General features: G+C 38.8%; 2 protein-coding genes across 7 annotated transcripts; one reads left to right on the top strand and one right to left on the bottom strand.

Annotated features, from left to right (window-relative positions):
- Nucleotides 1-41,053: 41,053 nt before the first annotated feature.
- Nucleotides 41,054-131,448, top strand: LOC149158201 (uncharacterized). 6 transcript variants are annotated; one of them, XR_016261664.1, is made up of 7 exons: nucleotides 41,054-43,560; nucleotides 43,744-44,036; nucleotides 44,150-44,226; nucleotides 44,542-44,594; nucleotides 72,122-72,190; nucleotides 82,253-82,321; nucleotides 130,088-131,448. XR_016261664.1 is itself a non-coding variant. In XM_089436152.1 (2 exons), the coding sequence occupies exons 1-2, from the start codon at nucleotides 41,519-41,521 to the stop codon at nucleotides 43,868-43,870; spliced, it is 2,169 nt and encodes a 722-aa protein (XP_089292278.1). In that variant the 5' UTR covers nucleotides 41,054-41,518; the 3' UTR covers nucleotides 43,871-44,038. The 6 variants fall into 6 exon arrangements, 1 of the variants encoding a protein (XP_089292278.1); XR_016261666.1 differs by lacking the exons at nucleotides 72,122-72,190; nucleotides 82,253-82,321 and having other exon boundaries at nucleotides 41,054-41,250; nucleotides 41,734-43,560; XR_016261665.1 differs by lacking the exons at nucleotides 72,122-72,190; nucleotides 82,253-82,321 and having other exon boundaries at nucleotides 41,054-41,343; nucleotides 41,734-43,560.
- Nucleotides 82,559-83,690, bottom strand: LOC149158202 (uncharacterized). Its single transcript, XM_089437720.1, has 2 exons — nucleotides 83,309-83,690; nucleotides 82,559-83,177 (listed from the first exon to the last, which is right to left on the bottom strand). Exons 1-2 carry the CDS (start codon nucleotides 83,434-83,436, stop codon nucleotides 82,703-82,705), a joined length of 603 nt encoding a protein of 200 aa, XP_089293846.1. The 5' UTR covers nucleotides 83,437-83,690; the 3' UTR covers nucleotides 82,559-82,702.
- Nucleotides 131,449-144,179: the final 12,731 nt, after the last annotated feature.

Below are 144,179 nucleotides of genomic sequence, written 5' to 3'. Positions count from 1 at the left end.
TGCTATTAATACTATTGTGCCTTGCATACATTGTTGACGATTCTCATGTAGTCTCATTCTAAGTATGTCAATCTCTTAATGATCAGTGTGTGATCACGAATAAATTTGAACTATGTATAGGTTATGCATGAACACAAAGTATATAGAACTAATGTAATTAATTTTATTGTGTCATAAATCATAGAGAGAATTTAGATAGAAGAATTCTAAAATCATATATATAACAAAAAAACTAGAATTTTTATGGAAAAAAATGTTGCATAGGTATTTGTCGAAAAAACAACAATGTGTGGTGTTTTTTATTGATAAAAACACTTACAATTTTTCTTTGGTGCTTCTTTTTTTTTTCTAGTTAAGACTAACCTAAATACCTATGGGGGATTTGAACCGGTGACTTATCGCAAGGAGTGCCTTAACAGCGCACCCATTCACCATCAATCCAAAGCCCCGTGGGCTTTCTTTGGTGCTTCTTGCTACATATAAATATCAATTATTAGTTTTTCTAGTTTTTACTTTTTCCATTAACTCCATGGATTGTTTTTTGTCTACCAATTATCTCTGGGTTTGTTCTTGCATATGCACATGGATATGTCAAAAAACTACGATGTTCATGTGTTAGCCATAGGTATGTTCAAACAATTCGAGCTATATCCGTTTGCACAAAGTCTTAGAAAACAAATATTACATTATGCTAAGAAGCTAAATAATTTACATTTTATTTCATAGCATAATGTCTTTATAATGCAACAATAGGTTAGTAACTTAGACATGGTGCAATTGATAGCTTTATAGTAATACACATTTGAATATGTTTATTATTTCAATAAGCTTATGAATATGATAATTGTTTTAAGTAATTTTATGCTTGTTATCTTAAATTAGAGTTGTTTACTATAGAAAGCTATATTGTAATTTGTTTTTGAAGCTAATAATTGAATTTTATTTGATTTATTCATTTTGAAAAGAATTTACAGTAATTGTCAAAAAAAAAAATCTGAAATATTGCAAATTAAATATTGTGTTTTGAAATTTGTTAAAATGATAATAATGCTTTTGTTGATATTATTTTAAATTGCATAAACGTCTTTAGTTTTAAATTATGTTTCAATTGCAAAAATGCAATATTCAAGGTTCCTTATTGCCATTGCGTCTACTCTTTTGTCATAGTGCTAAGTACTTTTCATAGTATTCTGAAACAAAATACAGGGAGAGAAAATAGTCACAAAGGCAATGTAGACTAGATAATATATGAGGTCTAAAAAATTTCTAGTATCATATGTGCTGATTGAACATTCAATGCAATCCATGCTCTTAATGCTATAAATCATTGTCACATTTGGACAATTTGTCAGTTTGTCTCAATATAATTTATGGCAATGAAAAATAGTTTTGCGTTGAAAGGATAAAAATTGAAAGAAATTGAGCACAAGTTATCTAGATTCAATCTACATAGATTAGAGAATTTCTTCTATTATCTTGGTGGCTGTTTATTTGACTCATTTGTTGTTCTTCTTCACTTTTGTTATAGTTCAACTGAAATACGACATGGAATTGTAAACCACTTTCGACATTGCTTATCTCATGGACATGATGCTTCTTTGCATTCATTGCATACATAATTGACTCTTGAATACCTTCAAGATCTTCATCATGTTAATGATCTTGAAATGTACTTGAAAGGATTGTCTACACCTTCTTCTATTTGTGCTCGATCTACAATTAGATTATGGGGGGATGCATTTTGTATCAAATGGTTCTCCAAGTGGTTGCCAATTCCAGTCAATGTTTGGCTATTTACAAATGTCCAAGCATATCTACGGCTCAATTCAAACATTCATGTCTATTAATATAATATTTCGCTGCATAACCAAAATCCTGCATGTGGATATTTTGAACCATTGTTGCTACATAACACAGTAGATAGTGTAACTTCAATAAATAGAACAATTGGCCCATGCATTTCCCCATACCAATTCTCACATGGACAAATTGACATATTGTCAATTGAACAAGGCTTCATGCTCTATCGACAAAATTTTAATGGTTGTCATGATTCTTTGTTTGAGTCTATTTGCACGCTTGTGCCATGGTTTGATATGTCTAATATCAGAAAATCACTTACACAAAATTTTTATAATTGTTTCATTTGCTATGATGATAGAGCTATCAATTGCTTACAACAACACGTGAGTGCTAAAAACATTGAACAAGAGTAATGTATCAATGATTGGCAAGCTTATATTATAATTTTATCATTGTCGTATGCACATGGACATATAGAGGGAAAAGGTTTTACAATACAATGGATATGTGAACTCCTCGATGTTAACATATATAGCTGGAATATAGAAAAAAAAAGATATTTCCTTGAGATTCTCTTTATCAAAAAACTTACTTCAAAGTCTTGTACCTTATGCATGTACCAATATCTACAACACATGCACATTTCCATGCAATTATGGAAATTCAGAATGTTGAGAATATTAGTGACATTAACAATTCACCACAAATGCTCCAAGGAATATTGGAAAGAGATAACTGCAAGCCGACCTCAAGTGTATCTTGTAGATATCTTGTTAGCAAAGAATCTAGGTTTACTAGATGTTCTACTCAGTTAAAGGATTTGTCAATTGACAACACTATCAAAAAAAAAATTGTTGTAGTATCAAAGGATTCCACATCATCAAATGAGGGCAATAATACTTTTTCAATGGAGACACAAAATAAAAAAGAATTATATACTTCTTTTTCCAATGCTTATAGTAAGCGGTGCACTCACTTACATCAATTGAAATTTGCAATACAAGCACAAGGTGCTATAATACAAGAAGCACAAAAGCAACATGTAAAGTCAAATAAAGCAATTGAGGCATATTTGCAATCAATCCAAGACACACCTACATATGAATTTGCATTTGTGATAGATTTTCCGTTGGAAAGAACATACAATCTATTAACAAAGACATATTATCTACTATTTTCTATCTGATGCCTGCTTCAGACTTCAAAACCATTAAACTCAATGAACAAATATGCAAATCTTGTAATAATGCAATACTCAATGAAAAGTCCCTACATTTGCATCACCTCTTTATATTCGACGAAATGAAAAATTGATGTCTGTTGCCAATTTGGAAGAGAGGTTAGTGGCACCAAGGATGGATTTTGCACAAATAAGACAACTTGGCTACAAAAGATCACAAATTGGATTAACAGGAACAATCATAAATGTTCCTTCCAGTCTAGATAGAATTCAAAGAGCATTGCCTAGAGATATTGATGACAATATGACAATGGGAATTATATTAAAAAGAAAATTGGAATACAACAATGCCTATTTGTCTAGAGATATTCGACCCAAGAAAGTGGTGTGTGCATTACATGACTTGTGCAACACATATCCATACAAGAGAGAACAAATAGTAATCAACTATGAATGGAAAAAACATTTTGATCAAAGTAGACAAGATCATGAGAAAGATATCCAAAAATGAAGGAACTAAACTCACCAAATGCAGATAACAATCTAGAGTAAGACACTGAAACACTTGTACATGGTTATTCAGAGGCTCACCTTATCCATGATCTTGATACAAGAATAATACAGATTACACCTTTTGAAGGGTTTCATCCTCTAGGCATTTTTCAAGACAAATTCTCTGAAGAACTAAACTTTCTGACATTGTTCTTTGGATCAAGTCACCTTCCTAATGTTATCAATCACTTTTCATATCAAAAATTGCACTTTTTGGGAATTGTTACACATGTTTAGTGAATTTTCAATACATATTAAAACATATTTTTTAAATCAATTCATATTTGATAAATGTGGTTTATAACTTAGCTTGGATTTCTATTCACAAAGGAGAGCTAAAAGGACAAAAACTAGTTGCTAAAGATGTTAAAAATAAAAGCAATCTTCAGAAATTATTAAAGTCACCAATTGCATATCAATGTTTAAGAAGCATTCACACATCACTTGATTATTTTGAACATTTACAAAAAGATATATTTGCAATGATATGACAACTTGGTCCACCGAATTTCTTTGTGACATTAACTAGTGTTGAGCATCTTTGGGGACCATTGATAAATACAAAGTATTGTCTCCATAACAAATGAGGCAAATAAATTCGATGATGAATGCATTGACACATTGATCAAACATCATCCGGTCATATGTAGTCGATATTATAGGCATATAATCTCATCACTACATTCCTTGATAACAAAAAACAATGAATTATTTGGTCAAGTGCAAGATTATTTGTTTTATTACAGAATTCCAAAGTAGAGGAACAGAGCATGACCATGGATTACTTTGGATTCAAAATGCGCCAATATATCAACAATCCCTTGATGTCGATGTCATAGGTTTCATTAATTAGTATTTGACATGTGATTCAATTTCAAACTCATCACCACACAAAAACTTGCAAAAAACATAAAAATTCTAGTTGTAGATTTGGTTTCCCTATCCCACCATTGATGCAACTTGCATCTTGCATCCTTTGTGCAATAAAAACAATTATATGCAAATAATGCAAAAGAAACTTTCATTTCTTATACAGGACAAATCTTATTCAAATAACATAACATTTGCCATGTTTTTAGTCGATATTGGAATTACAAAACAAGAATACATCATGCTCTTATGATTTTGTATTACTCGACCAATTGTACTACTCAAAATAAATTCTTGCGATGTGTGGATAAATGCATTTGAAAAAAAAATCCCTTCGTTGTGGCAAGCAAACACAAATGCTCAATTTATTTTAGATGCCTATGTCGCAGCAACATATTGTGGTTCTTATATGACAAAAATGGATCGCTCCATGGCAACTACATTCAAACAAATTCGAGAAAATTGCATATCTTGCGGAGACAACAAAATTGAAACTATTCGTAAGCTTGGAAACACATTTCTAAATATGCAACAAATGTCAAGTCGACAAGCAGTCCACATTTCTCTATTATTTCCTTTGTATTCAGCTTCTAGAAAAATAATTTTCATTAACACTGCTCCAGCTGAAAAATAAACATATGTTCTAAAAAGACCTATTTTGTTAGAACAAGAACCTAATAATTCTAAAGATATTGTTTGCATGGAAAATTTTGATAGATATGTTGCATGTTTCATTTCCCTTGACCAATTTTGCTTGGCATAATATGTTTCCTCTTATTCAATCACGAAAACAACATCAAAGAAAAAGAAAGCGTCCATGTGTCATAAGATTCATTCGATACAATGTACACGTCGACCCAAAAAACCATTATAGAGAAAAAAATGATGCTTTACATCCCATACAGGGAGTCTGAATAAACAATAAATAAAAATGATGAAACATGGGCTAAAGAATACTTTTCACGTAAACACATTATCGATGTCATAGAAAAACAATTTTCTCATTTAGTCGCACCATGGGGTGATATTGAAACTGCTTCCACTACAATTGCATCCCAAAGTGACGAGATATTTATGCTTCACTTGCCATTAGAAACTAACAATAGGGCTTGTTCTAATGAAAAATATGACATTCAACAATATTTACAAGAGAAAATGCAATTCAAAAACACTCAAACTAAATATACAAAAAACAATGAATTCATTAAGCATCCCTTTGTTTTGGACACATTGGCATACCATGAAATTATGAGACAATTAAATCAAGAGCAACAATCAATAATCAAACAAATAGTTCTATGGAAAAAGAATAATCCTAGTAAGCGTTTCTATTTGTTCATCACTGGAGGTGCATGTACAAGAAAGACATTCACTGCACAAGCACTTTACCATGCACTCGTACGTCTTTATAAAAAAGACTTACAAAGTGACCCTTTGAAAAAAAAATGTCTAATACTTGCATTTACTGGAAAAGCTGCATATATTGCACATGGTGTTACAGTCCATTCAACTTTGCATTTGTTACTTTCACCATGTCACATGGTGCCATTGGCTTCTAACACACTCGATGTATTGAGCAAAGAATACAAACAACTTAAATTTATGTTGATAGATGAGGCTTCATTAATTGGGTCTTGATTGCTTTATAGCATTGACAAGCGACTCTGTGAAATTATGCATACTCTAGCTTCCCTGTTTGGGAACCTTGACATAATATTCTGTGGTGACCTATGTCAAGCATAGCCTGTATGTGATTGTTGGATATTTGAACAACTGCATCTTAAAGGAACTAGTGCTCCTTACAACTTTTGGAAAGAAAATGTGAAAACTTATGAACTAAAACAGGTAATGTGACAAGACAATAAAGAATTTGTATCCATCTTAAATAGAATCAGAACATGTTCACATACTGATGATGATCTTGCATTATTGAACAAACATTGTTATAGATCGGCACCAAATGATCCAACTTTTCCATACCTATTTTATTTAAACAAGAATGTACATGAACATAATGAAAGAATGTTGTCTCTCATCAACAAAGAAGCAATTATATTTAATGCATATGGTAGAACAATTGACTCAACAAATATAAATCGCGATAAACATATAAAAATGCAGTTGCCATATTCTATTATGCTCAAAGAAAATATGTTTGTTGAACTAATTGGTGGAAATTACAGTATTCTGGATGGCTTGGTGAATGGTGCCATAGGAATTTTTAGAGCATCAACAACATTTGAAAATGGCGCAATTTGGATCAAATTTTCTGATCTAGTTATTGGCACTATTCAATGGGGAAAATGGCACATATGTACAAATATGGAATAACGTCTACATGGACACTTGTTACTATAGTTTGTAGTAATAATGAATCAAACAACAAAATTAGTTTTACAAGAGAACAATTTCCTATTCAATTGGCATGTGCATGAACTATACATTGATCACAAGGGTTAACAATGGACAAATTGGCTTTTGACCCAAAAGGAGTTAGGCAACATGGACTTGTTTATATTGCACTTTCTCGTGTCAAAGATATTAAGTCCTTGTATTTATTAAACAAATTGGAACATAGTAACTTTTCCCTCAATGACAAAGTTGTTATTGAGCTAAATAGACTTAGACAAAATGCCTCCTATGAGCTTGAATATAGCATATATCAAAATAAAACAATTGATGATTTGACAATATGTTCATTGAACACTCGTAGTTTGTCCTTGCATTTCGAAGATATCATTGCTGACTATGATCTAATGAGTGCTGACATTATTTGTTTCCAAGAAACAAAAGCAAAATCATCTCCATCGAATCCATTATTGTCAAGCAAATATGACTACATACATTTATACCATTTACATGGAATTCTCACATACTATAGAAAAAATATTGTGGTTGAGAATCATTTCACTTATACAAAAGACCAAATTGAATCAACAATTACAACATTCCATGTTGTAAAAAAAACCCATTATAGTTACAAATGTATATATTGCACCAAATGCAAACATTGAAGAAATAATTAATTTCATCAAATTTATTTTAGTGTGCACATGCAACAAATACCCAATTGTGCTTGTTGGCGATTTCAATTTGGACATGTTGCAAACTAGCCATCAACAAAAAAAAAACTACTTTCATTTATGAAAAATAATGGCTTCAATTTTCATACAAAAAAGCCAACAACTAACTATAGCTCAATGCTAGATCACTTTTGGACAAACCTTTCAGCTAGTATTGTTTCTTTCCATGTCTTCAATGCTTATTGGACAGATCATCATACAATTTGTCTTACCATATCTTTGTTGTCACCTTGAGTCATTTTTCCAATGTTCATATTCTACAATTTCATTGTTGACTTGTCACAATATTTGTCACATTTGCAAATGTGCACCTTTGACATATGCCTTGATTTGCAAACATTGAAAAACAAATAAATTTTGCACAACAAAAAACAAGAAAACAACAAAAACATGCAAATATCAAATTCTGGTAAGTCTTCGAACCATGAACATAAATTTGTTCAGTTTGTCTTGTATAACTATAAATTTTTATGCCATGCTTGGCATGCAATTTACGCATTTTCGTTCTCACTTTGTTGCATTTTGCTCCATATACTGAATAATATTATTTGCTTTAGCTTCTAGTTCATATTTCATTATTTCTTGTGCAACTACGTTGATAAAAAAAATATAAAAAAAAATGTGGCCATAGTAATTCTTAATAACACATTTCCAGAAATGAACTATATCTATATTTGTCAATGAAATCTATAAAAAAAATTATTTTTTGTAACTTATGCACATTTACTACATAGCCACCAACAATGGCTAACAGTAACATAAAAATAGAATACATGTATATATAATGTATCATTGTAGAGTATACATTGTTTTAAATGTTCTTTATACACTTGTCTCTGACTTGATGATTTGCATTTTCATTTTCTAGCAATGATTGGTCTAGTCATTTGGAACAATATCATGGAAACATCTAGCTCTAGAAAACAATTATTGGAAGAACAAATGGTGGAAAATGAGAATCCAAAAAGGTTAGGTTTTTGCTGCACTGAATGTTTGTATAGTCAAATGACATGTTTGCATTAAATCAATGTTAATGTTTTTTGAAGCATATTGTTTTGAATTTGCATATAAGCAGAGAAAAAACAATGGAAGAAACATCCTCGTCAATCATTGAAATATGCTCAGGAGCATATGCAAAAAAAATTGAAGGCAATATATTGGTTATTTATGGGCCAACACAAACTAAAAGTCCTAACTCTCCTGCAAAGGCGCAACTGCTCCATGCTGATTTGGTTGATAGCCACAACCAATTGACTATCATAGTGAACATGAGCAATAATCTTACAGAGCATTTTGAAAACATGTTTATTGTTGGAAATAATGTTTGAATTACAAATTTTGCAATAAGAAACAAAGGTATTTATGAATGAGGAGATACAAATGTTGCTTAGTGTTACAAGACAAAACCACGGTAGAATCAATTACATAAGTTTGAAAAAAATGCAGGGTGGCTCCAGATACAATACTACACAGTCTTGTTTCCTCAAGTGATAAATATGTAGTTGGTTCAATAGGAGAAATAGTAATAGGCTTCCACCAAAATAACAAGCAACCAGAACTCAATATAAAAGATGGTAAAGTTGCAGAGGACAATGCAATTGTAAGTCTATTGCTAGAATAAATATACTTTCATTTTGAACAAAAAGCTAATAGTTTATTTGAAACTGTGTTATTGTATCTTTGTTTTCTATAGTTATCAATGTAGCAATTATCTCATTATTTTTTGGATAGACTGCTTAAACAAAAATATGTTGCTTGATTGATTGCAACTGCTATTGAACGATATTCATAAAGAACATTTTTTCAAAATACAATATGAATTGGCATCAAAGATTACTTCGCTCTATTTGTTCAAAAACATTGTCAGAAATGATGTGAAAGGGAGTCAACAGTTATGCTCTACATCATCAACTTTTCTTGAACCATTAAATGATGAATTTGCAAGAGTGCATTTATTGTCTTTTGTAATGTCAAGAACGGGAGTATATTTACTAATATATTTTTTGTTCAAGTAACAATAGCTTTAGTTTGACGTACAGAATCTTGGATTTTGATAATACATATTGTACCTAACAATTCAATTTTTCTGGAAAAAAAACCAGGGAGTGCTGAAAGCCAAAAATGTTTCCTCTCCTCCTTTTCAGCGAATTTGCAATAAATGCAAACAACTTGTTCATACAATCACATATAAATGCACAATTTGTAAAGATGGCACAACATATGAGCATAATGTTGAATGCACATTGGAAACAAAGAATTGCAAAATTAATTGTATGTTGCAAATGCCATAGCTAAAAGAACATTTTCCAGTTATTACCGAGACAAGATTTCAGGAATACATGCAAATCATATCATCTACAATTTTCAATTTAAGAAAAAATTTATTCGAGGTCTTTTTACCTTAACAATTAACAACATTATTGCTGAGATAAAAGAGTTGTGACTAGCAGACAAAAATCTTCTTTCATACATCAAGTTCATACATTTTGACAGTTAAGTTATTCTTGCTCTTTTCATTTTTTATTTTATGTATTGCACCAATTCATAATTCACAAATACTTGCAGAAATAATAATATATAGTTTTGCTTTTATTGCAGGTTGCAGAATTACAAAACACAAAAAACATTTAGTTGAGTGCTTTCTGGATATTTTCTACAATATCTCAATCAAGAATACTTTCTTTTCCTTCTTTTTTTTATAACTAGTTCTTGTTTCTCTTTTTCCTATAAATTTTCCTGCTCCAGATGAAAACAAAGAGAAAAATGCACACTATGCAATATGATATTTCAGTTATAACAAAATTTCTATGAGATTACGATCTCGTTTTTTGTTAATAAGAACATCATATCTTAGTTCCACAGTAACATAATGTAACTCCAGAATAGTTATTATATCCTATTATATATAAGTCGATCTTTTGCTCTCCACTGTTAAAATATTAGCTTGCATTCTCATTTGCTGTAAATTTTGGAATTGTATTCTGTTAGGGAAAAAAAGAAAAAGAAGGAAAGAAAACAATTGCATGTGTATAAATGTGTTCATTTCTGTATATGCACAATTGAATGCTCCGTGTTAAAAGAAGACACTACAAGAGAATTGAGATAGTTGTGTTTTTGTTTTCTTTTGCCATAAATCAAGTCACTCTTATTTTCCTATTTGCAAAATTGTTTTTCATGTAGTGTTCATTTTATAATTAGCTTCTTTTGTTCATGTTTTTTGAGCTATATAGTGTTGCAGTGCAGTTATATACAATTGCAAATTTATTATGCTACTCAATTATTTTTTACTTGTTTTTTGTGACACAAATGGAAACCAATGTGCATAGCTAGAGCAACTTCTTCTTTCAAAAATTTCTACCAACCCAGTGCATCGTTTTGCTAATAGGACCTATTGTGGACACAACCACCACCCTATTAAAGCCTGCTCTTGTGGAAAATTTGAATGGGTCCCCTAAAAGTTTGATCTTTCATTTCTCCGAATGATCTGTTTTTATCCCAGGGATTTTAACTCTCTACCGAGTCAAATCTTCAACTCTTGATGGTTAAGACCCCCCCCCCCCCCCCCGAATAAATCTTTGCGGCATGATTCATTTATAACCCAGTCTAGCCCTTCATTCATATCTTTCATTGGGACTTTTTCAATCCTCATAAACCTTCATGGTGCTTTATGCCCACACATATAGCCAACCCCCATTCTTTACTATGGTCGTATGTGAACTCAACCCACAAAACGTTCTATCGCGCCTTTATTTCTATTATAACACTTTTGTAATAGAAATACTTTGCAAGCGTATTTAACTTACCTTTTCTGTGCTTTTTTGGTCTTTATACATTTCTCGATGCCTGCCTTTATCGCTATCGCAATCTCTCAAATTCTGCGGTTACACTGTGCATTCCTCTTTTCCATCCGATAAGCAAGGACCTTCCGGACTTCAAGCGCAATCAACCACGTCCATATCCTTTCGGGTCCACCGTTACATCACTTATCGCAATTGCTTGTCCGCTCCTCCATCGCAAATCACAATCGACAAAACCCCAAGGCCCATACATAAGGCGTTCCGCGACATGGCGGACCCGTCGGGATTATTAAGTGCAACACATATGATTTCTGGTCCGAACCCCATCGCAAATCACAATCGGCGGAATTCAAAGCTTATACATAAGGCGTGATGCGATACAACGGACCCGAAAAGACTATTAAGCATAACACGTATGATTTCGGGTCCTCTCCCCAATCGCAAATCGCAATCGGTGAAACCCAACGTTTATACATAAAAGCGCGATGTGATATGGCGGACCCGCCGAGATTATTAAACGCAACACATATATTTGGGGGTCCGGCCAATCAAAAATCACAATCGGTGGGACCAGGGGTGATGTTGCATGTGACTGCCTGCTGTGATGTGCGATTGCGACTTGATCGCATCGCAACCTTGGCTGAACCAGGGGCTGATTCTTTCACACTTGTTCCTTTTGATTTTATAAAAGTTTTATTGAGGGCAAGATTTGTGTTTTTAGGCATTTCTTTCATATTTTTCATAATCATAGCTAATGTTAATTATTTCTGCAGGCGAGGATCAAGAGAATAAAAGCGAGATCGAAGAGCAGATGCGTAAGCATCAGGAATGGCTGCGGGTAAAGGATGCATGAGTGGATCCGAAAAGTTTATATATGCAGGTGTATTCTATTTAAGATCTGGCCTTAGGCGTTCACGGTCGGGTTTCCATGTGTCGCCTATGTATTCCAAAAGTTTTGATGTCCCAGGGTTTATCATGAAGAGATGACACGCAGTCATTCTCCTTTACATCTGCATCCATTCATTCCCCAGGAAATAAAACGCTCCAACAAATGTGGCCTCGACGTGTCAGCGGTTCCACCAATCGTCTACATCTATATATTTTAATTTGTATATTGAAAAGAGAGGAAGGTGAAAAGTCAAGGGAAGACGGAGGGTCAGTTTCTTTCTACATAAGTATTACCTCTAGAGACAGAAGGGGTTTTTTTTTTTGCAGAGAACAACTTTTGGATTTATTGTGATAATAAACAAGACTGTTTGGGTTAAGAAGGAGCCTTTTTCCAATTTATCTTCCTTTTCTTTCATGTGTTTAGAATCAGGGTGTTGTTGCTAGCATAAATATAAATATGTTTTGTTTTGTGCATATTGATAACAGACAGTTCGTGACTAGTATTGGTTATTCAAATATAATTTGTTACCATGGTTAATTCATGAGCAGTTGTTGATTTGAAACCTTGTTAAACATCAATTGCAAGTTTTATTTGTATGGAAAGGAATGTGTATTCCTGTATGAGTAATTAGATTGCAATTAAGATTTAATACAGCCTTGTTCATCTGTGAACCAGTAATTGATTCATTTGGACTTGGAATCTATATATGATGTTTAATCTCTTTTTGTTATGCTCCTGCAGGATAGATTAGAATAGTTAGGACTAGCATAAGTAGTTAGAATTAGTATAGATAGGATCTGATACATATAGGTTAGTTGTTTCTTTTGTTGATTTAATGGAAGTCTTCCTCCGGGGAGCAATCTTTCAACACCTATAACAGTTTACGGGATCCTTTAAAACCTGTCGGAACTAGCCATTCCAAACGAAAGCAGATCTAATCGGGGTCTGCGATCGGGTTGGTTCCCCTTTGTTGGCACACGAAAATTCGTCGTGTCAACAAAATTGGCGCTAGAAGGAGGGCCTAAACCGTTGTCCACAACTTTTCATGATTTCATCTATAAATGTCGCACATGGATTCGAAAATATTAATGTATGGATCGTAAAGGTCGAAAAGATCATTTTGCCCATTTGGAAGAGCCTCATTTCGAAGAAGCAGAGATCCCTCTAAGTCCCGTGTTTGGGTCACCCAAAGAAGAGAGACTGTGGGAGTATCCTATCACTCAGGAACAACCAGTCAGAGTACTTACTCAGGCTTACGCTCGTTCCCTCTCTCAGCTCCCCATCTTTCACTCTTTACCTCTGACAACTAAAAGAAAGCCAAGGGTCTTTCCCATAAGTGAAGAGACATCTGCAGCCCCTTCTCTTGAAGATATTGTGCTAGAGTCTTTGCAAAGTATCGACACTCCTTGGGAGGAAATTCCTGAGGATCCCCCCTCTAAAGGTAATCCCTGGCCTGATTTGGAAAATCCTAACAAAGAATGCCTCAAAGAAACCTTCAACCAGAACCTCCCTATCCATAATATGGCTAACGTTCCCCCTCTAGGTGGGAATCCGCCTCCACCGCCCCCTCTGAGTGGGAATCCGCCTCTACTGCCTCCTCCAGGTGGGAATCAACCCCCACCTCCTCCGGGAGCACTCCCTCCCTGGCTTGCACGAGATTCCGTAGCGGTACCTGGGTAGCAGCATGCCTTACCCAAGAACACAAAAAGAGTATTGCCTAAATTCGACCCTGAGCGAGGAGACACTACTGATAACCATATTCCCTCTTTCTTCCTAGCTGTGTGCATGTTGGGGGTAGCCGATGAAGATGTAGTATGTCACTTATTCCCTTTTACTCTGATTGGTGCGGCCTCCACATGGTACTTTAGCTTGAGAATAGGATCAATCACCTCATGGGGTGCCTTTCAGTAGGCCTTCTTAGACAAGTTTAGCGATGATAAAATGCTTGCGGCCTTAGTTTTAGAACTATCCTGTTTAAAAATGGAAACCAAAGAAAAGGTCAAGGATTTTAACATCTGGTTCAACACTTTGTTCAACAGAATCCCGGCTAACGCTAGACCTACTGATGAGGTGCTCATGGAATTCTACATCACTGCTCTCCTTGTCCCTACCACGATGTGGGTTAAAAGGAGTAATGCACAAACCTTATAGGGTGCTATCGATGAAGCAGTAAAAGTCGAGAATGAAATGATCAGTCTCACAACATGTCATCATACGACCAAAGGAAAGAAAGCCTCTCAGTCATCCAAGAAGAATAATGGGAGTGATAACAAAGTGGCTGAGATCAAGGAAAAGGACACCACAGATGTGGAAGGTTTGCATCGGATCATTAAGAAATTGACGAACACAGTCATCGATATGAAAAGGAATTCTAGAGAGAGTACAAGTGGGAATGGAGGAGATTATAACAACAAAAAACCCTTTAAACCTTTCTATCGTAAGAAGATAGAAGGTGGTCATGGTCAACTTGTGTTTCCTGCTCCACCCAACGAAGGGAATTTAAATATGGAAGAGTTGGCTCTTATCAGATCACTTCTTACCAAAGAAGAACCTATAGTAGAGTTGGAGCCAGAACAAGAAGATGAGGAAGAGTACCAAGTAGAAGAGCCCTTGGACGAGGCATCTCAAGTCAATGTACTATGGGATTTCTATACAAATGGGAATGATGATGACGAAGAAGAGAGTATAGAAGAAATCCAAACACGAGGTAAAGGGCCACTTGCAAGCGTGATAAAACCTGTAGACCAGACAAAGAAAGATGTTCGTCCTTCGAAAGCATCCGCTCCGACGTTTCCTGTTGAGAAGAATAAACCTAGAGTTGATTCCAAGAGCATTCCAGTCGTAAACTCCCACCTAAGAACAACAAAACCCGTATATTTACTCTGCCCTACCCTGTTTATAACATTTATTACAATATTGTAGATGATCTTAAGAAATCTCGAGCTAATATCACATACTTAGATTTGTTAAAGTTAACGCAGCAAAGAGATCTACTTTTGAAAGCTATGAATGAATGGAATTGCAAATCTCCCACCAATCCGAGTAGCCAAACCAAGAAGTCGGCGTCCAGACCTGTTAGAACCCCTAGTACAACCCAAATGCCATTAGCCATGGAAGCCACTCTGTCAAAAATGAATCGAACGCCTCAAGATGTCAGTGCAGCCATGATAGGAAGGAAATCAAAATCCATGACTCCACCTTTCCTTATCACATTTGAAATCTTCAACATGAATGTATACAATTGTTTGGTATATTTCGGTGCTTCATCCACTGTTATGCCTTACGTTGTTGCTAAAAGACTTCATGAAATGCCCAAGAAAACTGGAACTCGAATTATGCAACTGGACAAAACGAATGTGAAAGTAATTGGAGAATTGAAAGATGTGTTGATTCGGATGGCTGCCAAACCACAGTACACACAAGTCATTGACATAGTGGTAGTCGACATACCCGAGGCATATGGAATGCTGCTTAGTAGGGACTGGTCAACAAATCTGAATGGGTATTTCTCAACTGATTGGTCCCATATCTTGTTGCCTCAGAAGGGAAAAGGTGATATGTTGAGAGTTGATCGAGAAAGATACATGAAGTATGTAGTGACAGAACTAAACGACCCTAATGAACCTGTAATGTTTACCAACTCTATCCTTGGGAATTATAGTTTCGACGTTTGTGCCACGGAAACTTGTTTTGGAGAATTTCATGCAAAGACAGTTGAAGAAACTGCAACAAACACACAGTTGGAAGCTCTCCCCCGTAGTCCAACTAATGAGCCACCCTGTAATATAGTAGATGATAGAACTAATTTCATAGGAAGCAGGTCATTTGATGTAACATTAGATTCTATATTTTGGACACTCTACTTTGATGGCTCTAACTGCCTTGAAGGTGCAGGTGCTGGGAGCATTCTCATTGACCCGCAAGGGAACCAACATCTGATGGCCAACCGATTGGAGTTCACGTGCACCAACAACATGACAGAATACGAAGGCTTGCTACAGGGCCTAAAAAAATCCATTAATATGAAGGTAAAAAATCTTAAAGTTTTTGGTGACTCACAGATAATTGTGGACCAGGTAAGGAAAAGGATACATTGCAATTCGCCACACCTAGTAAGATACCAACATGAGGTATGGAGCTTAATTGACAGTTTTGATTCTTTCAATATCACATACATACCTCGAGGGAAAAACTGAGATGCCGATTTGATGGCTGGTATGGCTGCGAAACTTTTGCCTGATCTTAGATTAAATAAGAATAAATATTATGTTGAATTGATTTTCAGACCATCCGTGCCTGATAACATCTCGAATTGGCAGGTGTTCGAAGGTGATGAGAAAATCCTTGAGTTCCTGCATTGTGAAAAAACATTCAAAAAATTACTCATTAATGAAAAAGAGCATGACAGACTTATGAACGGGAGTGAAGATGAGGAAAATGATCAGCCCAATATAATCCCCAAGTCAGTTGTCAAGATGGAGCACTTTTATGACCTGCATGATAAATTTAAGAAGCCGACTAACTACAAAACGCATAGCTCATCCATGAAGTATGAGTCGGTCAACCTTGGAACCGAAGAAGACCCGAAAAATGTTAATTTGGGCTTGGGATGCTCTCTGCAACAAAAGGCTGCATTTGTTAAACTGTTTAAAGAGTACAAGGACGTCTTTGCATGGACATATGGCGACTTAAAAACCTTCGATACCGGCGTTATGCAACATGTAATTCCTTTGGAAAAGGATGTCAAGCCCTACCAACAAAAGCTTCGCAAGATGCATCCAAGCCTAGAACCGTTGGTGAAGAAAGAATTAAACAAAATGTTGGACGCCAAAATCATTTTTCCTGTCAGGCACACCCACTGGGTAGCCAATCTCATGCCAGTAAGAAAGAAAAATGGAGACATTAGGTTATGTATCGATTTCAGAAACCTGAACAAAGCATCATAGAAAGATAACTATCATGTCCCTTCTATGGAACACATTCTTCAATGTGTTTCTGGGTCTGAAATGTTTTCCCTATTAGATGGGCTTTCGGGATATAATCAAGTGTTAGTGGCAAATGGAGATCAGCTTAAGACAACCTTCAGCACTAAATGGGGCACTTACACATATCTCAAAATTCCGTTTGGACTTATTAATGTGGGCGCCACATTTTAGAGAGTTATGGACATAGCTTTACGAGGATTGATTAACAGATCATTAGTGGTTTACATGGATGACATTACTGTGTATTCATATCACAAAAGGGATCATATTTATCACCTGAAACAGATTTTTGAAAGATGCCGAAGGTACGAAATATTGTTGAATCCCAAGAAGAGCATTTTCGCAGTTACAAAAGGGAAACTACTGGGTCATATCCTCTCTAAAGAAGGGGTTATTATTGATCCTGAAAGAATAGAGACCATCATGAGAATACAACCCCCCGTAAGTAAAAGGGAAATGCAATCTTTTTTCGGGAAAATTAATTTCGTTAGGAAATTTGTTTCAGGTTTCACAAAAATAGTGCATCCCATTCAGCTAATGATGAAGAAAGACATTGTGTATAGGTGGAGTGATGAAGCTAAGAGATCATTTCAGCGAATTAAGGAGGCCATCACAGAAGCTCCTGCGTTGGTTAGCCCCAATTTTGACAAGGAATTCCTCATGTACACTTTCGCTGCAGACATTTCATATGCCGCAATCCTCACCGAAAAAGTGACAACGACGATGAAGTCCCTATTTCTTATATGAGCTCTAATATTCAGGGAGCAGAACTGAACTACCCAGATGTGGAGAAACAAGGTTTTGCGGTTTTTAAAGCCATGAAACATTTCCGCCCTTATTTATTAAAGGCCAGGACTAAAGTAATCGTCCCCCACCCTGCTGTAAGATCCCTCTTTGTGCAGAGGGAGATGGGGGAATGGAGAGGGAATTGGATAACCGCTCTTCAAGAATACGACCTCGAGATTAAGCCGGCAAAGATAGTTTGAGGGCAGGGATTGTGTAAGCTCGCGGCAAAAGCCTTGGCGGATAAAGAAGGGGCGTCGGAAGAACCAGAAGTGCAGAGCACATGGGACGCACAAGTAGAATTTAGGGAGGAACCTGGATGGACTAACGAAATGCTGATGGCTAAGCAAGAAATGTTGGAAGTCCCTTTGGTCCCTGAGTCATGGTATTACGACATACACTTTTATCTAACACGGGGATCATGTCCTGAGCACATGGATGCATCACGAAGGAGAGCGCTCAAATTAAAATCTAATCAGTATCACTTGGCCAATGACATATTATACAGAAAAAATTATGATGGAGTTTGGCTAAGGTGTTTGGAAAAGGATGACACTGATCATGTTTTGAAAGAAATGCATGACGGCCCAGCAAGTGGTCACTATGGCGGAGAGACCATTGCTCACAAAATATTAAGAGTTGGGTATTATTGGCCCACATTGTTCAGAGACTCACATGCTTATGCTCAGAAATGCAGGGTGTGTCAAACTGTCATAGGGCGAGAAAGAAAGCCAATCGTTCCCCTCAGGCCCATTATGATCTATCGCCTGTTCCAGCAATGGGGCCTAGATGTCATAGGTGAGATCACTCTGAACTCTTCACAACAGCATAAGTATATACTCACGGCAACCGACTACTTCACCAGATGGACCGAAGCCATCCCGCTTTGGAAGGTTAACGAAGACGAGGTAATATCTTTTATTGAGAAATTTATTATCAACAGGTTTGGCATCCCTGACGCTCTCATATTTGATAATGATTCTTATTTTTCATCACTAAAATTGACTGAATTTGCTATCGATAAGTAAATTCGCATAAGGTATGCATCAAACTATTACCCATAGGGAAATGGAGTTGCAGAGTCCTCAAACAAAAACCTCATCCACATAATCCGTAAATCTGTCGCTGACAACCAAAGGAATTGGCACAACACTCTAACAAACGCCCTTTGGGCCGATAGGGTCACCCCAAAAGTAGAGTTAGGAAATTCTCCATACTTCCTCGTCTATGGACAGGAAGCCATCTTGCCTCCCAACATTACCCTTCCCTCTTTACAGCTCTCCCAAGCCTCAAGAGGGACCCCTTCAACCTTACTTCAAAAAAGGATCAACCAACTGGTGAGGTTGGAGGAATTGAGAGATAATGCTAGAAACAAGTTCAGGAATCACCAAATGATTGTGAAGAGATGGTTTGATCGCCATTTGGCAGGAGATAAATATTACCAATTCAGTGAGCTTGTCTTGGAATGGGACAAGTTGAGTGAGCCAAAAGGTAAGCACACGAAATTCCAACACTTATGGCTGGGCCCGTTCCAAGTTGAGGAAAAAATTGGTCAGGGAACCTACAAATTGAAAACTTTACAGGGAGAAACCGAAAAACTCCCTGTTAATGGCCAACATCTTAAGAGGTACTTCCAGTAGCCACCACATGGTGGTTACCTCCTGAGTAGGTTAGGATTCATTTTATTTTTTTCTGTTAGCTTAGTTATATTTTCATCCTGTCTGTTCTTGTTTTACACAAAGTTTATCTTCCTGCTGTTTTGAATTTCAGTCCTTTTCAGTCAATTGATTTTGGTCTTTCAAGTCTCGTTTTCACCTTTTATAACCCTCTTCCGATTGCCCTCATTCACTACCTTCAATTTTTTTTGCTTCCCTCATTAACCTGCTAATGAGTCTATAGATCCTAAATTCATTATTACCTTGCAAATCAAGCGAGCCTTCGATGAGCCTATGAGAACTTGCAAAATCAACTGTGAAATTCAAGTCAAAGCCACTCATTGGCACATGTTGGGAACTAGGAAGGCTCTGTTGATAACCTGGATACCCGAAGCATGTAGCGACATCTTTATAAAATGAAAAATGTGTATCTATGGATTGGATTGGCATGGCGGAACTCTGTATTTTCAAAATCCCACCTAGACCTAGCCTATATTTGCCTATGAGGTTTGTAGTTATTTTCCATTGGTTCCATCCACCACACTAAAATTTCCAATATATGTCATCTACAAGCCAATCTCCTTTCATGGGCTAAGCTCATTGTCATTTATCCTGTGGCAAATCCAATTGTGCTCTAGTCCTTGTGCCTAAAACTGGAAGGACTTATTTAAAAGAAAATGAAATGTCGAGTCCTTGTGCCAATCTAGAAGGACAAGTTGTTTGGGAAGCCAGTTGGAGTAGGGACTGTTGCTGGGCTCAGAGTACCGGTTGACACAGCAAGCCCAACCTTGCTTAAGCAGTTTAAAAATATGGCATGATCCATGACTGTGCCCCATTCGATCATACGAAAGTATAGCACTAAAATTTCTTACATAAAGTGCAGATAAGCATATCTACATATATTCATCAAGCTTGATGTGCGATAAAGAGTTGAGGTACACACCTAAATAGGTATTGACAAACCAATGATGGCTCCGAAAGGCTTTTGAAAGTAGAAAACAGGTAAAGGAGGGTCAATAAATCCCATAATATGACCATTGGAGAATGCCTGTCAAAACCCTATCAGTAAGTAGAAGGTATTTGTCTTTATCATGGCCAAAAAAATTAATGCTAAAGTGGAACCCATGCCTGTTCATCTATACAGTTTACATTTCAAGTTTATCTTAGCACCCTGATGTTCTACGGATCAAAGTTTATTTGGTAACAGAGATAACTAGTTCGCCCAGCGGTTCACCATCTGTTGTGGCCACAACCACCACCTTATTAAAGCCTGCTCTGGTGGCAAATTTGAATGGGTCCCCTAGAAGTTTGATCTTTCATTTCTCCGATTGATAACTCTCTGAATGATCTGTTTTTATCCCATGGATTTTAACTCTCTACCGAGTCAAATCTTCAACTCTTGATGGTTAAGACCCCCCCTGAATAAATCTCTGCAGCACGATTCATTTATAACCCAGTCTAGCCCTTCATTCATATCTTTCATCGGGACTTTTTCAATCTTCATAAACCTTCATGGTGCTCTATGCCCACACATATAACCAACCCCCACTCTTTACTATGGTCATATGTGGAATCAACCCACAAAACCTTCTATCACGCCTTTATTTCTATTATAACACTTTTGTAATAGAAATACTTTGCAAGCGTATTTAACTTATCTTTTCCACACTTTTTCAGTCTTTATACATTTCTCGATGCCTGCCTTTATCGCTATCGCAATCTCTCAATTTCCGTGGTTACACTGCGCATTCCTCTTTTGCATCTGATAAGCGAGGACCTTCTGGACTTCAAGTGCAATCAACCACAACCATATCCTTTCGGGTCTGCCATTACATCGCTTATCGCAATCGCTTGTCTACTCCTCCATCGCAAATTGCAATCGGCGGAACCCAAGGCCCATACATAAGGCGTTCCGTGATATGGCGGACCCGTCGGGATTATTAAGCACAACACATATGATTTCGGGTCCGAACCCCATCGCAAATTGCAATCGACGAAATTCAAAGCTTATACATAAGGTGCGATGCGATACAATGCACCCAACAGGACTATTAAGCATAAGACATATGATTTTGGGTCCGCTCCCCAATCACAAATCGCAATCGGTGAAACCCAATGTTTATACATAAAGCGCAATGCGATATGGCGGACCCGCTAGGATTATTAAACGCAACACATATATTTGCGGGTCCATCCAATCGCAAATTGCAATCGGCGCGACCAGGGGTGATGTTGCATGTGACTGCCCGCTGCGATGTGCTATTGTGACTTGATCGCATCACAACCTTGGCTGAACCAGGGGCCGATTCTTTCACACTTGTTCCTTTTGATTTTATAAAAGTTTTATTGAGGGCAAGATTTGTGTTTTTAGGCATTTCTTTCATATTTTTCATAATCATAGCTAATGTTAATTATTTCTGCAGGTGAGGATCAAGAGAAGAAAATCGAGATCGAAGAGCAGACGTGTAAGCATCAAGAATGGTTGCGGGTAAAGGATGCATGAGCGGATCCGAAAAGTTTATATATGTGGGTGTATTCTATTTAAGATCTGGCCTTAGGCGTTCACGGTCGGGTTTCCATGTGTCGCCTGTGTATTCCGAAAGTTATGTTGTCCCGAGGTTTATCATGAAGAGATGACATGCAGTCATTCTCCTTTCCATCGACATCCATTCATTTCCCCAGGAAATAAAACACTCCAGCAAATGTGGCCTCGACGTGTCAGCGGTTTCACCGATCGTCTACGTCTGTATATTTTAATTTGTATATTGAAAAGAGAGGAGGTGAAAATTCAGGGGAAGACGGAGGGTCAGTTTCTTTCTACATAAGTATTACCTCCGGAGACAGAAGGGGGGATTTTTTTTTTTGGAGAGAACAACTTTTGGATTTATTGTGCTAATAAACAAGACAGTTTGGGTCAAGAAGGAGCCTTTTTCCGATTTATCTTCCTTTTCTTTCATTTGTTTAGAATCAGGGTGTTGTTGCTGGCATAAATATAAATATGTTTTGTTTTGTGCATATTGATAACAGACAATTCGTGACTAATCTTGGTTATTCAAATATAATTTGTTACCATGGTTAATTCAAGAGCGATTGCTCATTCGAAACCTTGTTAAACATCAGTTGCAAGTTTTATTTGTATGCAAAGGAATGTGTATTCCTGTATGAGTAATTAGATTGCAAGTTAGATTTAATGCAGCCTTGTTCATCTGTGAACCAGTAATTGATTCATTTGGACTTGGAATCTATATATGATGTTTAATCACTTTTTGTTATGCTCCTGCAGGATAGATTAGAATAGTTAGGACTAGCATAAGTAGTTAGAATCAATATAGATAGGGTCTAATACATATAGGTTAGCTATTTATTTTATTGATTTAATGGAAGTCTTCCTCCGTGGAGCAATCTTTCAACACCTATAACAGTTTACGGGATCCTTTAAAACCCTTCGAAACTAGCCATTCCAAACGAAAGCAGATCTAATCGGGGTCTGTGATCAGGTTGGTTCCCCTTTGTTGGCACACGAAAATTCGTCGTGTCAACAGGACCATAATATATCAGTAGCACAAACACATTGTATACTTACAAAAAATTCATTATACCATATTGTGTTTTGTTTTTAATTGTTACATTATTAATTGAATTTTCATTTCCTGTAAATTGTGAAATTGTTTTGTCTTAAGAAAAAAAAGCTACAAGTATCTCAATTGCTTGATTTCTGTATATGTTCAATGAAATGTTCTGTGTAAAAAAGAAAGGTCTCTACAGTGGCATCCAAACACTTGTGTTCTCTTTTTTTTTTCACATATATCAAATCTTCCAGAAATTTTATTTTTCTATTTGCACAAGCATTTTTCGCAGGTTGTGTGCTTTTGTTAATTGACTTTCTTGCACAAAGATTTTTATTTCCTAAGCTATATAGTGTTGGATTGAAATTATATATAATTGGGAATTTATTACCTAATGAATTAACAAAATGTACATCTTATTTTTGTTTTCTAATTTTCTTTGTTTCCTCTTGTTATGCCTATCAACTTGCAAAAAAAATGCAAATTTAGCTATAGTATAAGGAAACTGTGGTTCTTCTAATGTTAAGTGCTATAACAATGGTGTCGATTTTTTTTTTGGTTCTTTGTCATCAATGATACATGGTCACGTACATGCATCGTTTCCATAACCAATTGTTTTTCCATTTCAAGCTAATAGCTTATTATTTACCATAGCACATGTTAATAGTTTCCAATGTTTGGTCTGTGATAATGATTCTTTGATGAATGGTGAATGATACATGTACTATTTGAAATCACTGATCCCTTTTTTGTAGCACATTATCATTAATATGAATAATAAATATATTAGTTATTTTGAACTGTGAGCTCTTATGATAAATTTTTCATTGACCTATGTAATCAATCTTACTTGGAGATTATGACAGATTTTAGTCTCTTACTACTATAGTGTTTTTTGTAAGAATATCATCTTAGGTATTTTGTGTATTTATTATCTAACATATACAATTTAATATTCTAGATATATTGTAAAGAAGAGGTTGAGAAATTTGTAAAATAATCTCTGAATCATTGGTCACTTTATTTCTTATTTTTGACCTCTCATGTCACTCTGGACTCTGTGCTTTCACTGTAACAATACAAAAATAAGTATGATTGATAAAAATATCACTAAAAGCGTATGTTTGGATGCACCTACTTCCAAAATGTTGAAAGTTGTTCAATCGTTGAATCAAGTGCTTTTATCCCTTTATTCATTAAGCATAGTAGAACTATGTTCAATGTTAATTCAATTTCATTTAGCCCTGAATTGGAGGCAGAAACTGTTATTTGCATCAATACACCAATAAAAAACATATGTCAAATGAACATTTTAAAACAAAGTTACGAAGTATAACAAAAAATGTGTCTACAATTGCTCTCCAGCCACCTGTTTTTATTGTACCAATATTATCAATGAATCAATGAACTGAGGTCAATGACGATCCAAAACACGTGCCACACACTTCAAACAATGGAGTGACTGAGGGAGCAGAAAAACATAAATTTATGGATAAAGAGGTATGTGTTTTTAGGCACTTATTACCTATTATTTAATATTGTTGGGAATTTTTACGAAATACACTTTGAGTACGCTCATTTGCTATTTGATGTACTCAATATAACAGTATTATGCATCCACATAATCATGATATAGTTAATAATGAACTCATTTCTGAAGCTGAAACTAATCTGCATGTATTGCAGATTTTAATATTTTAATGTTAATATGATAATTAATCTCATAATGGATATTTTTCCTTATAATTTTGTGATTTTCAATCTTAGTATTTGTTTTATCATGTGCTTTTGCAAATAATTCATTTTGTCGTATTTCTTATGGGTTATGTATTATATTGTTCTTCTGCTTGCAAAATGGTACAAGTTGCTACATTAGCTCATTGAATCCAGAAACTAGAAAAATAGGAATAATGTGAAACTCATTTCTAGGTAAACCAGGAAGTCATAAATAACATGTTTTACTCTTGTCCTTTTTAAACTTTTTTGCTTTACATTCATACTAAGGTCTTTTTTTCACAAGATGAATTATGATATATTGCTTTTTGTACTATGGCTCTACAAGGTCTCCCTATGTGCTTCATATCTATATTGATATCTAGTGAAATCTAAGTATTGTTGTTGTATTACAACAATAAAAAAGGAAAACATGTTTTCATGTACAAGGGAAAAAAAATATCTTTGTCACATATTAAGCAATCTATACATGGTTATGTTTGATGTGTTAAAGCTTATATTGTCTCAGTTTCCAACCTTGCAGGAAATTTCATGGTTCTCGAACACTAGAACCACCATGTGTTCTGGATACTCTTCTATTGCCCTCATTGTTAGCATAACAAAATTTGCAGGTTTGCCTTCTTTTTCATATCTCTCTTTGTATTTTCTCATCCAATTTAACTAGAGGTATAGAAATGGTATTTCATGAGTGAGCTATGAATAAGAAAAACATTGATTAACATTAAGTCAATCTAAGGATCCTTGGACATAGAAAGCATCTCTATGCAACCCTAATCAAAGTACTTATTAATAGATTTTTGTTAACAAAGGACACAATACATATATTCCAATCATTGAGAAATATTCTATTTTCCTATTCCTTTTCCAAGATTCTAATTGAAATAAAGACAAATGTTATCAATGCTATTTCCTTTCATGTACCTAGTCAATGTTCATATATTTTCTCTTGTTGACTTCGTAGTTATGCATTGTGTAGGATAATTGCAAATTTGTGTCACTGGAGAGGAAACCAGTGAAAAACATGATAGCTATGGTATCTGTGGTGATCTTAGGTATACTCTCCTTTGTTCAAAGATTCAAAATCCAAAAAGTTTGTTACTCATTTGTCCTTGTTATTTTGATATGGTTCTTATTGATTGCTTTCACTGCAATATAGTGTCTTCAAAGCATTTTGTCGCAAAATATCTTTGATTGGTTTGGAAAAAAATCAAAACATCCTTGTAATTTACTTGGAGGAATAGTTCTATGTATAGCACGTATATAATATGCTTCTAGCTGCCTGAACAATTTTCTTCGTGATTATCAAAAATAGTCTACATTAGTAACTTTAACTATGAAACATGTAAACAATTATTTAGAAATTACCGAATCTACCCTTGATTGCTAGTTTCAAGTAACTAGAATCCAAAAATTTATTTAGAAATTTACAAATCGAGTCTTTATTGCTAATATTAAGTAAGTAGCACACAAGAGCTAAAGGTAGAATTACATATGTCAGTCATTTTTCATTCTCATATGTAGTTAAGACATGAGCATAAATTAATTGAACACAAGAGGAATAAAAATTCTATGTGTTACTGCTAATGTTCTTTGTGATTCGAAATAAAAAACCAATACTCACTCATTCCATGACCCATGTTCTGTAATTTTTTGATATGAAAGATATAATTTAAAAATTTAGGCAATAATTTGCATTCTTGTTATCAGGTTTACAAGAAGCCTTTTTTTCTTTTGTGCATCACAAAAAAAAGGTATTAAACATTTTTCTTTTTCTTTTTTGAAGACTTAAGCCGCAGAATGGATCGAGAAACATTTTGTAAAAAAAATTAACCTCTGAACTACCCAAACTTCCGACCATATGACTAGCAATTCGAGATGACTAGGAATTTTATTATAAATAATCTGGGTGACCTCCCGACCCCAACATTGCCCGACCTTCAAACTACTTGGCCTAATGAAACCACTCGACTATGGTATAGTCAGGGTCGAGATACAATAAGTGAATCACAAAACAAAAAACGTTCGACTGTCTGACCTCCTGAGTCCCAACTATACGATCAACACAATAAATACAAAGTTGACTATGGTACAGCCAGAATCGAGATATAACAAATTAATCATAAAATAAGAAACGCCCGACTGGCTGACCGCCTGACCTTCGAACTGTGTGATCATGCAAACAAAATACTATTTTTGCTGATTTGTGTGCAGTCCGCTTTTTAATAAAGTTTTTCAAAATTTCTCGTTTCATGTTCAACTCATTATTTGTTAAATCAATATTATAATTTTTAATGCTTTCTCGATTCCCGAAAACAAAAACAATTGGCATGTTTATAGGGAATCAATGCACACACTCTGTGATTTTCACGTTTTTCTAAACATGATTTTAAGATTTTTAGGCTATTATGCCTGCATTCTCTTTTCTTAGGTATTGTTCGAAGAAAATTTGAATTTAGTAAACACAGTACTAGTTAAAAAAAACTCTTTGTAAGCCAAACATCATTTTTTTTTAGAGATACCTAAGTTCAATTTTAAATTTCAAATTAGCAAAACTTATGTATGTTGTATTGGCATTTATAGGTCATAAAATCCCAAGAAAAGGAAACTCTCTAGAGGAAAATTTAAGATTTTACAGTCTTTTGCATACATGTTGTTCTCTTAACTCTTGTTCAAAGAACAATTGAACTGAGGTAACACAATACCAGTTTCAATTTTTTTTGTCTATTCATAATGTTATTTTTTTTACAAATTGTTGAATTCAATTACAAATTTTGAATAATCAAAACTTATATATTCTTTGTTAATATTTACAGCTCATAAAAAGCCAAAAAACACAAAATCTCCAATGGCAAATTTAAGATTTTAGGGTGTTTTGATTGCATGCTCTTTTCTTAAGTCCTATTGCAAGAAACACTTAATTAAGGAAACACACTACTAGTTTCAATTTTTTTGTGTAAGCATAATGTTATTTCTTCTATAATTTCTTGAATTCAATTTCAAATTTTAAATAAGAAAAAGTTATATATTATGTGTTATTGTTTACATGTTATATGATGGGAAGAAATGGAAAATCTACAACGACAAAGCAACAAATAGAGCAGATTAAAGAAAATATTAAGAGCATGGATGTTGGACTAGCACAACAAGTGAACTTCGACACATTGCTCATGTCGTATTCAACCTACAAGACACAAAAAGCAAGTACGATGAGATGGGAGGAGATATTTGAATTCTTTGAGTAAAGATAATGGTTAAAAATCACAAGAGCTACTGAAACAAAGAACAAACGGTTTGAAGCAATCAGAGCAATAGAGTTACATAAAGTAGCAACTAGGGCCAGAATTTTTCCCTATTATGACATGATTTTGTGGATTCTCTCTCACATTGGTACGAAAACATGAACAATATCTAACCATCAATAAATTGTGATAGCCTCATGGAAATCTGAAGTCTTATCAACCATATATAAGCTCAGTCCCCTGAAAATCCCACTTAATTTTGACTTTATAAGTTTCGAAGTACTGCCTTGAAGAAATGTAAAGAGAATTATGATATAGTAATTGAAGATTGGTTGAGAGAAGAAGAAGAAGGTTTCAAGCTCAAAGGAAAAAAAAGAGCATTCAATAGCTATTTTTAAGAAGCATGTTACATTTCTTATTAAAATGCTAAGCAGATTATATGGGGAACAAGATCTTGAGCATTGCAAAATTAAATGGATCCCAATAATCCATAACATTTTGAATGACATGAAAAACCTAAACTAGGCTAACCTCTCGTCACAAAATATCACAGATTCAGTAAAACTGCCAGTGTCATCTCTCCCGGATTCAATTATATTTTTTGTATATCTGCCTATTTTTTAGATGTTGTTATTGCCTTGGTCCCATTTCCCCTCATGAAATGGAATTACCCATCTAACCAACAACTACCGATTCAAAATTACACTCCTATTCTATGGGAATCTAATTTTAAATGCCATTTTTATGGTATTTGCCACCATGTTTTGATTCCTTTGCATGAAGTCATGTTTGGAACAATACCTCCCAAAATAAGTGATAACCTGAAAGATGACCTAGAATCAATAGGTCGTTGGTTTGTTGAAGAATTATTTTCCTACATCAGAGTTTTTGGAAGTGAAGTTGGTCCCCATTTTTTGCCCTGATATATTTCGGAAAGAATTGCTTTGAGAGAAGTGGCTAATCAAGTTTTTTGTATGGGCAAGCCAAAAAGTTGAGTAAGCTGCAAAAGAAACTATGGCCTAATTTTCTAATAAAGTTTGGTGACATTAATATCTAAGACAAAGGGCACGAAATCAAAGATGTTGAAGAGCTTGAGGAAATTTGGTTATTTACTTCACCCCATTATGACTATGATCATCAAGGTTTCATTGGCAGTCATTATATAACATTCAATTATATTAAAAATTTTATTCACGAGGAACCACTTTTTGATGCGGTTTTTATATGCATTGATGATTTTCAACAAGCTGTCCAAAGAGGCAAACTCTTACATAGTGACAAGATGACAATTGCAAGAATTTAGAGAGGAATAGTTCAAAAATTTCCTAAAGGAAAAAGGCTCTACACCTCATCATTTCATTCAAAAAATTAAAGTCTATTGAATTTTTGCAATTTAATTTCAATGAACTCACTTCAGAACCTTCTATTGTTTCTCAAAAGGGAAAGCGGTAGAAATTGAAAAATTAGAAGGTTTTGTTGTCACAAGTAAAGAAGTTGAATCCACATCAATACAAAATCTAAAAGAGAAACAGGAAGAAAAATGACTCCATAGAAAGAAGAAACAACTGAACAAGAGATTATTATCATTAATTCTCCTAAGAAAATAGAGCAAGAGAAACCAGAAAGTGCAAAAGTCAAAGAAATGGAAGTACCTAAGGAGAAAGAAAAATAGGTATCTACTGAAACTAGTACCAAGTAAAATGAGAAAAAAATTGAATCATATAACAGATTGGATACTATATCTATTATATCTCCTCAGGCATCAGTAACACTAATTTCTACTAAGATTCTTTGGGAATCATTCTTATTTAAATTGGTTTCTAAATTAGAGGCAATTGTAGATACTATTCCTTCTCTGACATATTATTATTTTAATACTCAAACAAAATTAGTTGTCCAAATAAAAAAGAAAAGAAAACATGATACTCTGGAAACTGTATATGAATTCAACTAGCAAGCTCAAGGAGACGTAACGAAAAACTTAGGAATATTACCAAGATTTAGGAGCTTTTTCCAATTACAATCAGTATCATTTGAATGAGCTTGCAACTTCATATGATGACAATTCACATAAAATTAAAGTTTTGGAGGAAAATTTGAAGAAAAATAAATTGTTCAGTGAAGAAAACTGAAAGCAAAATTCCGCTAGATTAATTCAAGGATTTGCTGTAGAAAGAGAAAACCTGTAGAATAATTTTTAGAAATAGTTGGAATAAACAAATGAAAAACATGAACATGAGATTCAAGAATTGAGAAAAGTACATGAAGATCAAACTCGTATTTGGAAAGAAGAAGCATAAAACAATTATGCCAATATTTTCACAACTTTGCAACATGAAATTGAATCTCTTAAATATCAAGTGAATGGGAATCAACAGGAAACACAAAGTATTGACATTTTCAAAGATCAAGCTTTACAAATTTTCCTAATTTTAAGGAAGAATAAATCAAACTTATATAAAAAAATGGATAAAATCTTAATATTTTATCAAAAAATTAAAGATTTAAGTGAAAGAATTGATTCATCAGTAGAAGGAGACAAATCAGTTAAAAACAAGTTTCTTTCTATACTTGACTGGGAAAATGAATTTCAATCCACTGGAATTCAGAGTTTCTAAGAGAGATAAAATATTGATGCTTGCTTCGTTAGGTTGCAAGGAGAAATCCTAGATCCAGGTGTCACGCGGTAAGAGCTCACGAACTATGTGGATGACATGCAATGAATGGGTAATCAATGAGGGATGTCATTGGCATCCCTCATATCATTTCACCATCCCCCTCCAGGCTGCTCTGCGCATGAGAGAGGTTGTGGTACAATGGACGAATGCAATATGGTAGTTGATTTGGGGGAGTGCGACTTCATGCAGATTGTTGCCGAGTTTTGTAGGAGCTTGCAGGTGGAATGTGAGCTTACAGAGGCGGAAGAAGGATCGACAGGTGTAAGGGTTGACAGAATGGATAGGGGCAAGTCTCAACAGCGTGGTGGAAGGGGTTATGCCCGTCATTACCCCTCTCTCCCCTCGACGCTCCGACGTCAAGCAGTTGCATTGGAGGAGGAAGCCATGGAGGCAGAAAGTTCAGAGGTGGAGGCACTACGTTAGGCTTTGGCATGGGCTATCCATGAAAGGAACGAGGTGCGTAAAATTGTGGAGAACATGCTCTCTGTTATTGATTTTCTCATTGTTAAAATGGTTTTTTTTTGGTTCGTATGGTGGTTGGGGCCTTGGAAGTCGACATGCCATGGATGGCTAAGTTGTTTGTTCCACCACATGATAACTCTGTTGAGGGCTCCCATGCCAGCCCCTATGATCCTCTAGATCCACCAAACAACTCTCTGTCTGTGCATATTCGTAGTTGAGCTCGTTTTTGTTGTAGTGATTATGTTCGTGGCAATGAATGTGTTCGAAGTCGTGATGCTGCGAATGCTCCTCCAACCAACAAGGACATGCATGTGGATTCTTAGAATGCCCATGGAGCTATTCCCAATAGCTCAGGATAAAAGGTCCTTAGTTTGGTTCTGGTCTAACCTGTTTTGTTGTTACTATATATCCCTAGTATGGTTCTCGTCTGTTAAGGTCATGTCTTGTTTTGTTCTGGTCAGTAGACAATTTTGGCTTTATGTTCTACCATGACATTAGACTTTTCTGGCTCCTTGACACAAAGCATTGTGGTAGTCCTGTCACTTGTTGTATCTATGTAAATTATGCGGTTTTCTGTTAATATAATTTCTATAGCATTACAAAAAAAAAAATTGTAGGGAGAAAGAGCAAAAAAAATAAGAGCATTCATATAAACAACATGTGAGTAATGTTTATCAATTTGGGAAAAAGGAACATACTTTATGGAATAATTTGACCTATTAGGTAGCAAGTTATTAAAGGAAGCAGTTCCAAGAGAATTAAAACAACCTACAGAAGATCTTGTTGCCAAGGACCAAGTAGAAATAAAAAACATTACAATTTGGACACAACAAAGTTTCCAAAAATTTCTGCAACTGCATTTTGAGCAAATCAATCTTATTGCCAAGTTTGAGGTCAAATATCAGAAGAAGAAGAAAAAGGCATAAGGATTAATTGCCAACTGCCAGATCAACATCAATTAGTTTCCTCCCATTTATTTATTTACACTGTATGAGTTATATTCACAATGGGCAGCTTATATCGAAGTACATGCACCTCACCTGCTACTTAGTATCAATTACGAAGACTCTGAAGATGAGGAGAAGATGCTTGTTTCTCCACCAGATTTCAGTTGAACATACAAACTTTTAGAATTCAGTATTTACTTTTAGAAAATATGTTGATTTTCATGTGCAAGACCTATTTATTTTATTATATTTTAGTATTTATAAACGTTGATGCATTGGTGTAAATGGTCCATAATCAGTGAGGACTGCATACTTGGATGTTTTTAATCGATTTTGAAATGCTGGCTTTTTTCAATACCATTTTCAGTGCTCATGTGTGATGAATTGTGGCATTTATGTCTGTTACAGGTCAATTTGGGCACATCAATCCCGAATTCCAGATCCATATTATTAGGGTCCAATCAAGCCCTAATTCAGTTGTTTTCATTCCCTAATAAGGTCAACCTACATCACGCTTGCCTCCCAAGAGTTTCCATGACACCGTTCATCCAAAAAGTGTCCCTAAGGAGATCAGCGCATGTAGCCTTCTATCAGGCTGCATTGCAATGCAGAAACTGCATTGACTGGGTGCACTGCAGCACACTTAGCCTTTGTTTCACCTGCGTTGAGCGAGATTCATCGAATTTTTTAAATGAATCCATTGGATTCCTCATCCAATGGATACTTCTGGAAGTTTCCAGGTTGATTGAGCTCACATTTGGATGAGGAAGAGTATGAATGAATCTCAATCCATTATCCCTTCCTCCATGGGACCACTTCCTAAATTTGGCAGAGCATTCATGAAGGCCATTAATGGCTTAACCTTCTCCATTCAGCTATAAATTGACCAAACATTCAAAGGCTGGTCTAGGTTGGAATTTCTTGAGCTAAGGAAATGTTGTTTGAATGAGATTAGTAAGAGTATTGTAATGATATCAAATTGTTGCTTCATGAGGAGAGAAGGGATCGAAACTGGAAGGAAGACACTGAATCAAGCATGAACATTCATGGGTTGTAATCTTTCCTTTTATCAATAAAGAATTCAAAGCTTTTTCCATTCATGTGTTTGTATGATGTATATTGTATTCTAGATTCTATGATATGTTTAATTAACAGATCTTAATTGTATGCTTTGATGGGTTTCTGTCTCGACTTGTGTGCAGGTACCTTCCAAGCGAGTTAAGTACGGAAAGGAGTGGCAGAATCGATCAAAGGAGAGAGGGAGCAAGCGAAAGTTACAGGTTGGTTTCTTTTCCTCCTTCTCTTATTTGTTAATTATAGGAAAAGCAGTGAATTACTTTGACTGTTGTTTCTAGACCAGCTACTAGGTCTAGAGGGTTAGGTGTTTGTAGAAACACTAAATTTGCCCAAAACAATGTCAGTGCATGATTTTAATTACTTAATAAATGCCTCTAGTTTTACTTTATGACTTGTGTTGTTTGAATCTGAATGAATATTTGATAATTTTGTTTAAGGTTCCTTATCACAATTTTGCAATTTACATCTTTTTATAATCAGAAATTAAAAAATTGTAGATTTACCTATTGTTAGTTGATCATTGCAATACAACACTCAAATGTAGGCAAAGTTGCTCTCCTCTATGACATATAAATTGTTATTTATTTACTTTAAATTATGCATGTATAGATATTCCATAAAATACTTAAAAAACTGACTGGATAATATCAAAACCCGAAAATATTTTTGAAGTTTTTATTTAAATCTTCAGCCAAAACTTATCTATTCAATCTTGTGAATTCAATTCCAATTAGGAATTTAAATTTCATGATATTATGCGTGGTGTTATGCTCATTTAAATCCTTTAATTGTTGGTATTTAGATTGATTAAATCATTGGTTAAATGTGCATTTGTAGTTGATATTGGTACATGCATAATGTACAGGACTTTGGAGCAAGTGTTTGATGAATAGAATCTCAAGAAAATATCTTTTGTTTTTGTATTGCAGATATATATGTTAACATCAAATAGTTCACAAATTCATTGTATTGCAAAACCTTTTTCCTCTATATGTCGATATGCATATGGCAGTAATAAGTTTATAGTATAAGCTTGTGAATCATTGATACATTTCTCTTGTTCAATGTTTCTAGTATCTAGGTGTTGTTTTAAGCAATTGGTAGTAGTATTCTCATTGCAAATGAAACAATTATAAAAAAACTTGTACAATTGTTTTTCTCATATTAGACATATCAAAACATGGTGCAAGTGTACAAGTAGACTCAAACAAACAATCATCACAATCATTGATATTTTGTCCATAGATCTACAAGCCTTGTTCAAGTAAGATTTTCTCAATTGACAATATGTCAAAGTGTCCAAGTGAGAATTTCCATGCACATTTGCATGGGCCAATTACTTCAGTTATTGAAGCTAGAATATCTATTGTGCTATGTAACAGGAGTGGCCCAAAATTTCCACATACAAAATTTTGATTATCTTGCAAAATATTATATTCATGGCCATCAATGGTTGGATTGAATTGTAGATCTTAGTTTAATTTTAGTTTTAGATAGACAACGAGACCTTTGTTACAGGTGCTATGCAACCATACCAAACGATAATAATAATAATAATTGGAACTTTGATTGAGCACATACTGACTTGTTGCAAGAGGATTTTTGCCACTTGTCAACAATTCCTTATGTAAATTGGATGCAAGCATATCAATTCTTGCAGTCATAATTGTGCCTTGATCCATGTTCACATTGGTAATGCTTATAATATAACAGACTCATCTATTTCTTGTTAAAATGTTTATCACTGTATATGGCACATTAAAGTTATTATTCTTTTGAGCATTGTTGTACATGTTTCCTCAACAAGATACATTCCACTAGTTTTTGTTGCATTGTTGTTTCTTGTTATGTATGTGTGTCATTATGTCCATGAAAACCGTTATGCCTATAAGATGAAGCACAATGTGACAACAAATTCCATGTTGAACCTCGGTTGCACACTAAGTGTGCCCAGAGTCCTAGCAAAAGAGTTATTATACACAAAGCTAGCACAAGGAGTTGGCCAAATACTTGCACATTTCGTCAAAAACTTCTCTGTCAATTACTATGTTCTTGTATTCATTTGTCTCAAGTATTTAGCTCTGAATACAACTGCAACTAGAGAACTCAGAGTTATTAGATTGTTGTTCTAACAAAATAGGTCTTTTTATAACATATGTTCTTCTCCAACTCGAGCAATGTTCATGAAAATTGTTCTTCTAGAAGCTGAATACAAAGACAAACACAAAACAATGTGCATTGCTTGTCCACTTGACATTTGTTGTATATTTAGCAATGTGTTTCCAAGTTTGCGAATAACTTCAATTTTGTTGTCTCGACAAGATATACAATTTTTGTCGAATTTGTTTAAATGCAATTGTAATGGAGCAATCCATTTTTGTCATATAAGAACTGCAATATGTTGTTGCACGATAGGGATCTAAAATAGATTGAGCATCTGTGTTTCCTTGCTACACTATGTTCTTGTATTCAACTGTCTCAAGTGTTTTGCTCTGAATACAATTGTAACTAGATATAAATGTATTGCTAGATATAAATGTAGACACAAACAAACAAGAAATATAGGCTTTGAGAATCAGTTACTGAAATTCTAGAAAGACTTTATAGTGTCACATAGCATATAGACTTATGATATCAATAACTGAGCTGAGAGTCAAGAAAATAATTGTCAGTGTGCACACAGTAAAGTCTTTTCACAGCCTGTTGGATAAAGGCAAATCCAATCTTCTATATTTCTTTGTTCTATAATTTTTTGGTATGAACTTATAATCTAAATATTTATCGAATAATTTACATTCTTGTTGTCATGTTTACAAGAAGTTTTTTTTCCTTTGTGTGCCACAAAATCAATAAAAATAAAATCCTTAAACCATTTTTTTCTTTTTTGAAGACTTAAGTCGCAGGTCGGATCCATAAAAATTTTGTAAAAAAATACAATCTCCCGGCTACCCAACCTTCCTTTCACATGAATAGGAACTTGAGCTGACTGCGACTTTTTTTATAAATAATCGGGCCGACCTACCCACCTCAGCATTGTCGGGCTGTGAAACTACCCGAGCTAATGAATTCACCCGACTATAGTGTAGTCTAGGCCACGAAAGAATAAATGAATCATAAAACAACAAAAAATGCTGGACTGTTTGGCCTCCCGATTGTACAATCGACTCACAAAAAAAAACTCGTGACAATCCCGACAATAATCTTGTACTTTTTCGTGCTTTTAGACTCAGTTACGGAAATTCTAGTCTCCTTTATTTGTTTTTTTTTTTTTTGTGCATAACAAAATGCATAAAAAAAGCCTTGAACAATATTTTTTTTTGAAAATTAAGTCAGAAGTCGGATCCAGAAACATTTTGTAAAAAAGAAATACAACCTTCTAACTACCCAACCTTCCGAGCACCGCCTAGCAACACAGAGTGACTATGAATTTTTTTATAAATAATTGGCCTGACCTCCAACTTCAACATTCCCGTTTGTCAAACTACCCGACCTCCCAACTTCAACAATGCCCGACTGTGAAACTACCCAACCTAATGAAACCACCCAACTATCAAACTAACCTACCTTTTGACCACTCGTCTTGGAACACCGAGTGACTACGATTTTTCATAAATAATCGACCCGACCTCCTGACATCAACATTGCCCAATTGTCAAACTACCTGACCTCTAGACCTCAACATTGCCCGACTATCAAACCATTGGACCTCCTGACCTTAACATTGCCGATTGTCAAACTACCCGACTATGGTATAGTCGAGGCCACAATAGAATAATTGTCATAAAACAAAAAACATTTGACTGTTCGACATCCCGACTATACAATCAACCCAATATTAAGTCGGATATCGAATCCAGAAATAATTTGTAAAAAAATGTAACCTCCCAACTACCTGACCTTCCAACCACGTGACTACCAACTCGAGCTGACTACAATCGAATACGGCTCGACCTCCCGAGCTTGGACTAAGTGACTTTCGACACCACTTTTGTTATGTTATTATGCAACTATTACTCCGTCCTGCCAACTCTCTGCTACCCACCTCGTTGCTTGAACCCTGTAGATAATTCACGTGTGATGTCCAATCATAAAACAAGAGAATCCCACTGCACTAATCACAAGTTTTCCTGCCCACAGTCCTAATTGCAACAAGATAAACCTTATCCAATTCTTTTTATAAATTCAACATTTTCCCCCTTTGCTCCACACAGAACATCATTTCTTATTTTTCAAGAATGGCTACATCATGGCCCTTTGGCTCTACACCACACATAGTCTTTAGTCGACATTTCTACATTGTCCTCAAAGATCAGGGGTGTTGCTGCATGAACTACCTCGAACGAATTCTCTCGATTACCGGTTTCTCTTAGAAATTCATTTCGCTTGTAGATCTAAATGAACACCTCACTACTTTGTGAAAGTCATACTAAGACGTTCCACGACGTTACCATTTCTGAGCTTGGGTGATAACTACATTGAGGAATTACTATCCCGTGGCACTTCTTTGCCTTCGGGTAGGGAATTCCTCACATGGTGGCATAGGTGCTCTTGTAGTTCTTATATGACAAAATCCTAGAGCCACCTTACATCGGGCTTCCACCTCACCTGCCACACACCAACTATTCTAGAATGCTCACGAACTCTCTCAGCAACTCCTCGAGACTACTCATGGGTAACTAGGGCATTTGGCTATTGACAGGGACTTGTGATCCTCATTGCCAAGCTCCCTGTGGCGGGAATGGAGGCTCATGCAAAACAAAGGATAAAACCTATAGACGCACCACAAGTAATCAACATGAGTACATTCGTTTGATCTTTCACATACTGTTTGCCTGTCAGAACAATATTTTGTAAACAAATATCTTAATATACACATTGACTGTCTCTATCAAACAGAGCGTCTCTATTATAGATTTGTACATTAATAAAAAGAGTCTCAGAACCCAGTTCTTCTAACTGATCTTGTTTTGCAATTCGAATAGATTGTTGAGGTCCTTAACTTCATTTATTGAATTATTTATGATATCATTAAGCATTTAGGAAAAACTGTTATGAGACTCTTCTTCAGTCTAAACTTCAGACACTCCATAATTACTATTGTTTACTATATTAACTTATTTACTTTTACATAGAAGCATAGGACACATGTGCCCATGCATAATTATAACCAATTAAATCTACAAATCAAGAAAATATTGGTTCACATTTGCATCGGAAATATATTCAAATATATTCAAAACAACACATATTGCACTTGCTATTTATCCATATCTATTACAATGACAATGTAACATAACCCATTAATTGGAAATTGTAATCATACAATATTTATCTTTTTTGTCTGCAATAAAATTGAATTTGACCCTCTATCCACATCCTCTCTTCCAAATGCCTCTCTTTCTTTTGGAGCAAGTTTCCTGTTCGTCCATTACCACTGCATCCTTGCTTTTGCAATCGGTCCATAAATTATGTTCCCTTTTGCTCCTTGTATTATTTCAAACAAGCATGGGCTTGAATATCTTCCTAAGACCATTTAATTTCACGAACCATCCCCTTTACTTCATGGACCACTAAATCTTTAATGCCTATCGTCAAGTTCAGGTTTCTTCTTTGCATAATAAACTGTATCATCCGTACCAGGAATTCTCCATTCCTAGCTCTACAATCCATGTCCTCAGACCCAGTCATGTTTTTCTTTTGTTATTCCAAATATTACAACATATGTACATTCCTTTTACAATGCAACTCATACTAGAACCTTCGGTGAAATTGTGACATAGACAATAAAACTCCTGAAAACTAATAACCAACAAATACCCTTTTCTATTGTTTATTCTTGTTCGCTGATCTAATGCAAAGTGAAGCAAATGTCAAACTGCTCTAAGTGTTTACTTATTTGTTTTGGGAAATAAATTATCTATCGAACTAATAACTGTAAATATCAGTACACAATTAAACAAAAAAACGCACAAATGTCATTTTACAAAAAGATAACTAAAAGTAATCCGCTCCTCTGCTTTGGCAGAGCATGCAAATAAATCTAAGCATCACATTTGCATTGAGGAGGCCCAAGTCGTTGCTAGGGTTAGTCATTTCCATCATCTTAAATTGAGGGAGGCCCTGGAAATAGAGAAAATGCCCAATAATTTAAATAGAGATGATGGTTGGATTATTAGTAGAAGTTGGGTCCCTGTCCTGTCCTCCTAGTTTTTTAGGTTTCTTTCTTTTTGGGTTTATTTTGTTTGTTTATTTATCTGTGTAGGTATTGGTGTCCTTTTTATAGTATCTATTGTTGGTTTATTCTTCATTAGAGTTTATATTCTTGATCCTTCATGTTTTCTTAAGTATTTTATTCGTTCTTAACTCCTTTTAGTATTTTTGTTATTTGTTTAATGGGCCTCAACCTTGTATTTTATTGTTGAATATATATATATATATATATATATATATATATATATATATTTGTTTGTTTCATTTTATTTATTTTCCATTAATTATTTTTATTTGTTATATGATCTTGTCTCTTTGACTCCTTTTTATAAATTTTGACTTTCCTCCTTGAAGCTTGACTTTGATTTTTTTCTTAATAGCTATATTTTTTGATTATTTCCCATTAATAATTTTTGTTTAATAATATTTGATTTTAATAAATTAATTTAAACATTATTTTTCAAAAACTAATGGTTTAATATAACCGTTACTTAATAATATTTGTTTTCAATAAATTAATAACATAATTTAAATATTATTGACTTTGATTTTTTTTTGTTTTTGTTTTTAATTCTTGTTATATTTTTAGACTATTTCCCATTGATAATTTTTTTTAACAATATTTGATTTTAATAAATTAATTTAAATATTATTTTTTAAAAACTAGCCATTTAATATGGCCGTTACTTAATAATATTTGTTTTTAATAAATTAATATCATAATTTAAATATTACTGACGTTAACTTTTTAGATTCTTGTTAGTTATATATTATTTACCATTAATAGAATTTTTAATAATTTTTGATTTTAATAAATTAATTTAAATATTATTTTTCAAAAACTTGCTGTTTAATATCGCCATTACTTAATAATATTTGTTAATATCATAATTTAAATATTAATTTTAATAATATTTGTTAATATCATAATTTAAATATTAATTTTAAAAAATAGTCGTTATTTGAAATTTTAGTCTCTACATCGCTCTCTATTTAAGCCATTGCCATGCTCTGCCTCTTCATATGGCCTTGATGAACCACACTGGTTAGTTCGAAACGTGTCGGCCAAAAAATTCACTTATGTGATTTTGCCTATAGACTTTTCATAATTCATTATAAATCACAGACACCTCTGAATTCAAAAAATTGTTTTTCCATTACTTAAAAATAAATACCAAATAAAATACAATGAACTTGTAAAAAAAAATGATATTATCAAAACATCATGTTCTATATTTATTTCATAATTCATTATAAATCACAGACACCTCTGAATTCAAAAAATTGTTTTTCCACTACTTAAAAATAAATACCAAATAAAATACAATGAACTTGTAAAAAAAAATGATATTATCAAAACATCATGTTCTATATTTAAGAACCATTAAGAACCATCTATAAAATGAAATGATTTAGTATTAATTTCAAAATACCTAGACTTATTTTTTTTGTTTTTAGCGATTAGTTATGCTTGAACTTTCTTTGACAACATTATAACATTATAAGTTAATGAACTAAAAAGATTCATGCATACAATGCCACCACTCTTATTCCTTGAGATCTAGTTTCCACAAGCAAGAGACCGTTAAATTTGCAGATCAATCCATTGAGATAGAAATAGTAGAGCGTCATTGACCACGTGGAGAGTCCCAGCGTCTTCTTATTACTCTGCAAGGGTTGGAGGAGCTCGAGTATTGTAGTAGGGGAGCAGGGGAGAGCTTCAGAAGCGATCGAAGAAAGGTGATTTTCACAGGGTTGAGAAAGCATTTGCTACTCGAGCAAACCCTAGCAGCCATCAACCTGAAACACTTCAATGCCGCCATCATAAATAATGTACATGAAACACTTCAATGCCGCCATCATAAATAATGTTATTAATTATTATACCACAATGTAAAAAAACTATAGATAACATCGTTTAAATCAACATAAAATAACCCATGGTATTATTGTCGCCATTATGCAAGGGATTTATCTGCATCGATATTTGCTGTCATTAGTTAGCTAAATGAAAATGCTGTTCGGTTCTTTCAAGCTCAGGCGGATGCTTCACCTCATAGCAAAGGCGCAAACCCACCAAGACTTTTCCAGTTACTCTGAATTTAAATCCCATTCATGGACAACCAATCTATTGAATATAATAAAGTACAGTAGCATTCTTTCAAACACAATACATATTGATACATCTCATAATCAAGGAGGTCTGACAAATAAACGTTACAGGAATGTCCAAAGTTGGGAGTCTTCCTGTGGGTTTCGTGGGGATGTTTTCTTGTGCAACAAGATGATCACGAAATATGCCAGAAATGGGAGGTTAGAGGATGCACGCGACGTGTTCGACAAAATGTCTGTGCGTGATGTAGTTTCATGGAATGCCATGGTTGCAGGGTATGTGCAGAATGGTAGGCTAAATGATGCACGCCAACTGTTTGACAAAATGACGGAACGAAATGGGGTTTCTTGGACTACAATGATTATGGGGTATGTTCACGATGGAAGAATTGGAGAAGCAAGTAAATTGTTTGACAAAATGCCTCAACGAAATGTGGTCTCATCGACTGCCATGATCACTGGGTATGCCCAGGGTTGTAGAATAGAGGATGCTCGCAGGCTGTTTGACGAATTGCCTGAACGGGATGTTGCGGCATGGAATGCAATGATTGCGGGATATATCCAAAATGGTCGAATCGAAGATGCAAGAAAATTGTTTGACAGCATGCCTGAGAGGAATGTTGTGTCGTGGACTGCCATGATAGCTGGATATGCCAAATATGAAAGAATTGAGGATGCACGCCAACTTTTTGACAGTATGCCTAAGCGAAATGTTGTCTCATGGACTGCAATAATTTCCGGATATGCAAAGATGGGAAGAATTGAGGATGCTCGTCAACTGTTTAACAGAATGCCCGTGAAAGACGAGTTCACATGCAGTGCAATGGTTGCAGGATACGCCCAGGTTGGGAGAATTGAGGATGCCCGTCAAGTGTTTGGTAACATGACCAAACACAATGTGGTAGTATCCACTGCCATGATTGCAGGATATGCCCAGAATGGGAGAATTGAAGATGCAGTTGGAGTGTTCAATTTAATGCCTGAAAGAAATGTTGTTTCATGGAATGCAATGATATCTGGATATGCCCAAAATGGGCTTTATGAGGAGGCCCTGAAACATTTTTCTCACATGCAAAGGGCTGGGCAAAAGGCAGACCAGGCCACGTTTACAATTGTTCTCAGTGTATGTGGCAGTCTAGCAGTTTTAGAACTGGGGATGGAGTTTCATGGTCTCACAATTAAAAGAGGAGTTGAGTCAGATCTTTCTGTGGGGAATGCCCTCATAACCATGTATGCCAAGTGTGGTAACATAACTCAAGCACGGGAAGTTTTTGATAAGCTGGGCAAGATGGACGTAGTCTCATGGAATTCAATGATTGCAGGATATGCTCAACATGGTTATGGGAAGGAGGCACTTGAATTATCCGAACAGATGAAACAGCTGGGTATGGAGCCTGATGGAATCACCCTTGTTAGTGTTCTAACTGCTTGCAGCCACACAGGTTTGGTTGACAAAGGTCGCCATTACTTCTATTCCATGATTAATGATAACTCAGTCATGCCAAGGGCAGAGCACTATGCTTGTATGGTTGACCTTCTTGGCCGCTTTGGGCACCTGAATGAGGCAGAAGATTTTGTAAACAAAATGCCCATCGAACCTAATGCTGCTGTTTGGGGAGCCTTGCTCGGTGCCTGCAGAACCCATGGAAATGTTCAGCTAGGGAAGCGTGCAGCAGAACACCTGTTTAAATTGCAACCAGAAAATCCAGCAACTTATGTGGCTATGTCAAACATCTATGCTTCCTCTGGCAGATGGGGTGATGCATCTCATATGAGAAAGATGATGAGAAAAGTGGGTCTTAAGAAACAACCGGGATACAGCTGGATCGAGGTCAACAATAAAGTACATACATTTACCAAAGGAGATAGATTTCATCCACAAGCAGAGAAAATATATGCAACATTAGAGCAGTTGACTGGACAAATGAAAGAGGCAGGGTATGTTCCTGACGTAGAGGAGGATCAGAGTGAACACATTCTGTGCTGTCCCAGTTAAAAGTTGGCTATTCTTGGATTCATTAACGTCTATATTCACAGATACTTGTTAAATTCGTTAAGAACCTATGTTTGACAATTGCCTATCTGGGATAATTGCCACATTATGACAATTTTTTTTTGCAGATATTTGCTTGAGAAATTGTTGTCAGAGATGTCAGTTGCTTCCATCATCCTAAGGACAGGTTTTGTTCTTGTGAAAACTAATGATGATGATAAGCAAGACAGATTTTCTGGCTTTGGCCAATCATAGCATTTATTCTCTGGAGAGTCATGCTGTATCTGACTCCACAAATAGTTTCTTGACACACTCCTATTTGACAAATTCTAAGAAAAGGAACTATTAGGAAATTACATGTTTGCAGAAATATGCACTAGGGTGAAGAAGTGACATCCAAACAAACACTCTCATCTTTGATGTAAGTGTTGTCTCTGGCAGCTTACTTGCAATGTGCTGAGGCTTTTAAATGGACTACTATATTTTTTGGGATTGGTAAGTTTTATTGAGCATGGATCTGGAATGTCTGAGCAGGTTTAACAGTCTCGTGATTCTGATGTTACATCTACTTGTGGTGGATTCTTTATTCTGGATATTTTGATGAATCCTAGGTAACTCCCTTATATCTCCTTTTCCAAGACTTGATAATTCACAAATCAGTTTTTGGGTTTAAATAATTGTTTCAATTTTCAAGGAAAAGGAAGTTTAAATAAATCATGTCAAAACGTGGCTGGCTGATAGGTGAATGTTATGCTGGGAATGTCAATAGAATGAACGCTTTTTTGAGAATCTGTAGTTTTTATTTTTTATTTAATAGTAATGAAAATTCAAAGAAAGTTGAGGTGTAAACAATTTATATATCTTCGTCTTATTCTTCTGTTTGTGATTTGACTAATGCAATCTCACTTCTAATTCTGAATATGCAGCAAAGCTACACGGGGTTAACTTACAATCCTTGTGCGATAAGCCTTCTGCATGGGTAAGGGAAAGGCATGCTTATTATCTTCACCTCTAGGAATTCCCAAGCTGTTGTAGTTTATTTATGTTCAAATGGAACTCTCATTTAGCTCGTGGAGAAAAGTTGCATCAGAAATAATTTATTCAGTAATAGTAAGCATTGATGGTTTAGATTTTTATCCTTGAACTTTAGCTTTTTGTTTTTGTAGTCATTAGTCAATTCTGATTTGTTTCCTAATCTTGTTCAGTTGTCAGTTAGCCCTCAGTATGGTAATTGATATTTAGCAACTTTTTTCTTTGGACATTCTGCTAATAACAACATCAAATTTATACTGATAACTTGCAAAGTGTTAGCACAGGGATTGATCTGCAAGTCATTTGGCTGAAATGCTATCTTTCTATCCAGGTTTTCAGAAATCAATGAATCCTCCTATTAATTGCAGTTACAGAATTTGAGTTTTTGATATAATAACAGATAACTCCTTTCATGAACAATAGGAACAATGAAAAAAAATCTTGTTTAAATTGCTGACATTACCCTGAGATTCCATTTTTTTTAACAGTAAAGAGTAGATAGATTATATTAATCCGCGCCCGTACGCGGCCAAAAACCAGGAGAAATACAGATTGTTTACAATGTCATTCATGGCAGCCATATTTTCAGACTGTTCATCCAAACCCCACTTTTTTGCCAAAATTACAAAATTCCACCTATCTACCCGAATCCTGCTACATACTTGACAGTACTGATTCAACAACAAAATACATTTATGTTTTGACATCAAAAAACAAAAACACAGGGGACTGGCTAATCCTCCATTGCCGGAGGGTAATTGTGATCAATTCTAGTTGTGTCATCCTTAGACCGAGCATTCTTTTCTTCCAGCTTGAGTTGGAGTTCTTCAATTTTCCTTCTCAAGGCATCCACTTCATCCTCTAACTGATGAATTTTCAAATTCTTTTCTAACTGCCGCTCTTGCATTTCGTATGCCTCCTGCTGCTGCTGGAGACACATTTTCATCACCCCCCTGAGATTCCATTTAACAATGGATATCTACTCTATTCTTATCATGAAAAGCTATAGACAGGACAATTCATCCTATGGCAGGGATGGCAAAACCTTCATGAGGGATCGATATACGTAATGTTTTCAGAAAGCAGGATACAGTGTATAAAACTCAAGTGTGTATCTCATGTCTGAATAGGTAGTTTTTCATTGTCCTACAAATAGTATTATGGCCAGTCCCTATGTACAGATATCTTCATACTCTTTTGATGTGATTGGTCGGCTATGATGGCTAATTTTGTGATCTGGACAAATGTTCCAAATGTTACAAAGAAACCCTCATGGTTATCATTGTCAATATAGTTAACCTTTAGCTTTTGTCTTATACCTTAACTGTCCACAGGACAAGCTTTGGAGATGACTCAGTTCAAGTTGAAACTGGGAATTTTCTTGGTTACTACTGGGACTAATGTATTGTAATCATTTGATGCTTAGTGTTTGACCAATATTGTTCTAGTTCTCTTTCAAATATTATTGAGGTACCCAGGTGTCTACAAACCGGTGATATATCTGGGGGATTGAGATCATTATGAGGGTTTCAGTTCTCTTAAACTTTCTTTTTACTATGCAAATAATACTAATTTCAACTCTCAAGTTAAAGGCAAATTTAAAGTTTTATTTGTCAAAAGAAGATTACTATATAGAAACAATGTTCATTTTCTCCACAAGATTTAATTAAGACATGGATTCTGATCTTAAATGATGTTACATCTCAAACACTGTGTAAATAGAAGGAAAATCAATTATTTAACCGATTCTTTATTTTTTTGGAAAATGCATTTTGTATTCTGTACTGCATATTACAGGACACACCAATAAATATACTTACTTGAGTCAAAGTGTAATGTCCCCAACTGTTTAGGAAGCATAAAATGGGTTCCGCTAGCTTAATCAAGTTCCAGTAGGTTAAGCCGGGGAAAATCTTAATAAGGGAACATGATTCGCCTAGGAAAACATTATAAATGCTTAACAGGGTGAAAAATGGGACATATCCTAGGTTAATGAAAAATCACTTTTATTTTATAAAGTGAAAAACTCCTAAAGTTACTTTATGAAATTAAAAAAGTAAAATAATGGCAAATATGACCACTAAATTATAAAAAAGGGAAAGTGAGGAGTTACTCATTCTATCACTTGCATTTTGAGAAAAAGAGCTCTTGGAGAGTTTTTGGAGAGAAGCTTACGGTCTAAGAAACCTTAGCCGCCATTGCTAGCTTCGGTGTTGGTTCAGAGAGTGGAATCACTTAGATTTCACCATTGATCATCAAGGAGAAAATGATTTGCAAAAGATATTGGAGGTAAAAGGTGCTATCAGTTGATTTTATCTTCTAACGTGAAGTTTCTTATTTCATTTTGACAAATTGAGAAATACCCACGAAGACACCAAGTTGCCAAGCCATTTGTGGTTCGAGTTGTTGAATGAAGGAATGTCCATTGAAGCCGCATTTTCTCTTTTAATCGCGGAGCCTCATTTTGCTTGAAGGTCAAGTTTCTCCGGAGGAAAGGACACTTTTCATCATGAAAAAGGGTTGTGTTCTTCCATTCTCAGTTCTGGAACGAGTAGTTGGGTTTACAAAGCCAATATATTACTGAAGAAAGGACGCATTACTCACTATTTATGAGTCGAACTTATCCCTCACTACTGGACGCATTACCTCACTGAGAACCCGAGATTTGTATAAACAAGTACGAGTTATTTCAGGGTGTAAGTTGATTGTAATCTTGCCTCAACTGTGGGCCGAGTTCTCTTCATTATTCGCTGGTTGGATTTCCCCTTATCAGAGGCCGAAATTATTGTTTTGAGGAGCCAGGATCAGTCCCAATTGCTATATATATATATATAAGCTTAGGAGAGCATGAGTTTAACATTTGTTGAAGGAGTTCTAGTAATAAATTTATGGCTGTAGCAGGATATTCATATCAGTGAAAAAGGAAGGGGTCGAACCCCTGTAGACATCACTGCTGAAATGACTTCTTGGGCTGAGCATTATAATAAAGCTACATCATAGTGAATATATATATATATATATATATATAGGGTTAGGAGAGCGTGAGTTTAACATTTGTTGAAGGAGTTCTAGTAATAAATTTATGGCTGTAGCAAGATATTCATATCAGTGAAAAAGGAAGGGGTCGAACACCTGTAGACATCACTGCTGAAATGACTTCTTGGGTTGAGCATTATAGTAAAGCTACATCACAGTGATTTACTCTAGGTTCCACTATTCCTATCATACTTTGTATCTTTGTGTCAAGCTAATGTTGAGGCTACCTATGCTTAGAAGTTAATATCTTATGCATTATTCCAGTACATTTTCAGGGTTGTCTATTGTGGAGAAGCAATAAAAGTTATGATTGAATCTATTATATCAGTGATGCCTTTTATTAATGAACTTGATGTAAATGACATGGTGTTATTCTGAGGTAATGTTCATATTCTCTCCTATTGGTACTTTAATTCCATTTGTGTCCAGAATTAAGGAATACATCTACAACAATATACTTATGATATGTTTGATAGAATCCCTCACTGAAGAAAACCACTAAAACTCAAAAAACTAAAAGGGTGTTTTGGGAAATTTTCAAGTGGGAATTTTACAGTGGTATCAAAACATGTTCTTGGACAACTGTGGGGTCTAAGGGTAGAATATAGTGATTTCATGAGTTCAGAAGACAATTGTTTCAGTGGGGTAACTTAAAGAAGGGACTTATCAAGGCAGAGAACCCACTCCCACTTGGGAAGAAGAATTTCCAGAAAAGAAAAGAGAGGAAGTAGAGACCCCTAGAAGTGGAAAGGAGGTAGAAGTAACACCTGAAGGAGAAGAGCCAGACATGGGGGACAAGGAAACTCAAGCTTTTAACAACTTGCTTAGTGCACTGAATGACTTAGCTAAGGCCCAAAAGGAGATGGTGGAATTGATGAGTAGGATAACAAACAAAGGGACTTCCTCCAAGAAGGAACTTGTTAATGGAGAAGGGTCTAACAATGCAGAGGGAAGTCATGCTTGTACTACCATGCAAAGCCACTCACGCTTATATAACAGAGCACCCAAACCCAACATGCCTTAGTTTATACATGAGACAGCAAAAGACCAGACAGAGCAGACGAGTCAGGGGATCCCTTATGCGGATTATTTGCAGGAGTATAGAGCATTGAGATGTGAATTCCAAGCTACTATGAGTTTCACAAATTTTTGCCACTTCTAATTACAAAGCAAACCTAAAGTAGCTCAGAAGGCTTTGAGGCAAAATCAGTTGCAAAAAACATTGGGGAAGGTGACCATCCCTTGTTTTTATGGGTCATCGAAGTGCTAAGACCGAGGTTGAAGCCATTAAGTTGGCAACATTACATCTAGATGGGGATGCCCATGAGTGGTGGTATCAGAGGTTAGTGACCATGGGTCATGCCAACATCACCTCATACACTAAGTTCACTCAGAGGCTCATAGAGCATTTTGACTAGAGGGATCCGAACATTCATTTAAGAAAGATGGCACAACTCAGATAGATAGGTAGCACAAATGTAGTATACCTAGGGGGGATAATATGAGGTAATTACCATGGGTCTTTCAATACCATACATCCAATACAATGGGCTTATCACATTATTCTCTAGCTACTTGTGGTCCCTTGCATAATGCGGGTTAACCACTTTACTTATTAACTATGATCCATTACATCACATTATTCCCTTGGGTACCTCCCCCATATTATCCCCCCTAGGTATACTACAGCAAAGGCATATATATCAGAGTTTTTGAGGTTAGCATTTATGGTCACAGACATGTTAGAGTCTCGGTTGGTGATATTATTTGTCGAGGGGCTATCTGAGCCTCTACGTGGTTGGGTTAAGGGGTATAAACCAGCCACTCTACGAGACACTGTTAACAGAGCTAGGGACATGTAAGATGCGGTTCCTAAGAGTAGATTCACTCCTAAGCCTTCCTTCCCCTAGAATAGTAAAGAGGTCAAACCTTTTCAAAAGAGTGGACCAGGAAATCGAAGATGGATGAGGAGACTCAGAAAGAGTTGAGAAAGAAGAAGCTTTGTTTCAGTTGTCAGGAGCCTTGGGCACCAGGGCACATGTGTATATGCAAGGACAAGGTGGGTAAGGCCCATTATATTGAGGTGTATTTAGAGAGTGACAATGATGACGATGATGAGGAGTTAGCACCAGAGCAGGTACAGGGACATGGACAACCAATAGTTGGGGGTGAGACTTCACAAGCTGGGGGAAAAACCCCTATTATTGCATTGATGTCAGGATTCCCTAGGTATCACACTTTCAGAGTCAGAGGGGTTTTGGCAGGACACAAAGTGACGATGTTGATTGATGGAGGGACTTCATATAACTTCATAGATGCGACCATGGTTGATTGGAGAGAAATCCTCACAGAGGAGTTCGATGGCTTTGTAGTAGCCATATCAGGTGGCCATTAGATGGACTGCACTAAATATATCCCCAAGTTGAAGCTAATAATGGGGAATTACACAGTGACAGATGATTTCTTCGTGGTGGACGTCCTAGACACCAATGCGATGTTAGGAATTTAGTGGCTCTATTACATTTGGAAGTATACTGCAAATAAACCAAACATGGAGATGAAGTTTATAGATCTCGCTGAGGATGGGAAGGTTGTTTTGAGGGTCATGCATCAATATCCACCAAAGATAATATCATCTAATAGCATGGAGGTCGTGTTGCAGCGAGTGATAGTGTGTGGGCAATCAAGTGCTTCATTATAGATAATAGACTGTCAGATCAACCATGACAACATCCAAACGACATTCAGGTATTGCTCTGCAAACACTAGAAAGTTTTTTCTGACATTCCTTTAGGTAGACCACCAGATGGGGGCTTTAAGCATGTTATAGAATTGGAGGAGGGTGTGTAGACGGTCATAACAACATCCCAAGGTCTACAAAGATGAAATTGAAGGGACCATAAAGGAGTTGTTGAGGTTGGACATATTCGGCTTAGCTCCAGTTCTTTCGCTTCTTCAGTAGTGATGGCTCAGAAGGAGGACAGTACCTTGCGAGTGTGTATTGACTATCGAGCTCTGAACAAGAGAACAATAAAAACCTAGTATCCTATCCCCAGGATAGATGAGTTGATGGATGAGCTGAGGGGAGCTAAATATTTTTCGAAGATAGATCTTTGTTCAGGCCACTAGCAGATTCGAGTTCGAGAGCAAGACATCTCGAAGACAACTTTCAGGTGCCATTATGGGCACTATGAGTTCCTGGTTATGCCATTTGAGCTAACCAATGCTCCTACAACTTTTCAGTCATGCATGAACCATGTGTTTAACAAATAGTTGCGGAAGTACTTGCTGGTTTTCTTTGATGATATACTTATCTACAACAAGACTTGGGAGGACCATCTAGTGCACTTGGACAAGGTATTGGGGATTCTGGAAGAGAACTATATGCAAAGGAGTCCAAGTGTGAGTTCGATATGATAGAGATGCTTTACTTAGGGCATGTGATTGGGAATGATGGGGTTCAGGTCCATCAGGAGAAGATCTGGGTAGTCGTCGAATGGCCTGCTCTGAAAAATGTAATTGACCTGAAATGCTTCCTTGGTCTCTGCACATACTATAGAAAGTTTGTTAAGGGGTTCTCGCAGTCGACAATGCCTCTTACAGACCTCACTAAAAAGGGCGCTTTTAGTTGGACTGATAAAACACAAGAAACATTTGAAAAGATGAAGTAGGTGATGATTTTGTGCCTTGTGCTTGCACTACCAGATTTCACCTAGCCATTCATGCTGGAGTGTGACACTTCGGGGACTGGAATAGGAGCAGTTTTGATGCAGGATCACCACCCCATAGCGTTTGAGAGTCGCAAACTCAGAGATTTTGAGCGACATTACTCAATTTATGGCAAAGAAATGTTAGCCATCATGCATACATTGCCCAAATTCCGACAGTATATTGTGGGGAATATGTTAAAAGTAAAAACATATCATAACTGTTGAAGTATGTAACTAGGTTTGGTCTTCATAATGGCATATGTAATCGTGACTTTATGTATTTAATGAAAAGAGAAAAATAAATTTATTATTTGTATTCTTGAGGCATGGGTTTCATGCCTAAGGGAAATTTATTTTTAGGTCAAGCACCCATTGAGTGCTTTTAGGTTTGAACTTTTGGGCATGTTACATATTGTAAAGAAAAATTTATTGAGTCAAAACAGAGTCAAAAAACCCTCCAAGACCTCATCATGGCACAAAGGTCAAGTCGGCCTACATGAAGGTACAAGTCAGCCTCAAGATAGCAATTCGTACCCCTCACAAGCCTATAAATAAGGAGTTTGACCTCATTTGCACACTCACTCTTAAGTTCTATCTCTTGAAGATAGAAGCTGGAAAAGGACGCAGAAGAAGAAGAAGATCAATATCGAAGTTTTTGGGCTTCTCTCTCCCTCTCTTTCGTTAGAGTTTCTACTGTTTCTGGGCGAAACGAAATTTTGAAGTTGCAAGGTTGAAGCTGTATCAAGGTTGACGCTGTGAAGAACTGGAACATGTTAAAGGTTCAATGTTATGGTTGTCATGAATATGGGCACTACAAGAGAGATTTTGAAAAGCTCAAGAAGGACAACAACAAAAGAGGAAGGGAAGAAGCCAATATCACTAAAGAAGTGGAAGAAGTTGAAAAGAAGAAATCCAAGAAGGAGGAAGTAAAAGATCTCTACTATGATTGAGATAGTCTTCCTCACATAATTTTTTTCAAGTTTCTGTTTCAATTTTCTTGTTGTAAAGTATAACTATCATGGTAGAAATCATTAGAAGCATGATAGGATGCATCATGTTAGGAGATGGCATCATAGAAGCATATGATTGAAAGCAAGAGCTCATGACATCGTCATAAAGAAGCATGAAAGATAGCTGAAATAAAAGTCTATGGTTGTCACCTATAAAAGGATGTAGCTCTTGGTAACCTTATTAGAAGCATAAGTAGGACTTACGAGAAAAAGAAAGTCATCTAGTATAGATCTCGTCATGCATCATTCAAAAGTAGCATTTATAGGATGATGATGATCAAGATCCTCCGATAGAATCTTCATTGGAAGGTTCACCTACTAGAAGAAGCGTCTTGCTGGGAATTCCAACTTGTATGGGATTCATGGGATGATGGTATGATGTCAAAAGAAGTGAAGCAAGTCAAGGGATTGAAGTTCTTTCAATCAAGGAAGCTATTAAAGGAAGTCTAGATGACCAAAAGAAAGAGATGAGGTATGTATGCTTGTACTTGATAAAATAAAGTCATGTCATATGGTTGCAGATATCATGAATGAGTGCTCTACCTCAAGAGCATGATCAAAAGAAAGGATCTCCTCCTGTGAAAGGATGCATGAAGGCATGGTTCACACATTGACTAGATGAAATCAACATAATATATACTCATATGAGGTGGTTGACAAAGTTGAAAGGAACTATGATTGGAAGTTCCTGGGAGGAAATGTGCGAATAAAGAAAGGAAGAGATCATGAAAAATGCAACTATGGAGAAGGAAATCAATATCCAAGGGCTAGAAGATTTGACTATGATATCTCCATGGGAAAGATATGAAGATCCTTATAAACTCTGAAAAAGAAATAGACCCTTACATTGTATATCTTTTTGGAGATGTGTCAATATATGTTCAAGATACTGATGCAAACAAGGAGATGTCATGATGAAAGAACATCACAAAGGTATTTTTGATTTAATGTTCATTTTCTATTTTTTGAATAACGTCTGGATTGGCTAATGCAGGGCTACCAAAGGAAGAGCTGTAGATGTCATTTATAATTGTGTTATGAAACCAGTTCAAGAAAAGATAGAAAAGATAGATCAACGCCTTAGAATTCAGCCTCTTCGAGGGGGCAACCTCTTTTACATTACATAAATGAGCAATTCTTGGATGATACAAATGAAAAGACCTTCTTTCTATATATAGGAGTCTAAGGGGTCATAACATAATCAGAGCCGACATAACAATAATAATATAAGGGCACAATAATAACAATAGTGGGCTTCTATGGGGCACAATAGTAACAATATGGGCACTACATGGGTACATCAATAGAATAAGTGGGTTATACTAATAACAATAAGGGGTTACACTAGTAGTATAGGGGCCTAACATGCCCCTCTCCTTCAAAAAGCGTTGTCCTCAACGCTTGAGTAGTTCTTGATGCTTCTGTATAAAATTCTTGTCCTCCCATGTGGAATCTTCAGCGGGTAAGTTCTTCCACTTGATGAGATACTCTAAAATTGATCGATTTCTTAGCTGTCGGGTTCTTGTTTCTGTGATTGCTCCAGGTTCCAATATGATTTTTCCTTCCTCTTCAATTTCTGGCAATATTGTTTGAATTGGGATCTTTTGCAACTTTTGAATAAGTGGCCATACTTCTTCGTCCTTCTTCCATTCATCCCTTGCTTCGTTTATCCAATCTAGTTGGATAATATAAATAGCACAAAACAATGCTTCCACATCCTCATCCTTGAAGAGTCTTCCCATTCGGTAAGGTCGCCATTTTTTAAGTGCATGTAGTATTGCCCACATTTCCTTCTCATAAATAGCTTGCTTGAGATGTAGCAGTAAAAATACCCAATCACCTACATCAAAACATTTTTCACTACAATGTTTATCTACCTGTTGTTTTGTTTGATTTTGCACCGAAGTGGCGTTATCCTTTAAAAGTTGGAGAACTTGTTGTTGATGCTCGATGTGATCTTTCACTGCTTGAACCTTTTTCTTCTTGATATGTCCTTCTATCTCTAGAGTTTGAGCAGTGGTAATTTCTTCCAATCCTTTACAAGATATGGTCGGATTCATTTCTTGATGCTTGATGTGATCTTTCACTTCTTGAACATTTTTCTTCTTGATATGTCCTTCTATCTTGATAGTTTGAGGAGCGGTAATTTCGAACAATGAATTACAAGATATGGTTGGATTCATTTCTTCTTTCTCGATGTGATCTTTCACTTCTTGCACATTTTTCTTCTTGATATGTCCTTTTATCTTGAGAGTTTGAGGAGTGGTAATTCTTGCCAATGCTTTACAAGATATGGTCTGATTCATTTCTTCTTTCTCTGGGGTGGGGTCCTGGCGTATATCTTCTTCTTTTAATGTTTCTTGATCCCTTTCTTCCTCCTCTTCATATTCTATGTAAAATAATTTCTTCTCAGCACACTTATGACCTTTAGTGCATTTGTTATCACAATTGTAACAAAGCCCTTTTTCTCTTTTTTCTTCCAATTGTTGTGGTGTAACCCTTGTAGGTTGTGGAAGGCTAGGAGAAACAACACTTCCATCTTTATAGTTGTGAGGGGTACGCTTCCTGGTTTCCATAATTTTTCTTTCCACTATGTCACAAAGCCCTTTTACTCTTTCCAATTGTTGTGGTTTTGCTCTAAAGAAGGTGTTGCTCTTTGTATCCTCATAATGTGCTATCATTTCCTCCGTGAAAATTGACCACGTAACAAGTTGTTTACGAGAACAAAACCCTTTGTACCATAAAAATTGATGTGGTTCTAAATATGAAGATGCAATACATACCTTTTGTAACAATTGTACACCATGTAGATCAAAATATTGCTCCATTTGAAGTATCCAATTTACCGGATCCTTGCCATCAAACTTCCTCATCTTGCTTTTTCTTGATTTTAGGAGCTCGACCTTGAAACGACTGTAACTCTATACTTTTTGATCTTTAAGTTCTGAAATTGCGACCTATAGTAGCCCTCTATGTCCTCTTTCCAATGCCACCAGTCTGATCCAAATTGGATTCTCTAAGAAAGAGTTATGCACAATCTCCCAAGATGACCTGATTATAGACCTTTCCAGAAGAGCGAACTTGTATGAAGTGCCACGTGTCACTGTTTCAACCTTTGGATCTGAAAAACGCATACAAGAAACTACAGTTCGTCCTCTTTCTGTAACTTCTTACGAAATTTCAATCTGATTCCCAGAGAGAAAGTTATGATGATTTTCCCCAGGTCACCTGTTTTGAATGTAATTCAGAAGTCTGCAAAAAGACCAACTTCCTCAGATCATATCTCCGCAAATATCGCGCGAAAAGCTCTGAAATTTGGACCCAAGGTTCAGCGCGATTTCTTCTCAAATGGGTTTTTTTTGCGACTTCTGAAACGTCACAGAAAAAAAGTTATAGCGAAAATTCCACGATGACCTGTTTGGAGCAGCGAAACCCTAGAATCCAAAGCTCTGATACCAAATGTTATGAAACCAGCTCAAGAAAAGATAGAAAAGATAGATCAACGCCTTAGAATTCAGCCTCTTTGAGGGGGCAACCTCCTTTACATTACATAAATGAGCAATTCTTGGATGATACAAATGAAAAGACCTCCTTTCTATATATAGGAGTCTAAGGGGTCATAACATAATCAGAGCCGACATAACAATAATAATGTAAGGGCACAATAATAACAATAGTGGGCTTCTATGGGGCACAATAGTAACAATATGGGCACTACATGGGCACATCAATAGAATAAGTGGGTTATACTAATAACAATAAGGGGTTACACTAGTAGTATAGGGGCCTAACAAACTGACACTCATGTGGTAGGATGAAAGATCCTGAAGGAAACATGATGCGAAGAAGGTAGCAAGGCATGAAGGAAAGGCCAAATATGGACTAATAAATCACTTTCCAATAAAAGAAAGGATGACATGATTGACATGAGTCATGAATGAAAGTAATGGATGTCGATGCCCTACGAAGAAGTCCCACAAGATGAAGACTCTTGAATAAAGAAAAAGAAGTTCATGACATCGAAAGGAGGAGCTCCCATGATCTCCACCTAAAGAGCTATTGGAAGTAAGTCCCTGGTCAAGAGGGAGCTTGGTCAAGTCCTTGATTAAGAGAGAGCTTGTGTACATTCCTTCACTAGAATGGGCATATCCTCCCTAATTGAGAGGGAGAGATAGACACATCATTCTTGTCTTCACTTAGGAAGATAGAATGGAGGATTGGGTAAGCATTTGGCATCCGATACTCTTTGAGGATGTGGTAGGGCATCCAAGATAAGAGTAGTTGTAGAGGACCAATATTCTTTGAGGACTAGGAATCCAAGATAAGAATAGTCCTGGTGGAACATACTCTAAGAGAACCTAGGTGGGGTATGTTCCGAGAGAGACAATGATGAGGGTGTCTATAAATCATTGGTCTCGCCAGCATTGTGCTCTGATCTTGTGGAGAGATAGAGCTGTTAGTCAAGGCCTTGCTATGTGACAATGCTGGATGATATGATGCTATACAGATGGGTTACCAATCTGACTCTTCTTATGAGAATTCTTCAGATTGAGAATGTCCAAGTACCTTGTATGGATTATGAATACCTCCCTAGTTAAGAGGGAGTGTTGAAATATGTAACTAGGTTCGGTCTTCATAATGGCATATGTAATCGTGATTTTATGTATTTAATGAAAAGAGAAAAATAAATTTATTATTTGTATTCTTGAGGCATGGGTTTCATGCTCAAGGGAAATTTATTTTTAGGTCAAGCACCCATTGAGTGCTTCTAGGTTTGTCATAAAGTCAATTGAGTCATTTTCATGTATTGAAGACCCATTTGGGCATGTTACATATTGTAAAGAAAAAATTATTGAGTCAAAATAGAGTCAAAAGACCCTCCAAGACCTTGTCATGGCACAAAGATCAAGTCGACCTACATGAAGGGACAAGTCGGCCTCAAGATAACAATTCCTACCCCTCACAAGCCTATGAATATGAAGGAATTTAACCTCATTCGCACATTCACTCAAGAAAGTTCGATCTCCTTAAGATAGAAGCTGGAAAAGGACAAAGAAGAAGAAGAAGATCAAGATTGAAGTTTTTGGGCCTCCCTCTCTCTCTCTTTCATTAGGGTTTCTACTATTTCTGGGCAAAACGAAATTATGAAGCTGCAAGGTTGAAGTTGTGAAGCTACATCTAGATCGAAATTGTGACGCTGCTAGGTCAAAGCTGCTGAAGTTGCATCAAGGTCGAAGCTGCTGAAGCTACATCAAGGTCTATTAAAATTGGCAACTAGGGCCAAACTCCATGTGGATCACCTTATTTATGGCTACTGATATTTTTCCTAGATTCCTCTCATTGAGAGGTGTAGGATTGATCTAAAGATCATCCGATTCCGATAAGTATTTATGGAGATATGAATTTATTTTGATTATGGACAAATTGTCAAGGTCGGCCAGCAAACTTATGTAGGCTCAGAAGCCCAACAGTCATGTCTATTCAACCTCAACGTTTGCATATAAATACAAGGAGCATTCTCCTCATTTGGACAATTCATTCACTCATCTTCTCTCTCTCTCTCCTACGCATAAAAGGAGCCTCTCTCTCTTTCACACATGTTGCTGAAAGGAAGACGTCCTAGGGCAAGGAAGACGCAGAAAGAAGGACGCTAGGGCAGCAGGTCATCTCTTTGACTAGTGTTGACCTTCTAGAAGTGCGGATCGGATGTGGTGGCCTCTCCTAGGCAGGCCGCAATTTTTGGCACGAAAATCGAGGTGATCTGACCTCTGGTTTGACTGGTGTTGACTGCCCTAGTTTAGGGCTGCAAGTTGACTTCAGAAATCTGCAAATTGACTGAACTTTTGGGGCTGTTCAAGGGTTGTTTCTTTAGGCTGTTCGAGGACAAGTTGACCAGAAATTGACCAAGTATTTTAGAGGTCAATTTTAGCTAGTTTGACCAAGTTTGACTTTGCTGATCTAGGGTTTGCTGTTGCTGATATAAAATTACAAAATTCAGATTTTGTACTATTTCTCTCTGCTGAACTATTGAAGATAAAAGAAGATTTGATCAAAAGGTTTCTCCGCATTGGGGTTTGTCCCTGGTTAGCTGCCACATCCTATGTCTCTTGTCTTGGCTTGTTTTCTGTTGATCATTTAATGTTCTATCTGCACTTTACTTAATGTATATGTGATTGCTAATCTATGGCTAATAAGAAGAAAAATAAGTAAACTGCTCTAAGCATAGAACATACCATAATTTAACATGGTATCAGAGCTGAGGTGAAGACAAAGCCCAAGCAAGAGCAAGAGCAAGAGCAATCACCGAAGAGAAGGTTGGCAAGGTTATCTAAAGGAAATCATGGGGTCCTCAACACACTTCCTTGCTGAAGACAATCTCCGTGAGAAGTCTGACTATCACGGATGGAAGATGTCTCTCGATCTAACATTAGAAGAGCAGGAAGTGTTGGACCATGTGAGAGGTGGGATTGTTGAGCCTCCATCAAATGCATCCGCTGCTACTAGGAACAAATGGACCAAGGGAGAAGTCAAAGCAAGGAAGATCATCCGGGACTCTATCGACAAGCGCTTGGTGGCCTATGTTTCCGAGCTGAACACCTCCAAGGAAATCTACGATAGGCTGGTGAGTTTATTTAAAGTTAATGATGCAAATCAAGTCTTGTTTCTTAGAAATAAGCTGAAGGAAATTAAGAAGGGCAAAGATGAGAGTATGCAAGCATATTTCTTAAGGATCATTGAGATCAAGAACGATCTCCTATCTATTGGGGAAGTAATTCCTGACAGGGAAATGACACTCACAACTCTTGGAGGACTGCCATTTGAATGGTATATGTTCAGGACTACTCTTCTCAACAATAATGTAATTCCTGGATTTGAGGAATTAATGGCCAGATGCATTCAAGAAGAAACGAGGATGGAAGAGCAAGATATTCCCATACTTAAAGGTCATCCCTCTGCCTTTTCTTCTCATACGAAAAGAAGAAACAATTCCGGGGCTAAATTCAAAGGAAAGGCTGGACCAAAGGGTGGAAGAAAAGGACGATGTTACAATTGCAATAAAACGGGTCACTATGCAAGGGAGTGCCCTGATAAAAGGGACTCACACCGGGACGATGATCAAAATCCCTCTCAAGGCAATCAAAGGAATGGCAGGTCAAATGGCAGATGTAAAAGAAGTGCCGGAAATCAAGGAAGAGGACAACCATTTAAGAAGGCAAGAAATTCCAGGTATGAATCTAACACTGTGTACAATAAGCAAGATGAATATTATCTACCAGCAGTTCTATCTACTACTGCTCCTCCGGACTCGCTGGGAAATTGGTTTATTGATAGTGGTGCCTCAAGGCACTTCACCGGTTACAAAGAAGCTCTCTATAATCTGATAGAGAAAGAAACCAACCTAGAAATTGTTCTTGGAGATAATTCAAAATATCCCGTGAAAGGCGTAGGAAATGTCACTCTTCAATTGAATCAGGGTAATACCATCCACTTACAAGATGTATTATATGTACCTGATCTCAAAAAGAACCTGGTGTCCATTTCGGCAATGGAAGACAAAGGCTACAAGGTGGCCTTCAGCGATGGCAAGGTACGTGTATGGAAAAAGAACTTTAAAGATGCTTTTACTCTTGGGTTTCAAGTTGATTCATTATATCAGGTCGGTGGAAGTCTGCTGGGTGTCATGTCTTGTGACACATCTCTTCAGTCCAAACTATGGCATCGGAGGTTTGCTCACCTTCATTATAAAGCTCTACCCGATGTAAGAAAAATGGTGACCGGGATGCATGAGTTCATATTAGAGCAAGAAGGTGTATGTCCAGGATGTGCCGAAGGGAAGCTCAAAAGGGGACCATTCCACTCAAGCCAAAGCAAGACCTCTCATATATTGTAGTTGGTTCACTCAGACATATCCGGTATGATGCCTGTGAACTCCTTGGGAGGATGTTTATATTACCTCACTTTTACAGATGATTATTCTCGCAAGACTTGGATATACTTCTTGAAAAAGAAGGATGAAGTGTTTTCTTAGTTTTGGCACTTCAAAGCCTTGATCGAGAATCAAACCGCAAAAGAAGATCAAGATCTTAAGGATTGATAATGGGACTGAATATGAATCTAATGAGTTTCATGACTTTTGCAAAGAGTTTGGCATTAAGAGGGAGACTACTACACCATATACTCCTGAGCAGAATGGTGTGGCGGAAAGGAAGAATCGTACAATTGTGGAAGTTGTCCTTGCTATGCTCCATGATCAAAGACTTCCGAAGTTTCTATGGGCCGAAGCTGCAAATACCGCCGTATATGTACAAAACCGATGTCCTCATCAAGCATTGGGTTCCAAGACTCCCAAAGGAATGTTCACCAGTAAGAAACCTAACATATCTCATTTTAGAATTTTTGGAAGCCCTGTATATTTTCATGTGCCGAAAGAGAAAAGGAATAAATTAGGTGCATCTGGAAAGAAAGGAATCTTCGTGGGCTATAACGAAAATACTAAGGGCTATAGAATCTATGTAGCTGGTCAAAGGGAAGTCAAGATTAGTCATGATGTCACCTTTGACGAAGATATGGCTCTTAGCAAAGTAGACAATCTTCCTACTTTAAGGGGATCTAAAGAAGCTGACATCGGGGAACCGAAGGAAATAGAAGATGAGACGATGTTCAACGTGGAAGAACCTATGGATCCTATTGATCCTCCTCTGCAAGGGCCTTCCTCTTCTAGGAAGAGGCCTTCATGGCTTAGGGGGACACTTGATGATGCTGAAGGACACATTGCACCCCGAGGAACCTTCCGTGAAAGTAAGAAGTCGAACAGGTATCAAGGATACCTGACCATCATGAGCACGATCATCCAAAATGAGCCTTCGTCATTCACAGATGTCGTCAAGCATCAAGTATGGAAGGATGCTATGACCGAGGAATATGAGTCCATTATGAAAAACGATGTTTGGGATGTGGTCCCCAAAAACCAGGACAAAGCAGTTGTCACTTCAAAATGGCTTTACAAGATAAAGCATGTAGTTGATGGAAGTGCGGAAAAGTATAAGGCTCGTTTTGTCGCTCATGGCTTCTCCCAGAAGGAAGGTATAGACTATGACGAGATATTTGCACCTGTTGCCCGATATACCACCATCCGCTCGATCATAGCCCTTGCTGCTTCGCAAAGATGGAACCTACATCAGATGGATGTCAAGATTGCATTCTTACATGGTTTGATCAAAGAGGAGGTCTATGTGGAGCAACCCGAAGGATTTGAGATTTATGATCGAGAATCTCATGTGTGCAGGTTGAAGAAGGCCCTCTATGGGCTAAAGCAAGCACCCCGAGCATGGTATGAGAGGATCGATAGCTACTTGATGAAGCTGGGATTCACTAGGAGTGAAGCCGACCCTAACCTTTACTTTAAGGTTATAGATGACAAGCCTCTCATACTGGTGCTATATGTTGATGACCTATTTCTAACAGGTGCAGACCCTCTCATTCACGAATGTAAGAGGGAGTTGGCTTCTGAGTTCGAGATGAAAGACCTAGGACTTATGCACTATTTCCTAGGATTAGAAGTCTGGCAGAAACCAGGGGAGATTTTCCTATCTCAAGGAAAATATGTGGTGAAGATATTGGAGAGATTCGGCATGGTGGACTGCAAGCCCGTAACTACCTCGATGGAGCTTGACTTCAAGAAGTTAAGCGATAGTGCTACCGGACCTGTTTTACGAAATGCTACTGAGTATCGTCAACTCGTCGGAGCATTAATGTTCTTGGTGAACTCCCGTCCGGATATATGCTTTGCAGTCAACACATTGAGTCAACATATGGTTGAGCCTCACCACTCACATTGGATTGGTGCCAAGAATCTGTTGAGATATCTTCGTGGCACAATCACTCATGGGTTGAGATACACTGCCCGAGATGTAAGACTACTTTGGTATATTGATGCTGATTGGGCAGGCAGTGTGGTGGACCGAAAGAGCATTTCTGGGTGTTGTTTCTCTTTGGGATTTGCCTCGATATCCTGGATGAGCAGGAAGCAAAAGTCAATGGCATTGAGCACTGCCGAGGCAGAGTACATTGCTGCTAGCATGGCCTCTTGTGAGGCAGTCTGGTTGCGAAAGCTCTTCAGTGAGCTGTTTGGATTTACATTGGATACCACCGTGATTTCGTGTGACAACTAGAGCGGGTTCTGTTTATCAGAGAATCCCGTATTTCACGATCGCTCCAAGCATATCGATATCAGGTACCACTATATTCGAGATATGGTGCAGTGAGGAGCAATAAGGCTCCAACATATCGGTACAGATGAACAGGTCGCTGATATTTTGACAAAGCCCCTAGGAAAGGTCAAATTCTTGACTTTTCGAGAACGACTTGGTGTCGTTCAGACCCTCTTATGAGGGTCGAGTATGATGTATTGAGCTTTGGGAGCTCCAGGGGGGTGCGGGGTACTTCTTGGAGCGACATGTGACCACATGGTGACTCACCATCCCCTGGTGGTGCACTATGTACAGGGTAAAGGTTTAACCTCCCCCTGTGACACCCCGTGGCGACTGTGGAACAGGGTGATTAGTTTTCCTGTGGGCCAGGATGATTCGTTCTCCGTGGCGACTGTGGAGCAGGATGATTAGTTCTCCTGTAGGCCAGGATGATTAGTTCTCTTGTAGGCCAGGATGATTAGTTCTCTGTGGCATCCACTGGACAGGATGATTAGTTCTCCTGTCGAGGCATCCTACCCATGCAGTCTGGGACTCATGGGAAGTACCTCTCATCTGATCAAGGAGTAGGGAAATGAGGATAGGGACCATAGTAGTACTATCGATGGACGCATCGCTGTATCTACCGTACTCCCTATGCTAGGATGACCTCCATTGATATAGGATCAATGATACTGATCTGGGATCAGTGAGAGTGGTTCACACTCTGAGACTGACTTTGGGTAAGTGGAGGATGGTATGATACATCCTCGATTATTTCTTCTTCTTCATAGTTTGAGCAGAGCAGAGCAAAGTAGAGCAGAGCAGAGTGGGGTCAAGCTGTACAGGACAGTGCATTTGATGGATGGATAGCAGTGACGGTCTGACGGATTGCAGATGAAGTTCTCCTTAGTTGAGAGGGAGTGTTAAAATTGGCAACTAGGGCCAAACTCCATGTGGATCACCTTATTTATGGCTTCTGATATTTTTCCTAGATTCCTCTCATTGAGAGGTGTAGGATTGATCTAAAGATCATCCGATTCCGATAAGTATTTGTGGAGATATGAATTTATTTTGATTATGGACAATTTGTCAAGGTCGGCCAACAAACTTATGTAGGCTCAGAAGCCCAACAATCATGTCTATTCAACCTCAATGTTTGCATATAAATACAAGGAGCATTCTCCTCATTTGGACAATCATTCACTCATCTTCTCTCTCTCTCTCCTACGCATAAAAGGAGCCTCTCTCTTTTTCACACATGTCACTGAAAGGAAGACGTCCTAGGGCAAGGAAGACGCAGAAAGGAGGACGCTAGGGCAGCAGGTCATCTCTTTGACCAGCGTTGACCTTCCACAAATGCGGATTGGGTGTGGTGGCCTCTCCTAGGTAGGCCGCAATTTTTGGCACGAAAATCGAGGTGATTTGACCTCTAGTTTGACCGGTGTTGACTGCCCTAGTTTAGGGCTTCAAGTTGACTTCAGAAATCTGCAAATTGACTTAACTTTTGGGGCTGTTCAAGGGCTGTTTCTTCAGGCTGTTCAAGGACAAGTTGACTGAAAATTGACCAAGTATTTTAGAGGTCAATTGCAGCTAGTTTGACCAAGTTTGACTTTGCTAATCTAGGGTTTGCTGCTGCTGATATAAAATTACAGAATTCAGATTTTGTACTATTTCTCTTTGCTGAACTATTGAAGATAAAAGAAGATTTGATCAAAGGGTTTCCCCGCATTGAGGTTTGTCCCTGGCTAGCCACCACATCTTGTGTCTCTTGTCTTGGCTTGTTTTCTGTTGATCATTTAATGTTCTATCTGCACTTTACTTAATGTATATGTGATTGCTAATCTGTGGCTAATAAGAAGAAAAATAAGTAAACTGCTCTAAGCATAGAACATACCATAATTTAACAAGGTTAAAGCTGCTAGGTTGAAGTTGCTGAAGCTACTAGGTTGAAGTTGCTAGGTCGAAGTTGCAGAAATTGTTGCTGGGGTCAAAGTCGCTAGAAGGTCGAAGTTTGTTGCTGGAAGCTGTGGAAGGAAAGCTCATCAAGAAGGAGGGATGACTTGGTCTTGGAGGGTCTTGGTCAAGGGTCATAGGACTTGGAATTCGTCAATTGAAGTTCTATAAGAAGAGAAGAATTTTGGTTCCTCTCAGTTGGAGAGGTTTTGGCCCTCGCTGATTGCCTATATCTTGTGTCCTTTTGTCTCATTGTTCTTTATGGTTTAGTAGCTGTTTGATGATAGAGAACACTAATAATAATAAAGGAAAGAAGAAGTTAATCAAGTCAAGTAAAAATACATCACAAGCAGTTATCAAAGTAAGAGAAATCACCTACACTTGTTGCCCCCTAGATTTCTCAAGAATAACAACTTGAGATTCCTCATGGAGTAGAAGGAGCTAAGTGAGAGACAACATAAGTGGATCAACAAATTACAAGCTTGTGACTTCGAGATCGAGTATGTCAAGGGGAAAAACAATGTAGTAACAGATGCCCTCTCGAGGATGCCATCCACTCTCTCACTCATGGAGATAATAGATGACTGGAAGTTGCTGTTGTAGAATATTCCAAAAACAAATTGGCATGTGAGATTCTGGAGGGGTTGATACAAGATGACAGATATGGGTTTATGGATGACATCATCTAATATAAAGACTGGGTCTATCTGGTACCATAATCAGAACTGAAGGAGAAAATTATGCAGGCAACTCATAGCTCACCTTTGGCAGGACACCCGGGGTATTTGAAAACCTACAAGAAAATCAGGGAGAGGTTCACTTGGAAAGGCCTCAAGATGGATGTGTTGAGGTTTGTGAAAGAATGCAGCATCTACCAACAGAACAAAGTTGAACATACTCATCCGGCGCAGTTGCTACAACCACTTCCTATCCTTGAGTAGAAGTGGGAAAGCATTTCCATGGAATTTATCACTGGGCTACCTCAGGTACAGGCTAAAGATGGCATATATGTAGTGGTGGACCGACTTATGAATTTCACACACTTCTTTGTCATATCGTCCAAATATTCAATGTCACAGGTGGCCGAGTTGTTTTCAGGGAGGTCTTTCGATTGCATGTTGGTTTGTGTAGCATTGGCCAGGTGTTCTAGTCTCAGATGATGTTAAGAGGTTAAGGAACACGAGATCTCCAAAACCATAAAAGGTTTCACGAGATAAGCTTGGGAAACACCTTAATTAAATTAATTTGCCATAATTAAAATATTTCCCAAGTCTAACTTAGGAAAAGTGGTAAATTAAAGTTAATTAATTAAGGATGTTCGAGATTGCTCTAGAGACTTCTATTGATGAAGTCTAATTGATTTTTAGCCGTCAATGGAGATTAAATTGTGGCCGTTGAAGTCCCAATGAGAGATTATAAGAGTAGGTCGAAGGGCTTGGAGACAGTATCAATGTGATCGAGTCGTGAGAGGCAGATCGAGCTACCTAGTTTGCAGTCTTCAGCAAGGGCGCAGTTTGAGCCAGAGGGAGAACATCGGAGAGAGGAAGTAGCAGATAATTTGGGAGCAGGATTCCAGAGAGATTCCTAGTGATTTTCCAGTGCTGGAGTGGCAGGAAAAGAGAGGCCAAATATATCTATAGAGGAGGTTGTACAAGTAGTGCGAATAGCCAGAAACCCCAGTGCGAGTTGCCGGAAGAGGGTTGATTCAGTTGCTGGAGGTCAAATCAACTTCCAGGAGGTAGAGCGAGTCACTTCCAGAGGCAGAGGGAGGCTAGACGACCTAGTTAGAGGCAGATCCAGGGCTGTGTGTGTTGCTCAGAGGCTGCAGTGCCTGTTGCTAGTGTGGGGTGCAAATAGGCCAGAGGAGGGCGAGTTGATTTGTAGAGAAGATTTGGGATCTCCAGATTATTTTGCCAGTGTATTTTTGGAGGATTGCCAATTGGGCATCTAATTGTAATTCCAAATTACTGCATCATAAAATAAACCCTCATCTGCTGCATCGGTTTTCCCTTTGGGGTTTTTCCGAGGATGTTTATTCCAAAAATATTGGTGTCATTTTTATTATGTATGTGCATCTATTTCTCAGTTCCCCATTTGTAATTCTGCAATGTTTTTATTGTGAAGAATGCATAAGTGATTTAATCGTTATTTGCTATAGGCAAATAAACTTGCTAACAGTTAGAAGATCAAACTCTAGTTGGTGCATTTGTGGAAATTTCACATTGCATGGGTTACCAAAGACCGTAGTGAGTGACAAAGACGATAGATTTATGGGCGACTTCTGGAATAAACTATTTAGACTTGTGGGGATTGAGTTGACACCAAGCACTAGTTACCAACCTCAGATTGATGGTCAGGCTGAGATAGTCAACAAGTGGCTGGAGGGCTATTTCCGAAATTATGTATCTAGCCAACAAAAGGCATGTGTTAAGTGGTTGCACCTAGGGGAACATTATTGCAACACCACTTTCCACATGTCTATTGGTATGAGGTCCTTCAAAGCATTGTACATATATGATGGCCCAACATTTGTAGATCGAATATTTGGGGATAGCTGTGCCCCTTTGGCTAAAGACTGGATTCAGGAGAGCCAAGATATCTAACGAGTCCTCAAGGAAAACTTGTAGATGGTGCAGAACTAGCAAAAAGGACATGTAGATAGACATAGGATAGAGCGTAGTTTTGAAGTGAGAGACGTGGTATACTTTCATCTTCAACCCCATTGGCAGTCATCACTCAAAACAAAGGGGGAAAAAACTGAAACCCAGGTTCTATGGGCCATACAAAATCATGAGGCGAGTTGGAGAAGTGGCCTATGAACTTGAGCTTCCTGAAGGATGTAAAATTCATAACGCCTTCCATGTATCCTGCCCCAAGAAGGCCTTGGGGAAGCATGTAGTCACCTCCACTAAGCTCCCTCCGTTAGACAAGGAAGGAGAGCTAACTCTAGTTCCAGAGGAGATTCTAGAGACAAGGGAGCGAAAGTTGAGGAACATCACTGTGAGGGAATACTTGGTGAATTGGAAGGATTTACCTATTGAGGATGCTATTTGGGAAGGTGAATAGGTGCTCAAACATCTAAAACTAAAGTTGCTAGAGGGAAAGTAATCTTGGGCGGGGAGAATTGTAATGTCCCCAACCACTTAGGAAGCATAATATGGGTTCCGTTAGCCTAATCAAGTTCCCATAGGCTAAGGCGGGGAAAATTTTAATAAGAGAACATGATTTGCTTAGGAAAACATTATAAATGTTTAAGGGGGTAAAAAAGAGGACATATCCTAGGCTAATAAAAAATCACTTTCATTTTATAAAGTGAAAAACTCCTAAAGTGACTTTATGGAATTAAATAGGTAAAATGGCGGCAAAAGTGGCCACTAAATTATAAAAAAGGGAAAAGTGAGGAGTTCATCTTCATTCTATCAATTGCATTTTGAGAAAAATAGCTTTTGGAGAGTTTTTGGAGAGAAGCTTAGGTTCTGAGAAACCCTAGCTGGCATTGTTAGCTTTGGTGTTGAAACTATACAATTCATAATGTCTTCCATGTATCGTGCCTCAAGAAGGCCTTGGGGAGGCATATAGTCACCTCCACTAAGCTCCCTCTGTTAGACAAGGAAGGAGAGCTAACTCTGGTTTTAGAGGAGATTCTAGAGACAAGGGAGTGGAAGTTTAAGAACATAATTGTGAGGGAGTACCTAGTGAACTAGAAGGATTTACCTATTGAGGATGCTATTTGGGAAGGTGAATAGGTGCTCAAACATCCAAAACTAAAGTTGCTTGAGGCCAAGTAATCTTGGGTGGGGAGGACTGTAATGTCCCCAACTGCTTAGGAAGCCTAATTAAGTTCCCGTAGGTTAAGGCGGGAAAATTCTAATAAGAGAACAGATTTACCTAGAAAACATTATAAATGCTTAGGGGGTAAAAAAGAGGACATATCCTAGGCTAATGAAAAGTCACTTTCCTTCTACAAAGTGAAAAACTCCTAAAGTGACTTTATGAAATTTTGAAGGTAAAATGGCGGCAAAAATGGCCACTAAATTATAAAAAGGGAAAAGTGAGGAGTTCCTCACTGAATCACTTGCATTTTGAGAAAAAGAGCTCCTAGAAATTTTTTAGAGAGAAGCTTAGGGTCTGAGAAACCCTAACCGCCGTTGTTAGGTTTGGTGTTGAAACCAGTGTTTTAAAACTTCGACTCCGGTTCGGAAATGGCCGAGGGTCGGCTTCGACTCCGGTTCGGAAATGGCCGAGGGTCGGCTCCGACTCCGACTCCGACTTGGTATCGACTTGGCCGGTTTGATTTCAATGACACGTTCGTTGTAAAAAATACATTAAATATTTTTTTTTTTTTTATAAAAAAACATAATTTTAAAGGTTTTCTTTCACGTTTCCAAACACAAAACTTTAGAATATAGAGAGAAGACAACATATGATCAAAGTAGGCTCATGAATATATCCATTATATCAAAATGGCACCAGTGCACTGTCCAATACATACATGATATAGAGATCAAAACAAAAACACATAACCAAGGAGGCTCTAAATGGCCTCTACAACAAAAGTAAACTGTAAAACATCACTAGTCACCAATGCTACTGGCTACTGCTAGAGGAGCCAACATCATCTGGCTCAGACTCTGAATCAGAGTTAGACAAGGAAACCCATGGTTCCTCCTCCTCATCATCTCCAATTGCAACTGTAGAAATGGTAGCACTAGCAGACTGTGCAGCAGCTACATGCTGAGATAGACGAGATATGCGCTTCCGTCGTGGCTGAGCAGAGGAAGCGCCTGCAACTGGAGGACTTGGGGCTGAGCCTGAGGCTGGTACAAGTGGATCTGCATTCAACTAAACATTTTGTTCAAGTGATGCCTCCATCTGTAAATCTAAATAAAGATCCTCATAAAAATCAAACTCTACTGGATGACTCTCCATTACCCAATCTGATGTTGGATCAATATCTTCCAACAAAACGGGATCTGAATCAGGGCTTTTGTTCAGCAATTAGTTGTGTCTGAGCTGGAGGTTGTATTGGACATAGACTAGATCATTTAATCGTTTTTGATCCAAACGATTTCTCTTCTTCGTGTGAATCCTCTCAAAGATAAATCAATTGCGCTCACACCCAGTAGCATTGCAAGTTTGACTCAAAATACGAATTGCAAACTTCTGCAATTGAGGATAATGGCTACCAAAATCCTCCCACCATTGTGCTGCAAAAAACATAGTAGTGTAAAGAGTTAGCTCAACAAATTATATCCAACAGTCAACTTTCAAATTATAAACAATTTAACAAAATAAGAATTTGAAAATTGAAATTTTTGTTTACCTGGCTCATCTGCTTCCCTTGCAATCTTTGCTAGGTTCTTGCCAAAGGTACCTGTGGCTTTGCTGAAACAAGTGACTTGTTGGTGTATCTCCAGCTGATCACTCTCCAATGGGATCATGCGATCAATGCAGTCAATCAATCCATCTCTAACCTCCCCACCCAAAGCTCCTGCCTCCAGAGCTTTATAATGATACTTTGGGTTCAAAAAATATCGAGCTACATGTATAGGGCGATAGAGTTGATTGTTCCATCTTTCATTAATGATTGCCCAAATGGGCCCATACTTAGCCACTCTATCCTTGTATGATGTCTTTATTTGCTCCTTTGCTTGATCCATAGCCTCATAAATGAAGCCCATAGCCAATCCTTCATCATCCACCAACCACAACACCTTAAACAGTGGCTCAACAACCTTCACAATTTTTGTTGCCTTTTTCCAAAATATTTCTTCATTAACTTACTTTTTCAAATCTTTGCCATCCTATTTGTGAGACCACTGGCTTTGATTCCATTCATCACTGGAAAAGATCTTTTGCAAGTTTCTATGTTGGGAAAGCACAGATTGCGATGTCAAAAAATGAGTTGCAAATCTAGTGATGGCAGGCCTAATAATATCTTTGCCCCCTGTGTGTCTCCTCATCAGGTTCAAAATCCATGAATGATTGTAGATACATTTTGTCATGCTTTTGGCATGATCTACAGTGTTCTTGACCCAATCTAATTTGCTAATATCCTCAAGCATGAGGTCTATGCAATGTGCAGCACATGTGGTCCAAAAGATGATTTTGTGTTTTTCCTTTAACAATTTACCAGCAAGAACATAGTTAGAGACATTATCTGTGATGATTTGAACAACATTAGCCACTCCCACTCAACAACCTCATCTAATAGCTGAAACAACAATTGTCCATCTTTCACCCTATCAGATGCATCAACTGATTTTAGAAACATGGTTCCCTGTGGGCAAAAGATAAGAAAGTTTATGATGGTACGATTCCTTTGATCAGTCCATCCATTTGACATGATGATACATCCTGTTTTTGCCCATGAGTTTTTGAAATCTTTCAAATACTCATCACTGGAGGAAATTTATTTCTGCAAACGAGACCCCCTTAACTCATGCATAGTAGGGCCTTTGAAGCCTTTTCCAACAACGAATATGGAATCAAACATAGGCTCATAGTATGGTGAACAGGAAGCATGGAAGGGGATATCATCATCATACCACCATCTAGCTATGTAATCACAAACAGTCTCCCTCAATTATTTCTTCCAATGGTCATTTAAAGTGGGCTGCATATGACTTCTACCAGCTTGAGGACCATGTACATTTGATGGAGAGGAGGGTGTGACAGTGAAATAACTTTTGATATTCATATTGCCTTTCTTTTTCATTTTACCCTTACCCTTTTTTTCATGCATGGACTCCAAAGAGGGATGAACATAGTGGAAGTGTTACACTAAAAAATGTCACCATGGCTATTTACAGTTAGTATGGCTCTATCAACGGTTATGCTATCCTCCTGGGCAAGTCTTATGCCTCTGCTCTCCATGTCAAACTCCAAAAAGAGAGAAAGTCTTTGTAAATGTGTTTATCTCTGGGTACGCAGATTTTCTCGGCCTTACCTGCGTATACGCATCTGATGTTCACAAAAACTGCGTACTTGTACGCTCTGTATGTAAAGGGGCAGGTGCGTACCCCTGTAAAGGTCAAAAAGCGCAAGTTTCACTCCAAAAAAGTTACTTGTGGTCATTTCTAGAGGTTTCTAGAAGTATGTTTGACGTGTATGAAGCGCCTCCAGATGGTTCATGTATCCCTACCAAAGAGGGGATTATCCCATTGATGGTGGACCTGATTAACTTCCTCTTGAGCACTATAAATACAGGCATTGGGCCAGAAGGAGGGGAGGTTGAAAGCTAAACATTTCTAAGGGTAGATGCTGCTGGAATTAGGACTCCCATTTAGAAGCTTGTGAGGAGAGATTGCCATCTTTGCTTGTTCTATTTGGAAGTGGGTGAACTTTGTCAAAGTAAAGGAGAACTCTTGATGGACCCTGGGAGGGACTTGCACAACACCAAGGCTCAGGTTGTAATTGTTCCTTTTGTTTCCTATTAATGCAAATGAGTCCATTCTTCTTAATAACTTGTTATTTATGAGTTGTTTCATTTACTCCTTGGTCTATGTGTTAAATATGTTTTATTTTATGAGATTATCAAGTGCTATTTAATCGTTTGATTGTTAATGAATGCAGGTTTCGAAGTGAAGGAGGAGCTCATCCGGATCAGCGAGGCTGGATTGTTACAACAGCGTTGGACTACAGGTAGGATCTAAACACTTGATTTCTCGTATAGTAAATGCATGTTTAGAGAAGGATTGCTCTTGTTTGTCTTGTTTGTCACTAGAGAGTCACTAGCTACCTCATTCTTAACTCACTTTCAGTTGCCGGTCAGATACGATAACGATACGGAGTTATTAACTTCACTAAAACAATCGACGTCCACGTATATTTCTGATCACATTCATGAGTGGAGACGTCGAAGAAGGTTAGTGAAAGTTTTTATTCCGGACCAAATCTTAGCTGAATGGTTTGTTAAATCATTATTACCGAAGATTACTGAAGATGTAGCTAAGGACGGAGTAGTTACTGAGGAGCAAGTCATTGCTCAGGCACAGTTCCTTGACTTAGTTTATACTCAGTCAGGTACGTTACACGAGAAGATCCCGGATCTTCCAAAATCGAATCAAATCACTGCTGCTCCTTCGGGATCTCATGCCGCTGATGGTATGATTGGTACGGTGAACACAAAGAGCAAGAAGAAGTCTTCCAAGAATTCTACTACTCCTATAATCACCTTGCCTGATTCCCCGACATGAGAGTCTTCTCCTGAACTTTCCGTCGATATTCACGCTGTAGAGTCATTTACGGCCAAATAAAAAAACGGTGGAAAGAAGAAGGCTAAAGCAGACAAGGCTCCGAAGGAGAAAACAGAAAAGTCGGAAACCAATGACGAAAAGCGCAAACCTCGATATCCTTGTCTTATTTGTGAAGAGGATCATTTTACGAGAGATTGCCCTCATCGGGCCGAGGTTGTGAAAATCGTCAAAGGTTCTCCCACTCCTGCTGTGTTGAAAGATCCATTTCCAAAGCAGGAGAGTAAGATGATAGGTTCTTCCTCGACTGCCAGTGAAGAACCCATTTTGATGATGTCTCATATGAGGATTGCGACTCGATCGCAAGATTATGGTAGTAAGAATCCTGTTGATGGTAAGGAAGCAGAATCTTCTCATTCTAATCCATCAACCTCAGCTCCTGGTTCCGATCCACTACAGATCGAAAAATCTAACCCGGACTTAGTAATCAAACCGCCCGCTAAGGGTGTACTTCGAAGGTCTGCTTTTAATCCACATGCGAGAGCGGCCCAGAATTACAACATTGTTGAGGACTTAGCTGTTTCACCCTCAGCAATGTCGGCTTTAGAAGTGCTGCAATCATGCCCAGCACAACGAAAATTACTTTTGTCGGCTATCGGAGCTGTTGATGTTCAGGACCCGAATCTGATAATCTTCGATCTAGAAAATAGTACACCGCGCCTTCCCCATCAAATGGCTTTCCAGATTCTAGTGATAGTAAAAAACAGGCCTATTCATCGGACTGTAATTGATGAGGGAGCTTCCACGTGTATTATGTCGATTCAGTGTTGGAGATCGCTTGGTTCTCCTTCGCTGAACCAATCCCCGACCATCCTTAAGGCCTTTGATGGCCGTGGGTTCCGTCCGTTTGGTATTCTACAGGAATTGCCTATAGGGGTAGAAGGGAAAACCGTTAGTCTGGATGTGGAGGTGGTTGATGCCCCTCTAGACTACAACCTTCTTTTGGGTCGAAGTTGGTCATATGCTATGACAGCGGTCGTTTCATCGGTCTTCAGAGTAATAAAGTTTCCACATAACGGCAAGATCGTGACAATTGATTAGCTGACATACTTTTCATTCGACCCAGCCTCTTCAGAGAGTATCCAGCATGTCGGTAAGACGACAATCCCTTACAGGGACGTTGGCGTAGGTTTAGTTAAAGATTCCGGTTTACTGGGAACTTTTCCTTTCCCTCCAATCAACGCAGACCCTTCATTTGCGTCAATTCATATGATTACATCAGACACCATTATTTATGACGATCCTTGGATTGTCCCATCTGAATCTGAGATAGACTCATTCGGTGATGCTATGCCTTTGAGTCCATATGAAATTGCTTATGAAGCCGTCATGTCTTTTACCGACTCGCGTTCAACCCAAATCGACCAAATGAATGTGGTCAGTGAGGAATCACTTTTCACATCAACCTCAGAACGGATAGCGTTTCCCGAAGTCGTGTCATCTGACGAGCAACTTCGCGAAATCCTAAGTGTAGACGATCTACCATGGGAAGATCTCCATCATAGATCTTCGTTTTTACCTGAGGATGATGCTTTTGAAAACGATTTTTCATCTATTTTTACCGCTGAATATGTCAAAGACGCTCAGAATCCAACGAAACATTCTGATTCAGAGTTAAATTTAGGGAATATTTCTCGCACTATTCCCATTGACATTTCAGTGAAGCCCAGAATTGAGGAAAACATTCATATAGGTGCCTCATGTACAAAAGATGAAATTCAAACTTACAAGGCCCTATTCCAAGAATTCCGCGATGTGTTTGCCTGGTCTTACGAGGAAATGCCAGGAATCGATCCTGCCATTGTTGTTCATGAAATAAAGACCTACCCGGACGCTAAACCCGTCCGGCAACGGTTGCGTCAGATTCACCCTAGAAAAGCGGCTGCGATTAAAGCAGAAGTCGAGAAGCTGTTGAAAGCAGGTTTCATTTATCCAATCCCGTTAACAGATTGGGTATCGAATATTGTTCCGGTTAACAAGAAACAAGGAACAATAAGAATCTGTATCGACTATAGGGATATAAATCGAGCTTGTCCAAAAGACAACTATCCAACGCCTTATATCGATCAAATCATTGATGATTGTGCCGGAAGTGAAATGTTTTCCTTTATGGATGGTTTTTCGAGCTATAATCAAATCAATATTCTACCTGCCGATCAACCAAAAACGGCATTCATTTGTCCATGGGGGACATTTGCTTACTGCAAATTACCTTTTGGGCTTAAGAATGCCGGAGCCACTTTTCAACGGGCGATGTCTTACGCATTTCATGACATCAAGCACATTGTGCAACCGTACCTCGATGATTTGCCTGCTCATTCTTTACATCGAGCTGATCACCTTGTCCACTTACGAGCAATCTTTATGAGGTGTAGGCATTATCGTATTCGGTTGAATCCCCACAAGTGTGTCTTCTGTATAGAAACGGGTCGATTGCTGGGATTTGTTGTTTCAAAGGCCGGCATTCGCGTCGATCCCTCGAAGGTCGAAGCTATCATCAAATTGCCTTCTCCTTCGAGTTTGCGCCAACTCCAAAGTTTGCAAGGGAAAGCGAACTTTTTACGCCGATTCATTCCAAACTACGCCGAGGTCACTAAAGGTTTTACACGGTTGTTGAAACAGAACGCTCAATTCTTTTGGGACGAGATTGCCCAACAATATTTTGATGCACTTAAGCACGCGTTGACCCATTGTTGTCCTCGAATGGTGCTAGTTCAAGAAGATGAATTCGGAGCGGAACATGTGATATATTATCTTAGTAGGACATTAAACCCAACTGAGCTAAAATATTCGCATGTGGAGAAATTGGCCCTGGCAGCCGTTCAAGCTGTCCAGCGTTTTCGTCACTACATTCTTCTCCGTAAAACTACAGTTATTTCGGATTGCAACCCTATGATTTATATTTTGACAAAACAACTGCTAGGGGGCAAATACTCTAAATGGATCGTTATCCTGCAAGAGTTCGACTTGGACTTCGAGAAGTCCAAGTCTAAGAAATCCTTAGTTTTTGCGGAATTGATGTGTGATTTCCCGCATGCTGACACAGAAACTGTGGCAGAGGAGTCCATTGCGGACGAATCTTTGTTTCTTATCAGTACTTTAGATCCGTGGTACGGGGATATAATCATCTATCTCCAAACCCAAACCTTTCGGCCTGAAGCTTCAAAGTCGGAACGTCGAAAAATTCGGTTTCAATCCCAGCAATACAGAATTATTGGAGATACACTTTATCGCCGGGGGCAGACTTAGTTTTTCGACGTTGTTTAACTCACGAAGAGGCTGAGAGGGTTTTGAATGATTGTCACTCTGGAGCATGTGGCGGTCATATGTCTGGGTATGCCACAGCTCAGAAGGTGTTGCGCGCTGGCTATTTCTGGCCGTCCATGTTTAAAGATTGTATCATTGCGGTCCGAAAGTGCCACAACTGTCAAGTGTTTGATCGCAAGATGCGCGCACCACCTGCTCCTCTCCATCCTATAATTGCCGTTGGTCCTTTCGCCAAATGGGGTATCGATTTTATTACTTGTAACCCTCACTCGGCCGGGGGGCATGCGTATATCATCCTCGCGGTTGATTATTTTACTAAATGGGCCGAGGCGATGCCTACATTCGACGCAAGCGGCAAAACAGCTGCAGTTTTCGTATTCAATCACATTATAACTAGGTTTGGTGTCCTGCAAGCAATCATCACTGACCATGGGAGCCATTTTCGAAACATCATGATGACTGAGCTTACAAGCCAGCTTGGTTTGCGCCACGATAGCTCTACTCCTTATTATCCGCAAGCCAACGGTTTGGTTGAGTCTATCAACAAAGTTCTGGTTATCATGATCCGACGAATCATTGGTATTCATCGGTCGAATTGGCACAACATGTTATTTTCAGCGCTATGGGCATACCGAACTTCAGTGAAAACTTCAACAGGGTTCATTCCTTTCCAGCTAGTTTATGGCTTGGAAGCTGTGTTACCCATTGAATGCGAAATCCCATCACTTCAAATGGCTGTCAAATTACTCCCAGCTACTTCCGAAGAGGAGAAACGTTTATTATACTTAGCTCAATTAGATGAGACTTGACGTGACGCTGCATTGGCAATCGAGACTCACGCGAAGCGAATGAAAGCTCAGTATGATAGAAATGTGACCCCTCGGAGTTTTTCGGAGGGAGACCTAGTGCTATTATATGATCAAGCTAACAATAAGCTAGGTGCTGGAAAATTTGTTCCTATGTGGCATGGACCCTACATTGTAAAGCGAAAGCTAGCAAAAGGGGCCTATGAGCTGGTAGATTTTGATGGGGGCTCTTTGGGTAAACCCAGAAATGGACTTTATCTAAAGAGGTATTATGCTTAAATGGTGGGTATGGAGAATTTTAGTTAGGTTAGGTTTTCTTTCTAGCTAGTATGTTTGTTAGTTTAGATAGTGTGCTTAGCTTAGAAAGTGTGTTTTTCGTCGTTATTCTGGCTTATCTTGGTTTTACTCTTGATATTGCAGATGTCGACGCCTCTCCAAACGTACATTGGATTTGCCGATGGTGCTTGTCGTAGTACACGGAATATCTCTTCCGCAGCTTGGGTTATCTATTCGCCCTCTGACGAGTTAGTTTCTATGCATGGGGTGAGCCTCGGTCAAACGACGAACAACATTGCAGAATACAGTGCAGTGGTTGAATTATTGTCTGAATCTATTTCATTTGGAATTCGACGTTTGATAGTGAGGTTAGATTCTGAACTCGTTGTATTACAACTTAATAGAGTATATGCCATTAGAAATCCTGTGTTATTAAGGTTGTTTTTGAGAGTGCGCCTCTTGGAACGTGAATTTGATTACATTGAATATCAGCATATTCCAAGGTCTTTAAATACATTAGCAGATGCAATTGCTTCTCGAATGTTGGACAGACATTTACGATAATCATGCAAGTAAATTTAAAAACATTTCATCACATATGTTAAACAAGATGAGCCGGTAATAATGATATATATGTATAGATAGGAGTGTGTCAAAAATATACATCGTCTTCGATCATAGGTTGAAAAACACCTTATGATCGGCAAAAATGATAAGTACAAAAAACCAAAAATGTCATATGTGTCTACAAAAGTGACTAGCCAATCACTGGTGGTGCTCTCTATACGAGACCACTGCCTGCGCTACCCTACACAAGAACCTCCTAAAAGGTCCTGGGACTGCGACCACATAGCGCTGAAGTCGAATGGGAATGTCATCTATGGTGGTCTCTGGTATATCCACCGTCAGACGCTCTAGATCCTGTTCCAGCTCGGCTAAGGTCTCTGCGGCCGCATCCTGTGGGGCTGGTGCTGGTACAGCTGGTACTCTCCTCTCAAAAGCCCGGAGGTTGGCTGGACGCCGTGGACCTACATCTGCATTTTGAAAATTTGTGCTGTCAGTTTTGAGGCGATATATAAAAACAAAAAATATACATAATTTAAAAACTTGTGAAAAATGAAATACCTCTGTCGTCCCACTGTTCTCCCTGTGGAAGAACCATGTCCGGATCATTCCGAAAATCCATTCCGGCATAAGGAAAGTCCTGAATAGCAAAGACCTGGCTCTCTAGCCAGCGAAAGTAACCATCAGGAAATCGAACAACTGCTGCTCCCTCGTCAGGATGCCGGGCCATTACCGCAACCCATCTCGTCAACTTAGGCTTCTGAGGAGCCCCAACTGGAACTGTAAGATGCTGGGGGATCAGCATTGGAACTCTCTCTAGGGCAAAGCTCACGACTAAAGGCCCATATCCAAAGGTCTTCAGTTGTCCTCTCTTTGCCCTGGTTAGTTGGCCCTTCATATTGGCCAACACAGCATCGCACCAGTTGAAAATGGTGCCTTGGAAGCAATCTATAGCCATCCGCATTTGGGACCCGGTGGCATGGTGCAAAGCGGCCGCGCCGCAAAGTTTGGTAACAGTAAAGGCTATCACCATAAGTTCAGGTCGGGATATGTACTTGATTTCTATCCCCTTCTCCTGGTTTTGATTGTTGCACCACTCTAGCCGGAGACTAGTAAGGGATTGGCCACCCGGCCTAGTCCCGAATAGAGAGAGTTGCTCGCCCCTGTTAGGCAAGCCAGTGAGAAAATATATGTCGGAGGGCTCTATCTCGAGCTGGTGCTCTCCGATGTAGAAACATTGCTCCTGAATGTTCCACCTTTCAACCAGCCACTCAAGGAATGGCACCTGGCCCCTCATGCCAGGTATGGCCCAGTATTTGTACAGTCCGCATGCTTTTAACGCATCAATGGAAGGTTGATGACCTATTGCGGCCAAATCAACATCCTCGTGTTCTCTTTCACGCCAATCAAGCATGGTGTGCACCCTGCACATCATAAAACATCTGTTAGAGTCCATAAAATTTTAAAATTTTGGTTCATTTTGGAGAAATGAGGGTTTCAAAATGCGTTTTGCGGGGTACGCACCCCGGCTTTTAGGAACAGAGCGTCTGAACGCAGCTTCCCTTAAGGCCGGGTGCGTACACCTGGTATTTTCCCCATTGAGAAAATATCGGGGTACGCAGGTCAGCAGTGCATGACCTGCGTACCCCGAAGGGCGCATCTTGAAACCCCAAGACCCCCAAAAAATCAAATAAAAACTTAAAAATGAATTTTAAACGGATGGAAAGCAAGAGAAGGATGTTGTAGAATACCTGATGAGACGGCGTTCGGTTCTGACGGTCGGATTCTCCGCAATATCCACAGGAAGTTTCTTGTCAAAAGCCTTTTTCTCAACCTCAACAGTAAAATGGTAAAAATGACATGGTAAAAGGTCTTTTTATAGGTTTTTTGGATGAATGAATGCTAAGTTTGTTTATTTTTCACCATGAAAGGACATTTTTCAATGTATTTTTACCCATCTTAAACAGGTATGAGTAATGTGTCGTTTTTGTGCAGGACAAAAGGACTTTAGAGTAAAATCATCATTTTTCATGAACCAAAACATCAGAGTCATCTTTTAAGCTCTTTTCTGACTCCTAAAACATGAAAAGATTGCCGAGCGCTTCTTTTACACTCGTTAAAAAGGAATTAAAAGACGGTCCCCTTATAGCTCTTTTCTGACCGTAAAAACAGGAAAAGATTGCCGGGTTTTTGTCGTTTCAAACTCGATATGGAAATAAAACGACGTGTCCTTGATCGCTTTTTACTTTTCAGGTCAGAGACACTAATCATGAAAGTACTCCTTGGTCGCAAGATCAAGCGGTTCTCCCAGGTATTATTTTATACTTTTTCGGGCTTGGGGGACACAAATTTACGAAAAAGTTCAACCTGGAGTCTTCTTAAGTTTTTCAGACTCTCTAAAATTGAAAAACGCCGAGTTTCTCCTATACTGGGCTCGTTAAAATTTCACAGTAAAGGACCTGTTCAATTACAAATAGGAACGAACCACTCCTTCCTAGGGTTCGAATCAAAACTAGGTTGGACTCATCCGAAGGATGAGCTTATAATCAAGCATATGTTATCCTCCTCAAGCTTGTTAAAAATAAAGAGGTACTTGCCAGAAATGGTGGGGGAAAAGAGAGAAGAATGAACCTATTTGTTATCCTTTGTTACAGAAGAACCTTATCACCGCTCTTGAACACGACACTTTCCGTTCACCTGGGTTGGGAAATCCTTTGCCTTAAAAGTTGATCAAACCACTTTGAAAGTCTTCAACCGTTTCCGGGTATTAACTTTGGGTCAAATCGTAACCAAACCATCTGTCGTGTCGTTATGTGTTCAAGAGGTCTCTGCAAATAAACTTTCATCTGCAAAATATTAACTTTGGGTCAAATCGTAACCAAACCATCTGTCGTGTCGTTATGTGTTCAAGAGGTCTCTGCAAATAAACTTTCATCTGCAAAATACTTGTTGTCCATTTGACCATCCCTGAGTCAGTCCTTACAGCAACATTTCTTCAACTTGAACAATGATTTCGTGTTGTGGGCTTGCCTGCAACGGGTCGCTTTCTATCGACATCAGCACGTTATCTAGAGAGATGACTTAGAAATCGTCAGTACCTTGAAGTTTGCATGCATCAATGGCAGGTTTCTCGCCTTTGACGTCAGTTTACATCATTGACTTTCGATCGAAGGATTCCGTGAAATGTTCGACATCAACTCATTCATTCACATCTCATGGATTGTACTGGGTACTTTGAGAACCATTGACATTACTGGTGGTTTCTCTCACACTTGTTAACAGTTTACATCATCGACTGGTAATCAAGTGGTTTCTACCATGTTCGACATCAACTCATTTATTCGCATGGCTAGAATCGTACCAATTCGGGGAGTAGAGATGAAGACCCTGGATCTAGTTTCCACCATCCAGGCTGCGAGGAGTTTTGTATTCATTATATATTAGACCAATTATAAACAGATGGCTGCGTCCATACTGTGTCCACGCAAGTCTATGATTATGATGTACTGCAAGATCATTCCTGTATCAGAGTAGTTAGTCTGTTAGTTAAAGTTTTGATCTGAGTATGGGAATGCCTACCTCAGCGATGATATAATCTTATACATGTATTTTGTGTTGAAAATTGCAGGTTCTGACCAGGCTCTCCACGAGATAATCCTTGAAATGATAAAGCGCTTCACCCTTCCTAGATAATACAAAACCCTAATCTACTACAGGCTTCGCACTTTAGGGGGCAATCTGTTACACTAAAAAATGTCACCATGGCTATTTACAGTTAGTATGGCTCTATCAACGGTCATGCTATCCTCCTGGGCAAGTCTTATGCCTCTGTTCTCCATGTCAAACTCCAAAAAGAGAGAAAGTCTTTGTAAATGTGTTTATCTCTGGGTACACAGATTCTCTCGGCCTTACCTGCGTATACGCATCTGATGTTCACAAAAACTGCGTACTTGTACGCTCTGTATGTAAAGGGGCAGGTGCGTACCCCTGTAAAGGTCAAAAAGCGCAAGTTTCACTCCAAAAAAGTTACTTGTGGTCATTTCTAGAGGCTTCTAGAAGTATGTTTGACGTGTATGAAGCGCCTCCAGATGGTTCATGTATCCCTACCAAAGAGGGGATTATCCCATTGATGGTGGACCTGATTAACTTCCTCTTGAGCACTATAAATATAGGCATTGGGCCAGAAGGAGGGGAGGTTGAAAGCTAAACATTTCTAAGGATAGATGCTGCTGGAATTATGACTCCCATTTAGAAGCTTGTGAGGAGAGATTGCCATCTTTGCTTGTTCTATTTGGAAGTGGGTGAGCTTTGTCAAAGTAAAGGAGAACTCTTGATGGACCCTGGGAGGGACTTGCACAACACCAAGGCTCAGGTTGTAATTGTTCCTTTTGTTTCCTATTAATGCAAATGAGTCCATTCTTTTCAATAACTTGTTATTTATGAGTTGTTTCATGTACTCCTTGGTCTATGTGTTAAATATGTTTTATTTTATGAGATTATCAAGTGCTATTTAATCGTTTGATTGTTAATGAATGCAGGTTTCGAAGTGAAGGAGGAGCTCATCCGGATCAGCGAGGCTGGATTGCTACAACAGCGTTGGACTACAGGTAGGATCTAAACCAATGTTGTTAAAAGCGCGATCGGGATTTAATCGGCGCCGGGAAAAAAGCGGAAAAAATCGGGAAAAAATCGGAAAAAAGGGGAAAAAATCGTTTGGCACAAAAATATTCATTTTTTTTCAATTTTTTTAATATCTAAACCATCTACAACATAAAATAAATACATTGACACATAAATATGATAAAAAAACTAATATATAAGATGTTTAATATAATTTCTAGCGCTAAAATCACACATAACATTGAATCATGTCCTGAATAGTAAGTCCTGAGTCCCAAGTCCAACTCAGCCTCAAAATATCAACAAAAAATATGATAATGTATCTCATCATGTCATAATGTCATATACAATAAAATGAAAGTCTAATCCTATTGATTTCCTCTGCCCCTCTTGCGAGAATATGGCACAGCTTTCTCTTTCCCTCTAGATGTAGAAGCTGGTGCCTGTGCTGGTGGAAATGGCAGTGGAGTCTGACGTGCTCTAGAAGCTAAAGAACTAGTAGTAGCAGCTACAGGAGGCTGAGGTGGACGGAGACCACGTCCTCTACTGGTGGTAGTGGTAGCCCGGGTAGGCGGTGTCACCTCCTCCTCCTGCTCCTCCAACTCCTCCTCCTCCTGCTCCTGCTCCTGCTCCTCCTCCTCCTCCTCCTCCCCCTCATCCTGCACTAACCAATCCTCAGTGGGATCCATGAGAGGCCTCTCGGTCTCAACCCTCCATTCAGCAGTGGTGTCAATCCCATCCAATGAGATGGCTTCCGTATCAGGTGTCTTCTCTAGTTGTTTCACCCACAATCGAAGATTGTAGTAGACATAGACCATGTCATTAAGTCTATGGGACTCCAACCTGTACAAAGTTCATGAAATAATAAATTAATAATTAATAATTAATATTATAAAAAAAATATTGTTTAAAACTTTAATGAATTCAAAAATTTATTTGGAAATTTGCAATATTTTAAATGTTTAAGTGTTAACCTATTGCGCTTCTTGTTGTGTATTTTTTCAAATACACTCCAATTGCGCTCACATCCCGAGGAGCTGCATGTTTGGCTGAGGATGCGTATGGCAAGATTTTGCAAAAGGGGTACTCTGCCACCATACATCTTCCACCATGCGTCTACAACAAAATTACAAATAAAATTTTAAATAAACATAAGAAAAAAATGGAATTTGAAGAAACAATGAAATTTGAAACAAAGTTACAAAGTACATACTACAAACTAAAAAATACCTGGCATTTTAACCGTCCTATCAATGACAGCCATCTCAAAGCCAAATAAGCCACCTGACAACTTATATTGCTCAATTTGTCTAGAGATCTCCATACGTTCTTCTGAAGATCTCACCATCTTCTGGACACAGGTTAATAATCCTTCCACGACCTCAACATCAAAATTAAACCCACATGCATAAGAAAATGCAGGGTTCAAGAAAAGCCCAGCAGCATGAATGGGACGATGGAGTGTGTTGTTCCATCGCTCATCAATGACGTTCCATAGAAGGAGTTGTCTCTGGAACCCATCATCTCCCTTGTCATCATAGTAGGACCGAATGGCTTCTTTGGCCCTATCCATGGCTTCATACAAATAGCCCATTGCGGGCTTCTCACCATCAACCAACCGAAGAACCTTTACCAAAGGTTCTGTAACAGCGCACACCTCCTGCACTCCCGCCCAGAAGTCCTCCTGGTATGAAACTACTCTGCAGACGGCCTCTCCTTCTGGTTTGCGGCTCATTGACGAAGCACGCCACTCCTCTGAAAGAAACATTCTCTTCAAATCCCACATAGAATTCAAGAGGGATTGAAGAGATATGAAATTCGTCGCAAACCGTGTAATGGCGGGGCGCACCAACTCTTTGTTGTTGGTGCATTTTCTCATCAAGCTAAGCACAGATGTGTGGTTGTAAATAAATTTTGTGATGCTTTTTGATGAGTCAACAACCTCTTTGACAAAGGGAATTTTCCCTATGTCCTCTAACATCAAATCAATACAATGGGCAGCACAAGGTGTCCAAAATAAAGCAGGATGCCTGTCCATAAGCATTCTACCAGCAGCAACATAATTTGCAGCATTGTCCGTTATGACTTGGACAACATTTTCTGCACCCACCTCCAAAATAAACACATCCAGCAAATCACATAAAGTTTTTGCATCTTTGATTTGATCAGTTGCATCAACAGATTTGATAAACATAGTCCCCTTGGGACAACTAACCAAGAAGTTTATAAGGGTTCTCCCCTTTTGGTCAGTCCAACCATCTGACATAACAGTGCATCCTGTTTGTGCCCATGATGCCCTAAAATCCTCCAATCTTTGGGTGCAGTCATGCTTTTCATCTTGAAGAAGCCGGCCTCTGAAATCATAAAGAGAAGGGATTTTGTACCCCGGGCCAACACTGGCAATAGCATCAACAGTAGGTTGGAAAAATGGATTATTCCTTACAATGCTGAAAGGAATATCACTCCAGAGGAGAAATTTTGTCATCAACTTGTCAGCTTTTTCTTTTTCAGTGCTTTTTAGCATTGAACCAATAGTTGGTTGTGAACCAGGTGTGGTTCGAGGAACAAAATATGATGATGCAGCTACCGGATTGACTGACGCTGCAGTAGAACCAGTGCCACTTGGCCCACTTCCTTCAGCTGACCTTTTTAGTTGCCTTTTGAGTTCTTCTTTGGCCTCTCTAGTGTGCTCTAATTCTCCCAATGCTCTCATGGCTTTTTGGATAATTTCAGCATTTGTATTTAGACAGGGCCCCACATCATGTCCAGGGATTTGTGCAAGGTGGAACTTCAACCTGTACACCCCCCCGAATATTTCCTTTCCACACAACTTGCAATACAAGTTTTGTCTATCATTCGGAGTTTTAGGGTCACCATATTCCCAGAAAGGATCCAATTTCCTTGGCATGTTTGTTTTTGAATTTGCAAACCTATGGAAAAATAAGGATTAGGAAATAGGAATTTAGGATTACAAAATACAAATTACAATTTAGCATTTACAAAATTACAAGTTAATTATTTCCAAAATCCCAATTTCTAAACCCAAGTTACCCAACCAAATGCCAAAAAACAATGAAAATTCAAAAAAAATAAACAATGTTTAAAAAAAATGAGAAAATAAAAATAAAAAATTGGTTCTCATAGTCATAACAAATAACCCATCCCAAATCAATGAAAAATTTCAAAAAATTCTTTAAAAACAATGAAAAACAAAGTTTTTATAGAAGCAAAACCAAAAAAAATTAATCTACATACCTCTTTTATGGACAAATTGGTGATCTTGGCTTGGATTCCTCCTAAAAACGCTTGGATTCGCTCCCAAATCCGACGGAAACCCTTCAGCTGCTCTCCCTCACCTCTTCTCCTCCTCCTCCGCGCGAACAGCCAAATGAATAAAAAAAAAATCGATTTTTTGCATATAAAAGCCCGCTGCCCGCGCCTGTCACGATTTTTTCACAAAAAATCGCGATTTTTTCGAAAAAATCGTGTATAAAAAAAATTTGCCGATTTTTATGGATAAAAATCGTGATAAAATCGGCTGGGCGAAAAAATCGCGATTTTCCGATAAAATCGCGATTTTAACAACACTGATCTAAACACTTGATTTCTCGTATAGTAAATGCATGTTTAGAGAAGGATTGCTCTTGTTTGTCTTGTTTGTCACTAGAGAGTCTTAGGCTCCTAGGGAGGTTGGTTGTGTCCGCACTATCGACTCTTTCCGCCTGACAGGAAGGGGTTAGATGCATTAGTACAAGGGATAGATGAAGAGCCCTCAAAATCAAAATGGGGGTTGGTAGCCATCATTTGTTGTATACTCCTCTTCTTCCCAATTTCAGCCTCTATTTCTTTTTGCCTAACTTTTTCTTCCTGAAACTTCTCAAAGCTATTTAACAACTCCTTCCTAATCTCCCCAATTTGTGGTGATTCACATGGAGTAATTTGGTCTCCAATATCTGCTAAGTGTTGTTTCAGCCTATGAATGCCCCCAAGACCCTCCTTAATTTTTCTATGGAAAAATTTGCAATGCATTTGATTATCAACCATTTCAGCATATGCCCAAGCAACATCTTTCACTCTAGGAGCCATTTTTTGACTTGGAAATGAAAGGAAAAAATCTGAAAATGAAAACAAAAAAAATAACATTGCTTCAATGTTCATTTCTTTTACAAAAAACACTCTTTTCAATTTCCAGATTTGCACAAAAAAATAAATAAGCAAAAACATATTTTAGAAGTGAAAAAAAATACCTCTAGGCACAAACCACCTCCTCAATGCTGCTCCAACAAACCAACTCCTCAATGCTGCTCCAATGGCTGCCCAAGAAGCTCCTCACTGCTGCTCCAATGCTTGCCCAAGACTCCTCACTGTTGCTCCAAAAACAAACTCCACAACTCTTCACAAACTCCTCACAAATTCTCACACAAATGCAATGAGATAGCTGTGAGGAAATGAGAGGGGTTGGGTAGCTTTTATAGGGTTGGGAGAGGTAAATGGACCTCAAAATAACCCTAAGCCAAATTAGAATTGGTTGTGGGGTCCATTTCCCCCTCAAAAAAAATTCGCAGGTCATTAATTTGCCACAGTGACCGAGCCATCCAAGTTAACTCGGGCTTGGCTGAGTCGATCAGGTTGTTATCGAGCCGGCCGAGTCGGTCATCGGCTTGGCCGACTCGGTAACAACTTGGCCAACCGAACCGTTTTGGCCACCGAGCTGACCCGACCAGGCTATGGCTCGGTCTGGCTCGTTGTTTTAGAGTCGGTTCGGCCGTTTCTTAAAACAGTGGTTGAAACTATACACCCTAGTTGGTTTAGAGAGTAGAATCTCTCAGATTTCATCATTGCGCTACCAAGGAGAATTTTTTGTTGTTGAAGATATTTGAGGTAAAAGGTGGTATTAATTGATTTTTTCTTCTAACATGAATTTTCTAATCTCATTTTGATAGGCTGAGAAATACCCATGAAGACATGAATTTTCTTATCTCATTTTGATAGGTTGAGAAATACCCATGAAGACACCAAGCTACCAAGCCATTTGTGGGTTGAGTTGTTGAACAAAAGAATGTCCAATGAGGCAGTGTTTTCTCTCTTAATGGCTGAGCCTCATTTTGCTTGAAGATCGAGTTTTTCTTGAGGAAAGAAGGACAAGTTTCATCATTAAAAAGGGTTGTGTTCTTCCATTTTTAGTTCTGGAACAAGTAGTTGGGTTTGCAAAGCCAAGATATTGTTGAAGAAAGGATGCATTACTCACTGTTTATGGGTCGAACTTGTCCCTTACTGCTCGCTGCATTACCTTGCTGAGAACCGGAGGTCTGTATAAACAAGTACGAGTTATTTTAGGTGTAAGCTAATTGTCATCTTGCCATACTTGTGGGCTAAGTTCTCTTCATTATTCGTTGGTTGGATTTCCCCTAATTAGAGGTTGAAATTATTGTTTTAAGGAGCTAGGATTGGTCCCAATTGCTGGGCATATATATATCAACTGAGGAGAGCATGAGTTTAACATCTATTGAAGGAGTTCTAGTAATGAAGTTATGATTGTAGCAAAATATTAATATCAGATAAAATGAAAGGGGTCAAACCCTTGAAGACATCACTGCTAAAATGACTTCTTGGGCTGAGCATTATAGTAGAGCTACATCACGTTGATTTACTCCAGGTTCCACTATTCCTATCATACTTTGTGTCATTGTGACAAGCTAATGTTGAGGTTGCCTATGCTTAGAATTTAATATCTTATGCATTATTTCATATACATTTTCTGGGTTGTCTATTGTAGAGAAGCAATAAACTTTATGATTGTCTCTATTATATCAGTGTTGCATTTTATTAATGAACTTAATGTAAATGACATGGTGTTATTTTGAGGCAATTTTCATATTCTCTCCTATTGGTACTTTAATTCCATTTGAGTCCAGAATTAAGGAATACATCTACAGTAGTATACTTATGATATGTTTGACAAAATCCCTCACCGAAGAAAATGATTAAAACTCAAAAAACTAGAAGGACATTTTGGAAATTTCCAAGTGCGAATTTTACACAAAGCTTGAGTATACAAGGTATTCATCTTTACATAAGCAAACTGGTGAGCATGCCTTGCGTGTTGGGTTGTGTATGGAGGAGCAGTTGGAGGCTCATGTTGAGTCCATGATGGAGGAGGATGTGCAACCATCCTTTGGGCTAGCCATTGATGAGGGGCAACATAGAGACCACACGTTGGGATTTCAGCACAGTTCGTTTTAGAGGCAGATTAACGGGATCTACAACATTATTAGCGCACCCTTACGCATTGGATTGAGGGAGGAAGAGTTGTCTAGACATACCCTAGGGGATGGCCAGGTTAGCAGGATTGAGCGACATGAGTTGAGTATGACACTGCATCAGCTTGGAGGGCTTGTTCCTTCCATAGGGGATTGTACATTCGATCCCTCCTTTGGGATTGGATGGCGAGAGGTATTGCGCCAGTACCCGATGGAGCAGGATAGGCAGTTGGATACATCCATGGCCACTTTTCAGCAGAGGCCATGGATTACTAGAGGGACTCAAGGGTCAGACTGTTGTTGGGATCCAAGTGGGATTTCCCATCACATCATAGAGCCAGTAGGTATTCTACGGTAGATGGGGAGATTTAGCTCGCATCATGGAGGGATTACTAGTAGAGTGGTGGATGCGTTGGCACATGTGGGATGGCATATGATACAGGGTGGCACGACAGTAGGTAATGGTACCCAGGGGTGCACAGAGATATGCTGCAGAGTCTAGTGTTATGCAGAGGGATGTGACTTGATGCATACAGATGCAATTTAGACCCTAGCATCCAGTGTTGTATAGAGGTATGCAGTGATGAGCAGTGGCCTGTAGAGGAGGATGGAGATGCGTGGTTGTTTGATGTAGCATGTTGGTTTGCATTGAGCAACTCACATCGCATCGAGTACACGTGGGGAGTGCCAGGTACAGTGACACAGGTAGGATACGAGATGATACAGGATGGTACAACAGTAGCACGGGGTATCCAGTGGTGTCCAGGGATAGACCACAAGGTACAGTGCTAGGTCGAGCAGTACATGGATACTCGGTGGGATGCAGGGGCATATGGTGTTGCACAATGAGGCCTTGGAGGGTTGCCTCCAAGGAGACTTATGGACAGAGACACCAGACATTCTTTTGGGTGTAGTTCACCCAGGATCGACAGGGACGCAGATGAGCGATACTCGATGGTATTCAAGGGGACTCACACGCCTGTCCCTCTTATACATCACTTACAGACACAGGCGATTTGACTATTGTCCTTTGACACTCTGGGCGCGAGCAGCGGGGGACAGGGAGCTCACTTGAGATATTGGGATGACACTCAATGCATTAGGGGAGAGACTTCTCAGCAGTGGCATTGGGTCGGCGCACGAGTTGGTAGCCACAGGTTGGGAGATGAGGTGATCATCTACAGGGGTGGCATATTGTTCATCAGTGAGCCTATGCCTGGGGAGTTGGTCACGAGGGGGACATGTGTCACTACAAGGCATGTCAGGACCATGCATGAGCAGAGGATACCGTGTATGGCTGAGGCAACTTTCCAGTATGTGTCTGACCTCTAGACATTGTATTGGCACATTATCGAGAGGGCGGATGGCAGACTCAGTGGCGGTGGTTGGCACGAACAGGATGGGTCCGCATGCACTGAGCCGATTGCGAGTATTAGATACCTATCTATTGGATGCCTTCAGGGGTAGTTATTTGGAACATGTGGCTTCTAGCAGTCATCGGTACTACATAGTGGCAAGCACAGGGTAGTTTAGCATGCATCAGATTAGTTCATGATATATGGGGTCTATATGTTGGTTGCATGCAAGGACTAGGGATGAGGAACATACAGATCCGAATCGTTGTTAGAGCTATGTTGCCGCAGGTCTGGCTAGGGAATCCAAGGATTCAGTTGGTTGATAGGCCACTCCATCTCGTGAGGAGCAGGACCATAGCAGAGGGTGATCTAGCTCACTTTGGGGTTGACACATGGGGGATCACTGAGGCCTCCATTGTTTGGCGAGGCAGGGTTCTTCAGTTGCAGCTCAGGATCGAGACTAGTGATGGGTGGGTAGATATTGACATCATAGAGACATCTGGGCAGGATGAGCTTGCCCTTCGTCGATATTTTGCCTCCAGTTTTCAGGGGAGGAGGCTACAGTGTGCACACAATGGGCAACCTATTCGAGTTAGAGTGGTGTAGCAACAACATGGTGGCGCTTTTCTGAGACGAGCATGGGACCCGAGCATTGCAGTACTAGACAACTCAACGACCTTTAGGGATGAGTTGGCTGCTATAGGGGGAGATCACTCAGATTTTCCATTGGGCTTCAGTGACTCGCTGATGGTGTGGGGGACTTCATCAGCATGGCAGGTTGGTCAGCAGGAGGATATCAGGAGGAGCTCATGCAGGAGAGACTTCGTCCCCACAGGGATTGGGCTGTATCTTCAGGAGTTTACTCTTGGTGTGCATGAGGTGGACTACTTGGTAGGGCAACTTCATGGAGAGTTGGACAAAGTCCTACATTATCATGATGCTCTACTTATTGATAGTATGCAGAGGGCTTCTGGAGCTTATACTTGGTTGGACGGTGAGTGGAGCAAGGGGTGCTTCACATTGATCAGGATGCCTTGGGATCCTGGTATTGAGAGATTCCTTCATGATCAGACAGTGCAGAGATCGGGGCTGAATTAGTGGCACATTTGGGACCCTGGTATTACTGGTGATGATAGTGGTGATTAGCAGGCAGAGGGGGCGCTTGTTTCAGCATTGCTTGAGGACAAGCAATTTTTGGCGGGAGGACTGTAATATCCCCAATTTTGTGAGCATGGGAATTTTGCCTAATTTTGGTGATATTAAGTAAAGGGGAAAATATTATTTTGGAGAAAGGTGGCAAGTATTATTTTATTGGAGATTGGCGGCAAATTATTATTTTATTAAAATGGAGGCAAAAGTCACTTAGTGGAAAATGGCCCCCACCAATAAAATAATAATTAAAAAAGGAGTCTAGAAGCATGGGGAGAAATTATAAAAGGAGGATGGACTCATTTGCTAATCATCTTTTGACTATTACATTTCACCTTTCATCTTCTCTTGGTGCTGTTTAGCACAAGAAGAAAAATGTTGTTTAGCACTAGGAATTCCAAGCGAAATTACACCTCTACCTTCGGTGAACTTCGAGTATCACCCTAGGGGAGTAAGGAGTCCATCTTAGGGCTTCTCTAGTAGCTACATTGCATACTATTTCCAACTGGAGCGTGCTTCTCTTAGGGTGCAAAAGGAAATTCGAAGGGGTTGAGAGAAGCTAGTCTACAGTAGAGTTTTGGCTAGAGAATTTGTAGAGAATTATCCATAAGGATGACAAGTTTTCCCTGGATTTGCAGGGCCGAGAGTGCTGCATTTTGGAAGACTAAATTTATCTATTGCAAGGTTCGCACAAGGGTTTACTAGCAGCTTTTGTGCACTTGCAGAGGTTCAGAATTTGGGGAGCATTCGAGCTGGGATTTGCTTGGTATTTGAGGGGAGAAATTTGTAGGAGTTAGGCAGGATTTCTTGGAGGGAGATTTGGGGCCAAATTCATCAGTATCTAAATTGTAGGGTGTTTTTTGGCCAAATTGAGCAATTTACACTTGTTGGGGATCACCAAGGGTCGGTGGATTCAGCCCAAACCCTTTATGGGTTTTTGTGAGAGAAGGCTAGGATTAATTTTATAGAATTTTCTAAGCACTTCTGAGGGCAGAATTCCTAGTTCCATTCAATAGTTAGCAACATAAATTTTTGGAGGAGGGCGCAATTTACTCGATGACCATTTCCACCGCTTGGGTCTGTGAGATATTTCTGGGTTTTGTTGGAGCTGGTGTGGAGAGCCTAAATTTAATTTTGCAGAATTTTTTGAGTAGATTTGATGGCCAAAATCTCAGTTCACCTACAGCAGCAGTGGCAATAAATTTCTGAGTTAGCGCAGAATCATGGTGGGGAGCTCATCTGAAATTCAGGTAGCTTGATCATCACTTGGGTTTGGATTTGCTTGTTGTAGCAAGCCCAAGTTCCTCTTTCATACTCATTTGTACTCTATTTGCTCGAAAATAAATAAAACGACGATGCATTTCCTCGTGTTGTGATTTCCTGCGTATGTGTTGAATTTCCTAGTCGTTGTTATAGTGAATGTTTCTGTTATTCACTTAATATTTCCGTTAGGAATATTACAAAAACCCCGCCCAATGCCAACAATATGCATGCATTCTCTGCCCATTCACAGATTAAAAAAAATAAAAAAAAATAAGTATTGATGCAGGTTGGTATATCCTAATGATTGGGTGCTAAATCAATATGGCATCCAATAAGATAAAAGATGAGAGACCAATGCCTTTAAACAACGCTCAAATAAAATTATGATGCCTACGAATTAAGAAAATGATGCTTCGAGTTACAAGATAGGCAATGCTACAAGACAAATGTTAGTATTGAAATATGAGCAATAGAAAGATTTGCAAGGTAAATGACAGTTATATTTGTAATTTTAAGAAGAATGATCAAATAAGATAGAATTGATATCAATGAACAATGAGCAAGTAACTGAAATGACAAGTATAAGAGAAATACAATGTAATACTTGCATGTAAAATGAAATGCTCACAATTCAACTTTTACAATGAACAAATGCAAGATGAGACTGAGGTGAATTACAAGAAGGCTAGGATGAGGAGGCGTAAGAAGGCTAGGATGAGGAGGCACTTACTCTGCCATTAACAATACCCGCCTAGACTTCAAGAAAACCCACGTGCCTTCGTTCCAACAAGTGCTCGACCACAAGAGAACTGCGAGGTCATGTGTTTTAACTTTTTCTCTCCAAACTCAATTTTATCAAGTTTAATGAAAGTTAGGGAAGTATCCTAAAATTTCTATCAACCAAGCTTATGCTTGGAGGTAAATTTTAGAGAATGCAAAACTAGATCTAGATCTAAACTGCAAATTATATATGAAAGTTAATACTAGGTTTCAATGAGATACAATTAGAACAAGATGCTTCAAAAAAGTGAAATGTCTTAAGATTTATCAATATACCAATCCACTTATGATCAAGACTATAATAAGCACTTTGAGCACAAAATTATAATGAGATTAGTGTTGAAGAATCTAGGGCAGCTAGAGTTAATGTGACTCTTCTTAGCTTGATAACTATTTGTGAGGTGTTTTTAGTTTTTCTTCTTAGCATAGTCTTTACTTGTTATTATTAGAGTGTGTATTCTTAGTTCATCAAATAGCTACCAAAACAAAGAGAGAATAACACACGATGTTGGCTTTCTGCCAGGGCCAAAACCTCTCCCTCTTGGAGAGGAAAACCCGCTGTAATGTTGCTAACTTAAATAAACAATGATATGCAAAGCAAAACGATTTACAACACATAAATTTTAAACAATTAGCAAATGCTCATAAAAACTCTGGAAGTAAGAACCCACTGAGCCATTTTATTAATCAATGGAGCAAGTACAATAGTATGGAGGAATGAACTTGGGCTTGCCTCAATGGCAAGCATGACAGAGCCTAGGTGCTAATACAATGATCTCAAATGTTGGAAATGACTGCTCCTCTAATGCTCCGCGCTGCCCAGACAACTACATTGCTGGCTGGAAAGGGACTGCAAGAAACTCCACCTTCGATGCTGAAAAATGTTGCCAATTTAACCCCACTTCCTTGACCAAAACCCACAAAAACCCAGAAATGGTTTGGCCCGATTTTGACCTCCCAAAATCGACCCCCAAAGGCATTGTGCGATTCCCAGCGATTCTGCAGTGTCTGCTGCAAAGATACGGCTAGAAACCCCACTTCCGGTGCTCAGAAAATTCTAAAACTTTGTATCTGGGATCCTTGTCAAAAACCCAAAAAAACCCAGAAATGGTTTGGCCGGATTTTGACCTTCCAAATTTGCCCTCCAATAGGTCCTATGCCCTCCAAACTGCTCAAGGAATACGGCCTGCAAGGAACACCAACAAAATCCTCCTCCAAGCTTGAAAAATGCAGCAATCACCTCTATAAATATTTCCCTTGACCTCCAAGGTGAAGTTCAGCCTCAAATATTGATACTCTACCCTCCATGTGAGCACCTAGTGCTGCCTCTGCGCTAGCCCAAGAAGTGTGAAAATCACCCTGCAAGGTAGAACACTTCTCCACCTCCAAAAGTCTCGTAAATGCCAACAATCCTTCGATGCCTCCTCTCTGGAAAATCTCTCACCCAAAATCCACTGCAAGACACCACAAGCAAAATCAACCTCCTCTTCACTGTGCCCTCCAATAATATGCACCACCCAGAGATAAATGCAATTGCTGGAAATCACAATGAGATCCTCCTCTTGAAGAAATGAAGCAAAACCTTCCTAGGGTGGCACTCGAAGTCCCCGAAGAAAGGGTGAGCTCTTCGCTTGAAGAACTCTTGCTAAACAACAAGTGACTCTGCTAAGCAACTCGAGCAACCAAAGAGAAATTCGATATGCCAAAGATAAGATGCACAAATGAGGAGAGTTGCCTTCCGTATATAGATTTTGTGGAGCACTTTTCCCTCCATTTTCCCTTCATTGTTGGTCCCTCACTTAACCATCGATTTCCCCTCCATGCAAATCAAACTAGGGAATGTGTATTCTCCTAGTGTGGGTAGCCCCCACGTACAAGTTTGTTAGAAATTATATATTACGGAGTAATGTAACACATAAAATATTGCAGAAATATAAACACAGAAAACGCACAAAACAAGAGAGACACAGATATACGTGGTTCACCCAGTTTGGGCTACTTCCACCCCGAACAACTATTCCTTCCTTTCTATTATCCAGCAAAATGAAGAGACAACCTCCAGCAAATCCGCTGTAATATCCTCTGTTTTCTCTCACAGTCTCACCTCTCTGTTTCTCGCTCACAGAATACACATCTATTTTTCACAGCCTCAAATACAATACCCTCATACAAAGAAAGGGGTTGCTTGCTAGGGCAAAAAACCCTAAACTAAACATAAGTTCTACCGTCAGATCATTCGCCTAATGAACGGCCCAGATTGACTAGAAATTACTATACTTTTACAAGGCAATTTTACATTTGTTTTTAGCTTCGGGGGCGCTGCCCCCGAAGCCCCGCCGGGGGACCGCTGGCCCCCGGACCCCCCAGACCCCCGCGGGGGGGACAAGTCCCCCTCGCACCCCCCCGCGTGGAGGGGTGTACAAGACTTCCTAGGGTATACATCCGGCTGAAACAAAGACCTTTGAACAATCATGCTCCACACACAACAAAGTTAACTACATCAAAATAACTTCTACTAAGTCTAGCCTCCTAATAAAATCGAATGGGCCTCATCACCTCCAAAATCGGCCCCAAAATATAGAAATTAATCCTGTTCCAAAATAATTTAGGTAGTTGCTACCTGTATGAACCCACAAGCAACACCTGCATGTTCCCCTTCTGCGTCCTCCAGAAACACGCATTGGCTGAGACAAATGTTGAATGATATGATTGTGAAACTCCACCAACTCTCCTCCAAGGTAGTACGAATTTCCTTCTTAGGGTGGCACTCGAATTCCACCAAAGCAAGAGTTGAGATCTCTGCTCGGAGACACTCGTGTGCTAAACAACACAGTAACCCGGCTAAGCAGCTCGAGCAACTAAGGTTGAGTTCAATATGTCAAAGATAAGATGCACAAATGAGGAGAGTTTCCTTCCTTATATAGATTTCGTGGAGCACTTTTCCCTCCATTTTCCCTCCATCTTGGGTCCCTCACTTAACCATCGATTTCCCCTTCATGCAAATCGAACTAGGGAATGCATATTCTCCTAATGTGGGTGGCCCCGACGTACAAAGTAACTACATGAAAATAACTTCTACTAAGTCTAGCCTCTTAATAAAATCGAATGGGCCCCATCACCTCCAAAATCGGCCCCAAAATATAGAAATTAATCCTGTTCCAAAATAATTTAGGAAGGGACATTACACCCATACAAAATTCTTCTTATAGAGATTCCAATTGACGAATACCAAGACCACAACCCTTGACCTGCTAGGCCACTCCAAGACCAAGACACCAATCCTCTTCTTGCTGTTGAGATCATCATTACTGTTGCAACACTGAAGCCATCTTTACTGCATCATTGAGATTGTCATTACTACTGCAACACCAAGGCCATTACTTCTTCTCTATCGAGATCTTTATTAAGATTATGACCTTGAGGATCATGACTGAGATCATGATCACCATCATTCAGAATGCTTGCTGACAAAGAGTGTAACCTTATTATGTGTATGCCGAGTCTATGACTATGTTTCCTCCATGTATTGAGATTTTCGTCATCATATGTATGCTGGGATTGTTTATTACGCCGAGACAAAGTATCACAGTTGAGTAACCACATCATAACGAATACATTGTGACCCATAGTTAAGCCAAGACTATAATTGTGCTGAGAGAGAGATTATATCAGTGATCACATTTATGTGTTTACTTAGAAATAATGCCGAGATCGTATGCCATATTAGAGCGTGTGACTGTGAGATATATGCTTCACAGTTATACCGAGAATGAGTTACGATGGAGTCATTGACATCTTCTTTATGTTGTCCATCCGAAGAACTTGATACCTTCTGAGATTGTGAGGTCTTACTCACTGTAATTATCATTGAATAGTTCGAGATCTTGTAACTGTACCCATGAAGAATCACCGAGAAAATCTGAGTTATCTTCTCTCACTTTTGCACAGACCCTATTGGGTATATATAGTGGTCTGTCCTGTATGTAAGCTGACTTGTATTCATGAATAGATATGTCACCTTAATTGAGCCGACATGACTGTTCTTCAATATACAATTTGAGGCCGACATAACTGCTCTTTCCATCGTTTTGTTTGTTGCTTTCTTCAAGAGGATTGTGCTCGTCTTTGGAGGGCGTTTAGAATTTTCTATAGACTTGTATAGGCTCAAGAAGAACATGACATTGACTCTTTGACATCATAAGGCTCTCAATGGGAGCTACTAGTAAATAAACTTCTTGCTCATGAAACCCATGTAGCAAGGAATAATAAATTCATTTTTACAAAAATCATAATTACAATGTCATGAAGATCGAACCTAGTTACACTGTCTTCAACACTCCCCCTTAACTAGGGAGGTATTCATGATGGTACTTGGTCATTCTCAATCTGAAGAATTTCTCATAAGAAGAATCGGAATGGTAACCCATTTGTATAGCATCATAGTAACCAACATTGTTTCCACAGCAAGGCCTTGACTGACAACTCTGTCTCTTATTAGATTATTGCACAATGTTGGCGAGACCAATGACTATAGACACCTTCATCATTGTCTCTCAAGGTACATACCCACCCGGGTGTTCACTGAGTATGACCTTCTACGACTATTCTTATCTTGGGTTCCCAGCGCTCAAAGAATATCGGTCCTCTTGCCTACTCTTGTCTTGGAGGCCCTACACATCCTCAAAGAGCATTGGATGCTAGATGATTACCCAATCCTCCATTCTTTCTTCCAAAGTGAAGAAAAGAATGTTGTGTCTATCTCTCCCTCTCAACTGGGGAAGAGATGCCCAAGTTTCCTCTGATCAAAAACTTGTCCAAGCTTCCTTTTAATCAGGAATTTGTCAGCGCTCTCTCTTAGCTAGGGACTCTTCTTATACATCAACAACTTCTTTTTCGTGGGTCCTTTCAGCTGCTTGATCAACTTCTCTTCTTGATGTCATGGAATTTTGTTGAGCTTCTTCCTTGTAGGGCAACAACCATTGATCACTTTCCTTCTTAGTTTGTCATGTCCTTCCTTTCTTCATGGAAAGTGGTCTTCTTGATACATATCTGGAACCTTCATCATGTGGCTATTTCTTCCTCATCATATTTCTTTTAGGAATTTCTTTCCACCACATGAATGCTAGTTGTACTTGTACTTACAACTCTTGTGCCAGTAGCCCTGCATGAATTTATCCAGATATTATTCAAGAAATCAAAGCATAACATTAAATCAAATTGTACCTTTCGAGATGGCTCTTCATCATGACATCTTCATGTAGGTATCAACATCTTGCATACATGTTGACACATCTCCCAAAGATATTCATTGTCAAGGGTCTTCATCTTTTCCATTAGAGTCTTCATATTTTTCCAGGAGATTTTATAGTCAAGTCTTCTTGATCATTTGGATGTTGATCGCCTTCATCAGGGTTGCATATCTCATGATCTCTTTCTTCCTCACGCATTCCATTCCCAGGGGCTTTTAATCAGAGTTTCTTAGTTGTGATCAACCACCTCATACTTCATATGAGGACATATTATGTTGATTTCATCTAGTGTGTTTTATGCCTTCTTGCATCCTTTCAGAGGAGGAGATGCCTTTTCTCTTGATCATGATTCTCAAGATAGAAGTAATGATCCATGTTACCTGCAGCCATGTGACATGACATTGTAATATTAAACACAAGAATACATACCTTATTTTACCTTCAGCTCATGAAGCCTTCTTCCAGCAGCTTCCTTGATTGAAAATATCTTTAATCCCTTGATCTTCTTCATGTCATCACACCATCATCTCATGCTTTCCATAAGTTGGAGTTCTTGTTGAAACACTTGCTTCCTCTCTAGATTAGTGAATCCTCCGATGAGGATTCCATCAGAGAATTTTTGAGGATCTTGTATATCCCCAACTAGCAAATGTTTCCTTTTTGACTTGATGTATGATGAGCCTTGTTCTAGATGACTCTTTCCTTCAATGTCCACTGATGTTCCCAAGAGCTATATCCTTCTTGTTTTGTCTGTCATAGATTTTGTCTTTCATGATTCCCATGGTGATGTCACGAGCTCTTGTTTCTAATGCTTCCATGATGCCGCGATGCATCTTATCATTAATGTCATATATTATAACATAAGCTTATGATATGACCTTTTTGTGAGGGATACCATCTTACTCATAGGGGAGATTTGTTACTCCCTCTTTTCTTGGCCCTTTTCTTCAGCTTCCTCCATTTATCTGATGATATGAGCTTCCAAAATCTTTCTATAGCATTGAATCTTAGCTATACTTATTCTGTCTTGCTTGAGGGCCAACCTTGCCTTCCCTTTCTGCACATTGTTGAGTTCTTTTAACCTTCAGTATTTTTGCCATCAACTTGTCTTTCTTGATCTAGCATAGAGACCACAAACTGTTGAATGAGGTAACCTTCTTGTTCATGGACATTTGTCACCTTGCCTATTAGTTAGATTGATGGTGATTATCTTCCTTCTTAGATCTTGTAGATGGGATCTTATGATGATATCCTACATTCCTTGATACCCTTTTACTTTCATGAAGATCATATTTCATGTGACCTTCTTCATTGCACATTCAGAGAATGAGTTTATCTTATACATTTTCTTTGATGTCTCCAATATTGCTCTATGAGGGGATCTTATAAGTATCCCTTTTCATAAATTCAGAGGAGACCTTTTAATGACTTCAACTTCTTAGAGGACTATGACTATCCTCCTTCTTCATGCAAGGAATCTTGATAACCCATCCAACCTATAGATGTCCTTGCAATCATGAAATCATTTAACCAAACTTGATTATAGAACTGAAAAGATACTTACTTGTCATGTGAAGATGAAATCTTCACCTAGATCATGTTGATGAAGAAGATGTATGAGGGCTTCTTCTTGGATGATCTTCTTTTAAGTGAGAAAGCCTTTTAATAGAAAAGGTTGCTCCCTTTTGTTGAGGATGATTTGCTGCTTCCTTGGATGGTCTTCTTCTAGGGCAAGGAGATGATCCTTTGAAGATGTCCATGCCTTATTGCCTTCAATTTGTCTTCTTTTGTAGTTTAGATCAGGACTACTTCTAGGACTTGTACTTCTTTGAGATGATGTAGTCTTCGACTTTGAGATCCTTTGAGCTTCATTGCTTTGTAGACAACTTTGATGAGGGTCTTGGTGGCCTGCTGATGATGACAGTGGAGACAAAAGATCTTGTTGTTGTAGACTGCTTCTTGATTCCTGTTGTAGATTGTTGTTGTAGACTAATCCTTCAATCTTGACAAAGCTCTTTAACTTTGCTTTGATTCCCTTCTTGAAGATTGATCCTTGTATGTCTCTTTTGCTACCCTTCCTTTTAGCACCTTAGCTCTGATACCATGTTGAAGAATCTAGGGCAGTTAGAGTTAATGTGATTCTTCTTAGCTTGATAACTATTTGTGAGGTGTTTTTATTTTTTCTTCTTAGCATAGTCTTTACTTGTTATTATTAGAGTGTGTCTTCTTAGTTCATCAAATAGCTACCAAAACAGAGACCAATGTTGCACGAAGCGGGAGCGCGGAAGCGTCATTTTCCAAAAATCTAGGAAGCGAAGCGTCCGCGGAAGCGTCTGCTATATATATATATATTTTTATATTTTTTTGCATTTATACTCAAAACAAACATCCCAAATACCAAATTAATTGTAGAAGACATGAAAACATGCATATTTTTGCATAAATCAAGATAGATATGGCATCCATGATTCCATTGTAGTTACTAGTATGTACAACAATCATCTATATTCTAGCTATTACAAACATACATCAAATTTTTAAGCATATTATAAAACATAAAACATTTAAGCATATTATAAAACATAAAACATAGAGCATATTATGCTTTATCTAGCAAGTGAGCAACTGTCAACATTTGTCATGTCCAAAATTCAAATAATAATGTTTACAAAATATGTCACTTGGTCACCGCCAAGCCAAAAAGGTTCAAAATTCAAATTCAGAAGTCTACAAGTCTAATGAGTAATCTATGACAAAAAGTAGTAGATTGTGAATATATCTACTAATCTCTCCTCCTTCCACCACGAATAGAACGTGGTGGCGGGCCTCCACGTGGTGGCAATGAAGAAGATGGTGCCTGTGGAAGTCGTGGCACTGAAACTGATGAAGAAGAACCCCCTGCTGTTGGTGTTGAACCATGGAACCTAGGAACCAAGGGACCAGATGGGGGTGGGGGTGGTGGCATATCAACACGGTCATCATCATCCTAGAATCGCTCAAAAAATTCATGCAAAAAAAAAAACACTAGTTAACAAAAAAATTAAAAACATGAATAATTGAATTAGAGAAATGCTTTATAAGGGAAAATTGGAAAATTCATACCACAATGGACATACCTGGAAAAGAGCATCCTCTAATTGCTCTAGTCGCAACACTCCATCCTCCAAATTGGGCTCCTCTGGATTCTTGTCGCAAATCAACAAGTCTTTATTAGACTTTGCATCTTCACAGTAATGGGACAACAATCGCAAGTTGTAATGAACATAAACCAAGCTCTCTGCCCGGTCTAAACTCAACCTGTTCCTTTTAACACTGTGGATGAAAGAATAAGAGCTCCAACACCTCTCTGCAGAAGAAGTGTTTACCACCTGTGATAGCACCCGCAATGCCAAACTCTGTAGAAGTGGAGTACCCCCTCCATGCATGTTCCACCACTCAAGAGCAGAAAAAGTCTCTCGATCTTTAATTGCATGCATGCTCCCAAATGGACCATTGTTGAGCGTATAGTTGCTCACCTGTCTCCGTACCAATGCAGCCTCCTCCTCATCAGGGATTAATTTACTCAATGCAGCCATATATTTTTGGTGAACCTCTTGATCTTGGTGTGGTTTTCTCCTGCTTCCCCCCCCAGGTGCTGGTGTTGAAAGCCATGATGGATGATAGTATTTAGGTGTCAAAACATATGCTAATGCATGCAATGGAATATTTAGCATTTCCCATCGGTTTTGCACCTCTACACGAATATAATTGTACAAGGTGGTATCTCTAGGCTCAACAATGTCTTTAATCTGCCCCAACATGCTATCCATTTGCTCATACACCTCCCCAATTACTGGTCGATCTGAATCTGCAAACTTGATCATGTAATAAATTGGTTTGGTGAATTGCAAAATATATTTAACCTGTGACCAAAAGTAACTGTCAAGAACAGTGTCCTTGACTGCATTAGCACCATCTGTGTCAGTGTTAATTTCATCCCATGTTTCAGCACACACCAGATTAGTTAAAGCTTGTCTCACCTTCACTAGCCGCCTAAAGGTGAGGTAATAACTAGCAAATCTTGTCTTTGCAATTTTAAGCAATTGCAACTTGGAGTAAGTGCCATAGAAGTAGTTTACCCTTGTATGCCCTGTGATGAATTTAATGAGCTGCTTCCCTTTCCTGTAAACCTCAGCAATCCACCCACAATCTTTGTGTTTCACAATATCATGCATCAAAAGGTTCAATGTGTGAACCAGGCACCCAGACCAAAAGATGTGTGGATGAGTACGCTCAATAATTTTTCCTGCTGCCTTACAATTTGCTGCATTATCTGTGATCACTTGAACCACATTATTCGGACCAACATCTTTGATTGATTTAGGAGATCTGCAATGTTTTGTGCAGTTGCACTGATGGAGGAGGAGTCATGACATGCAATAAATACTGCACCACTAGAAGAAACACCAAGAACATTTATCAAATGTTGGTTTCTAATATTTGTCCACCCATCTGATACAATGGATACCCCAGAATCCACCCACTCATTTGTAAAACGTGTCAAAGCTCTTTGAACCTTAGCTTTTTCTCTTTCTAATAACACTGTTCTAGCTTTCTCATAGTTGGGGGCCTTGTATCCTTTTGGGGCTTCATTGATGGCCTTTACCATGTCATGCCAATAGGGAGAGCGAAGCACATTGAATGGTACACCGCAAGCACAAAGAAAACGGACTATCTTTCCATCCACATCATCCCTCCCAGCAACATTAAGGAAATCCCCTATTGTTCTTCTACCTCCAGAGGTTGCAGAAGTACCATGAGGAGATGAGAAACTACCAAATTTAGAGGTTGCACTTGATTCAGAATGAGTTTTTGGTTTCTTGTTTTTTTGTTGTGCAGCCATCTCTATTTGGATGTATTTTCTTCTTTCTTCAGTTGAAATGTTTGGGCAAATTTGTACCCCCACAGAACCCTTTTTTTCATCACTGTCCAGCACCCCACAAAGATGCCTCCTCAGACGGGTATATGAACCACAATATGGTTTTCCTCCATGACAACCATGAGGGCACACAAATTTGTAAGATCCACCACCCTTTCCCCCATCAAGTTTGGTCACATAGTTCCACAAGGGTGTTGATGTAGCTTTCCCATCTTGTGTTTAAGTGTCCCCTTCAAGTTCATCCCCTTCCTCTTCAAACCCTTCCTCCTCATCATACATTGGGTCACTACTATTAGGACCATCACCAATGTCCTCTTCTGTTTCTTCCCTTCTATTCTTCACCCTTGCCATCATTAAAACCAAGAGTGGAATGATACATAGAAGCCAAAAGAACACCATCTTGGAATATGGATATAGGTGGTGGACAACCTGTAAATAAAGGAGCAAGTAGAAACAATGGGAAAGAGTAGGAGAGGGAGGAGAAAAATACAAATTTTTTTTCAAAAAAACAAGGGAGTTTGGGGTTTGAACTTACCTCTTTAGCTCTTGTAGATGAAGTCCTCCAAGCTCTTGCTCCAAGCTCCTCCTCCTTCTCCTAGCTCCTCCTTCTTCACTCCTCCAAACTCTCCTCTCTTCTCCTCTCCTTTCCTCTCTTCTCTTCTCCTCTCCTCTCTTCTCTTCTCCAACTCTAATAAACTCAAAGTGAGAAAATGAGGAATGAATGGGGGCTTTATTCTTTTCATTCCTCACCCTAAACTCACCCTAACCCACCCCCTCAATGCTAACTTAAGTTAACTTTAAAAAAAAATTAAAAAAATTATGTTTTTTTCCCTTGGGCGCGCGGTTTTGGAGGAAGCGCTCCGAAGCGCTGCGTGAAGCGCACGCTTCATGGCCCGAAGCGCTGCGCTTCGGAGGCCCGAAGCGCGCTTCGGGGCCGACGCTTCCTAAAAACCAGGAAGCGCATTAAAAAGGCCGAAGCGCGCTTCGCCATTTTCGGAATCGCGCTTCCGGGGGCGCTTCCGTACGGGGCGCGCTTCGGGCCTAGGATCCGGGGGGGGGGCGCTTCCTGCAACACTGACAGAGACACAAGAACACACGATGTTGGTTTTCTGCTAGGGCCAAAACCTCTCCCTCTTGGAGAGGAAAACCCGCACAAAATTCTTCTTATAGAGATTCGATTGACGAATACCAAGACCACAACCCTTGACCTGCTAGGCCACTCCAAGACCAAGACACCAATCCTCTTCTTGTTGGTGAGATCATCATTATTGTTGCAACACTAAAGCCATCTTTACTGCATCATCGAGATTGTCATTACTACTGCAACACCAAGGCCATTACTTCTTCTCTATCGAGATCTTTATTAAGATTATGACCTGGAGGATCATGACTGAGATCATGATCACCATCATTCAGAATGCTTGCTGACAAAGAGTGTAACCTTATTATGTGTATGCTGAGTCTATGACTATGTTTCCTCCATGTATTGAGATCTTCGTCATCATAGGTATGCTGGGACTGTTTATTACGCCGAGACAAAGTATCACAGTTGAGTAACCACATCATAATGAATACATTGTGACCCATAGTTAAGCCAAGACTGTAATTGTGCCGAGAGAGAGATTATATCAGTGATCACAGTTATGCGTTTACTTAGAAATAATGCCGAGATTGTATGCCGTGTCAGAGCGTGTGACTGTGATATATATGCTTTACAGTTATGCCGAGATTGAGTTATGATGGAGTCATTGAGATCTTATTTATGTTGTCCATCCGAAGAACTTGATACCTTCTGTGATTGCGAGGTCGTACTCACTGTAATTATCATTGAATAGTTCGAGATCCTGTAATTGTACCCACGAAGAATCACAGAGAAAACCTGAGTTATCTTCTCTCACTTTTGTGTAGACCCTATTGGGTATATATAGTGGTCTGTCCTATATGTAAGCCGACTTGTATTCATGAATATATATGTCACCTTAATTGAGTTGACATGCCTGTTCTTCAATATACAATTTTAGGCCAACATAACTGCTCTTTCCATCGTTTTGTTTGCTTCTTTCTTCAAGAGGATTGTGCTCGTCTTTTGAGGGCGTTTGGACTTTTCTATAGACTTGTATAGGCTCAAGAAGAGCATGACATTGACTCCTTGACATCCTAAGGCTCTCAATGGGAGCTACTAGTAAATAAACTTTGCTCATGAAACCCATGTAGCAAGGAATAATAAATTCATTTTTACAAAAATCATAATTACAATGTCATGAAGACCGAACCTTGTTACACTTTCTTCAACAATAACTTGTAACAATGATCAATGAAGCAAGTAAAAATTACTCAATGAAGCAAGTAAAAATTACTCAATGAAGCAATGCGAATTGGATGTATAAAATAAAATCATTGGAGATACCAATTAGATCAAATTGTGAAATGCAAATTAAATTTAAAAAAAGAATCTAATGAAACCACCATATAGATAGATCAAGACAAAGGTAAGTGTTTCAAAAGATATTATAAGATATGAGAACTAAATCTAACAATTAGATGTTATGAATTATTAAATGCAAAATGAACAAGTTAGTAATGAAATCTAGTTACTAAGTTAGTAAGTTAGTGATCACACAAAGACCCTCCTACCAAAATAGGAGGTGGGATACCATGGGAATAAATCTCAAGCTCCCTCTAGGAAAAAAAATATTTTATTAAAATTACAAAAGGAACCCCCTTATACAAATGTGAGGGTTTTGAAAAATCTCGAGGATTCACAAATAAAAATTTTAATATCCCTGCTTATGATAGTTACGAGAGAAAATAATTTTACAAAGTTTAAAATGAGGGAAACAAACTATAACAATTTTACAAACTTTATAATGATGAAAATTTTCCCAAAAGGAAATAGACTTACTCTAAAAAGAAATATTTTCCAATAAATTGACGTCTAAGCTCCAGGAAGCAAATACGCAAGGGATGGAGGAAACTTTGTGGCTAGGAGGTGGAAGCTCAAAAAAAAATAGTCGATTCTCACAAAATAAATTTTCCTTCCTTGTAAAGGTTTCTCACTCAAATTTTATTTATCGAATTGCTTGCGGCTTCTACAAAATTAATTTTGAATTTAGAACATTTGAAAACGAGCTTCACAATTTTTTCTTCTAGCTGCCAGGACCACGTGAGATTTGCAAGATAAAAGGAGAGAATCTTAATCCTCACGGCCAAAGAGGAAAGGGCTCAAAAAATGTAGACGACTTCCAAAGATTTTGATCTTAACTTTTTCCGAGGTTTCAAAGAAAAGATCCTAAGTAACCTGACATGGGGATTCGGGATTCGTAGGATACGGGGATTCAGGATTCGTAGGATACGGGGATTCGAGTGTCGGATTCGGACACGTTGACCCCCCGGAACAGGCCACGTAGGATTCGTTTTATATATATATATATATTAAAAATTAGATATTTCTTACACAAATTCTCATTAATGATACAAATTCATTGATTTCAAACATAGATCTTCATCTAGATGTTAGTTTCACTGTTTACAAAGTAAGTTAGTAACATTATAGCACGCATAGTACATACAAAATTCAAATACATGTCACATTAGGCAAGGGCTATGATTCATAAAATCGGGACACAATGTGTCCTAACGGGACATGACCGGGATTCGATCATGTCCTGTTAGGACACGTTGTGTCCCATTTTTGGATTCGAATTCCCATCGAATTGTGTCGAATTCATGGGATTCAGACACGTGGCCTGTTTTGGACGAATCTAGTTTCAGAGCAAAGCTCTCTTTAAATCTGCTTGAGAAACCCTAGCCGTGCTCAAAATTTGCGTAGAGATTGAAAGATAGAGGGGCTTTATTCACGAACCAAGGTATGGACAACCCTCATTAATTAAATTGATTTGCTAGAAACCCTAGCTGTCCAAGAGAAAAGAGGGTTTGAGGAAGGAGCAAGTGTCTAGCTTTAGAAAAATTATTTAGTCTTTGATCCCCAAGCTTTCACCTGCAACAAAAGAAAATATGAAGGTTTTCCAAGACAAACCCTTGGTTTTGTCTTCAAATTTGCAAGAAAATAGAGTAGAGGACAAGATATATATATATATATATATATATATATATATATATATATATATGTATAAAAGATAAAATATATGTACAAAAGGGTTAGAAAATTATTTACAAAATATTTATAAAATTTATAGATCTACAAGCAATAGGCTCTAAATAGCATATTTATTCAGTTAAAGCACATTAAAATGAGATAGAGAGATTTAGATAAATAATATTCACAAGCAATGGTCATGTAACCCCTGCAAAAACTTCATTAGATAAGTCTTTAGAAGTAATCACAGTAGGCTCTTCCACTTCTGTTACTTGGGAGTTGGTTGGTTCAGCCAAAAACGTCCCCTAACGCCTATTCTTTGAAAAATAGAATGATCTCTACACACTAAAGATGAAACTTGTTAGATCGCAAGGAGTTAGATAGCACAATGAAACAAAAGATTTAGGGATAGCCACTAGATTGATTAATTCAAAATGCTTCTCTAAACTCAAATACTAATGCAAGATACCTGTGCAAATAGTAAATCCACAAATTGGCTAGTGAAATAACAAAGATTTGAATCAAAACCAGTAGATCATTATGAACAAAATTCAGATGTTTTAACCATAGAAGATAGAAGAGGAACACCACCATGAATTAACCCCCAAAGACTTATTTATTATTCAAAAAAAAATATGTAGTACAGAGCTTCACTTAGCCAGTAGCTTGATTACAATGATACAATGAGGAGCTTAGAGCTTCCTTAAATAGAAAATATGAGAGATCTAGATCCCTCTCCAAGTGAAAATAGCTAGGTCCCAAGAGTTGCACATATTTGACTTGATCCCACAAGAAAAACGACTAGTTCCTTCCAAAAAATGATATTTCTTGATTGCCTGCGCAGATCTCTAAGATGGAGTTCGATTTGCCTTGAAGAATGAGCTGGATTGACCAAAATTCTGATCCTGGACGACAAAAATAATTTCTTGAATTTTCTACTCGAAAATTTCTCATTCAACTTAAACAACTTGGACCATTCCTTTAAAAAAATCGATTTTTTCTTGGGCCATTAGTTGTTGAAGAGGACCAATGAATTTTTCTTGGGATTTTTGTCTCTTGATTTGTTTCTTGGAAAATTCCACATCCTCTTAAAAAATACTTTTCACTTGGAGAGAATTTTTATTTTTCTCTCATTTTAATTTTCTGGCTACTTATTTGCCATTTTTTGCCAAAAATTAGAAAATATGATTTTTGTGGGGTAAATATATATTTTTCCACCCTCAAAGTGTGTCTAGATAGAAAGTTGAGGTGTTGAGGTCTAATTTTGAGTACTCATACCCCCTACAACTTCTATAGACATCACTTTTTACATTTTACATCAAATATTACATAAAAATCCTGTTCACAGAGGGAATTCTGACAATGAAAAACTGACCCTTAGACACAACCAAATTTTGCGAAACTTTAGGCATGGTCTAGTATGGAATTTTATATTGACTCTATACACTAGGACTCACCTAAGACCTTACCATCAAGCCTTACTCTAGCTTTGGGGTATATTTGGGAGAAAAACTTAACCAATCATTTAGTGTTGATAAACACATATAATTAGCTAAGGAAAAAAAACTCAGTGAAAACTCTAGCAAGAATCTTAAGCTTCCTAGGTGCGTTACATGGCTTTATATTCGTCATCCTAGAATCATTGTTACGTTATCCCGCAGGGTTGCAGAATTTGGAATACAATATGATGACCAAAAGCTGAATGATGATGATGAATTTCTGAAAATTCTGACTTTCTGACCATGATGGAATGCTCAAAAATATACTCTGCTCATGGGGTAGTTGACTAATGCTCAAATGCACCTTTGAATGGTCAACAGGGCCATGGAATTTAAATGGAAAGAAATCTGCAAATTCGAACATGTAACATTGCAAACCCTATCTTAATATGTTGCATGCAAACTAGCAAGAAGATTGATTTAAAGAGAGGGACAGAATTAAACCGTAAAGAAAGAAAAAATTTAAAAACAGGGACAGATTTCAGATTTGCAATTTAAAGAGAGAAAAAACATAACTGGGCTTCAAGATGGGCTGTAGTCTCCTCACTATGATGTCAAATCCATTGCAAACAACTCAAGACAATTGCCAAACCAGCTCCAAGCTCAAGCCTCGCAGCTGCTGTTCAAGATTTCAGTGTTGCTCCAAAACTCAAAATGCTCACAAATGCTCAATGAGAGACGTATGAGGCAAATTGAGGGGTCATGGAAGGCATGGCGTCTCTTTATAGCATTTTTCTAGTGTTTAGAGATTAGGTCTTTGTTTAAAAAAAAAATTAAAATTCCAAGGCAGAGGATGTGCGGGGGTTCCTGGATCTACTCGGCCAAGTAGGGCCAGTTTGGTACTGAACTGGCCAAGTCGTGCTGTGACTAGGTCACTTCAAACTGATTTGAAGGCTGAGTTAGTTCAGCTAGCAATCAGCTGGGTCAAGGTGACTGAGTCTTAGTCAACTTTGACTGATTTTCAAAACTATGGTTGTCATTGCCTTTTATAATGAACAATGTTTCATTTTGGACAAAGTAATGTGAGGTTTCGACCCTCTTATGTCTGATTGTTATGTTAGCGTACCACATAATAAACCCAATTTTTGCTAGACAAACATAATCTCACATTCATGATAAATGCTTAAGTATGACACCTCTAACCTTCCAAGGAAATTCTGTTATTTAAATCAATGAACTAAGGATAATTTGTGGCATGCATAGTAGACCCTTTTGTCTTACATTGTCATGCACTTGCCCTTTTTGAATTATACTTCCATGACTCCATTTGCCCAAGGTGTGATTAGGACTTGGTCTAGGGCTTTTTAATATCTACCTTCATATTCCTTTCTCACTCCACTCATTTATTCCACTTCTACTACAACCATTTGCTTTACTTAGGCTAACTCTTCACAAAATCATCTTAAACCTCCGCTCCGTAGACTCAACAATCTGATTTTTGTGAAATCTCCCATTCTATTGGAGAAGAGACAACCCAAAGAGGAAGAAATAGATACTATGGTGACAATGGGTAGCCTTCCTAAGTTGCACAAACCATCCCCTTAATGCTTGTGAATTTACATCATATGTGGGTGCTAGATGTTGTTGTAACAATGAGAGAGTCAGTTGCTTGATTAGGAGAGGTACCTACCTGGGAGGAGTGTTAGGCACTTGGGAGGAGGGCACTTAGCCTTAAGAGCATGGGACCATGTAACATACACCTTGGATGTTGATCATTTGACTTGAGGATGCTTGGGTTGATGAGCATACCTCATAGATGTTGGTTGTGGACCCATACACAAATGTTTAGGAGAAGCTTTGGAGTATAGTAATCACATTGGCACATGTGTTGAGGAGTGTTGGACTTAAGAGGACATGTGGCATACAACTATAGGAAGAACACCTTGGATGAGGACACTTGGATAACAAACCACCATGGGAGAGAGAGCATTGGAATAAAAACATGTTGAAGAGTGAACCATCTTGGAGGGGTGTTGAACCGAAGGAGGATCATGCTTGGAGGATGTGTCATCTTGGGGTTTGGATAAATCCTAGTGTGAGAGTAGTATAGAATGTTCCATCTGGGGTTGCTATGTTGGTGACTTATATGGACATACATCCTCAATTTATGTTAGCCTCCATCTCCCATTCTATATAGAGGAGGGATAGAATTTTTGCAATAACACACTATTGCTATACTGCTTATTCTAGCTTTGTGATTATCTCAGAGAAATCTTATAGGGAGTAAGACTTAGGGTTTGTGATGTAAATCTTAGGAGAAGACATGAAGAAGAGAGAAAGAGAGCTTGCATGTGCTTGGAGAGGTTACTATTGTGAGACACATGAGGATTCTAGGGCTTGTGCAATGCAAGTAAACTCTAGAGAAGAAAATGACACTAGAGGAGTTGATAGTTTGCCTTGTAAACACCTAGGGTTCCAATCCTAGAGAAGACTTGGAAGGACAGACCCTAGTGCTATGTGTGATGCATGGAGCCTAAGGCAAGATCATGGAGAGCCTAGCTTTGATGAGTCTTGAGATTTGTTTGATACCTTGCTTTGAAGAAGACTTGCATATTGCACTCTTCATGCTCTATGGAGGTCTTGGTGCTTGTGTTGATGCAAGAGTTGAAGCACTAGGGTTTGGAGGAGTCAAACCTTAGGATCGATATGTAGACTTGGAGTCTAGCTTTAGTGGTGTCTTGTAAGACATGTTGTTAAAATTGGCAACTAGGGCCAACTTCTACCTTAGGACAGATCATATGATGGAGATGATTATTGCATTGGATTCCTCTTTTCAAGAGGTACAATTTTGATATAAAGATCATCTCATTCCGACAAGCAGAAATGGAATTCTGAATTTATTCTTTCTCATGGACAAATTGTCAAGGTCGGCCTTAGTCAAATGTAGGCTCATGAGGCCCAATGGATGTGTCTCCTCACCCTCAACGAAGTGTATAAATAGAAGTGACCTTCTCTCATTTGGACATCACTTATCTCATCACATCTTCTTCTCTCTCCTCTCTTGATTGGTTCATACAACTTGGAGGCTCTCTACTTCGCACGTGGAAGAGGACGAAATTCTAGATTGATTTTGGAGGCTGAAAATTTCAAAGATTAGGGCATGCATTGACTTGGAGTATTTGACCAGTGTTGACTTCGGTTTTGTGGGCAGAATTTTGATTTCTGCAGGTCACATTTTTTGGCACACTTTTCGAGGTGTTTGGGGACTATTTGACCCTGTTGGCTGATGTGTTGACTTTCTGTTTTAATTGTAGAAATAACAATATACTTTGATTGGGTTGACCGAGCTGATTTTGGGTTGACTTTGACTCCCTTGGTTGACCACATTCTTCTGCTGTTGATCGAGCTTCTTGGAGGACCTTTTGGGGCATCTTTGACCACTGTTGCCTTTTTGGTTAGGGCTGCATTGACTGTTGATTTGGCAGCACTATTTTTGGCATGTAATTTTGATATTTGTACTCTCTCTCCCTCTGCTGAACTATTGAAGAATTATAAGAAAATTTGATCAAAGGGTTTCCCCACATTGGGGTTTGTCCCTAATATCCGCCACATCTTGTGTCCTCTTGTCTTGGCTTGTCTTTTGCACATGTTTTTATGTTCTATCTGCATTTACTGTTAATGTGTTTAAGTTAATGTGATTGTTACTGGATATAATTGGAAATTGTCATTGGTTTGCTAAAGGAACCTTGAATTAATTGTGCTAAAGCATAGAACATACCATTGTTATCTAAAATTAACATAGTATCAAAGCTCAGGTGGAGACAAAGCCCAAGCAAGAGTGAAGCAAAGCAATCACTAGGAGAAGTTGTTGGACAAGGACTTGGAACTAGTCCCAATGACGACTACATCTTTCTTCAAATCCGAGGACAGACTTAAGGAAAAATCCGATTATCATGCATGGAAGATGACTCTAGATTTGACATTGGAAGAAAATGATGCCATGGACTATGTCAAAGGAAGAATAGCAGAGCCTCCTTCAAATGCATCCACTGTTGCACAAACAAAGTACAAGAAAGGTGAGGTTAAAGCTAAGAAGATTATCATTGATTCTATTCATAAGCCTTTGATTGCCTATATTTTTGATTTGGAAACATCTAAGGAGATGTATGAAAAGCTGGTTGGGATGTTCAAAGTAAATAATGCAAATCAAATTCTTTATCAAGAACAAGTTGAAAGATATCAAGATGGATAGAGGAGAATCCATCCAATCCTACTTTATGAGGATTACCAAGATCAAGAATGATCTCCTATCTATTGGTGAAGTCACTGGTGACAGAGAACTCTCTCTTATTGCACTTGGGGGCCTTACAAGAGATTGGGATGTGTTTAACACTACCATTCTCAACAATGACAGGATTACAAGATTTGATGAATTATTGGCTAGGTGCACTCAAGAAGAAATAAGGATGATGGGAAGAGACAAACCCTCAAATGGAAACAATCCTATCGCCTTCTCCGCTCATTCTAAGAGAAGGAACAATGTTGGTCCAAGAAATCAAGGACAAGGGTTCAAGCCGCCGGGATTCAAAGTAAGAAAAGGAAGGCGCTTCAATTGCAACAGGTTTGGTCACTTCGCTAGAGAGTGTTCTCACAAGAAGGATACTCCAAGAGATGATGACAACAATAAAAACAACTTCAAGGGCAATGACAATCAAAGGAACAATAGGTTCAACAACAAAGGAAAGGGGAATGCTCTCGGTGATCGAAATGGAAATGGCCGTCCTCCCAAGAAGTCGAGAAACTCCAGGTATGAAGAAGTTAATGTTGTAATGCAAAAATAATTTTATTTTATTTCTACCCTCTCCACCGCCTCTCCTCTGGATACATTGGACCATTGGTTGATTGATAGTGGTGCCTCAAGGCACTTCACTGGGTACAAGGAAGCTTTCTCTAACTTGGTTGAAAAGAAGACGAATATGGAGATTATACTTGGGGATGATACCACTTATCCCATGAAAGGAATTGGGACTGTTACTCTTCACTTAAATCAAGGTCAAACCCTCCACTTACAAGAAGTGCTATATGTACTTGATCTGAAAAAGAACTTGGTCTCTATTTCTGTGATGGAAGACAAAGGTTTCAAGGTGACATTCATTGATGGGAAGGTTTGAGTTTGGCAAAGGAACCCAAGAGATGCATTCACTCTTGGATTCAAGGTTGAAGGTCTTTATCAGGTTGGAGGAAGTACATTGGGAGCAATGACTTGTGACACTTCTCTTCAATCCGAACTATGGCACCAGAGATTTTCTCACCTCCATTTCAAAGCCTTACCTGATGTAAGGAAGGTGGTGATCCAGGTGGATGTTGGTGGCCACCCACCAACCCATTTGGACCCCCACAACTGTCTCTTTCAGTCTTTTCAGTTTCCTAAATTACAGCACAGCTTACTATTTTTAGCAGTTTTTCGGGTCCTGAACTTCCGGAGCCGTTTTGAGGCCCTAAACGACGTTTTTTGGGAAATTTGGGGGCAACATGGGTCCATGGACCGATGTTGCCCTTCCCAAAGTGGTAGTACTCGGATATATCTTTCTAACGGGCTATCATACGCGTCAAACGGAGATCATATGCCAAAGTTACGACCCCGGGAAATTGATGTACCAATTTACCCAAACGGGGCCCACAATTTGGCGTTTCATCTTCTAGGGTTAGGTTTCGGGATGTGAAGGGTTTTCCATTGTTTCTCAACAATAAATAGGCCTTCGAGCCTCATTGTAATACAGTTCGGAATAGTTCAGAGGCATGTAGCCATCACATCTCTTCTCAGAGATAAGCTACCATCGCCCTAGCTGGCTTATTCCCATTTCTGGTTGTAAGCATATTTCAGTATTTTACAGTAATGAAATGAAGTATTATTTCCGCTGCATCTCTGTTTTTATGATTATTGCATCTCTGTATTTATGGTTATCTCTGTAATTTGTTGCGTTCCTGTTTAAATTCGGATCAGTGGTATCAGAGCGGTCTGCTTTTTCGCTGTTTTTCTTCGCATGTCCCCAACGAGGTCGGGATATAAGGAGTTAGGGCTTGAACTAGTCGAACCTTTGCAAGACCAGCCTCGAAAATCCCGACGGCCTCCCATGGCGGATGAGAAGAAAGATGAGGGGGCAGGAGATCCTATCAAAATCTTGCTCGAAGAAGCCCTCGAGCGGCAAAGGAACGCGATGATGGATAGCTTTGCGCAGATCCTTCAGCGACTACCCAGAGGCGACGCATCGACTTCCAACAGCAACTCTGGAAACGCCACGCCCTTCAAGGTACAAGTCAATTTTGAAATCCCCATCTTCGAGGGTCAAATAGATGCAGATGCCGTAGATAAATGGTTAAATCTGCTAGATGGGTATTTTTCTGTTCATGAATTTTCAAGTCGGGAAAAGATTGTTTTCGCTCTTCTCAAAGCAGCCCCCCACGTCAAGGACTGGTGGGAAACCTACTGCGAGCAGAAGGATGAAAGTACAGGCTCACTATTTTCAGCTGCACCCACTTGGAATGACTTCCGGGATGCCATCAAGGAGCAGTATTACCCTGTTGGAAGCTATGAGGACAAATACATCAAATGGACCACACTGCGGCAGGGACGAGACCAAGATGTGCCAGAGTTCACAAACATTTTTCATACCCTTCGCACACAGTTGGGTATCAAAGATTCTGAGCTGCATCTGGTACTCAAATACCGCGGCTGCCTACACAGATACATCCAGGAAGAGATGGTGTTCTTGAACATCTCCTCACTCGGCACAGCATACCAATACGCTGTCAAAATCGAGCAAAAGTTCAAACAGAAGAAGCGAGACTTTGGATCTGCAAATCCGAAGCCCAAAGGACAAAGCCAAGGCGGGGTGACCCAAGACAACCCGTCGAAGCCGCAAGAAAAGAACAGCACCACGAAGCCGAAGAAGGACACAGGAAAGTGGTGTGAGTTCCACAAGAGTCCCACTCATAACACAAGTGAGTGTTGGACCAAGCAGGCGTTGGTGGCCGAGTTGAAGGCTTCCGAATCAGATGCATGTTCCGATCCTGAGCCAGAACCCGACAAGGGGAATGGCAAAGGGAAGCAGATCATTGATGCGGATCCCAGCGCCACTGTTGCCACCGCCAAGATCCAGAAAGATGAGCCCGAAAATCCAGAGGAAGGGGAGCGTCTTTTCCACTCACAGATGTGGGTGAAGGGTTCGCCGCTACAATTCATTGTCGACAGTGGCAGCCAAAAGAACCTCATTTCAGCAGAGGTCGTGAAGCGGTTGGGCCTACCGACTACACCACACCCGCAACCGTACAGTATCGGGTGGCTTCATGAAGGACGAGATCTGAAAGTTCGCCAGCAGTGCCACCTTCCCTACAGCATCAAGCCCTTCACAGACGAGGTATTGTGTGATGTTACACCTCTGGATGTTTGCGATGTATTATTAGGCCAACCATACTTGTGGAGGCGACATGCTGTGTATGAGTCAAGGCCTCGTGCTGTCATTATTTCTTTGAATGATTCATTATACAGGATACCGGAGGTAGCCCCACCTACCGCCACATCTTTGATCACTACCAAGAAAGGCAGCAAGCTCATATCACAGACCAGGAAATTCATCTGTTTGGCTCACTCCCAAAATAAGGGGAAGATCGTTGCTACATCCATGACCCCTGCAAAGGGTTCCTCCACGCAACAGCAGCAGCAAAGGGATACGGTCATGACAAAACACAGGAACAACTTCTCCTCACCCACATGGGTACCACACAAGTTTCAGGTGGGCAACAAAGTCTGGTTGCATCGACAAAAAGAACGCCTTACCAGAACCCATCAGAAGCTCAGATCACTCCGACATGGTCCTTACAGCAGTACCAAGGCTATGGGGAACAATGCTTTGGAGCACATCATTCCTCCATTCCTTCGCCGGCACCAAATGTTTAATGTGTACCATCGTCAACCATGCTTCCCACCATCACTGGACACATCAGAGATTGCAGGACAAGTTCAGCAGATGGAGGAACTCAACGCAATGGGGACCATTGCTTCCTAAGGGGGGAGGAATGATCCAGGTGGATGTTGGTGGCCACCCACCAACCCATTTGGACCCCCACAACTGTCTCTTTCAGTCTTTTCAGTTTCCTAAATTACAGCACAGCTTACTATTTTTAGCAGTTTTTCGGGTCCTGAACTTCCGGAGCCGTTTTGAGGCCCTAAACGACGTTTTTTGGGAAATTTGGGGGCAACATGGGTCCATGGACCGATGTTGCCCTTCCCAAAGTGGTAGTACTCGGATAGATCTTTTTAACGAGCTATCATACGCGTCAAACGGAGATCATATGCCAAAGTTACGACCCCGGGAAATTGATGTACCAATTTACCCAAACGGGGCCCACAATTTGGCGTTTCATCTTCTAGGGTTAGGTTTCGGGATGTGAAGGGTTTTCCATTGTTTCTCAACAATAAATAGGCCTTCGAGCCTCATTGTAATACAGTTCGGAACAGTTCAGAGGCATGTAGCCATCACATCTCTTCTCAGAGATAAGCTACCATCGCCCTAGCTGGCTTATTCCCATTTCTGGTTGTAAGCATATTTCAGTATTTTACAGTAATGAAATGAAGTATTATTTCCGCTGCATCTCTGTTTTTATGATTATTGCATCTCTGTATTTATGGTTATCTCTGTAATTTGTTGCGTTCCTGTTTAAATCCGGATCAGGTGGTCACAAGTATGCCCGAATTCAATTTAAATCATGAAGGTGTTTGTCAGGGATGTGAAGCTGGAAACATACAAGGGGAACATTCCCCTCAAGTGAAACTCAAACCACCAATATTATTCAATTGGTCCATTCTAATCTATCAGGTATGTTTCTTGTGACATCTTTGGGTGGATATTTGTACTATGTTATTTTTGTGGATGAATTCTCTTGCAAAACATGGATCTATTTCTTAAAGAAGAAGGATGAAGTATTCAAATGGCTCCGCTCTTTCAAAGCCATAGGCAAGAATCAAACAGGGAGGAAGATCAAAATATTGAGGACCAATAATGGGACTGAATATGAGTCAAATGAATTCAAAGACTATTGTAGAGAAGCTGGCATTAAGAGGGAGACCACTACTGCATATACTCTTGAACAAAATGGTGTTGCCGAAAGGAAGAATCGTACTATCATAGAAGCCACCCATGCTATGCTTCATGATCAAGGTATTTCGAAGTTCTTATGGGGAGAAGCTGCCAACACCGCTATGTATGTCCAAAACCGATGCCCACATCAAGCTTTGGACTTCAAGACACCTGAAGAAGTTTTCACCGGTAAGAAACCTGATGTTTCTCATTTTAGAATTTTTGGTTGTCCCGTATATTTTCATGTGTTGAAAGAGAAAAGAAATAAACTAGATGCATCTGGGAAGAAAGGAACGTTTGTGGGCTACATTGAAACTTTGAAGGCATATAGAATCTATGTGCTTGGTCAAAGGGAAGTGGAATTAAGTCATGGTGTCACTTTCGATGAAGATTTTGCTCTTAGAAAGATCCGAGATCTTCCTATCCCTAGGAAGGACAATGATGATGCTGATGCAGATAAGCAGGATGAACCTTCGTTTGATGAACTGATGCCTGATGGATCCACCTCCTAGTGATCCTTCTACTTCAAGAAAAAGTTCTTTGTGGCTCAAAGATACTCTTGAAGATGTTGAGAAACATATTGCACTGAGAGGGACATTTCATGAAAGCAAGAAGCCGAATAGGTACCAAGGGTACTTAGCTGCCATGAGTAACATTGTACAATCTGAGCCTTGCACATTCGAAGAAGTTGTGAAGTAACACGTTTGGAAGGATGTGATGAACGAGGAGTATGAGTTGATCATGAAGAATGATGTATGGGATGTGGTTCCTAGATCCAATGACAAGTCAATGGTCACTTCAAAATGGCTCTACAAGATCAAACATGGAGCTGATGGAAGTGCTGAGAAATTCAAGGCCATATTTGTAGCTCAAGGCTTCTCTCAAAAGGAAGGAGTAGACTATGATGAGATATTTTCACCGGTTGCCCAATATACCACCATCTGTTCGATCATAGCCCTCCCTACCTCGTAAGGATGGAACCTACACCAGATGGATGTCAAAACTTCCTTTTTGCATGGTGCGCTTAAGGAGGAAGTCTATGTGGAACAACCTGAGGGGATAGAGGTTCAAGATCATGAGACACATGTATGCAGGTTGAAGAAAGCCCTCTATGGGTTGAAACAAGCCCCTAGAGCTTGGTATGAGAGGATCGTAACTATCTTATGAATCTAGGATTTACAAGGAGTGATGTTGACCCGAACCTATACTTCAAGGTTGAAAAGGACAAACCTCTCATTCTAGTCCTTTATCTGGATGATCTCTTTCTGACAGGCCTCTTATTCATCAATGCAAGAGGGAGTTGGCTTCCGAATTCGAGATGAAGGACCTATGATTGATGCATTATTTCCTAGCGTTGGAGGTTTGGCAAAAGCCAGGTGAGATTTTCCTTTCTCAAGGAAAATACATTGTGGAGCTACTTGAGAGATGTGGGATGGTGGACTGCAAGTCCGTGACTACTCCGATGGAACTCAACTTTAAGAAGCTATGTGGAAGTGCTGCTGGGCCCGGATTGGACCCTATTGAGTATCGTCAACTTGTGGGGGCCCTGATGTTCTTGTTCAACTCCCGTCCTGACATATGCTTCGCTATGAATACGTTGATTCAATATATGGTCGAGCCTCATCACATTCATTGGATTGCTGCTAAGAATCTCTTGAGATATCTCTAGGGCATTATGGATTGAGATACACTGCTGGAGTTTGAGGTTACATGGATATATAGATGCTGACTAGGCTGGCAGTGTGGTGGATCGTAAGAGCACGTCTAGGTGCTGCTTCTCTTTGGGGTTTGCTTCAATATCTTGGATGAGTAGGAAGCAAAAATCGGTTGCATTAAGTACCGCCGAGGTCGAATATATTGCCGCGAGTATGGCCTGTTGTGAAGCAGTTTGGTTGAGAAAGCTCTTCAGTGAGCTTTTTGAGCACGTGTTGGATACCACTGTGATCTTTTGCGACAACCAGAGTGGGATTCACTTATCAGAGAATCCCATGTTCCACGACCGCTCCAAGCACATTGATATCAGGTACCACTTTAACCGGGATATGGTACAACGGGTAGCAATAAGGCTCCAACACATCAGGACGGATGAGCAGGTCGCAGACATTCTCACAAAACCTTTGGGGAAGGTCAAATTATTAACCTTCCGGGAGAGACTTGGATTCATGGAATGACCCTCATATGAGGGTCCCGTCTGAGTTGAACACAGAGCTCTAGGAGCTCCTGGGGGATTGGGGTACTTTCCGTAGTGATGCACTGGGATGGGGTGAGTGGTTCACCTTCCCCTAGTGGTGTGCTGGATATAGGGTGAGTGGTTCACCTTCCCTTGTGATACTCCATTATGATTGACATGTGTGTAGGGTGAGTGGTTCACCTTCCCCTATGATTGACATATGCATAGGATGAGTGGTTTACCTTCTCCTATGGCATATGAGCAGGATGAATGGTTCACCTTCTCCTGCCAATGCCCCGACACACATCCTACCCATAGAGTCCAGGACTCATGGGAAGTACCTCTCATCTGGCCAATGAGTTAGGAAAAGATGGTTAGGGACCATAGCACTACTGATGGACGCACGTGTACTGCCGTACTCCCTATGACTAGGATGCATAGTGTTCAACAACTTGATCTGGGATCAAGAATTGACTTTAGTTAGTGGAGAGTGGTATGATCTTATGACTCACTTTCGATCACTTCTTCTTCAATATTACTTCATGGTTCAGCAGAGCAAAGCAGTGATGATAGGATGGCATGATGGATTGACAGGTGGAATTCTCCCTAGTTGAGAGGGAGTGTTAAAATTGGCAACTAGGGCTAACTTCCGCCTTAGGACAACTCATATGATGGAGATGATTATTGCATTGGATTCCTCTTTTCGAGAGGTACAATTTGATATAAATATCATCTCATTCTGACAAGTAGAAATGGAATTTTGAATTTATCTTTCTCATGGACAAATTGTCAAGGTTGGCTTTAGTGAAATGTAGGCTCATGAAGCCCAATGGATGTGTCTCCTCACCCTCAACGATTTGTATAAATAGAAGTGATCCTTCTCTCATTTGGACATCACTCATCTCATCACATCTTCTTCTCTCTCCTCTCTTGATTGGTTCGTATGACTTGGAGGCCCTCTACTTCGCACGTGTGGAAGAGGACGAAATTCTGGATTGATTTTGGAGGCTGAAAATTTCAAAGATTAGGGCATGCGTTGACCAACATTGACTTTATTGAAGTTTCTAAGTCTAACAGTTAGAAACCCTCCATGTACTTTCTGATTTATTCCTTCCTACTTGTTCTAATTAATTAACAAGTTATTTACCATGTAAATACTGAAAATAAACACAAGTACATGCTCAACACATTATAGATCATCAACTAAAGGAAACAGAAACAAGCACACAAATGACACTGTTATTTTTGGACTAATGTCCCCGGAAAAACCCAATGCGGGAAAACCGGTGCAGCTATCTGAGGGTTTGATTTATTAAGCAGTTTCAGAATACAATTTGGGTGCCAAATCCGGCTCACCCAACAGAGAAAAATATCGGCAGTAATACCTCTCCTTCGGAGACAGATGCTCTAGCTAAAACCCCGGATAAACACTCAGCTCCAATCTGCCCCACGAAAATCCCTAGCGTTAGCCTCTAGGGACAGTGTCAACCTCTTCTACCCTCTACGTCAGCTTTCCCAGCAGTTCCGACAGTTTTGGCTGTTCCCGGCAGTTCCGGTTGTTCTCGGCAGTTTCGTCTTCTGCCCTTTGCATCAGCGTTCTCGGCAGTTCCAGCAGTTCCCGGTTGTTCCGGCTGTTCCCGGCAGTTTCGGCCTCTGCCCTCTGTGTCAGCTTTCCCGACAGTTCCGGCTGTTCCAGGTAGTTCCAGCTGTTCCAAGTAGTTCCAGCTTTTTCCCTCTACGTTAGCTTTCCCGGCTGTTCCGACAGTTCCCAGCAGTTCTGGCTGTTCCTGGCAGGTCCGGCTTCTGCCCTCTACGTCAGCTTTCTCGGCAGTTGCTGGCAGTTCCGACTGTTCCCGGCTGTTCTGGCTTTTGCCCTCTGCGTCATCTTTCCTGGCTGTTGTGCTGATCCTCCCGACACTATCTCTGCCTCTCTGCTTCTGTATTCACTGCCCCTCAGTTGCAACTCCAGATCACTCTCTCAACTTTCTCAGCAAAACCAACCCCAGAAAGTTGAAATCTTGATCTCTTAGTGTGTTCTCCAAGTGACCTTCAAGCCTCCTCTTATACTTTTCTCGTTGACAAATCAACGATCGAGATTAAGTCCCTAATCAACGGCTAAGATTAGATTTGGCTTGATCCATGACTTTTGGACCATTCTAACACAGTTTTATATTAATTCACATTAATATTTTAATTTCCCTAAGTTTAGACTTAGGGACTCCATTAAAAATATTAATTATTTTAATATCTCCCAAACTGTTTAGAATCTGCCCAAACCCTTTCTGGGTATTGGAGATCTCATGTGCCTTAGCCTCTCCACCAAATTTCGTGGCTAGAGCACATCTGATGCTACCCCAAATCAACACTCCCTCTTAGCGAGGACTGTGCTCTAGCAATACTCCTTACTGAGTATTACTCTGATCATCCGGCATCGGTCCCTGATGCTAGGCCTGCTGCCCATCATCTGTATTGCTGCATCTCGTACTGCCACCCATGGCTCTGCCACTGCCACTGCTGCATTTGTACGACAACTCCGTCTGCATCCGTGCTGCTGCCCATGGCCCTGCCACTGCCACTGCTGCGTCCTAAGTCACAGGGTTCGGTGAACCTGAAGCTTTAGGTTTGAAATTCGCCGAACCCGTAAAAAAAATTTGAGGTTCGTTCAGGTTTGGCGAATTTTGAATTCTTTGAATTCTTATTCAATATTTGAATTCTTATTCAATATCAGTCTTGGAAAAATTTACCCAAAATACTGAAAGAACTGAGACGCGAATTGGTAAGAAACAAAGATATCACGATGGCGCGCCCTCCCCAAGTATTTGGCCAGTCTTATTCAACGTCACTGTCGGTAAACAAATAGTTGCAGAGATGAGATGTGATATGGTAAGAAAGAAATATCGTGATGGCGATGTGATATGGTAAGAAAGAAATATCGTGATGGCGCGGACCCCCAAGAATTGACTGCAGCGCGGAGAATGATGGTGCGTAAGGATAGCATCGATATCAACCAAGACATCGTCGGTCCCTGTTTTAAATAAATATATGTATGTGGAAAATACTGAAAGCAAGATAAGATTCATTTGTATTGACTGAGAAAATGGGAAAGTGTCGGACAATGGGTCCGCTCTATTTTATTTACCGAATAAAGTAGCGGTGACGGTTGTGCGTCGTCCGGCAAGATAAGATTCATTCGTATTGACAGAGAAAATGGGAAACAGTCGCACAATGGGTCCGCTCTGTAAGTAGCGGTGACGATTGTGCGTAGTCCGGCTGTTAGCTTTTTGCTGTATATATATACGGCTGTTAGCTTTTTGATATATATATATATATATATATTTTTTTTTTTTCTGGATTTTTTTAAAATTTGTTTGTCTTTTAATTTTGTATGTTTACTAATAAGAATTTGTGTTCATGTGTTTATGGATCTATTTTGAATTTTCTATTATTTTGTTATATATATATATCTATATATATATATATATATATAAATATAAATATATATATATTGAAAAATATGTATAGTCAAACCTAATGCCGAACCTCATTCGAACCTGATCGAAAAATTCGAATTCGAATCGAACTTAATCATTGTCGAACTCGAACTCGAACTCGAACCGTGTGACATTGGCTGCGTCTGCACTGCATCCCCTCTCATCACGCTGCATCGTGCTGCCCATAGCACCGTCGCTGCTAATTGCTGCACTGCAACTCAGTTACTGAGAAGTAAGTAACTAATCTCCCAACTCTGACATCTCTGTCAGGCTAGAGACACTCCCGATGCTGAAGCTCCCTCTGTCGCTGACAAGTGCTCCCTCTCTGACCTTTGCGCTGCTGCAACAACTCCCTGCATCTATCACCGTTGCACACCTCTCTGTGCCATCCTGCATTGGTGCAACACTCCCGTGCCTCTCGCACTATTGCAGCCTGCTAGCCTCGCGCTGTCTTGGGAATCCTACATTGTAGCTCTCTCTGCCGCTCCATCCTCATCCGTCTCTACTGACATCCGCCAGTCCTGCTACTCCTCTTCGGGGCTCCCGTAGCCAGGTATAATCCAAGAGGTTGGGTACCTCGAGGATCCTGCCCCTCATCTTCTGTAGTCCTCTTGACTACAGCTCGATGTCTCCCCACTTTCACTCAAGTGGTGTGTGTGCACTCATGGCACAGTCATCGTCTGTCTCCACTTCCTTCTCTGCCCTTGCTGGCGTTGCCTTGGTCTCGGAAGCCTCTCCCTTGCTCTTCTTCCTCGGACACTGGGTCGCATAATGACCTAGCTCCCCACAGTGGAAGCATTTGACCTTGGAGAGGTCCTTCTTCTTCCGCTTTTCTTGCTTACCCTCAGATGCTAGGGCAACATCCACCTCCTCCTCCTTCTTGATTCTGATCCCCTTGCTGTTGCTTCCCGTCTTGGTCACCCTTCTAATCTCTTCTTGGCGAAGAGCCGCCCACATTTCCTCCCAATCTGGAAGGGTCACCCTGCCCAGTATGCTCTAGACAAACACCTCCCAGTCTTCTGAGACTACATTCAGGGTTGTTCTCACCATCAACTCTGGATTTGGCGTGGCCCCTATGGAAGTCAGCTGATCTCGGATCTCCTTAAATTGACCGAGGAAGGTGTCGATCTGTTCTCCCTTCTGCATTTGGTATGACCGCAGTTGATTTTTTAAGAGCATCTTCCTCTGCATGGAAATATGTTGATACAACTTGGTCAGGGCCTCCCACATCTCCCGTGCCGTATTCTTCTCGGCAATATGTGGTACTATATGATCCTTGACCCCGTCAAGAATGATACTCTTGGCCCTCGCTATTGCTTCCTCATACTTGTCATTGTCAGTTGGGTCAACTAGGACCGCTATCGTCTTCAAGGCAAAGTGCTTGACATGATTTTTGTCAAGTACGGATAAGATTCTGGCCTTCCAGACTATGAAGTTTGAGGCTCCGTCTAGTCTGTCTTGGTCTCTTACTCCGTGTAGTTCCATTCTGTAGCTCTTCTACTTCCCTCCTGGAAGTTCTCGATGTGACTCCCTTTGAGCCTCGATTTCCCTCATGGAAATCCTTCTGCCGATGTCGAGATGCCCCCTACTCTGATCGTTTGTGCAACCGCACCACTGATCCAGATTTCTCGGCTAGAAACCCTCGGTAGCAACTCCCTCCTTCTTGGCCTTGCCCTGTTAGGTACTATTTTGACAACAGTACCCCACTAGCTCCACTCTGAAACTCATCCACAGCCTCCTAAACCCCAGCAACCTGAAGGTGAGAGCTCCTAGGCTTTGTGTAGTCCCAGCACCGGCAAACTAGCTCCCTAAGCCAACTGTGTCAGCCCTCTTGGCCTTTGTGTGGCTCTGCGTGAGCCTGTCTTTGCCTCCCTCAGCGTTTGCGCAACCTCTTCTTGGCCCGAACTTGATGACGCAGGCATTGCATCACCCCTTGCTGTTTTGCTGCTAGGAACAACTTCTGCTCGGCTAATGTCCTCAGTTCTCCTGTGATCTGCAACCACGCTCTGATACCATGTTGAAGTTTCTAAGTCTAATAGTTAGAAACCCTCCATGTACTTTTTGATTTATTCCTTCCTACTTGTTCTAATTAATTAACAAGTTATTTACCATGTAAATACTGAAAATAAACACAAGTACATGCTCAACACATTACAGATCATCAACTAAAGGAAACATAAACATGCACACAAATGACACCGTTATTTTTGGGTTAATGTCCTTGGAAAAACCCAATGTGGGAAAACTGGCGTAGCTATCTGAGGGTTTGATTTATTAAGCAGTTTCAGAATACAATCTGGGTGCCAAATCCAACTCCCCCAACAGAGAAAAATCTCGGCAGTAGTACCTCTCCTTCAGAGATAGATGCTTTGGTTGAAACCCCGGATAAACACTCTAGCAACGCCTCAGCTCCAATCTGCCCAACAAAAAACCCCAGCGCCAGCCTCTAGGGACTGCGTCAGCCTCTTCTGCCCTTTGCGTCAGCTTTCCCAGCAGTTCTGGCAGTTCCTGGCAGTTCCGGCTGTTCTCGACAATTCTGGCTTCTGCCCTCTGCATCAACTTTTCGGCAATTCTGGTAATTCTCGGCAGTTCCGACTGTTCCCAGCAGTTCCAGCTTCTGCCCTCTGTGTCAGCTTTCCCGGCAGTTCCAGCAGTTCCCAACAGTGCTCGCTGTTCCCGACAGTTCCGACAGTTCTCGACAGTTCTGGCTGTTCCCGGAAATTTTGTCTTCTACCCTCTGCGTTATCTTTCCCGGTTGTTTCGGCAGTTATTGGCAGTTCCGGCTGTTCCCGATAGTTGCGGCTTCTGCCCTTTGCGTCAGCTTTCCTAGCTGTTCCGGAAGTTCTCGGCAGTTCCTGCTGTTCCCGGTAGTTCCGGCTTTTGCCCGCTGCGTCAGCTTTCCTGGTTGCTGCGCTGATCCTCTCGACACTATCTTTGCCTCTCTGCTTCTTTTTTCACTGCCCCTCAGCTGCAACTACATATCACTCTCTCAATTTTCTTAGCAAACCCAGCCCCAGAAAGTCGAAATCTTGATCTCTTGGTGTGTTCTCCAAGTGACCCTCAAGCCTCCTTTTATACTTTTCGCGTTGACAAATCAACGACCGAGATTAAGTCCCTAATCAACAACTAAAGATTAGATCTGGCTTGATCCATGACTTTTGGACCATTTTAACACAGTTTTATATTATTTCACATTAATATTTTAATTTCCGTAAGTTTAGACTTAAGGACTCCATTATAAATATTAATTATTTTAATATCTCCCAAACTGTTTAGAATCTGCCCAAACTCTTTCTGGGTATTTGGAGATCTCATGTGCCTTAGCCTTTCCACCAAATTTCGTGGCTAGAGCACATCTGATGCTACCCCAAATCAACAGACTTGGAGTATTTGACCAACGTTGACTTCAATTTTGTGGGCATAATTTCAATTTCTGTAGGCCGCATTATTTGGCACAATTTTCGAGGTGTTTGGGCATTGTTTGACCGTGTTGACTTTTTGGTTTGACTGTAGAAATAACAATAGACTTTGACTATGTTGATCGAGCTGATTTTGGGTTGACTTTGACTCCCTTGGTTGGCTGCATTCTTCTGCTATTGACCAAGCTTCTTGGAGGACCTTTTGGGGCATCTTTGACCACCGTTGACTTTCTGGTTAGGGTTGCATTGACTGCTGATTTGGCAGGATTGTTTTGGGCATGTAATTTTGATATTTGTACTCTCCCTTTGTTGAACTATTGAAGAATTATAAGAAGATTTGATCAAAGGGTTTCCCCACATTTGGGTTTGTCCCTGGCATCCGCCACATCTGTGTCCTCTTGTCTTGGTTTGTCTTCTGCACATGTTTTTATGTTCTATCTGCATTTACTGTCAATGTGTTTAAGTTAATGTGATTGCTACTGGATATAATTGGAACTTGTCATTGGGCTGCTAAAGGAACATTGAATTAATTGTGCTAAAGCATAGAACATACCATTGTTATCTAAAATTAACACATGTACTTGTGTGATGCAAGATGGCTAGGGTTTGTAAACCATAAGGTAGAGGAGTGCTAGTGTGGAAGAGAGCTTTGATGAGATAAGCTTGTTGAAGAGCCAAGGAGGACTTGCTAGTATTTATGCTAGCTTGTTAAGGATCTTTGGTAAGTGGCCAACTTTGGTTGGAAGTGATTCCTAGTTAAAAGTTGTGGCTAGGGTTTTCTAATGGTTTCCCTAGTTAGGGCTTGGAGAGCTTGACTTATACCAGCATTATGATGAAGCCATCTTATGTACTTTTAATTTATCATATATATTAAACCATACCTTTGAATAATCACTCTACAAATTATTATAAATTGCAGATATATCTATATTGTAATAGCACCATTATGCATATCACAACCCATAGAAACATGGGTTCAAATTTTGTTACCTAAAACATGCTTTATTTTGTGTTTGAGTGCTGATGTTCGATGTTGATGAGTGGATGCTTGATCTTATGTACACATATTTGTGTTAGTAATTTTGCCGAAAGACACTCTACAACTCACTATGGGGGAGATGTTGTAGTATCCGTAAATGAGTGTAAACATTTAAATGTGGACCCAGTATGGGGGAGATGTTGTAGTGGTTGTAAATAAGTGTAAATATTTAAATGTCTCGTCAATATGGGAGAGATGTTGTAGTGTTTGTAAAATGAAATATTAAATCCGAAAATATAATAATAAATTATAATGTTGCCTTGATTTATAAAAAGTAAAAAATAATAAATCGATTGTTCAATTTGTTATATTGTAATTTTGTTTTTGTTAATAAAGTTACAAACAATTATTTTTTTATTTATTTTTTATTCCAGGAAAAAATCATAATATACATCACATTGAAATAAATTTAATAATAATTCATATTTCAAAATATATAATTAATATACATATAAAAATTTAATAAATTTAATTAATAAACTTATAATTTAAAATAAAAATATTTCTAAATATACAAAATGTGATATATATATTTTGAGAAAAAAAATCAACCTTCCTCTAAGCTTGAGGGCTAGAGTGAGATTGCTAGTACCAAGCCAACCCACAAGTATACTCACTTAAGAGTTCACAAGGCACGGATCCAATGCAACAATATTCATAGGCACAAAGCCATTACAACAATGCTCATCATGTCACTAGTGGGGATTTGGACCTAGGTGGGGAAGATAACATTCCACCCAACCACCCGAGATAACTCCAATTGGCTCTCTCTCTCTCTCTCTCTCTCTCTCTCTCTCTCTCTCTATATATATATATATATAATCCATTTGACTATATAAATTAAAATAATGATTCATATTCATAACCATTGTATTTCTAAACTTCATATTTAAATTTAATTAATAAATATATAAAAATGCACTATTTACAATAAACCTTTTTTGTAAAGTTATATATCTATCTGTCTATTTATATATATCATCAATGCTATGCATATCACATTAAAAAAATTATAAAACATGTAACAATATATATTGTCAGGGTTTTATTAAAATAAAAAACAAGAATATTTCTATATATAGAAATGTGAAATTTATACAAATATAAATAATATTATTAAGAACCAACATAGATCCATTTCAACTTTAGATCTACCAAGCGGCAATAGGAACCAAGTCTATCGAGATGCAAACCTTTTCTTAAGTTTTGCACTCAAAAAGAGGTTTGCATTTTGAGAGATTTGATCCTTCTCGGTGCTTGGTAGATCCAGAGTTAAGATGGATCTATGCTGGTATATTTTATAGTTTTGAGTTGATTCTAGTTGTAGAACCCAAATCAGATTTTAATTGTTTTCTCATTTGGTACCGGGATATTAATAAATTATCATCAGAGGAAATTATATGCCGTCAAAGCTTTTAGAAGACTAGAAACTTGATTTGACCTTAATAAGGGGACAAAATGTCCAGTTACTCTTTTCTGAGGGTTTTGATCACAATTGATGGTCAATTGTGAATTGCAGTTTTCTATTTCAAATGTCTTGAAAAATTATTAAATAATGTTAGCAGTGGATCTTTATGTTGAACCTTTGGAATGAAAGATGTAATCCTACTAAGTTTTATAGTTTAAAGATCAGTAATTGAATCAGAATAGAGAACCTAATGCAACATTACTAACTACTGATTTCACATCTGATAATTTCTTCCGTTAGTGTCGCAATTTATATCTTTCCATGTAAGGGTTGTAGACATCTCCCGTGGCCATCTTCACAAATCAGTAGTTGAATCAGAATAGAGAACCTAATGTAACTTTACTAACGACTGGTTTCACATATGATATTTCTTCCGTTAGTGCTCTAATTTATATCTTTCCATGTAAGGGTTAGCTGTGGCCATCTTCACAAATCAGTGCCTAAAATGATGGTATATATTTTGAGGCATTTCATTAGCCCCAAATGCTATGTCTGATCTGTTTACCTACCATTTCTGCAGGGCATGTTTTGTTGTGAGTTTGGCCAAAAAATTCAAGTGCTGTAATGGCGAGGAATCTTTCCCAATGGACCACAAGGATTCCTATTTCTGGTAGCAAGTTCAATTATTCTTTGGACCATGGCCTACCTGGAATTCAGATCAATATAAGGAATGTGATACTAATAGAAATGGCTAGTTGATGGCCCCGAGGATGCAATGAATGGACGATGTTTCAAAGAAGTGACAAGAGAAGTAGAATCATATGCTTTTGCACATTCAGCAGAGCGTTTTATGTGAACAGCCATGGTGTCAGATACTTCAGTGCCGAATAACAGATAAAGTCTATCAACAAAAGGGAAGCCTGCCATATGTTTTGTCACTTGTGCATAACATGTTGGGCATTTACCATGTGGAGAAGATTCTTGGTTTATCAAGCAGATGTTAGGGTCATGGGAAAAAAATTGCCTACAGATGGAACTTTGGCAGAGATAAAATTGACTGAGACAATCTCTGGTGAAGCTATTTTGAGAGATTTGGCTCAAGATCTGAACGATATTTGAGTAGTTGTCTCCGCTGAACAATATATTGAATGTCCAACTATAAAAATATGCAAACCTGAACCAGAGCCAGAACAAAAGGATAGTGGCATTGATTTTTTGGTTCATTTTAAAAAATGATTTTCAAATATATTACAATTCAGGGAACCAAGATCAGCTTCTGACTGAAATTACCAGGGCATTTAACTATATGGGCCTCAGATATGTACTGCATACTGCAGCCATAGTTGCAGGAAGTGTCCCCCCACCTTTCTGTGGACCTGGAACCATGCTCTGATCAGTAGTGCGACTGGGAACGATCTCCAGACCTTTTGGACACATTCCCTGCCAATTCGGGAGTGTGGCGCTTCCAAGGTGCTTCCTTGACATTCTCTAGGCATTACCTAGGCACTCCCTAATGGTAATACTAAATTCTTAAAGTAATAGGGTAAAAAGGAAATTTATCCTTTTACTTAAATTTTTAACATTACCATTAATTATTTCAGGATGTTTGAGAATGGTTTCAACCTGATTGGACTTCACATGGAGAAAATATAATTTCATATCCCATTCAAAATTCAATGGACTTAACAGTTTTCAGGATTTCAGGATTGATGGGAATGCAACATTTTCATTGGATTCTATTATGTATGAGGGTATGTGATTGACATTTAATCAAGAGCACCAAGCCCTATATGTACGCCGATGTTGGTGGTGTTGATTGTTAAACTCCTTTGTCATGGTCTTAGCAAAAATGTACCCTTCACTCAAACCAAAATCATTGATCAAGCATGTTAAGCTTTTTCTACCATATTTTAAGGCTTGGATTAGGCAGTTTCATCAAAATTGGGTGGTGTCGACTGATGTCCCTAGAGGATCGAGGTAGAGACAAAGGCTAGACAAGAGGCAAAGAATGAAGGATGATACTAATGACAAGGATCTTGATATAAGTGATGGTGGAACATTGCTTGTCAAGGAGTGGTGGAATATGCACGGTGGTGCTACCCCACAGCTACAACATTTGGCAACATGGGTGCTTTCACAATTGATGAACACCTCTTCTGTAGAGAGGTGTTCAACAACTAGCTTAGTTTATTGTTTGGAGTGATTGGACCTTTCAGTCTCCATACTTTGGTGTATGGATGACCTATTTTGTAAACATCATTGTTGGTAGTACCATAAATTAATGGTCTACTTTTAGGTGGCTTTAAATTTTGTATGTTTGTTTGTAATTGCTAGAATCTAGATGGTCGATGCTAAAATAATTAATCACTAATGTTCTATGGATGCCATTCCTATCTTCATTGATGTACAAATATGAATGTTTTCATATATTCTGCAAGTAATTTGACATTCTAGATTTTTTTTTTATTGGATATAAATGTGCCCCCCTCTCCCCCCACACACATATATGAATGTGTATAATAGATGCTCCCGGTATGATCTGATCCCAAGGATTTTTGGAAAATGACGCTCCCAATGTTCCTGCACCGTGCAACCTTGACCGCAGCAATTATGTCATATTTCTTAACATGAAATTTCAAAATCTAAATTGCAATGTCCTCGAAGATCTGTTAAATGCAATATATGCTATTGAACAATTGAATAATTGAAATATCAAAAATGATTATTGCTTCCATAAAAGTATTGGACTTGAGTTTGAAATGATGGTTTGGAGATTCCATTCTACATTTTGCTTGGTATCTCTCTTGCAATGTACAAAGGGACAGGATTTCCATCGATGAAAAGTGTACTGAAGATATTTTCTGCTTTGTCTATTCTTAGACTCATGCTCCCTTGGATTCCTGTGGAGCATATCGTTGAGGAAAAAATGTTGAATATGATTCTTGTACACAGAAAGGATTTGGCCTGTTGTGACTCAAACTCTCACTCAGGAGGAAAAGGCCTAACCCTAGTGGGAGAGCCAAGGAGTAACTATTAAGGCAAGCCACCCACTGTCACCTCGGTGGCGTTGCCTCTTGCTTTAAGGCTAAGGAAGGGGTTTCCTAACATAAGGAGGTTGTTCCTAGAGGTTAAGCTAAGCTAAGTTGTGTAGCCTAAGGAGAGGCTATTTTAGCTGGGCTTGATTAAGGTAACTTGAAAGTTGATACCCACTTTCAAGAATGGAAAAGGTTATGCCAGTATATCAAATTACCAGTGTGAATAAGATATTCAATTTAACAGTGATGCTTGGAAAAAATGAATTGAATTCTTGCTTTAATAGATCATGTGTGAGGTACATCAACACTTAGTTGCACCATGAAGAACATTAAACCATGCGAAGCAAGGTCTGCACGTGAAAAACAACAAATTTACTGCATTGTTATCACCGTGAAACAAACTCAATGCGCAATGCAATTTTAAATGGCTAAACTTTAAAGAAGGCTAAGCCATTCCAAAATCTATCCACCGGTGTCATAGAAACTAGGAATTCAATCTTAAGCATAAGTGTAATCAGAGTAAACGGTGAACAATCTTTAACCACCAGTTAATATGCCAGCACATGCATAAAACACACAGTGCTCCAGAGCATATTGTAAAGAAGACAGCAATGACACACACATCATTATAGATATGACATTTCTAGCAGAAAATTGTGACAGAGTAGTCCCATGCTGTATGTTAGCCATCAGTGAAGGTTTATGTTTTTGAAATTTGATCTTATATCAGCATGAAACCACCCCCAGCCACAGTAATTCAAGCGGAGATTGCAACCATCAAGGATAATGATCTTTTTAACAATATTCAGAGTGTTATAATTCGTTTTGATAGCATACTTCTAGAAATATGTCACTCACAAGATTAAGTGTTGCAAACTTGAAATAACAATAAAGTTCAATAGCCAACATTCATTGAAAATATTCTGAGCAGGCTTATTACAAGTTTTCTCCGTCAGATTTGTGATTCCATGCAGCAATAGAAACAGTAATAAGCTCGTTCTCATTCGATGCCAACAATGTTAAGAAATGGCGAAGGTACATATAGCAATATAAGGCAATGCACCACCAACCCGTTTATTTAGGGGCAGATCATAAAAGCAAGATACTGCTGATCAATCTTAGATTATTCCGGAGTGATTATTCTCAACATTTTAAATGTCATTATGGCTGTCATTTGAGTGCTGAGTTTAATACAGAGAAGCAATGGAAAGCAATGCCATTTTTTAGTAATATTACCACGGATTCATCATTGTTATGGAGCAATCGTTAGGCATCAACAAAATGTTGTGAGATTTGTTTGAGTTTAGATTTTGAGTTGAGTTTCATATGCCAGCAATACTCACAAGATCATAATATGGGCAATGGAATACTAGATAATGATCATCACCTAGACAAGAAATACTTATGAAATGTGGAGCAGGGCAATTTATTGAAAGTATTGGAATGATCCCGGATGTGTTAGAGGTTTATTGAAGTGCACTATTTTATCAGTCTTACCATCAGATGTTATCAGAATTATGTAATGAGTGTAAACCTTTGACATTGACATCAAGTAATGAAATAAGCCATATATCAGTGGTCATGTGAAAATCCTAGACTCAGAGCAAATGTTGCCATTCAGATTCCGAGATATTTTTTTTTTTGAAAAATACTCAAACAAATGCTGGTTTCATGACTGACCTTAGCAATATCCAGTGGGTCATTCAATTATCTATTGCATCATTTTATTCAAAGATGAGTTTAAGTTTGTGCTGAGTATGGAAATGCTGTCCAGAAAATGATGCAATCAATACATATACCAAGTCATGACTGGGGCAATATAAAATCTGCAGTGAACCAGAGTTGAAGCCCTTGAAAACAGAATCAATTTAAGGTGAGGTTTTTTCAGCTTTAAGAGGGACGTTGAGAGCTTATTAGCATCACAACTTGGTTTAGGTGATATTCGGAATTATGAATAGCACACAACATTGTAAAAAGAGAAAGGTAACGAGCCTGAAATTTACCTTAATACCGGCCACAGACCATTGTCAATAGTGAAGGGATGATTCCACAAGTTTTTAAAGCATGACAAGAGATTTATTTTGTTACTGGTCACTTCAGAGTCTCAGACCACAGAAGAAAGCACTCAGATCTAAAACAATGATGTCAGAACACTGGGCGTCAGATTTAAAGTGCAACTTGTGTACCTTATAGATTGCAGGTTGCTTCATGTCTTCAAGTGCCAGTTTGCTTAGCACAAAGTACCATAAACCAATTCAACGCTTGTGCAAGCCTGAAGTAATATAAGATCAGCCATTTAACCTAACTTCTAAGCATGACAAAGTCAATAGATTATCTCAAATGAAGCGCTCGAGTTTATGTTACTGTTTGGGGTTTGATCAAAGGTAGACGCAATAAGATTATACAAATCTGTCTTAAGCGAGTTCAAATGATAAATCATGAAAAGTCATTAACTAGATCTAACAATATGATATAACATAAAAGCACATTGATCTAAACAGCCTACATCCAACATCGAAACAATTAAAACCCTAGGTTACGAAACAGAGAAAATAAAAGTGAAATGGATAAAATTTTTGTTTTTGTTTTTGGGAGGGTGTTTTTGGTTGAATATGGTCATAGATTGCTGCATTTGGGGGCTATGAGTCACTACACAAGATTCTAATTGGAATGTTTCAAGATGAGATAATGTTGATCACACTTGGAGTATTGCTTCTGAAGCGTCATTTAGGGCTTCTAGGTTTCCATAAAGGACTTATTGGGGGATTGGATTTGTATGAAGCCTCTTTAGGTATAAGCAAGGTGATCACAAAGGTTGACCAGGGAAAGTGAGAAGATTCCTAGAATGTTTTACCATAATGCAATAATACAAGTCTTCAATGGTTAAATGGGGAAGGCAAGAAAGCAATACCTTGAGTTTCCCTTCCAAGGGAAGCAAGGTGCTCTTCTTTGGCCTTGTAGCCTTGTCTCCAACAAACCTAAAAATAAATTAGTCTAGAACAACCCTTGAGAAATAGCTAAACAACACATAAAAAGAGAGCTTCAAAAAGATCTTCAAGCAAGTTTTGTCATTGATCTCCGACAAATAGAAATAAGAGAGGTCTCCTCTTTATAATAGAAATGAGAGTTATCCTCTTTATATAGATTGAGATCCTCCTCAATACATGGTGCAATATGAATGTGCTTAGGTCAAATTGTGGGCATAAAGCCCGAGTCGAAATAATGGAAAAAAATGCAATAAGTGGGCACAAATGACGCTTATCAACCTCCAATACAATTGCACTCTATTAAATATGATCAACAAGGTAGAAAAACCCCACAAATGTGTGTTGGAAATAATGAGGGGGCTGAATCAATATTTCACTCTTTTTACACAATTGATTAGATTCCTTTAAAATATTCAGAGCATAAAAACCAAACAAGAAACACCATCACATCACAAAGACAGTGCACTGAAGATTTTCTCTCAACAAAACTTCGTTATGTATGGTTACATACAAGTTTACCAGTTGAACTGGAAGGAAGTACAAAACTCCCCAAGGGTTTTACTAGCAACGACTAGAAGGAAGCTAATGTTCCCTAAGGCCTGAAGAGTTTTACAGATCCAATTTGAATGATTCTTCAGTCCCCTTGTACAATTCAACTTCCCTACTCCACACTTCAACTTCTGCTACTCCTGCCGCCACTGCTGCTGCACTTCACTGCTACCACTGCCCACTACCACTCCTGTTGCCACTGCTGCTATTGTCCACTGTCACTCCTGCTGCCACTGCTGCTGCACTTCACCACTTGTCCATAATACTCTGTTGCTCCAAACAATGACCAAGCTTGGGCTCTTCTACCAAGGACAATGACCCAGATGCTCTACAACTGTCTACATCATCAACCACACTTTGCTCAACAATAATTACTACAAATGTCTTACAATCTGCACAATTACCATCTCTGCCCCTTACAACAAGATCTATATGCGTAGGCTCCCGTACCAGGGATAATGGCCTACTTACAAGATTTTAAGAAACAACTTCACAACAACAAATCTCAACTGCAGAATAACACCCAACTTCAAACTAACCACACTGTTGGAGAATGCATAAACTTCAATTAAACAAACAACTGCTACTGATATGTAAACATACCATTGTAACTGGGGTTTCTAATCACTTACTGATTGCTTGAATATGTTGAGCACTATTTGATGCTTGACAATTCTGAGGATGGCTCTGTTGCTAAGGTTATTCTTAAAGAAGCTATTATACTGCTGATGAGTCTCAATAATCAAGTCATGAGGTTTCTTTACAGTTTTATCACTCAAGCATACTAATTTAGAGCATGATCCACAATCCTTAAACATGCATTCAACTTCATCAACAGTAGCATATGCACTAAGCATGTGATCCTTGTACGATAGTCTCCTTGTTCGGATGCTAAAGATAGGCCTTCCAGACATTACACAAAATACTTTAGCTAACTTTACTATGACACTGTCTTGAAGAAGAATTTGCTTTTGGCCCTTCTAGATGAAACCCTCATTACCAAGAAGAAAAAGACTTCTTCATTGCTGTGAGTTTGATAGTGCCCCCCAACAAACTCTTGCTGCAAACATGCTTCTCAAAAAAATAATGATGAACAATAAAACGAGATCTCTTCAATATGAGGTCAAACTTCTTCAAAAATTACTCAAGTACCTGTACCAGTATTTTCTTGCTGTAAACGTTTTTACTTTTATTTGTTGGAGATGAATCCACTATCCCAAAATTATACTGCGGTACCACTGCCTAAAGGTGTCTCAACCTCTACTGATGTTACTAATCTTGAATATGCCATTTACTAACATGTTGATACATCTACCCTTAGTATTGCTCCCGATTCTTGCAGTTAATGCAACACTCTTCCTACTGATGACTTCTTCAGAATTGCAGCAAATATGCTACAAGCTTGTCTTGAAGAGGAAGACAAATCCCCTGAAATAACTTTGTCCAACAATCAATTCTCCTTGGAGTAATATGCTTTGTTTGTGAACTGTCAGCTTCAAATGTCAAGATGTCTTGTGCAACACTGGTTCATAGATACTACTGCTTCATAGATATCAAGGTACACCGTAGTATAACTTGTTGACAGGCTCTCAAGTCTCTCAAAATTTTGTTAAAATCAATATAGATATCTCCTGAATGTGCTATTACACAGGCTGCTACAGAATGTGAGAACACATAACCTTAAAGAGTGATTAGATTTCTTCTCTAATGCACATTCCCAAGTCTGGTTACAGGTTGGGTCTTGAGTAGGCTTCATAAATCAATTTATCATAAACAACATAAGTATTAACCAACTCCAGTTATCACAAATATTGGTAGAGACCCCAAGTCTGCCCTTTTTTATATACAATGCTACAACCAATCATGGATCATTATAAATAGCTATGGGTGGCCTAAGCATGGAACTATACTGCTTACAAGAAGTCGAATTGGCATACTGGATGCTACAGGCGATCATTGTAAATCCTCGCTAGACAAAGGATTAATGTATCACGAATCTGTATAGGGCTTGTCTCTTTAGAGATTTCTAGAGGCCAAGGAGATGAAATTCCACACAATAGATGTTTCCACCAACATGAAAATAGACCTCAGAGGATCCATGCGATTTGCACCAGTGTAGTTCAGAAGATTCATGCCATCAAGATGTTAATTTTTCATAGGGCTACATTGTTCTTTGCTTTGACAATTGCATTTCTTCATTAATACATTAAGTTCACCTCATATCATCATTACATCATTCAGATGTACACCATTATTCATCAACATATGTAATTATATAGAAAGAACAACATCATCATCATCAATGCCGCGGAACATAAAGGAACAATAGAAGAAAATCATACACACACATATAGACACCAAGATTGGTCCGAGACCAGGGCAAAACCCACTATGGGGAAAACCCTTGCAAATCTTCTTCTTAGATCGTCATCAAATGATTCAGCAAAAGAGAGTACAATGATCCATATCTTTATCTTTGCGACAAAACAACTATGATATCCATGAAACAGATCTAATCATGCTTATAATCACAACCCTGATTCTGAGGACTGTAGTGTGCTGTCACTGACTGTAGTCAATTGCTGGATACTGCTGTCACTGTGTTGAACACTGCTGTTAATGAACAAAATCTTCAGAATATTGAAATCTCATCTTTGAGTCCCGAACATAGGGAGGAGGGGCTGTGCGAGCGTCTATAGCAATTTTGGACGCTCTCTGTAGAACTGGAAGACTGCGTTTGGAACAGATATGGACGCTTCCAGGTGAACTGGATGAGGGTGTCTGGGGTCAAACATACTCAGATTCGCCTCAAACCCTAAATGCTATCATAAGGCTTATGTGTGAGTGTCTATGGCAGCCCAGACTCTCTTAGGACCATACTGTGTGTGCATTCGAGGACCAAACTGAGCAGCGGAAACCCTAGCCTCCCGGACGCTCCCATAAACACTCTGTGCCAGTGTCCAAGGCTCCCTGGACGCTTTTAAGACCATATTGTGTTAGCGTCCAGGGATGAAAATACTCAGTTACATGCTAGTTTTCGAGATCCAGAAAATCCTAGATCAGTTCGAGCTTCGACCCTATAGTTTCGGACCCTCTGTGTGAGCTTTCCTTCGTCGTACCTGTGCGAACCAAGACAATAAGAGAAGAGAAGATGGCTTGATAAAAATTTGTCCAAATGAGCTTGAGGTCTCTTCTATTTATAGGCTTTCATGAGGGTCCACTTGGGGTGTAGGCCGACCTAACCCAATATACATGACTGAATAAATAAATTCAAAAATGAATTTTTGCTTGTCCAAATAAGGTGATATTTAGGTTGATTTTGGTCCTATCAAAAAGAGGAATCTAATGCAATCATCATCTTGGTCATCTGAGCTGTCCAACGTGGAATTTGACTGCAGTTGCAAAAATTAACACTCCCTCTCAACTAGGGAGAATTCCACCTGCCAATATTTGTCCATCGATCAATATGCCATTCTTGTGTCTTCAAGTGTCATCACGTATCATTCTTGATCATCTCTGTCATGTAGTCATCATGCCATGACCACCTCAAGTATCTCATCATCACAAATCATCAATGTACATCTCGATCTATCCCTTGCTTATTCTTGTTTATCTCTTGATTGTTCCTGCTCGTATGCTAAACATTCTTGAATCTAGAAGAAGAAGAATTTGTTACCGGAGGGGAGCTTAAGCTACCACCTCTATCCATCAGGCTGCTACTTGGAATCTCTGCCAGCGGGCTACTACCCGGAATATCATCATCAATCATCATCAAAGAGCATATCATCAAGGAGCACATCTCAACTTGGAACCACATCGGGGAACACATCTCGACCCAAAATCTCATGGGGGAGCTATACATCTACAACCCCATATCGAGCAATAGGATATCCAAACACACAGGGGAGCACATCTCGACCCTGGGATCTCATCAAGGAGCTCAATCTCAACCTGGAATTGCATAGGGTTATCTCAACCCATCTTATTGCCTACTAATCTTCCCATCAATGACCCTAAATAGTCATGTGGTAGAACACCTGCATCATAATCGACTTGGGTTGTACACCCCAAGTACACTCTCAACTCGTTGGCCAAACGAGGAGTAGTATTCTCGACAAGCCCAACTTGTGGGTATGATGCCAACTGGGGTATACTCTACAAAGACCAGACAGGGGAGCAACATTCTCTGACCCTATGAAGATAGGGGAGCAACATCTTCAACCCTATGGGTAACAGATAGGGGTCATACCCTATTGTCCAGAGTTCCCTCAACCCCAGGAGCCCTCTATCTCAATTCCTCACCTTGGGAGCTTAGACAGGGAGGAAGAGTGGCTCAGTGTCCCCAATCAACGCTGCTCTCATCATACTCAAATCTGGTATCAGCTTGTCTCAATAGAAGCTGTTTCCTGTTCATACAGGACATCAAATCAAATATCATGACAAAACATAAATAATCTTATAAATCTCAAAAGGATACCATAATCACCCTCCCTCTCAAGGAGGTGCCAACCACAAGCCTAAGCTTGTTTCAAACAATTGCCCTGTCTCAATATATGAGAGTATCACGGTTCCAATTATAAATATGGGGCTTTCTGCCAATCGGATCTCACTCTATGTCATCACAATGTATCCATGTCATATCTAGATCATGCTTAGACAACTCTCTAAGGAGCTTCTTCATCCTGCCTCATAGCTAGCCATGCTAGCAACATCATACTCATCCTCAATTGTACTATGGACCTCTCATCCAAGATATCATGGCATATCTCATACTAAAGCAACATCCAAATGTGCTTAGCAATAATCTCTATCAACAACAATACATCCATGCAGTCACATATCATAGGAGAAATATCTCAGCCTCAAAAATATAATATCTCATGCAGATATTTCAAAGGATGCTTGGTGGCAACTCTATGTGAATGAAGCGGCTCACTCATGAATTTATTCAGGTTCTATGCACATCACATATATATACAGATGGAAGCTCAAAACAAAACATCAGTGCTTCAATCAACATTCGGATGCCATGTCAAGTTTAATAACATCTTTGAACTTCAAACCAGAGTATCCAAGGATTTGCATTTTCATTATTCAAAAACATTTTTCAATAGCTTTGCAATATAATTTTTTTTTTTCCAAATTCTAGAAATCGATCCATCATACCATGATACATCATTTTGAGTTTCAGAAGCTATCTCCCTTTGATTTAGATCATCAGAGGCTCATCACCTGTCAAGAGTAGACCATCAGGATGTAAAACCAAAACCATAATCAAAATCAAAGTCATACCTTGGAACTCATCATCCTGACTTCATCATATAACTGTCAAATATAGACATATCTGGATCGAGGAGCTTGCTTCATGCAATTCTCTAAGCATAATGCCTTGCTAAGCCATCATAATCATCCTTACATAAATCAATGTTGTACCATCACATCAGCAAAGTCAGCTCATCAAAGTTTAGAAGCTAGATCACAACCATTATCAAAGTCATTATTATCACAATATCAATACTTTCAACCGGGTGACAGGGAGAGCTCATATCAAGTCGTGACTTCATTTATTATTATGCCAACAAGTTGTCATCAACCATGCATTATCAATCCAAACTTTATCAAGTCATTCTCATAATCATAATACAAGTCATTTCTGTCACTAGGTGCAAATGCATACACCAAGGATGAGTCATGCAGGTTCCATGTTCATGCTGAATCACAGTTATCAATACCTCAACCATTGTGCTAGGAACAAGGAGGCCAATTTCCAAATACCCACATAAGATTGACATCAGGGCAAATCAACAATCGTCAGATCAAATCATTAGACATCAGGTCAAGTCCAAATTTGCTATCGTAGAGAGATCTATAGTCAAAGCATATCTCAATCATCAATTCAAAGTTATTGTCAAGCATCATGACAACACATTGTTCATCTATATCAATCAGCCAAATCATGCCAACCTCTTGTAGCACAAACATAGTGACATATCTATATGTATGTCCCGGTCACCTGCAAACACAAGTTCAGTTTGCATGTTCATGTTATGAAAAACATTCAAGATTTTCCTGCTTCCAGATCCTGTTATCTGCAACATACCCGTGGAAAACATTCAAGATTTTCCTGCTTCCAAATCTTGTTATCAGCAACATACCTGTGGAATTGACATCTTCTAGGTGACCATCCAATTTCATGCACAATACTTCATTTTTATGTGATCAACAATTTAACCCAACAACTTCAGAATCAGATTATAGTGGAAGAATATGTTAGAGACACCTTGGTTCAAAGTTCAGACAACTTCAAAAAGCTTCAAGTGATGGTCAACTATAGTCAAACCCTTGGATGCTCCCTTCAGGTTAGCATGGGAGTGTACAAGGACGAGATTTCTCGATTCTATGCCTGCGTCAGGAACATAAACCCTAATTTCTGTACAAGCTTCAGATTTGAGACTTTACTGCAGTTCAATAATGTCAGATAGATCATACTTCAATAATACATAAAGCAGACAGTAATGTGAGTAAGAATCTTGAGAAGAGATTCTCCCTTTGACTGGAAATCTACTTCATTCATCTTCATTCATGTCATCAACCTGTCTCTACTAGAGTCAAGCAACAATAGATTTGTTAGATCGTAAACATATATCTATCATGGCTATGACATCAATCTTTCATCAAAGGTTAGACTCAAAGTAGCATATAGATGCAACATCATATCTCAAAGATTATGAGCACTTTCTATCAAGTCACTTCATCAAGTTAGGACATTCAATTTAACCATATGCCATCAGTGCAAGACCACATGTAGTAAGAGATCTAGAATATCAATCTCATGGTTATGCCTCTAACATCAAGGTTACCATACTTATGATGATCAATGAGATCAAGTTAGGTCATTCAATAAAACTTTACCAAAACAACAAGAGTGTCAATCTCTCTTTCCATATGCTTTCATCATGCTTATCACAAGAATTACTAGTAGTATCATGTATAAGAGTCAATGAGCTATCCTTCTATATGTAATCCATCATGAGAAGTATCATTTACTAGAGTCTAGGTGCTAGCCTTCCTTATAGGATCAAGATGTCCAACAGATGGATGTTAGCCAATCATCAAGTGTATCAATGTATCAATATTAGATAGCCTCATAGAATTCAAGAAGATCAAAATGTTCAACACCAGGTGTAACATATCATCATAGGAAACATATATCCAAGTTGCTTTCAAATGCATGTATGAGCCATCAAAGAAAGAGACATTCTCATCATGTCTTAGGGCTTACCTAGCCATCAATGTTATTGCTGAAATACAACATACCATGCATACCTTGTGGTATTCAAATACCTGTGCACCTTCTCATAGGCAGCTTGTAGTGCTTGTCACCTTTTCATCAAGTACCTCTTTACCTCTTTCCAGATCTAGCTTTTCTTTCCTGCATCTCAAATGATCCTCAAGAAGGATCTACTCATCACATCTCATCAAGGAGGTTAGAAACATCCATATACTCAAATACATATGCAGGAAGTATAAGCAATAAACATAATCATCAGATCCATAGGTCTAAACAAAAGTAAGAGGCATCATAAGTCAAGAAATACTTATCTTCAATGAGAGGTGATCCTCTCCCTCTTAAACCAATCTTCAAGAGCTATCAATGCCCATGGTCCATATACCGATGTTGCCTTCAATTATCCAACCAGGTCTGCTAGGGATTATCCCATCTAGGGCTTTGTCAAATCTTTGTCAAGTGCTTGAGAATCTTCACATTGACTAGATAGGTTCCATATCTCATATTTTTTCCATAAACCATGGTTTTCTCTCCAACCCTAACCTCATAGAATCCATCAAACCCTAATAATCAAGTTGCCTAGGGTTTTCATTAAACCCTAGAATTATTTTAGGTCTCCACCAACTTCTTCTTGCTTCCATCAACGGTGTCATCATCGGGTGATCTCCATGGATTTTCTTCAGCCCAACTCCGATACCATGTTAATTTTTCATAGGGTTACATTGTTCTTTGATTTGATAATTGCATTTCTTCATTAATACAGTAAGTTCACCCCATATCATCATTACATTATTCATATATACACCATTATTC

Source organism: Pinus tabuliformis, chromosome 5_2, assembly GCF_031772625.1.
Source record: "Pinus tabuliformis cultivar Carrire ecotype Pingquan chromosome 5_2, CPIR1, whole genome shotgun sequence".
Taxonomy (NCBI): Eukaryota; Viridiplantae; Streptophyta; class Pinopsida; order Pinales; family Pinaceae; genus Pinus; species Pinus tabuliformis.
The sequence above is the reverse complement of the archived record's forward strand: the minus strand, read 5'-3'. Positions and strand labels throughout refer to the sequence as shown.

What these genes read in the sequence shown, in the direction of transcription:
- LOC149158202 (XM_089437720.1), bottom strand. Translation starts at nt 83,436, where the DNA reads ATGTATGGTGGCAGAGTACCCCTTTTGCAAAATCTTGCCATACGCATC. An exon ending in CACAACAAGAAGCGCAATAG is followed by an intron (nt 83,178 to 83,308) that starts GTTAACACTTAA and finishes AACTTTGTACAG; the next exon opens with GTTGGAGTCCCATAGACTTA.
- LOC149158201 (XM_089436152.1), top strand. Translation starts at nt 41,519, where the DNA reads ATGAAAATGCTGTTCGGTTCTTTCAAGCTCAGGCGGATGCTTCACCTC. An exon ending in GGACAAATGAAAGAGGCAGG is followed by an intron (nt 43,561 to 43,743) that starts GTATGTTCCTGA and finishes TTTTTTTTGCAG; the next exon opens with ATATTTGCTTGAGAAATTGT.